Source organism: Hippopotamus amphibius, chromosome 1 (assembly GCF_030028045.1).
Source record: "Hippopotamus amphibius kiboko isolate mHipAmp2 chromosome 1, mHipAmp2.hap2, whole genome shotgun sequence".
In the NCBI taxonomy this organism is placed as follows: domain Eukaryota; kingdom Metazoa; phylum Chordata; class Mammalia; order Artiodactyla; family Hippopotamidae; genus Hippopotamus; species Hippopotamus amphibius.
The window spans coordinates 19620928-19739053 of record NC_080186.1 but is presented as its reverse complement, the minus strand read 5'-3'; the positions used below and the strand labels follow the sequence as shown (position 1 = coordinate 19739053).

At 42.7% G+C, this 118126-nt stretch overlaps 4 protein-coding genes, 2 long non-coding RNA genes and 1 pseudogene across 18 annotated transcripts; 4 read left to right on the top strand and 3 right to left on the bottom strand.

The window, feature by feature from the left end:
- The first annotated feature begins 8171 nt into the window (after nucleotides 1-8171).
- LOC130858181 (RH-like protein) lies at nucleotides 8172-44214 on the top strand. Its single transcript, XM_057744203.1, has 10 exons — nucleotides 8172-8319; nucleotides 19072-19258; nucleotides 23920-24070; nucleotides 26306-26453; nucleotides 27230-27396; nucleotides 28945-29082; nucleotides 31429-31562; nucleotides 35654-35733; nucleotides 38601-38674; nucleotides 44188-44214. Exons 1-10 carry the CDS (start codon nucleotides 8172-8174, stop codon nucleotides 44212-44214), a joined length of 1254 nt encoding a protein of 417 aa, XP_057600186.1.
- A 1489-nt stretch (nucleotides 44215-45703) lies between these two features.
- TMEM50A (transmembrane protein 50A) lies at nucleotides 45704-62400 on the bottom strand. The gene is made up of 7 exons (XM_057700710.1): nucleotides 62274-62400; nucleotides 60599-60705; nucleotides 58859-58971; nucleotides 55978-56045; nucleotides 53323-53415; nucleotides 50717-50777; nucleotides 45704-46121 (listed from the first exon to the last, which is right to left on the bottom strand). The coding sequence occupies exons 2-7, from the start codon at nucleotides 60689-60691 to the stop codon at nucleotides 46076-46078; spliced, it is 474 nt and encodes a 157-aa protein (XP_057556693.1). The 5' UTR covers nucleotides 60692-60705; nucleotides 62274-62400; the 3' UTR covers nucleotides 45704-46075.
- Nucleotides 62401-62544: 144 nt separating this feature from the next.
- Nucleotides 62545-82194, top strand: LOC130832098 (uncharacterized). 8 transcript variants are annotated; one of them, XR_009048197.1, is made up of 9 exons: nucleotides 62545-62700; nucleotides 62838-63006; nucleotides 63319-63631; nucleotides 64263-64415; nucleotides 65026-65157; nucleotides 67153-67234; nucleotides 68963-69017; nucleotides 71612-71719; nucleotides 80211-81257. It is a non-coding gene; the product is annotated as an uncharacterized LOC130832098 (long non-coding RNA). The 8 variants fall into 8 exon arrangements; XR_009048193.1 differs by having other exon boundaries at nucleotides 68963-69090; XR_009048192.1 differs by lacking the exons at nucleotides 65026-65157; nucleotides 67153-67234 and adding an exon at nucleotides 81751-82194 and having other exon boundaries at nucleotides 68963-69090; nucleotides 80211-80330.
- Nucleotides 82195-82456: 262 nt separating this feature from the next.
- LOC130832116 (uncharacterized) lies at nucleotides 82457-90298 on the bottom strand. Its single transcript, XR_009048202.1, has 2 exons — nucleotides 90264-90298; nucleotides 82457-87274 (listed from the first exon to the last, which is right to left on the bottom strand). It is a non-coding gene; the product is annotated as an uncharacterized LOC130832116 (long non-coding RNA).
- A 174-nt stretch (nucleotides 90299-90472) lies between these two features.
- RSRP1 (arginine and serine rich protein 1) lies at nucleotides 90473-94359 on the top strand. 6 transcript variants are annotated; one of them, XR_009048178.1, is made up of 6 exons: nucleotides 90473-90630; nucleotides 90871-91441; nucleotides 91867-92018; nucleotides 93237-93317; nucleotides 93713-93780; nucleotides 93902-94035. XR_009048178.1 is itself a non-coding variant. In XM_057700621.1 (5 exons), the coding sequence occupies exons 2-5, from the start codon at nucleotides 90931-90933 to the stop codon at nucleotides 94019-94021; spliced, it is 864 nt and encodes a 287-aa protein (XP_057556604.1). In that variant the 5' UTR covers nucleotides 90473-90630; nucleotides 90871-90930; the 3' UTR covers nucleotides 94022-94359. The 6 variants fall into 6 exon arrangements, 4 of the variants coding, with proteins under 4 accessions (XP_057556604.1, XP_057556624.1, XP_057556630.1 ...); XR_009048184.1 differs by lacking the exon at nucleotides 93713-93780 and adding an exon at nucleotides 92415-92459 and having other exon boundaries at nucleotides 93902-93922; XM_057700621.1 differs by lacking the exon at nucleotides 93713-93780 and having other exon boundaries at nucleotides 93902-94359.
- LOC130832086 (pre-mRNA-splicing factor SYF2-like) lies at nucleotides 92690-103229 on the bottom strand (annotated as a pseudogene).
- A 4180-nt stretch (nucleotides 103230-107409) lies between these two features.
- On the top strand, nucleotides 107410-113684 carry SYF2 (SYF2 pre-mRNA splicing factor). Its single transcript, XM_057713075.1, has 7 exons — nucleotides 107410-107477; nucleotides 107707-107817; nucleotides 109705-109830; nucleotides 110255-110372; nucleotides 110712-110802; nucleotides 112375-112473; nucleotides 113259-113684. The coding sequence occupies exons 1-7, from the start codon at nucleotides 107451-107453 to the stop codon at nucleotides 113422-113424; spliced, it is 738 nt and encodes a 245-aa protein (XP_057569058.1). The 5' UTR covers nucleotides 107410-107450; the 3' UTR covers nucleotides 113425-113684.
- The last annotated feature ends 4442 nt before the right edge of the window (nucleotides 113685-118126 follow it).

Genomic DNA, 118126 nt, shown 5'->3' with positions numbered 1-118126 from the left:
GCGAAGGTACATTTCATTATTATTGGGTTGCATTTCATTGTATTATAAGCCACATTGGAGCATACGGCGCTGCTTTCACTGGAGGCGCTCACTAGCACCCTATGAAATCGCGAGGCCTGGGTTTGCGGCATGTGCGTTTCTGCGCGGAGCTGTGCTCCAGCCAGTCGCATCGTTATGTAAGGGGCTCGCAGCAACCTCCTCGTCCGGGAGGCGCCGGGAACAGCGCCGGAGGCCCTTTCTGCGGATCCTGGAGAGCTCAGCCAAGCCGGCCGCGTCCGCGGGCGACGGGGGTACGGATGACAAAGCAAAGCGCGCGCGCACACACACACGCACACACACCCTGCCGGCTTCCCGCGACGTGGTGACAGCGCGGCAGCCTATCGGAGGCGGCGCGGGGCAGGGCCGCTGCGATCCCGCCTCCTGGGGGCCGCGTCATAGGGGGCGGGGCCGTGGGTGCGCGCGACGTCGCGCGATGCTGCCGGGGGTATGTGGGGCGGCGCGGCCCGGGCTCCACGTCCGCAGGGGCGGCTGGGCGGAGGGTGTTGCGGGCACCGCGCCTGCTGGACCGGGCGAGCGTCGGCGTCGGGAGCGTCCCTGCCCCTAGGCAGGGGTCTGGGGCCGCAGGGATGCCGAGCCAGCGACCCTTCTTACCTAACATTCCTGGAGCGCCGATTTTGTGCTGAGAACCGTGCTGGGTGCTCTGCATCTATTTGTTCATTTACCCCTCAATACTCCCCTGCAACGTAGATATGGGAAAATAACAATTAGAAAAGACAACAAAAAATTTTTTTAAGAGAAAGAAAAAGAATGTATGTCGAAAAGATGAATGCATGTCATTAAAGAAAACTGGGGAAATATAGAGAAGTTGTTGGAAGTGGGGGAAAAGCATCCATTGATCTCATCACCTTAACACAACTACTGTTAGCATTCTATATTTTTTTCTTTTCTTTCCAGGTTTCCCCCGTGGATGATATATTATTACTGTTACTGTTGTTTTTATTATTAAGCAGAAGAGTGATCATATTAGATATTCAGTTTTGTATTCTGTTATTTATCTAACATAAGCACTTCTATGTCTTATGCACCCTTCCTGAATATGTCTAATGGTTGCAAAATCTCCTATCAAGTGCCTGTACCAACTTAACCACTCACCAACAGTGGGACAGTTAGATGGTCTTACAGCACATTTAAAAAACTTACAGGAAGCAGATGCCATCTTGTTTTGTCCTGGGATTCGGGAACTTCTCCCTGCCCTGTGATCACCCCTTAAAATAAAAACCCACCCCAAGAAAGAACTTATAATTTATACCAAATGCATCATCCTCAACTGCTGCTCTTTTACTTTATACTGTCACAAATCTTCAGTGCCTGAAAGACAAAACCCACTCTCTTTATTATGGCATCCAAAGCTGGTCACAGTGGGGACCCATCCCTCTTTTCCAGGCCTCCCTAGGCAAGCAAGCCTTATCTACTCACTGTCCTCAAACCCACTAGTACAACCTATCTTCCCTTCTTCCTGCCTTTGCTCCTGGAGCATCTCCATCAGTATTGCTCCTAATTTGTGGTTTCTTGAGTGATGCTTGTCCATCCACCTAGATGAAAAGCTTCTTGGGGATTGGATTCATACCCTGTAGAGATGCAGTTTAGAAAAATGGCAAGGGTACCTGCTTTCTCAGACCAGGATTGAAATTCCAGATTGGCCACTTACTAGCTTGGACAAGTTACTGAATGTCTCAGAGCCTCTGTTTTCACTCATATTTATTTGAAGCCTTCCCAGATGATGAACTCTCAGGGCCAGGCATGAAGTAGGTAACAGCAAGTCATTTCTATTAACAGTATACTTGTTTTTCATCTTTCACCTCTACTCCAGCACACTGATAAAGTGTCATTGGGCAGTCAAGAATAACAAACTCTGTGAGCTCAAAGTTTCACCAAGTCTGCCCATCATTGTGAAAGCATCTGAACAGAATGCTCTGCTTGGGGCAACAAAGACTTCAGTTGCCAAGGCAGGTTGGTTCATGGCGAAGGATACATAAATCAATATGACTGGAGGCTGGAAGGCATAGGTACATGGTGAGGTCATGGATCCAAACTCCATGGGGTCCATCGACCTGAATAGCCCTCCTCTCCATGACTGCAAGTTTCCAGATTACCTGGGCCAGAGACTAAGACAGTCAGCTCTGTAAGGTTAGGGGCCATATCTGTGGTCACTTCCACTCCCCACTTGTCCCCGTTGTCTAGGACAGTGCCACGGCACTCTGTGGAATGGATAGGTGAATGATCCAGAGGAAAGATAAGAGAGGTGCTAGGGACACATGCCAGCTTTCTGGAGCTCACTGTCTAGCCTGCCATCAAATAGGTTCCTGACAAGGGCATTCCATGCTGTGGAGAAGTGTGGAGTGGCTGGGAGTTACTGTTGGCCATTGGGCTACGTGGGAGCAGAGGAAGGGCAGAGAGAATCCCAGGGTGATGGCCCAAGAAGAAGCAATCTGGAGGTCTGGGTTCCAGTCTGAATTCAGATGTCAACTCACTGGTGTCCAGAGTTGAGTCATCTGCCCACCTTGTGCCAAGATCACCTCTGGAGACACTTCAAGGCCTATATTTAGAAGCAGAACATGGTGGCTCCATTTTACAGATGAGAAAACTGAGGGTCAGAGAAAACAAGGTCATGCAGTTGGTATGGTAAAGGAATTTGGCTTGAGTCACAAGCTGAGCAATATGAAGCCTTGATGCTCTGGTGCCTGTAAATGGCTCTTGATGGTAAGGGTTGTTGGTCTAATGGTTAGCTGGAGTGGGCTGATGGGAAAGGCCTCCTTGCTAAGAGCCCTAGGACAGGCCACAGTAAGCTGCCCTTCTCCATTCCCTTCCTCTCACTCCTCCTACCTCAGCTGGACCCTGTATTTTCGTGGCCCACCCTAGCCCAAGCCCTTTGGCTCTAGCCAAGTTCCAGCCTTTCACTTCTGTGACCTGAAAGCACTCTTTGGGATCCTGAGCGCACAGAACTGGGCTGAGATGAGGCAGATCTCCTACCTGACACAGAGCTCCCCAGCTCTCTACACCTCCACCACCAATCAGGAAGCAGGGGAGCTCAGCAGTGGCCATTTTACAGATGAGTAAGACAGGGAAGAGAAATCATTTGATCTCATTCAAAAGACCAAGGGCCAGACAGAAATTCCAGGCTGTTCCTCCTCTTCTCCTGGGACTTTCTGGTGGCTAAGGGGGTGGGATTGGCATGTGAGCTTCAGTGGAACTCAAAATAGCTCAGAATAGCTTGGAGAGAGATCATCACACACTGTTTCACATATGAGGAAATTGCCCTCCCATCTCTTTCAGCAGCTTTGATCCCCTCAAGTCCACCAGGCTCAGCTGGCACAGCTGTCTTGAGCTTTGTTCCTGTCCCACGGGAGTCACAGAAAAATCCAGACACTGATGGCCACCTCTTATACATGTGTCTGTATCCCCCAGAGAACCCTGTTAATAATGAAGGATGTTCATAGTGTTTAGAAGAGAAGCTGTTTAGAAATAACCCAGATACCCCACAAAGGCGGCTGGTCAAACAAATGATCACACATCCTTGCTGTGGAAGTCAGTGTGCTATGAAGAATGATGACACGTAGCACTTACTATGTGCAGGCACTCCTCTAAGTATCATATGCATTTTGATCTAATCCTCACAGCAACCCTATGAGGAAGAGATTACTACTGGTGCCCTATTACAGATGAGAAAACTGTGGCACAGAGAAGTTAAGTCACTTCCCTAAGGTCACCCAGTAAGTGATGGAGCTAGAATTCAAACCCAGACAGGGAGTCAGAGCTTGGGCTCTTATCCACATGATAGTGTTGTAGAAAGATTTTCCCTGGCTTGGAAACTGCTTATGATATACTGTTCATGAAAAAAGTAAGTTACTAAACATGTGCTATATAATCCCTTTTTTGTAGGGGAAAAAACAGGGCATAAATTCACATGAATAGAAAAAAATCTGAAAGGATATATACACAAAGAAGTAGAGCTGGTTTGGGGAGATGATGAGATCATGGGTGCTTTATGTAAGCTTTACATACCTTTGCATTTTTGAAGTTTTCTACAGTAAACATGCTGAGCTTGTGCAATAATAATAATAGCTAACATTTATGGAGTGTTTGCTACACACGACACTTTATGTGCACTACCTCATTTAATCTTCACAAACACCCTATGAGATCGACACTGATTTTTCTCCACTTTGCAGATAAAGAAACAGACTCAGACCCAAGGTCACACAGCTAATAATTTGCAGAGCTAGGATTTGAACCCAGGTTGCCTGACTCCAAAGCTCACGTTTGTTAAATGAATAAATGATTGACTTAGCCACACTTTAACCAGGCACGCCCAGAGCAGGATCACACCCTTGGTGTGGACAAGCTTTCAGAGAGGGGATGGAGGGCCTACCTACCACTTTGGTCACTGTCCATGACTGAGTTTTATAACACTTGACTCAGGTGAGGAGGGCGTGTTGGGTATTCTCATAGAGTCCTGTTTTTACAGAAAATGCATGATTGCACGTGGAAGCTGAAGTCTCTCTGACTTGATTCATCACACCCGGAGGAAGCCTGGTCATTCAGATCGGGAAACCACAGTCACAGCACCACCTGCCCACCTTCATCTCCAAAACACAGGTTGCCAAGCACACTTATATAGTTTCCCATTTATAATAACTCTGTGAGGAAAGCAAAGCAGCTCATCTTATTTGACTCATAAGGAAATTGAGGCTGTGAGTGGTTTAGTTAATGGAAGGCAGAATTGCACAGTACTTAACAGCACAAGCCATGGCATCAGATGGATGTGGGTTGGGTCTCAACTCTGTTGTTTATTGGGCTGTGTGACTTTGGGCACTCACATCACCTCTCTGAGCAGCAGTTTTCTCATCTGTAAAATGGGAGTGGTAATGCCTGTACTCACAGGCTTGAGGGGAAGAGTAAATGGAATACTGTTTGCAGAATGCTGGGTCCAGTGCTTGGCATTCCAGAAATGGCAGCTGTTATTTGGTCAACAGGTATTTACTGAGCACCTATTAATGGACTAAGCACCAGGTGCTGAGGATACAACGGTCAAAAGTCCCTGGTCTCCAATCGCTTGGATCTGAGTCGGTGAGGGCGGGAGCATGCAGATGCCTGGGGGGTGGAGGTGCTTTTGGCATAGGGAGAGGCAGGTGCACACAGAACTTTTCCCACCAACATTTTGTTATGAAAAATTTCAAACATATACCAAAAAAGTTGTAAGAAATGTACAGTGAAAAGCCGTTCACCTCCCACCTGGAGTCCACAATTAACATTTGATTTGTTTTATGATATTTCTGCCCTAAATCACCTGTCCTTTTTTGTACCAGGAGCCCTGCCTTGAAGGTTTGGAGTCAGACTATCTGGAGCTGTCGTCAGAAAACAGAGTCTTTTGCAAGAGTCAGAGAGGAAGAGAGAAAACTCCCCTTTGGACCAATCTTCTGGGAGAGGCCACCTGTGGGGGTCACCTCCCTTAATAAAGAAAGCCTTTCTGTTCCCTGAGGACCTTGACCCTCCTGTCAAGCAGTCAGTCCCTCACTGGGGCAGGATCAGGACACACAGGGGTTTCAGATGCCCCTGTGGGAACCAGCTGCCACCATCACTGAGTGTGCCAGCTGGTAAACACAACCGTCGGGGCTGCAGGCACAGGGGTTGGCAGCGACTGGAAATCTTCAGTGTTCATCTGCCTGACATTGGGTTCCCCTGGGCTGCCTGGTTTACAAGCTGCTGGTACAGGACCCTGGCCAACAGGGGTCACATTCACTTATCCCCCTCACAGACGAGTCCCTGCTTAAGGAAACCCAGTTAAAAAGAAGTGCTGATGGCCAGAAAAAGACCAGAAATCAGAATCAAGGCTGACCACGAGGACTGACCTCTAGTGACCAGGGCACCTACTCCTTTATTTACTATTGAGATAGCAGAAGGCTTGGAATCCTACGTTCCTAGACTTTTAGAAGTGGAAGAAGACTTAGAAGTTAACTGGGCTAAGGTTAAGTGGTTAAACATCGAGGTGCACAAGTCAGACTGCCTGGGTTGCAATCCTGGCTCTAATGCTTACTAGCCCCATGACCTTGGGCAAGTCACCTAAACTTTCTGTGCCTCAGCTTCCTCAGTTGTAATAGAGGCTAGTAGTCCCACCTCACAGGCTCATTAACTGAGTTCATACATGCAAAGTGCCTAGGACAGTGCCTTGCACGCTAAGTGCTTAGTAAATGTTAGCTCCTGAAAATACCTAAAGCAAAAATAACCAGGTAGTAGTTTGTAGCCATTTTTTTTCCTTATGCATGTCTTAACATACTGTGTTATTATTATTTTTACAGAAGTGGGAACATACTTACATACTGTTCTGTGACTTCCCTTTTCACCAAATAATATATCCTCTGTGCCATTTTTGAGAAATCTTAAAAGCATCTTCCTCTGGATTGTCCCCCCATGTTCAGAACCATCGTATTGGTGGCAGATTGTGCATCCCATAGTTTACTTAACCAGTCTTCTGCTGTTGGACATTTAGGTTATTCTCAATTTTTTTCCTTCTGTAAATAAAGCTGCGCTGAGCAAGAAGCGACTGATGCCAATGACTGGATGACCTTGGGTGTCATCTTCTGGGTCTTACTTTCTTCATCTAAAACCAAAAAGACAAGATTCTACCAGATGATGAAAATCTCCCGTGATCCACATATGAATCACTTGCAAGACATCTCTGACAAGTAACCATCAGCTTCTGCTTGCATTCCCCTAATGACAGGGTGCTCACTACCCCATAAATGGTCAATAAAGTATCTACTCATGTTGGGCAAAAATCTGCCTCCCTGCTACTGCTAGCCAAGCTTTAGTCTCTATACTAAATAGAGACTAAATTCAGTCTGTACTCAGTGGACAGTGGCTGGGCCAGTGTAAAAGGTAAAAAACTGATTCGTCCCTTCCTCCCTCCCTTTCTCCGTGCTTACTATATATCAGATCTTCTGCTAAGCAGATGGATGTGGCCATGCAGAAAAGTTAGGTGCAGGGTCAGAATTAGGTCCCAGGGGCCCTAAATCCTGTTCCAGGGGACTGTCCTCCATTGCGGGGTGGGGGTGCTGAGGCCAGTGGTCCTCCTCAAATGCATTGCAGTGCTCACGCCTCAGAGTCCTGGGCTGCTTTTTGAGCAGGTGACCAGAGTAGGGGACAATTTTAGCCTCGGGCTGGATCAGGACTCCCACCAGGGTTTTACTAGAGCTGGACCCAAGCCTCCTTTCTTTTCTCCCACCTGCCCTTAAAAGATTTTGAAACAGGTCAATTTAAATACAGATTTAAATAAAAATAAACTGTGTAGCTCTGAGGAGTTAGTTCTCTGTGGGTCCTATGCACTTCCCAGGGCTTAGCATTGCTCTTTGCTTTCATTCATTCATGCATTCATTCAATATATCCTTTTTAAGAGCCTATTTGGTGCCCTCTCAGACATGTGGTAAAGTTTTAAAGAGAAATCTTGCCAATCCAAAGCCCCATCTGAGCCCCAGTTTCCCCATTTGTAAAATAGGGGTGTCGAGTTGATCTATTCTCTGCCTTTCTTGCAAGATATAGTGAAGGTAGGGACATCTGTGGCAGTCCAGTGGTTGAGACTTTGCCTTCCAATGCAGGGGGTGTGGGTTTGATCCCTGGTTGGGCAGCTGATCCCACAGGCCTCCTGGCCAAAAAACCGAAACATAAAACAGAAGCAATATTGTAACAAATTCAACAAAGACGTTAAAAATGGTCCACATCAAAAAAAAAAAAAATCTTAAAAGAAAAAAGATATAGTGAAGGTAAACGAAGTAAGGGGTAAAGGAGGACTCTCATGTTTGGGGGTCGAGTGAATGAATGCCCTCTTTTCAACCAAGCACAGTGCCTGCCCTGTAGTAGGAATGTAGCAACTACTTGTTGAATGAATAAATCAATGAATGATTGAATCAATGAATGTTGGAATAAATGCATTTTTTCCTCCTCCGTCTCTCTCCCTCTGCTCCTGTGTTAACTCCACAGACAGGCCGGCAGGGCCAGCCTTGCAGCCTGAGATAAGGCCTTTGGTGGGTGTCTCCCCCATCCCTCCCCCGAGTGGATGTGGGGCCAAGGGGTAATGCCCGGTGCTGGTGGAACCGCCGCACAGAGACGGACACAAGATGGGCTCTAAGTACCAGAAGTCTGTGAGGGTCTTGCTGCCCCTGTGGGCCTTAATTCTGGAGGTGACTCTCATTGTCGTCTTCTTCTTTTTCACCTCCTATGAAACTTCCGTAAGTGACCAGAAGAAGCTCAGGAGGACCTATCAAGGTGAGTGTCCAGAGGGGAGGTGGTCCAGAGGCAGATAGCAGGGGCAGGGGAAGAGGAGGTCTGTGGTCCTTCCGGGGCCTAAGGGCTCCTCTCCACAAAGTCTCCAAGGAAAGAGCTTCCTTCATCCCCTTCCATTCGTTGTGTAAAGACCCAGCCAATGATGCAGTCTCTTCTTTAGGACCAGTGTGGCCACCACCTCTTCCATGAAGCCTTCCTTGATTTGTCAGGGCAGAGGGAGGGGCCTCCTTTTCTGTGTTCCTAGAATTCCCTTTGCCAAATGGTCTTCACAGTTCTTTGCTCTCTGCTCCCCCGCCCCCTCTCCTCTCTCCTTAACAGCAAGGAATTTCATGTTGTTGTTGGATTTGGAGGATTTTATTTCCTTTTTTTTTGTTTCTTTTTCTCATTTCTGTACCATCCTCCTTTTGGAGCTTTCTTCTCACTTAGGGGCTGGGAAGTCTGCTTTCTGCCTGCAAATCCTGAGCCATAAGCTCTGGCTGAAGGGGAAAGTAGGATGGTTGTCACATGCAGCTAAACACATTCATAGACTGTGACGAGAACAACAACAACGCTAAACAAGACAGACATCCACAGTGGTGTGGCTTTTGCTTTTTTTTAAAGTTGAGATGAGTTTTCAAGCCTTATCAGTGGGTCAGGATGTTGTTCATGATAATGGAAGGGCCTCCATGAGTGAAGTCCCTGAGGCAAAGCTGAAACTTGGGCCTTGTTGAGAGCTTGCTTGTTTCTAAGTGATGTTAACTAGTTAACTGGAAGCAGAGGGAAGGCATCCCTGGGCTCTCAGCAGCGGAAAGAGGACAAGGAGATGACTTGGAGGGCAGTCCCTACACTCCTTAATGGGCTAGCTCGGAGAGGGTGCTCAGGGCCGGACAAGCAAGGCCTGAGCACAATTTTCATTCATTTCAATTTATTTTAATTCGTTTTCATCTGGTACAACATAATTCAGTTCAATTCATTCATTCATTCATTCACTCAGCCCCATGTTACAAACCATGTGGGATCCAGACACGTGCTAATCAGAGCTGATATTTATTGATTACTTACTATGTACCAGGCACTACTCTAAATGCTTTACAATGAACCCTCAATGTAACCCTACAAGACAGGTACCACAGCCAGAATTTCTATTGCCAGAGTATGGATAATTTCTGACTCACCCCCGTGTTGCGATCTCTGTTTTTCATGTGAGGAAACTAGGTGCTTGGTCATGGAGTGATTTGCCCAAGGTTGTTCAGCTAGCAATAGCACAGCAGATTTAAACTTAGGCAGCCTTATATTTAAAATAGATAACCAACAAGGGCCCACTGTATAGCACAGGGAACTCTGCTCAGTATTCTGCAATAACCTAAATGGGAAAAGAATTTTAAAAAGAATAGATACACGTATATGTATAACTGAATCCCTTTGCTGTACACCTGAAACTAACACAACATTGTTAATCAACTATACTCCAGTATAAAATAAAAATTAGAAAATAAAAAATAAAATAAAATAGACTAAATAAATAAATCTAAATTAATGGAAAAAAAATCAACTTTGGCAGCCTGGTTTGAGTTTCCATGCACTTAACCATAATGCTTCACATCCCCATTTCACAGTGAGGTTGAGTCTCTTGTCATATAATCAGTAGGTGTAGAAGCCAATACTTCAACTTTGCAGTTTAGATCCAGGGTCCCCCTTCTTTACCCCTAGGCTGTGTGGCTAACATACGAGGGTGAGTGTAGAAATTCTACAGCCAGAGTGAGGATAATTTTTGACTCACTCTCGTAGATGTAAGTATCCTCAGATGCTCACTTTATATAGAATCACAGAGGAGGGCCCACAACCCAGGCAAGGAGATGGTGATGTCAGGAAAGGCCTCTGGAGGGAGGTGGCTGCCCAGCCAGGCCTTGGAGGCTCAGTAGGAGTAACCATGTGAAACTAGAGGGTCGCACAACAGGAACCATTGTGTGTACACTCATTGGACTCGATTAGGCTAGGGTTTTACACAGCAGTGCTATTGCAGCATAAAGAGCAAAGCAGGGGAACTTCCCTGGTGGCACAGGTGGTTAAGAATCCACCTGGCAATGCTGGGGACACGGGTTCAATCCCTGGTCCAGGAAGATCTCACATGCCGTGGAGCGACGAAGCCTGTGTGCCACAACTACTGAGCCTGAGTGCCACAGCTACTGAAACCTGCGTGCCTAGAGGCCGTGCTCCACAACAAGAGAAACCACCGCAAAGAAGAAGCCCACGCACTGCAGTGAAGCGTAGCCCCTGCTCGCAGCAACTAGAGAAAGCCTGTGTGCAGCAACGAAGACCCAATGCAGCCAATAAAATAAAGAGCAAAGCAGGAAGTCATGGACCCATTGCACTAAGAAGTTTGCCCTTCATTCTTTTGATCTAATAGGAAGCAGGAGTGTGGTCACTTTGGGTTTGGGTTATGGAGAAAGCCCTTCCAGGGCTGGCCTGGGGATGGGGAGGCGGCATGATGGCTGGAAGGCCAGTGTGGCGGCTGTAGCGTAGCATGGACCAGGGGGCTTCAAATGTTTCTGATCGCGCACACCATTGTTCAAGCATGCACCATGTGTATATGTTGTACTTAAGTACGCTACAAGAATACGTTTTGCACAGTATTATACGTGTACACAAATTAGAAAATTTGAAAGACATCAAAAGGAAATATAAAATATTTTCCAATTACTGATCATGATGGTGTCAGTCACTCTCAAGGCAAAGTCCATTGTTACCGTTAATGATAGTAGATGGTGATCCATTCCTCAGGGTCTTCTTGATAATTTCAACTTATCTTGCTTGACTTCTTGTCAGATAAGATTAGATTGACTTTTTTTTGTTTAAACTCTGAATGTGACTGACGGAGAGTCTGCACAAGGAGAAGTATTACTCTGTCCTTTTGTTTCTGTATGCTTGGCTACCATTATTGTTTTGCCTTCAATCTGTGTTTTTTGACAGGAGGCGTTTGAGCCATTAGTCCATTTTGTGAAAGTCAGTTGAGTTAAAACTAGGGAGCAATCTGTCAATCCACTTAATCTAATCTCGTCCATGTAAACGATAGTAAGTTATTGAAACCAGCCAATTGTAAAAAGAAGACGTTTTTGAGACAATCTGGAAGTTGGAATAAAACGTGAATATTATATAGTATACAGAAATTATTGTTAGTTTTGTTAGGCGTGATAGTAGCATAGTGGATGGTTTTAAACCTATTTAGAAATACTTTTAACAATTTAACAAATAGTGGGCCCTGTTTGTTAGAGAAGCATATTGAAATGGAATGATGTCTGGGGTCAGCTTCATGCCAAAAAGGAAAAAGAAGAAGAAGAAGAAGAAAGAGAGAAAATAAGTGAAGGGTAGGGCTTCCCTGGTGGCTCAGTGTTAAGAATCCGCCCGCTAATTCAGGGGACAGGGGTTCGAGCCCTGGTCCGGGAAGATCCCACATGCTGCGAAGCAACTAAGCCCGCGTGCCACAACTACTGAGCCTGCACTCTAGAGCCTGTGAGCCACAACTACTGAGCCCACGTGCCACAACTACTGAAGCCCACATGCCTAGAGCTCGTGCTCCTCAACAAGAGAAGCAACTGCAATGAGAAACTGTTGTACCACGATAAGAAGTAGCCTCTGCTCGCCACAACTAGAGAAACCCCGTGTGCAGCAACAAAGACCCATTGCAGCCAAAAATAATAAATAAACAATAAAATAAACCTTAAAAAAAAGAGAAAGAAAGAAAATAAGTGAAGGGCAGGGACTTCGCTGGTGGTGCAGTGGTTAAGAATCTGCCTGCCAAAGCAGGGGACACAGATTCGTTCCCTGGTCCAAGAAGATCCCACATGCCACGGAGCAACTAAGCCTGTGCACCACAGCTACTGAGCCTGTTTGCCACAACTACTGAAGCCTGTGGGCCTAAAGCCTGTACTCCGCAGCAAGAGAAGTCACCGCAGTGAGAAAACCACGTATGCAACGAAGAGTAGCCCCCGCTCTCTGCAACCAGAGAAAGCCCCCGTGCAGCAATGAAGACCCAACACAGCCAAATAAATAAATTAATTTTTTCAAAACAAAGAGTATTAAAAAAAAGAAAATAAGTGAAGGGTAATAAAAACAAGATTGAATAGGATTAACATATATGCACAACTATATTTAAAGTAGATAATCCTCAACAACCTACTGTATAGCACAGAGAACTCTGCTCAATAGTCTGTGATAACCTATATGGAAAAAGAATCAGAAAGAGAATGGATATATGTATCTGTACAACTGAATCACTTTGCTGTACACCTGAAACTAACACAACAAAAGAAGAAAGAAAGAAAACAAGTGGAGAAGAATAATAAAAACAAGATTGACCCCATGTGACAATCATCAAACCTGAGAAATGGGTACATGAGGTTCACTGTGCTACTCACTCTATTTTTGTATGTGCTTAAAATTTTCCACAAGAAAGAGGTAAGTTAAAATAAACAAAACCTTGTCATTAGTTGCAACATGATGAATATGGAGAAACACGTCATCCCCTGCTCAGAGGCCCAATATTCCCTCAGGACATCTTCCAAAGCTAGGAGACTAAGCTATCTGACATCCTGAGGAAGTGAGAGAAGCCTCCTGGGTTCATCTGAACATCAAATGCCTGCAGAGTTGCAAACTTCACCAAGTGCCTTTGGGGTCAAAGAGCCTAGTTCAGTGGTTCTCAAAATGTGGTCCCCAGACCAGGTACCTCAGCATTCGCTGGGAACTTGTTACAAACACCCAGGCCCCCATCCATACCTACTGATCTGAAACTCTAGGGTGGGGCCCAAGAATGTGTTTTACCAAGCCCTCTAAGTGACGCTGATGCACACGGAAGTTTGAGGACTAGTGGAGCTAGACGGATTCACATCTTGCCTCTGCCTCTTCCTAGCTGTGACACCTTGGGCAAATCACTGAACCTCTCTCTGCCTCTGTTTTTTTTTTCCTTTGTTTCTTTGTTTTGTTTTTTTTTAATTAATTTTATTCATTTATTGGCTGTGTTTGGTCTTTGTTGCTGCACATGGGCTTTATCTAGTTGCGGCAAGCAGGGGCTACTCTTCATTGTGGTGCACAGGCTCCTCATTGTGGTGGCTTCTCTTGTTGCGGAGCACGGGTTCTAGGCAAGTGGGCTTCAGTAGTTGTGGCACACGGGCTCAATAGTTGTGGTGCATGGGCTTAGTTGCTCCATGGCATGTGGGATCTTCCCTGAGCAGGGCTCAAACCTGGGTCCCCTGCACTGGCAGATGGATTCTTAACCAGTGAGCCACCTAGGAAGTCCCTCTGCCTCTGTTTTAACATCTGTCACATGATGATAGTACTTATTAAGTTGTTGAAAGGATTGAAAGAATGAATATACAAAGACTGATGAATAGTATTAACTTTTATTATGAATAAACTTTAATTTCTTAATTTTATTTTTTAGTAAAAATGACTAGAAATAGAAGTGCTAATATCTCTTCTTCCAGCAGCCCCTATGGATTGGCTGGAGCATCTTCTGAGGGTGTGATCCCTGGATGACCTGTGATGAGGCCAAATGGGCAGGGGCAGTAGAGGAGAAGCAAAGCGTCAGATTCAAGAGCTATTTAGGAAATAAAATCAGCTGTTCTTGGTGAAAACCAGGGAGGAGTCGAGGATGGCTTCAGATGTGAGATTTGGCAGATGGAGGTGCCCATTCCTGAGATGAGAGATGCAAGGGGAGGGGCAGACTGTGGGATAAATGAACAATGGTATGTTCATTCTGGGCTTGGAGTTGAGGTGCCTATGAGATGCTTGGGGGAAGCCAGTGTATCCGTTATCTATTGCTGCATAACAAACCACCCCCAACCTTAGTGGCTCAAAACAGCAGTCATCTAATTTGCTCCTGATTATGATTCCATGGTTCAGCTGTACTTGGTGATGCAGTTCTTCTGTCAGTTTCACCTCGGGTCACTATGTACCTCCAGCCTGGAGGTTTGACTGGGGCTGAACGGCCTCAGATGACCTCATTCGCACATTCATCGGTTGGTGCTGGCCGGCAGCTAGCCCATGTGGTTCCAGCAGACTAGCCCAGACTTCTCACATGGCAGCAAAGGAGTTACTGCAACAAGAGAGGGCAAGTCCCAATGCGCAGGTGCTTTTCAAGCCTCGACGTGTATCGTCTTTGCTAATGTCCCAGTAGCCAAAGCCAATCACAAGGCTCAAGTCAGGTGGGAGGGGTCTATACTGGAAGGTGTGATTCACTGGGGGCCATTACTATCACAATCTATCACACAGAGCCCGCTTGAAAACCGCCAGATTGGGGGACCATCCTGGGCCCTGCACTGTGGCTACCACCCAATTGCCCCCATACTCCTTAGAGGCAGGAAGGAGAGCTACTAAAAGACAAGAGGGGCTTTGCCAGGGACATGTAAATACCCCCAAATCCTGGTACCTTCCATATCTCAGCTTTGACTGCCCCTTTGATTGGCCAATCTCTTTTTTTGCCCCAGGCTGCTGCAGGGGTGAAGGGGAGGTGGGAGGCTGAGGGGGAGGGGAAGGCAGCATGGGGCTCCGTGGATGGTCGCAGTCAGGGGTGGGGAGCACAGTGTGCGGGGCCTGAGGGACAGAAGCTGGGCCTGGCTTCAGAGCTGACGATGCTGAAGGGTTTGCTGGCCAGAGGGAGCGGTTAGGGTGGGTGGGGACGCAGAGGGAGATTCCCAGGAGCAGCCAGGCCGAAGGAGGGGGGAACAGTCTCGCCCAAAGTCACAGCTAACAAGTGGCAGGCATGAGATAATAGTTACTAACACTTACCATGCACCCAGGGCTAGGCTAAGTGATTCGAAGGAGCCAATGTGCTCAGTACTCACAGCAAACCTCCGAGCAGGTGCTATTGTTTGAGACCATGTTACAGACTAGCAAGCAGGGACACAGAGGTAGAGCTCTGAACTCCGACCCTGACTCAGAGGCCCACTGTCTTCATTCGACACTATGGAGAGTGAAGGATATGTGGAGAGACAGGATGGTAAAGTGGTTAAACCCAGAGAGTCAGGATTCAGCTCTGCCACCGCCATTTGCTGTGTGACCTGGGCTAATTACAGCATCTCTCTGTGCCTCCCTTTCCCCATCTGTAAAATGGGGATAATAAATAGTACCTCCTGTATGGGCTTGTTGTAGGTTAAGCTGGCAGGCACTTGGAAGAGTGCCTGGTACGTGGAGCGCACTGTATATGTGCCCACTGTTACAATGATAATAATTATTGCCCTGCAGGACTCCCAGGTTAGACTCTCTCTAAGCCATGGGACTTTTGTAAACTTCTCCTGAAATCCTGCCTTAGTATATAAAACACCCTTCTGGGGCCCAGGCGTTGGGGCCCCTGCAGCAATCCTCTTCTTATCACCCTTGGACACCTTAGCATCATTAGCTTATCAGACCCACGGCTGATGTGGGGCACAGTGCAGGCTCTGACAGGTGGAGGCTGACACCGGTGGGGATGTCCTGAGCTGGGACCCAGCACTGAAGTTGGGGTCTGGGTTGTGAGATGTGGGAGGAGCAGGGGTGGGCCAGAGCCGTGGGAGGCTGGGAGAGGAAGTGGGAGGATGCAGGGGGTGAGAGTAGAGGGACCCTGAAATCAAATGTGATTTACTGACCAGTTTGGGGTGAATGCACTCTGTCAACAGCTCCCGGAAACTGCCACCCTAATTTCATCCCCCTGGCTGAAGCAAAACCCCACCCTCAGGGACAGTGTGGGGTCTTGAGAGAAGGGTCCTGAGCTCCTATACCTGGTAGCAGGCGCAGCAACTGTGGCTGATAAAGCCCCACAACCAAGAGCCTCTGACTTTCTATCTTTAGAGCCACACGTCTGCCCTAATCCTGGTGCCCTCCCCTCCCCACCCACCAGAGCAGTAAGGTCCTTATGGAGTATCAAGTCCAACTGCCATGTGTTACAGATAGGGAAAAGGAGGCCCAAAGAGGGCAAGGGACTTGCCTAAGGTCCCTTAGCAAGGTGTGGGCAAACAAGAGCAAGAGACAGCCTAGCCTGATGGGAGGGCACTGCACCAGGAGTCCAGAGCTTGGCTCTGCTGCTGACATGCTGTGTGCCCTTAAGGAAGTCACAGGCTGTCTCTGGTCCTCTTCTGTAGAATGCAAGGAAAATGGAAGGGTCCCCCTACTCACGGACTCTTCAATAAGTCTGGACCCTTTGCATAAAGCTTTGCTGCAAAATGGCGGATGTGGTGTTTTGTTGGTTTTTTGTTTGTTTTGTTTTGTTTTTTAACAGCTGTGTTTAAGAAAAGATTGAATTTGCATATCTAAAACGGGGTGTGCAGTCTCCAATTGGTTGCAGGCCTCACCACTCCCTAACATACACTGTACCCTGCTTGGCTCCTGAAGAAATTTGTGGGAGGGGGTGCCCTGCCCACCCCCACTCCACACCCATTCCTAAGGGGATGCAAGCAGGAGACGGAAACATTGCCCTCCCCCCTTATGTCAGACAAGAAGGTGCAAGGAGTTGACTCCTCCTGATTGTCCACTTCTCGCCCATTCCCCGAGTCCCCAGCTCCCGTGGAGGTGCCTGGGTCTCCTGTAACCTGGTGTTGTCAGACTGACCTGGGATCGTCAACACCCACCCCATCAAGACCCTAGATGTGTGTATTTTTTTTCCTTTTTTTGAAATTAAATTAAATTTATTTATTTATTTATTGGCTGTGTTTGGTCTTCGTTGCTGCACGTGGGCTTTCTCTAGTTGAGGCGAGTAGGGCCTACTCTTCGCTGAGGTGCGCGCGCTTCTCATTGCGGTGGCTTCTCTTGTTGCAGAGCACGGGCTCTAGGTGCGCGGGCTCCAGTAGTTGTGGCACGTGGGCTCAGTAGTTGTGGCTCATGGGCTTAATTGCTCCACAGCATGTGGGATCTTCCCGGACCAGGGCTCAAACCCATGTCCCCCGCATTGGCAGGTGGATTCTTAAGCACTGAGCCACCAGGGAAGCCCCCTGTGTGTATTTTTCAATGAAAGTGAATTGACATGTGGATTGAAGAGGCTTTGGAGAGTTCTGGAAATGAGAGCTTCCTTGTTGTTATTAGAGCCAAGGGTGGAGACCTGGTGAGTTCTTATTGCTGTGATGGTGATGGTGGCGGTGAATAGCCACCATTTACTGAGCTTCCTCCATGTGCCAGGCACGGTGCCAAGCTCTCGAACAAAACATCACTTCCTTTGGCTGTCCCGGCGCCCTCTGGGGTGGGGCGGGGTAGGATGGGGGGGATAACTGCCCTTATTTAGCCAATGAGGAAAGTAAACAACCCACAAGGCCACGCAGACAAGAGGCTGAAACATATAAACTGCCATTTTTATAGGTCAAAATGGTCAAATGTTGGCAATTTAATATGGTTTAACCTAATAGGGAATGATAGAGCTGGGGTCAAACGGAACTTTCCGACCTCAAAGCCCAGGCTTTTTTTCTTTAAAAAAAATTACTTACTGTCCACATGCTGGTTGTAGAAATTCTTAACACTGAACATTTTTTAAAAAATAGAACTCTCCTAAACCCAGAGACAATCGCCATGGAAGGAAAAATTCCTTCAAGATATCTCTCAGGCATTGCTACACGTGTGAACATAGCTGGTGTTTGTTGATAAAATAGTCTTTACTATTTTGAGCAATTATGTGCCATATACCATTTGATTCTGAGAACCTGACGAGGGAGGTATGATTATTTTCCCCATTTAATAGATGAGAAAAACAAGAGGGCAGATAGTGTGGTAGCTCAAGGCACAGGCTCCAGAGCAGACCATCTGGGTTGACATTCCAACTCCACCAACTGGAGCAAGTTACTTAACTTCTCTGTGCCTCAGTTTTCTTGTCTGTAAAATGGTGATAATAAGCACCCACCTTGAGGGACGCTTGTGAGAACTAAATGAGATAGTTCACGTGAAGTGGTTAAAACAGTGTTGGCATTTGGTAAACACGTAAGCTGTTATTAAAGCTCAGAGACATTAAATAACTAGATTAAGCCACACAGCTGGAAAGTGCCAGAGCTCTGATATGATGCCAAGCTTATCTAGTTCCAGAGTCCAAACTGTTACCCATTTTGCAGACCTGGAATTAATTCAAAGCATCCGCCCATTTCCTTTCGCTGCTCCCCTCTGGAACATTAGCTAAGTCCTTTGCACTTATCTGCCACAGCAAGCCCAGCACAGGGTCTGAGGCTGGGAAAGGGGAGGGTCACCCAGGTGGCTCTGGTGCTTTCTGCTGGCCCACCAGGTCCCTCTCAGCAGGGGCCAAAGGGAGAGAACTGTTTTCTGCGAAGATAATTTCATTCTTGCCTGTGAACCCCTAGACCCACTTCTGTCCCCTCTTTTCTGCATGACCTGAGCTAAGTCACCAGCTTCTGTGGCCTTATTTTCTCTCACGCATGATCAGGAGGTTGAACCTGATTCTCAAAAGCAGGAGTCAGTACCTTTACTCTCAACTATGTGCAAGGACTGGTCCTGACGCTCTACAAGTGTCCATAACATTGTGTTTAATAATAACGATAATTGCTACATTTAGTGAACACTCACTATGGGCCAGTCCCTGTATTAGCTTAGTTAATCCTTCCCTTAACCCTGCATGGTAAGTATGTGTTATCCCCATTATTCAGATAAGAAAACTGAGGCTCAAAGAGGGGACCAAGCACTCTTCAATGATCTTTAATGTCCCTTCCAGTTGCCGTTCTGTCAAACTCCAATTTCACACAACCCTCCACCTTATCTGCTTTTCTTCCTCCTTCTCAACATCTCTTCCTTGGGCAGACTTCCAGCATGTTGTCATCATGGCGGTCTTTGGCTTGGGTTTCCTCAACACATCTTTGCGGAGACACTGCTGGAGCAGTGTGGCCTTCAATCTCTTCATGCTGGCCCTTGGGGTGCAGCTGACAGTCCTGGTGGATGGCTTCCTGAACCAACTCTCCCTCAGGAAGATGGTCATCAATCTGTCCAGGTAACTGGATGGCTGCTGGATCACTTTTGGGTCCTTGGGGATCTGGGGCCCAAGAGGGCAGATTCTAGAAGAGCTGGGGTGTCCCCTTCTTTTTCTAGCACCGACATCACACAATATTCAGGACTTATTTATACTAACAAATTACTCATTGTTTGTCTAAAATTCAGATTTAACTGGCATCCTCTATTTTATCTGACAACCCTACTCTGTGAAATCACAAAGGGCCCAGATCTACAGCCCTCCCTGTGTCCTTCCTTTTTCATTGATTTTGATTTCATAAAATTATACAATAAATACCAGTTCAAAGAAAAAATTAATAGAGATTAGACAAAAAGAAATACAAGAATGAGTCAAAAATTATCCACCCTCTGGCTGTAGAATTTATTTTAATTAACTTTTAGAAAAGACAAATACACCATTTTTGACATAATCTCCTTGATTTTCAATACACTTTGTCCATCTGTCAACAAGCTTCTGTATTCCCTCATTACAAAATGTTTTAGGCTGAGCTGTGAGCCATGAATGCACTGCTGTCCTCACTTCTTCATCAGAAGTGAATCTTCTTCCTCATAGGGCTGCTTTCAGGGGACCAAACAGGTGAAAGTCTGATGGAGCAAGATCAGGACTGTAGGGAGTATGCTTTAGCACCTCAAAACAAAGTTTTTGCAGAGTGTCGACAGTGTGGGCAGACGTGTGTGGGTGTGCATTGTCATGCAAGATCATAACACCCTTGGATAGCAGTCCTCTGCATTTAATCCGAAGTTTAGGCTTCAGCTCTTCAATAAGTATCTTGCTGTAATGAGCACTGTTGATTGTTGAGCCTTTTTCCTCATAATGTTCCAATACTGGCCCTTTTGAACTTTTTCTTGGTCGGCGATTGAGGATGTTTCCATTCCATACACTGCTGTTTACTCTCAGGCTTATAGTGAGGAATCCATGTCTCGTCCACCAGTAATGATTTTCTTTAAGAAACTTTCACCTTCCTTCGAGTATGGGTCCAAATTTTGTTTGCAGGTATCCAAACGCTTCCATTTATGCTCTTCCATGAGTTGTCTTGGCACCCATCTTGCACAAACTTTTCAAAACCCAAGTCTGTCGTGGATTACTTCATTTGAGGTGTTAAAGCATCCTCCCTATAGTCCTGATCTTGCTCCATCAGACTTTCACCTGTTTGGTCCCCTGAAAGCAGCCCTATGAGGAAGAAGATTCACTTCTGATGAAGAAGTGAGGACAGCAGTGCATTCGTGGCTCGCAGCTCAGCCTAAAACATTTTTTAATGAGCGAGTATGAAAGTTTGTTGACAGATGGACAAAGTGTATTGAAAATCAAGGAGATTATGTCAAAAATGGTGTATTTGTCTTTTCTAAAAGTTAATTAAAATAAATTCTACAGCCAGAGAGGATAATTTTTGACTCGCCCTTGTAGAAATCTCACATTCAGAGAGATAGTCTCTTGAAAAGAAGGAGGTACTCTCAGTCCTCAAATGCTGGTGAACAAGAGATAGCCATGACTTTAGTTTATTTAAATTAACTTTGATCTATTTAGATGCCTTTATAAGAACTAGCAAAATTAATCTGTGTTGTTAGAAGTTAGAATAATGGTTACCTGAGGAAGGTGGTGTTTATTGATTAGGAAGGGGCACAAGAGAAGTTTATGGGGTGCAGTAAACATTTTCTATGTTATCCTGGGTGATGGTTACACAAGATTATATATGTGTGTGTGTGTGTTTGTGTGTGTGTGTGTGTGTGTGTGTATACACACACATCCATTAAGTAGTACATACCTGCAAAATAAAAGTCATTCACACTTAATAGGAGGAACCAGGTAAAATTTGTCTTTAAAAATTGGTTTTTGGTTTTATCCAATTCTGAAATTTTGTCTTGCCCAGATGATAGGTAAATCCCCCCTTAGGTATCTTGGGGACCCCTTCAAGGTCACTCTACCCTCCCCTCTGAGACCCTACTAAACCTCTGGGCACTGCTATTAAACATGTCTCCATGAGCCAGGCTCTATGCTGGGCACTTCACAAACATTGTTTGTTTAACCCTTCCAAGTAGGGGTCTGACATGGTATACAAGCAAGGAACTAGATGCTCAGAGCTCATAAGACACTTGCCTAGGGTCACATAGCCAAGTGGTGGAAATGGCTTCAGTTTTAACTCTGTAACCTTTGCCACACACTGCAGAGTGGTCACGATAAGAAACACAGTCTAGCCAGCTCCCCACGGGCCCTGGAAAAAGCTCTTCACCTTTTTTCTTTTAAGCTATTTTAAAGGTGATCGCCATGGGGATTCAATAACCCCGGCAGCAACCTGGGAAGTGACAAAGGGCATTCTGGGGGAACTCCAACATGGTGGTCCTGGTCTGGCATCTCTGGTACCTTGGCTTAAGGTCACACAAGCCTTTGGCCTCCTGTAGCTGAGTCTCCATGCGTCTCCAGGCTGCCCCCTTCTTCTGACATCCTGCCTGTAGGAATCTGTTTGCTCTTGACTCAATCTGGAAAGACAAGAAGAGGCCATTTACAGCCTGAGTGAACGCCCCTGCCCCGCCCTGACCACTTGGGTCCTCTCAGCTGTGACCCCCAATGGGACTGGCTTCACAGATTTGAACAATGGGCTCCTTCCTGACCTTTCCTGTTCCAGCTGGGCTAGTGGGTGGTGCCCAGGCCTGCCTTCCAGACAGGCCCTCTCCCTCTCCCGTGGCCTCACTGGCCCGTGCAGCCTGACTTGGCACTGAATTGGTTCCACCTTGAGTCACCGATGACCAGTCCCTTCAGGGCAGAGTCCTGTCTCATTCAGTTTTGTCCTCCTTTGTTTTCCTCACATAGTAAGGACTTAGTAAATGGTTACTGGAACAAAGATGAAAATAAAAAGAACCCCAAAAGTTGTGAAATTTTTAGTGCTGTATGCTGAAAGGTCTTGGAGAGCCTGTCATAACAACAACCAACCCGCTTATTACTTGACTCGTTTTGCCCTCCCAACAGCTCCATAGGCCTTGCCTCTTCCTTATACATGAGGACACAGGAACAGAGTGGTTAAGTCATTTGCCCAAGGCCACACAGCCAGGAAGTGGCTGAGTCAGGATTCCAACCTTGGCGGGCTGGACAGAGAGTGTCCTAAGCACTGTGCTTCACTGTCTCAACACCTCCCCGGGCCCAACTGGCCCCTGAGGTCTGAAATCCCGCCTCTGGCACAGAATCTCTTGAATTAGGCTTTTGCCAATTAAATGAGCGCTCACCCAAAAGATAACATGGCCAGCCACAGTGAAACGCTGAGTGACACTTTATTCCAAATAATTCCTGGTGCCTGTGAGACTCTTTCCCCATACCCTTGGCCCTCCTCTGGCCTTCCCTTCAAAGGCACACTACATTGGCAACAATCACTGAGAAGGCTGTGTCCAGACTGCAGAGCACAGGCTTTGCATCCAGGCCAACTTGGTGGGTTTGAACCTTATGCGTGTCATTAAGTGGCTGTGTGGCCATTACCAAGAAAGCCACCTCTTCTAGTCTCAATACCAAATGGTACCCTAGCACCATTTACAGTGGATTACCTGGAGGATTAAAATTTAAAGGAGGTGATGTACTTGCAAGACTGTTATACATAATGCTCAACAGATTATTACTATTACAATTACTATTATAGCAGTGGGAGTGCTTGTAGCATCAGCATCATCAACTCCCAGGGGGAAGGGGTGGTCTCAGCAAGGTGCCCAGAGGAAGGTGGGTTGATTTAACCACCATGGATTGTCCAGCTCGGTGCCACCTCCCCCAGGAAGCCCTCCCTGATGAGTCCAGTTCACATTGCTCCCTCCCTCCAGGGAACCCCTCTTGCCTTGTGATATCTCAGATGGTCTTAATTGATAGGGTCATGATGTCGGCTTTGTCTCCCCAGCCGAATCATAAGTGCCTTGAAAACAAAAATTTTCTCCTTCTGAATCCCTGAACTAAGCTTGCTCACTTGTCAAGGGAAAGAAAGAATCAGTAACAGCGCTGAGTTAGTTCTTTGTGCCAGTCATGGTGTGTGTGCTAGACACACACGCATGACTATTCCTTCTAATCCCCCACAGCACTCCTGTGAGATAAGTAGTATTATCATTCTTATTTTACAGATGGAGAAACAGGCTCAATGAAATTAAATAGCTGCTCAAGTGGAAAAGCTGGAACTGGAAGCCAGGCTTGTCTTACTTCCAAACCCAGTCTCATTCCCCTACAGGGAGAGGGAGAGAGGAGGGTGGCGGTGCCTGAAGGACAGGCGGGCAGGTGAAGAGCGCCCTCTATTGAGTATCTGTGAGTGATGACAGTAGAAGAGAAGCCCAGGGCAGAATCCTAGTAGTCAGATCCCAGAAGGGGGTGCTGTGGGAACAATCAGACATTCCTGTGAGAACCTGGGAGCATCCTCAGTACAGATGAGTGTATGCAGATCAATCTCTCAGAGTGTGGCTGCCACCCTGATGGGGGAGGGGGTGAAGGAGACCCCAGACTCTGCAGTGTCCATCCCTGCGAGAGCGGAAATTTTGTCTATTTGCTCTCCCGCTCTGTCCCCAGTTTCTTGAGAAGTGTCAGGCAGAGAGTAGGTCCTCAACACATGTTTGTTGAATGAGTGAATGAATGAATGGGAGGCATCCTTCCTGCTCAGTGATCCCTGTCCTGCCTCCTCTCTCCAGTATTCAGACAGCCACCATGAGTGCTACATCTGTGCTGATCGCCATGGGTGTTGTCCTGGGGAAGGTCAATCTGCTGCAGCTGGTGTTGATGACACTGATAGAGGTGACAGCCTTTAGTGCCATGAGGAGCGTCGGCAGGGAAATCCTCAACGTGAGTCACGGTGCTGCGAGGAGGGACCTCGGGGACAAGGGCTGAGCAGGTGAAAGGGGAGGGCTCTATCTCCATTTGATAAAGCTTCTGGGATTAAAAAAATTAAAGACAGGCCAAAACAGGGTTGCAAAAGTGTGGTCTATGCTAAACATTTAATCATAGCAGACAAATGCTGTGGAAGGCCGTTCCCAAGGTAGAGAACTGTCAAGGAAAGTGGCCAGTTCCCAGAGATGGAAAGCTGGCTGTGGGCAACGCATTATAAGCCTTTTCCTGCTTTGTTATGGTTTTCATAGTGGTCGTTTTAAAAAGCTGCATTAATTCAAAGCCATCTCATCTCTTCTCTGCAGCTTCAATGTGTTGGTTTAGCTGGTCTGGGTGAGGGCTTAGCATTAATTTTGAGAGTTCCCTGTTTTTTCCTCAAAAACTTCAGTTCAGCCTGGGTTTATTGCATGGAAGTCCTCAGGGGAAACCAGAGCCAGAAACCAGAGCCGTTCCCAGTAGAGGCAACTCAAGAAATGAGTATTCCAAGCTGACGATTCCCAGATGTGGTTTCTGGACTCCTGGGGGACCTCAAAGAGATTAAAAATGCAAGACCACTTCAGTTCTTACAAGGGAATTCCACAAACTTTCATTTTTATGTGTGACTGAGGGTTCCTTACCTTTCATTCATTCATTTCACAAATATTTATTCTGAGCCTATTATGTACCAGGCACTCTTCTAGGCAGTGGGAAAATGCAACTGTCGTGGAACTTCTATTCCAGAGAGAAAGACTGCCAATAAACAATAAAATAGGCAAAAGATACAGTGTGTTAGATAGTGATACGGGGGAAAAAAATAAAACAAGGAAAGGAGATATCAATAGTTGGGAGGGAGGATAAAGTGTTAGAGAGGCTGGCCAGGGAAGGCTTCACCAGGCAAATAATTTTTGAGTAAAGAGCTGAAGGCAGCAGGCATGCAAGTCACATGGGTATCTGAGGACAGTGGCAGGTCAAGGTCAGGACCGAAGGAGTGGTCTGCCTCTTTCGGGAGGAGGATATTATCAGTAACACTGTTTAGAATTGTTGGCACATGATGATAATAAAAAGCAGATGGACTTTTAGTTGCTTTTATTATTGTTTTAAATTCCCTACAGACAATACATCCCCTTATTACCTGTACCCAGGGTGGACCACTCCCTCCACCCGGCACTCCAGGCGGTGGAACAGACGGTGCAAAGTGGTACTGATGTGGGAACATGACTGTGGGTTTGAGAAAGAGCAAGGACAGTATGTGTGGAATGAGCAGGAGGTGAAGTTGCAGAGGCTGTGGGAGAGCAGATCACGCAGGGTCCTGTAGGTCACAGCAAAAATGCTGACTTTGATATTCAGGGCAACAGGAGACATTGGGGGATTCTGAGCAGAAATGTGCCATGAGCTGACTTCAGTTTTAACAGGGTCACTCTGGCTGTTACGTGAATAGTCGGTTGGGGGACAAGGGTGGAAATGGGGAGACCAGTTAGAAGGTTGTTGCAAAAATTTGGGAAAGTGTTGATGGTGGCTTAAACCAAGGTATGCGTGTGTGTGTGTTGGGGGGGGGGGGGGCAGTGGGGCATGGTGGTAAAAATTCTGCCAAATCTGGATATTTTTTGAAGGCACAGCTGACAGGACTTACCAAGTAGCCCACGGAGTGAGTTATGAAGTTACTAAATTTGATATTCATAAAACAAAATTAGCATACAGCTGGAATTTTCTGAAAACTTTAGTTCGGTATCATAAGAATTCTGGCTTCATGTTGCAAAGTTCATATCACTCACACTCCATGTAAAAGTTGAAATTCTGCCAAAAAGTAGGAAGCAGTGGGGTACCTGTCTGTGTGGCTTTTTTTCCACCTAGGTGGACTTCAGCCAAAAGCATTTAAAGCCAACCAGAGGGGAGTTCCCTGTAAGTCCAGTGGTTAGGACTTGGCAATTTCACTGCTGTGGCCTGGGTTCAATCCCTGGTTGGGGGATAAAGATCCTGTAAGCTGCGAGACACAACCAAATAAATAAATAAATAAAGCCAACCAGAAACCTGCCAGGAATAAATACCCAGCGACTCACGGGGCTCCTCTGAAAGGAGGACTCCTGGGCTGGGTCAGTCTCCTGACTTTGAGGCACGCCTCCTACATGAAGTGCAAAACTTTCTCCAAGGAACATGGGAGTTTCCCTGTGGGCAAAGGATGCTGATACTCACTGGTCCCACTGGGTTTTGTTGCAGATGGAAAACCACATAAGCATGATGTACATCCACATATTTGCAGCCTGTTTCGGGCTGACTGGGGCCTGCTGCCTGCAAGAGCCTCTGTCCAATGCAGCGCAGGACAAAGATCAGACGGCAACGAGCCCCAGTTTGTTCGCCATGCTGGGTGAGAACGAGGTGGCATGGGTGGGCTCAGATCTGGGGTGGGCAAGAGGCTCCAAAAGGGCTCTGCAGAAAAATCTCTCCACTTTTCCAACCTTCCCTGGGTGTCTGAAGCCCCTCCATAATGACCCAATTCCTCAGGTAGTGTTTGATGAATTCACATCTTTGAAAGACGCATTCTCCTTTAGGGAAATTCTCTACATTAACATCCAAAGGAGAGGAGAGACTCGTTACATCTTGGTTTAAATAAGGTTATCCAATCCTTTTGTCCTCAACTTAAAGACGGGAATTGGACAAGTGAAGAAAGCCAGGCCTGGGAGTGGAGGAAAGACCAGAGGTGGGAAGAGAGGAGTAATTCATGCTGTAGTCTGAAGAGCCCAGTGAAAGTGCTGAACTTATAGGCTGGGGGAGGCTTAGAGGAAAGAAATCAGGCAGTGAGATCACCAGCAGGCAACTGAACACCAGGCCATGGGGCCAAATGAAAGCATCCCATCAATTTTTAAAAATAAGCATTTAGCCATCGCAGGCCAGGGTCAGGAGGCCTGTGGTTTGGTGATTTCAACTCTCTGGGCCTCAGTTTCCTTGCCTGTAAAGTATGTTGGCTGGGCCCTACCAGCTTAAGAATTCAGAGAGGAGACCTGATTTGCCCAAAGTCACAGAGCAAGATAGTAACACAGATGAGACTCGCCAGGTCCAGGATTCTCCTGTCTGAAGTCCCCCGAGGCTCAGGCTTTGGAACAGGAATACTGGTTCCAGCCATTGACCCTCTCTGGCCCCCAGGCACCCTCTTCTTGTGGATGTTCTGGCCAAGTTTCAATTCCGCTCTGCTGGATGTTCTGGACGAAAGGAAGAAGGCCGTGTTCAACACCTACTATGCCCTCACAGTCAGCACGGTGACGGCCATCTCAGGGTCAGCCTTGACGCACCCTCAAGGGAAGATCAGCATGGTGAGGAGAGGGGCTGTCCCTTGGGTGGGCAGTACTTGGGTTTTCCAGGCCTGACACACACATTCACGCCCCCCCACCCCCATCCCCAGCCTCGGGGTCAGCCCACGGGTCGGGCGGGAGCATATCGGGGGTGGGGTCTTGTCTGCAGCATGGTGGGGCATCAGCCAAACAGCGCCGGCTTGTCAACGTGGGCCTGGAACGCAGGAGACCGTCAGATGCACAAAGGCCCTCTGGGGGTGGGGGAGACTAAATCCATCAGCCTTGACATCAAGCAAACCCAGGTTGGAGTCCTGTTTCTGCTGGTTACGAAAGCCAGCCCCCATAAGCAAGAGTCAGCAGAGAAAAACTGGGGTAGGATGAGTCATCCTCTCCCCTTCTCCCAAGAAGTTTCAAGAAAGGAATGCACAGAATCAGAAGTAAAGAACTCTGTTTCCGTAGCCATCTGACCTTGGCCAAGCTACTTAAACTTTTCGAGTCTCAACTGCCTCCTATGTAAAGTGGGAATTGAGAGATGACGCTTGTAAAGGGCTGCAGGTGGAATAAGTGCTGAGCGAATATTAGCTGCTATTATCAACATAGCTGCGAGTCTGTGTGTGAGTTTTAGGGGGAGAGATGGGTGAGATGGTAGACTAAAGATAATACAAGGTCTCATTATGATCAGGGCATGAGGTCAGCCAGCCAGACACGATGGGGAAAAGTCTAGACAGACTGTGGGAGGGTGGAGGGGAGAGAAGGTGGCCGAAGATGACAGGTTAACAGCACTAAGGGGAGGTAAGGGTCCCCACAGGTGAGCTCCATGGTCACAGGGAGTCTAGAATCAGACAAGATAGGGACATCCAGGGAAGCAGGTGTAGACACCAGATCAGGGAGGCCCAGAAGCTGGTCCCAGGGCCCAGAGCCCCAAGATCTGGATAGAATTGAGAGGGGCAGAGGGCAGTAGCATAAGAGCAAGGCAAGGTCCCAGTTCTAGAGGAATGAAGGACATAGCAGACACATAACCCAGGAACAAGGGCCAGGTTATTGGGACCGGGTCCAATAATATAGGGTGGCATAGGCACCAAGTAGCTAATAATAACAATAATAATAATAGTAGAAAACAATAATAATGGCTTATATTCTGAGGGCATTTACTCATGTTGTATGCCAGGCATTGGGCTCAGAATTTTACATATGGTAACTCACTTAATTCTCACAATAACCATATCAGTAGGTACAATCGAAACCGCATTTTTCTGGTGGCAAAATTAAAGCACTGAGTGGCTAAGTGCCCAAGCACACCTCACGGCTAAGTGTGAGCGTGGCCAGGATCCTGAGTAACTGCACTGTCAAGCTAAATGACTCCCAATCAGGGTCACTGCTCCCTGAGCCTGAGAAGTGGGGCGAGATAAGACCATTGATGAAGTCTCAGCAGAGGGAAGGGGCTGGTTTCGGGATCAGAGAAGCAGGGAAGACATTACAGTGTTGTCTTGCTACCAGCTTACCAAGTAGTTTAGAGAGATGCTGTCCCCTCTATGACACTTCATTCACCCACAAGCTATTGCTTTGCAGACGCACATCCACAATGCGGTGCTGGCAGGAGGTGTGGCTGTGGGCGCCCCCTGTTACCTGATCTCTTCTCCTTGGCTTGCCATGGCGCTGGGTCTCGTGGCTGGGCTCCTCTCCATCTGGGGAGCCAAGTACCTGAAGGTAAGGCGCTGGGCAACGAGCACCTGCTGCCTTGGCTTACACCGAGGTCCAGGCCCCTAGACCATGGCGGGCCACCGTGTAGTGCCAAGGACTACATTAGGCAGCTGTTGGCACCTTCTCAATCTAGCTTCAGAGCTTAGGTGACGGATGGCCCAGGTTGGATGGTATATTTTTTAAGATCTGGGGAGAAAGTAACAGAATCTACTCAAGCTTGCTCAGGAATAAGTGGTATTTGTTAGAAGGCTGCTGGGGTATCACTGAACAGGATATGCTGCTGGGAGCCTAGGCATGGCTGGCACCAAGGATGGGAGTGTTGTGGGGAGCCCAAGAAGTCCCTGCCCTTCTTGTTTTGCTTTTCCTGAACGTCGGCTTTATTCTCACTCTGTAGACTTCCTTCCTCTTCTCGTACTCCTGCTCCACGTGGTGGAATGTTGTCTTTCTCGTCAATAAACAGCCAGGTGAAATTTCTTGGCCCTAACAGCAAATTCTTTGGAGAAGGGGCTCATTGGCCTAACTTGGATACCGTGCCCATCGTTGGCCGGGTGGGAGGAAGGGCACCACACATACACGACTGCTGTCCATGAAGCATGCGAATGGGGTGGGCAGGGCAGCACCCAAAAGAGGGATGCTGGGCTGATAATCCGGGTCACGTCCACCTCTGATTATTTAGTTCTTCTTCTACGTGGATGGGTTTTTCTTCCTTTAGTAGTCGACAGATACTGATAATATCACAATGCTCCATTATAGCCAATTTGTTGTAACACACTTCTAAGAGAAATATCTAGGAGCAACAAATCTTCATAGGTTTGAAGACTTGATGGAGGAAAAAGGAATAATAGACTTTTGGGTGACACAAGAAGATGAATGTGGATGAACCATAGATATTCAGGGAGGCAGTTTCAACCCCAAATAAGGAAGAACTTATCAACAGTTCACTTTGACTAAAGATGGGGTAGTCTGCTTTTCATCTTTGGAGTGCAAACATGTGTCTTTTATCTCCTCTGGCGTTGAGGTCCTCTGATGAAAGTAGGACATATACAGCAAAACATGTATCCTGGGAAGTTCCTGGCAGTCCAGTGGTTAGGACTCTAAGCTTTCACTGCTGAGGGCCCAGGTTCAATCCCTGGTAGGGGAACTAAGATCCCACAAGCCATGCAGCCTGGCCAAAAAACGTGTATCTCAAGTTGTCATCAGGCTCAGTGTCTGTCACTTTCTCTGTGCCTCAGGTTCTTTGATTCTATCACTGGGAAAAGGATTCAAAGATGATTCACTGATCTGTTTTCTTTCATTTATTCATTCATTCAACACAGTTAAGAGTCATCCTGTTTCGCAAGCTATAGTGTAGTGAAGGAAATGGACAAATAAACGCAACACAGTGTGATAACTGCTACTGGAGCACATCTAAGCTGGCCTGAGATGGGTCAGGAAATGCTTCCCAGAGCAGGGGATGTCCCAGCCAAGCATTGACAGAGAACTAATATTAGCCAGAGAAAGAAGTGGGAAATGTACTCCAGGCAGAAGGAACAGTGTGTTCAAAGGCTCAACGGCCAGAAGAGCATGTGGCCCAACTGGGAAACAGAAAGATGTTCTTTTGACTGAAGCATAAAGTTCATCAGAACGTGTGCCTCTCACCAGAGCCTTGAGAGAGGGCAGGTGCTCAGAAATCCCTCCTGGGCAAGTTCAAGAGTCCGAATTTTTATTCCGAAGACAATGCGTTTTCTAAGGAGGGAACAGCCCAGTCAGATTTGCATTGGTCTCCACATCTGTTGGCTCACGGCCGTCTGGGAGACCAAGTGATGCAATGGAAGGGGCTACTGACTGGGAGTCTAGAGGTATGGTCAGATTCTTTCCTTTTATTCAGTAAAGTAGTCTCTTGGATGGCAGTTAAGTGTGGGCTAGATCGGTGGGCCTCAACCATCCCCTGGGGACATTTGACAATATCTGGAGACAGTTTTGGTTGACACACCGGGGAGAGGGGTTGCTCCTGGCATCTAGAGGGTACAAGCCAGGGGTGCTGCTAAACCTCCTACCATGCACAGGAGGGCCCCTATCATAACACAGAATTATCAGCCCCAAGGGTGTGTGGTGTGGACCATGGACCAGCAGCTTTGGTATCACCTGGGACTTTGTTAGAAATGCAGAATTTCAGGCCCCAGACCCACTAAATCCAACTGTGCATTTTAATGAGCTCCCCAGGTGCTGTGACTGCAAATCTGAGAAGCACTTCTTTAGTTGAGCCCCAATGCCCGTGCCCCTGGATGCCTCGGAGGCCAAGGGCCTGTGGAAGGGCAGGTAAGGAGGATCAGTCCCACATGCAGATCTGCTGATGATGGCGTCTGTCCCCAGGTGTGTCTTCAACGAACGCTGGACCTCCATGACACCTACGGCGTGCTCTACACCTTCGGCTTGCCGGGTCTGCTCGGAGGGATCACCAACATTGTGCTGAAGGCGCTTCAAGTCAAGTGGACCGAGATTTCCATGTGGGTCACTTGGCTCAGCCCCTTATCATCCCGTCCAGCTCAGGAAGGAGTGTGCCCAGAGCCCTTGGCCGGGGGGTGGGGGGAGTAGGGGCGGGCATACTTTCAGGGCCACGCGGTCAGAAGGCCTCTGTGAATATTTGTTGGCCAATCTATTCTGAAATTCTGCCCAGCACCTACCGTGTATGGACTTATCACTTCTCCAGGCCACTTTCTTTCTCTCTCTTTCTCTCTTTCTTTCTTGGCTGTGTTGGGTCTTCATTGCTATGCGTGGGCTTTTTCTAGTTGCGGCGAGTGGGGGCTACTCGTCGTTGCGTGGGCTTCTCATTGGGCTCTAGGTGTGTGGGTTTCAGTAGTTGTGGCACACGGGCTCAGTAGATGTGGCTCACGGGCTCTAGAGCACAGGCTCAGTAGTTGTGGCACACGGGCTTAGTTGTTCTGAGGCATGTGGGATCTTCCAGACCAGGGATTTAACCCATGTCCCCTGCATTGGCAGGTGGATTCTTAACCACTGTGCCACCAGGGAAGTCCCAGGCCACTTCTTTTTAAAGCAGGCGGTTTAAGTGCAGAGCAAAGGCAGATTGTCCTGAGGCCTCCCCACATGCAGACAGAGCAGGCAATCAGGCCCAAGCCAACGGAGGCTGTTTTTCAACCCCTGGTGGTTTAGGTTGTGCGGAAGTGTGCCATGGGGTCCGGACCTCTTACTAGCTGGGCCGCGCTACCTACCTCTCTGAGCCTCTGTTGCCTGATGGTAAACGAAGATAATAATAGGGGTGTTGGAAGCTCCTTGAGGCCAGGCACTGTGTGGTTAAGAGGATTTGAAATGTTAATGTAGGAAAATGCTGAGCACAGCCCATCCCTGAGGTGGGAACGTGGGTTTCTGGACCCCACTCAGGTCCTTGTGCCCCCCCGGGGAATCGAAACAATGATCAGAACCCTGGCCATCACCTTCTGGAAGTTATCTTCTTGTTTGTTTGTTTCTTTCTTTCTTTCTTCTCTCTTTCTTTCTTGAAATTGTTTATCTTCTGAATGTGGCTCACATATAAGGAAAGAATGACTCGGGCACAATACAGGGATATATTTTTCCAGATGAACCGATAGAGTGACAATAATATTACTGGTGACCATCAGTCCCGTTTACTGACTGCTTTCTAAATGCTAGGCGTTATGCTCAAATCGTTATGTGCATCATCTCATTTAATCCCTCACAACCACCTGGTGAGGTATTATTAGCTTTCCCTGAGAAATGATACTTTGGGGGAGTTAGCCATCCGAGGTCACATGGCTGGAACCTGGCTGTAAAGGTTGGGAGCACCTGCGGTGGGTGATGAGCGCTCATTGCTGTGGTGGCATCTCAGAGAAATCATGGAGGGCTGGGTCCCTTATAGTTCCAACAACAGAGATGGCCATAGCCCCAAGTTATAGGAATCATCTATGAGCAGGTGAGACATACCTTCGTGAGCTGCTTGGGGGTGAGGAGGATCCCATCTGGGGGTGGGAAGGGGATGGTCCGTGTGAAGCAAGGCATCTCAGTAATGGACTCCAATGATGTGTCTGCCACTGTTTTAATAGCTGTGTGACTCTCGGCAAATTTTTTCCTCTCTCCGGGCCCCTGAGTCCCCCTCTGTAAAATGAGGGGTTGATCTAACAGGGTCCCATGCTCAGGTGCCTGTAGGGACCAGGCAGGTAAGGTTAAAAATGAGATCAGTGGGGGGAGTAAACCATGGGCATTCATTTTTCCATGCCAGGCAGCTAATACCACGCAGGGACCCAGGATCAGTGTTGACAGATCTAGTGACTTTTTAAGAGACGACAGAAATCCAGAGTTATACACATAGTCTCCTAAGCATTGGCAAAAGATTCAAATTCATTAGAAACATTGTGTGGGCCAAATTCTGCTCGTGGGCTGCCGACCTGGAACTTCTGGACCACCTACCCTTCTATCCCCCAAGTTCTGTGATTCTGTGGCTCTCCTAGAACAGTGGTTCTCAGCAGTGGTAGCATCACCTGGGAACTTGTTAGAAATGCAAATCCTACCCCACCCCAGATCCATTCAATTAGAGATCTGGAGGTGGGGCCCAGCAGTCTGTTTTTATTAAGAGTCTTCTATGTGATTTTCCTGCAAGCTCAAGTCTGAGAGCTATTGGCCTATAGCAAACAATGAAAGCAAAGCAAAACAGTCAGTCAACAGTGTGCTGCTAAAGACTTAACAATTGACTCTCCAGGGAAACAAAGCCCTGACTTATAGCATTTGCTTATTTCTCTGGTGCAAATACTCTCACTGTGGCCAATTTCAAGCCATCAAGGTGACACCACTGAACGTGGAGTTGAGAAGAGACGATAATTATTGGCCTGTGCCTCTGTGTGAGCTGGCTCCAGCACCCCTCTGCAAGTCAAGTCTCATTAGGATGAGACAGCTGAGGACCGAGAAGTAGTCCTATCTCCTCTGCAGGAACCTGGAAAAGGGATGGGCACAGTGACAGCAATGACCTCTCTCGGGGTGGCCTCTGGTCTGCTGGAAGTAAAGGGCTCGGGCTTCAGGGACCAACAGACCAAGGTCACATTTACCAGTTGTGTGACCTCAGGCATGGTATTCAAAATCTAAGAAAACACAGAACAGAGTTCCACTATATGATTACAGCACAATTCATCCATTATTGATGAGCATTCGGGCTGTTTCTAGTTTGGAGCTGCTATGAACATTCCAGCACTTTTGCTTGAACATATGAATGTACTTCTGCTGAGTATGTGCCTAGAAGTGGAACTCTTGGATTTTACAGTATTTTTACAATCTGTGTCAGTGGATACTTCTAGGTGCCATTGTGGTCTATGCAGTGGAAACTGAGAGCTTCCTTTACCCCATTATATTCTCTAACACTCCTTCTTTTTTGTTTTAGATTTATTTATTTATGTATTTATTTATGCATTTATTGATTGCATTGGGTCTTCATTGCTGCACATGGGCTTTCCCTAGTTGAGGCAAGCAGGGGCTGCTCTTTGTTGTGGTGTGCGGGTTTCTCACTGCAGTGGCTTCTCTTGTTGCAGACTCTAGGCACGAGGGCTTCAGTAGTTGTGGCACACGGGCTTAGTTGTGTCTCTGCATGTGGGACGGAACCCGTGTGCCCTGCATTGGCACGCAGATTCTTAACCACTGAGCCACCTAGGAAGTCCCTCCCTTCTTGTTAATTTTAGCCATTTAAGCATCAAACTTACTGTTTTAATTTTAATTTCCCTGATGACTAATTAAGTGGAGTACTTTTCATCTGCTTTTTGGACGTTTGAATACTTTCTCTTGTGAAATGTCTGTTCAGGTTCTTTTGCCCATTTTTTCTGTTATGTCTTCTGATTTTTTCTTATTGATTTGTAAGAATTCTTCAAGTGGTCTGGATATAGATCCTTTGTCAGATATATGTATTGTAAATAACTTCTCCCATTTTGTGTTTTTTTTCACCTTTATAATGGTGTCTTTTGATGAACAGAAGTTCTTAATTTTATTATAGTCCAATTTATCATTGTTCCCTCTATGTTTAGCTTTTGTGTGTCCTGTTTAAGAAATTTTTGCCCACTGCAGGGTCATATAGATGTCCTCAAAGGGCCACTTAATAGTTTAAAGTGAAGCCCCGGAGTTGCCTTGAAGGAGAGAGGACAGGGAAATATGTTCAAGGAGGGTGGGCAGGGGAGATGGGTCTGCTGGCCAAGCTATACCTCATCTTACTCTGATAGAAATAAAACCTTCATCTTTAATTGCCTAATGAGGAAACTTAGGACTGTGAGAGGTTAAGTGCCTAGGGTCATGGAGCTAGTGACAGAACTGGGACTTGAACTTGGGTTTTCTGACTTCTAGTCTAGCTCATTATCCATGGGGTCTGAGAACTAAAGTAAGCCAAAGAGGATCTTGAAATCCCTTCTTCCCCTCTACATGTCTGCATGGCTTTGTGGGAGAATGACAAGAATATAAAGCCTGGGGAGGGGACATTTGTTCTCCTGGTGGCTCTTTCTGACAGCATCGCTACTGATGCCAACAGTCCTTTTTGTCCTCAATGACCTCTGCAGCCTGATGCCCAATGTGACCACCTCTGCTTTGTCATTTTTAGGCTCGGCTACCAGATACTCACTGACTTTGGGGCACTCAGCTTCACCATCATTATAGCTGTGGGATCTGGTCTCCTAACAGGTCAGTATGAGACCACCCTTCTTCCACCATTGTCCAGGGCACAGGCACCTGCCCCATGGCTGGACGTGTATGTGCCCATCCCCTTCCTCACGAACGCACCCCCTCAGTTCCAGCCAAATGAGGCAAAGAGCCCAGACCTTGATTAAAAAACAGATGAACACAGAATTACAAGCTTTCATGATTGGAAAGGCCCTCAGAGGTCACCTGGATACTATAGCCTCTTCAGCCCAGGACTGGTGATTTCATCAAATTTTGTACAGAGGACCAAGGAAACCCTTATGCTACAGAGCTTACCTTTTACTCCCTAAGAACACCTATAATACTGTTTTGTTCAGCAAATATTTGTTCAATATCTGCAATGAGCCAGGCATTATTCTTAGGTACTAAGGATACAGCAGTGAACAAACCAAATTCCCTGCCTCATCAAGCTGACTTTCTAGATGGGGAGGGGGCTTTTACCATAGAGAAATATATATGAGAAGCCATTAGAGATCCGTAAGCAGAGGACTGAGGTATGTTTTTGCTTCTGCAATATGACAAAATAGCAAAGAATCAGGGAGATACCAATTTGCCAGTCTTACTTACATGCTAGGTGAAAACGTGCATTCTATACAGAACTGTTCACTGTTATTCTAAAAGCAGATGGCTTTTATTGGACGGCAGACAGCTTTTATATTGTGTCTAAGCATGCAGTGAATGCCAAATAAGAGACAAAATAGCATAGGTAGACACTAAGTAGTTGTGTGACCTTGCGCATGTCACTTTACTCTCTCTGGGAGTTGACTGGCAGCCATAAGTTTACATTCTATTCATGGTGGCAGTCCAACCCTGTGTAAGGTTGCCAGATTTAACAAGTGAAAATACAAGGCACCCAATTTGGAATTTACAATGAACTGAGCATCCTGTATTTTATTTGGCAATCCTACACATGGGCTCGCTCACCATTCACCACTGTCACCGGTATGTACAGAGTGACACCGAGTTTTGCTGTCTTGTAAATCACCTGGGAGGGCTTCCTAGGCTTCACTGAAGTCAAGAAAAAGGATAGAGGAAAGACACTCCTATTAGTCCTTTAAAGAGTTAAGACCAATAAACTTTCCTCTTTACATGTTGCTTTCTACTCTTTTTTTCAAGATTTATTTTTTATTTATTTATTTTTGGCTGGCTTGGGTCTTCGTTGCTGCATACAGGCTTTCACTAGGTGTGGCGAGTAGGCTCTAGAGCGCAGGCTCAATAGTTGTGGCACGTGGGCTTGGTTGCTCCATGGCACGTGGGATCTTCCCAGATCAGGGATCGAACCCATGTCCCCTGCATTGGCAGGCGGATTCTTTACTGCGCCACCAGGGAAGTCTGTCTTGCTTTCTACTTGAGGGAATGGTGATTAAAAGTACTTGAACAGGGACTTCTCTGGTGGTTCAGTGACTAAGGATCCACGCTCCCAATGCAGAGGGCCTGGGTTCAATCCCTGGTCAGGGAACTGGATCCCACATGCTGCAACTAAGATCCTGCATGCCGCAAGTAAGACCTGGTGCAGCCAAATAAATAAATAAATAAATATTTTTTAAAAAAGTACTTGGACGATGGAAGGGGAAAGAGGCCTCCAAGAGACCAAGATGGCACCAAATTGACCCCCTAAAGCCAAGCATTTTACATGTGAAGAGACCCCATTCTGTGGAGCTCATCTATAATGTATGTACTTAAGAAACAATCTTATCAAGCATAGTTATGGGGTTTCCCAGGTCAGGCAGATTAGAAATACAGATCAGAGGTGGACAGGTTTCTAGAGGTAAAGCACATTGGTAGAAGTCAGAAGTGAAAACAAAGAGCCTCGCAGGAAAAGAGAAATTTTTAAAACCAGTCACAAGAACATGAGAAGCTTGGGCTGCTGGAGAACAGGCCAGTAACCTTCAGCAGCTGTAGCCCTTCTCCATATTATACAGCACATTTCATAAAAGGATATTCCTAGCAACAGTTCTAATTTTAAAAATATATATGTATGTGTTCAGTGTTGTCTCATAAGACAAGAAAATATAACATAATTGAGATGGATTTGCATCAGTGATGAGGAAGCCTCAGCTATCTGGAAAATATGTGTAGGCGACAGAGATCATTTCTGAGTAATTCTAGCTAAATGAGGTGCACTGATTGCATTGTGCATGCCAATATCAGTTAAAGGCACTCACTATGAGAGGAAAATATGAACAAGCACACACCCACTCTTGTTAATCTTACTATTTAATACATTGGGGCTGACCATCATTGAAAAATACACAGATAAATCTATCAATGGCATTTCCCTGCTTCACATGAAAGGTAAACCGTACTTCATGTACGGGAAATTCTGCAGACTTTGAGCAGTAGGGCGAATGCGTAGGGCCCAAGCTCTCTGGGCAGAGGCAGGATGGATGAAAAGAAGAGGCAAAGAAGCAGGTTGTTATAAACTACTTTCCTAACAAGTGAAATCTTGAGCTGAGGTCCCTGGGACTTTACTGGAACTAGTGCGGTTGGACCTGCAGGGGCAGCTATTTTAGTCGCTGTCCATGGTAGCTCTTGCATTTAAATGGACCAGCTTTAAACAGGGTCCTCCTATTCCATCTTGGGAAGTGTGTTAATCCATGACTATTGTATACCGCCCTGTGTAATCGAAAGCCTTTAGCTGTAGTTGCTCTTGCCAGTTCCTTTTAAAAGATGTCTCTAGAATTAATTAAGCTAGTCCAGGAAGGACAGTGCTTCAATTTGTCTACCTCCTGGTTGTGGAAGAAAAAAGGATTTGTTGAGATACCATAGTTGATAAAATATTTTGATTAAATTTGAGATAACAAATGCAATCCTCTAAGTGTGTAACATTTAATTATGAATTTAAACAGGTTTGCTCTTAAACCTGAAAATATGGAAATCACCTCACGTGGTTAACTATTTTAATGACCAAACTTCCTGGAAGGTAAGATTTTTAACCTATTAATGTCTAACGTTTTGAGTGAATGAACTCAACAAGAATCCAGGGTATATACGTTAACTTGGTGTTTGTGAGAGTAAAGTAAAAAACAAACAAATCCATGATGTGTGTGCATGTGCATGCGTGTGTGCATGTGTGTGTGTGTTTGTGGGAGGGGAGGTAGTAAAGGTTCCCATTTCCCTGCTGCCTCAAAATCACTGAGGGTCAGGGATGCAAGAACTGTCACTGGCCATGTCTCTTCCCCACCTGGAGTCACCGAAGTGGGCAAACAGTTTGACATGAAGGTGATGGAATCCTGCAATGCAAGAGCCAGAAGGACCGAAGGGGCCAGCGAGTCCAATCCCCTCATTTGATAGACCTCTGAGTGGAGCCATGAGTATCTAAGTTCTCACAGGGAGTGAGTGGAAGAGCTGGAGAAATTATAGCTAGTGGACATGAGAAAACTTGCAGCATAGGGGTCTGGGGTTATTTAGTCAAGGGACATAAAGCTCAAACAACTCAGCTGCTGCTGAGGGTCTGTGTGACACTGTTTGTTGTCATGACTGGGCTGGAAAGAAGGTCAGGGCTCATTCCCTGAGACCTCACTGCCCTCCTCCTTTTGACCTACACTCACAGTTCACAAAGCACTCTGATGCATGTCACCTTAGGTAATCTTCCAATTGATGCTGAGGTTGGCTGGGCAAGCAGAGACCCACACTGCCAAGTTATAAATGGGAAGTGGGGGCCAACAGAGGGCAGGCTAACGCCCAGCATCATGCCTTTGTGAGTGGCCAGTGAGTCCCAGGCCAATCCTTTCTCCATCCAGCAGGCCAAGATACTAACCACTAAAGGGACAGAGAACCAGCCTTATTACGGGCATTGGCATTTGTGTCTGTAAGGGCAAAACAGAAAGAACCTACAGAGAAAACCCACCTCTTCTCCCTTTCCTTCATCTCCGTGCTCTCTTTGCTCCTCTTCTTGGAAGGCAGCTATGCTCACCACTATACCACCAACGCATGCATGCTCCTCTTCTTGAAACAGCTTTCTGGAGGTATACTTGACAATGAACCGCACATATTTAAAGTATACAATTAGATACATTTAAACATATTTATACCCCATGAAACCATGATGGCGATAAAGGTAAGAACACACCCATCACCACAATACATTTCCTCCTGCCTCTTTGAAACTGTTCCCTCTCAACTCCACCATCTTCCATCCCCAGGCAACCACTGAACTGCTTTCAGTCCTACAGATTACCTTACATTTTCTATAATTTTATATAAATGGAACCACATGGCATGTACGCTTCTCCGTCTGGCTTCTTTGCTTGGTGTAATCATCCTGGGAGTCCTCCTCGTTGTCGTGTGTAACCTGCCTCATCTTGCACCAGCTTCTCTCTGTACCCACTGGCTTCTCTCAACAGCCAGTCTCTCCCAGTCCCCGGCAAGTGTTCTTGCTCCTTTAGCAGAAGCAGGGTAATCTAGCGAAAGGACTCAAAACTGGCTTCATCCATCCATTCACTCCGCATGTGTTTATTGAGCAGCTATTATATACTGAGCACTCTGCTCATTAACAAGAGATACCACAAATAGGACACATAGCCAGCTCAGTTATTTCAGTTGCAATAAATACTTGCTGAACAAATGAAGGAAGTTTTAGGAACCCACCCCACCCCCCGCCCCCAACACTAGCCCCTGCAGCAGCAGGTGAAATGGAGAGTGTGTCCCTGGAACAAGACCTCGATCCTAGTCACCATTCTGCAAGGCCTGGAGTAGGCAAGACCCTTGACCTCTCTCACTGGTAAAATAAGAACAGTAACCTTTGTTCTACCTCACTGGGTTGTCCTGAAGATCAAATGGGGTCATAACATCTGTGACCACATTCTGCAAAATGCAAACTGCCATGTGAATGCAAAAGTTTATTACTAGGGGTTTAGACAACCACAGAGGAATGTGTAAGCCTAACAACTCTCATTTATTGTAAGCCTTCTGCTTCTGATTCTGTACTGGATGCTTTTCAACATTATCTGATTTTATCCTTGCAAAAACCCTGCATGAGAATGCCTCCCCGGAAAAACAAAAAAAAAAAGAATAAATCTCCCCGGGACTTCCCTGGTGGCACAGTGGTTGAGAATCCGCCTGCCAATCAGGGGACACGGGTTCGATCCCTGGTCAGGGAAGATCCCACATGCTGCTGAGCAACTAAGCCCGTACACCACAACTACTGAACCTGTGCTCTAGAACCCTTAAGCCACAACTACTGAGCCCACGTGCCACAACTACTGAAGCCGGCACACCTAGAGCCCATGCACCACAACGAGAGAAGCCACCGCAGTGAGGAGCCGGTGCACTGCAATGGAGAGTAGCCCCCACTTGCCACAACTAGAGAAAGCCCGCGTGCAGTAATGAAGACCCAGTGCAGCTAATAAATAAATAAAATTTAAAAAAACTCTAAAAAAGAAAAAGAATGTCTCCCCACCTGAAGACGATGAGTAATTTGTCCAAAACGGCAGAGCTAGTAAAATGGAACAGGAGGAATTTGAATCGGTGTCTGTTTGTCTCCAAAGACACAGCATGTGTATATGTGTTGTGGGCAGCTACTGGAGAATGGTTATTTCTCTTCTCATCTTCTGATGTATTTTTTTTAATAAACATTTATTTATTTATTTATTTTGGCTGCATTGGGTCTTCGTTGCTGCATACGGGCTTTCTCTAGTTGTGGCGAGTGGGGGCTACTCCTCATTGCCATGCACAAGCTTCTCATTGCGGTGGCTTCTCTTGATGCCGAGCTCAGGCTCTAGGTGCGCAGGCTTCAGTAGTTGTAGCACGTGGGCTCAGTAGTTGTGGTGCATGGGCTTAGTTGCTCTGTGGCATGTGGGATCTTCCTGGCCCAGAGATTGAACCCATGTCCCCTGCGTTGGCAGGCAGATTCTTAACCACGGCACCACCAGGGAAGTCCCTGATGTTTTTTTTTTAACAGTTGAGCAGAACTATTTATTCAGCAGTGTAACACTTATAGCTTGCATTTGAAAAGCAAGAATACAAACTTCTTTGGGAAGGGACTTCCCTGGTGGTGCAGTAGTTAAGACTCTGCGCTCCCAATGCAGGGGGCCCAGGTTTGATCCCTGGTCAGGGAACTAGATCCCACATGCATGCTGCAACTAAAAGTTCACATGCCACAACTAAGGAGAATGCGTGACGCAATGAAGAAGCTGGCTAGCCACAAATAAAGGAGCCTGCCTGCTGCAACCAAGTAAATAATTTAATTAAATTTAAAACAAAGAATACAAACTTCCAAAGCTGATAAATCCAGGGGTGATTTGTTTTTTTTTTTTTTTTTTGGGTAAACCATCCAAAACGACATTTTAAACATCATGGAATGCCCTTTATTGTATGTCATAGAAGCAGACTACTGGGAGTTGGAAGGGACATTCTTTAACTGGTTGCCCAGACCACGCTCAGCACTTCCTGGGATGGGGCCCTCATCATCCCCCAAGGACACTCATCCCATCCTTGGATGGTTTTATTAAGATGTACTCATTCACTCACTCACTGATTCCATAAATATATTATCTAATACATGATAGATACTGTACGAAGAGCTGAGGAGACAAATGTAAATAAAATTTAGTTCTAGGTCTTAAGGAGCTGCATGCACTAATCCTTTATCTTCCTGGAAATTACAGTGATCCTCACCCAGAAACTGATTTACAAAAATCCAATTTATAATATAATTTTTCATATGTCTTGTGCCTTTGCTAAGAGAATAAATTTTTTCAACTTTTAATTTCAATTTAATAAACCATGGATTTTATTTCATGCTTCCCAAGGCACAAGGACCCACTGACATCTATTTATTAAAATGAATTCCACAGTTCACCTTTCTGAAGAAAGAAACTTTTTTTGCAAGTCTCCCATGGACAAGCCCCTGTTCTGAGTATTGTGTGGGTACAGAGAAACTAGGGGCCTAAGCACTTAGGACTGGATCTTTATCTGTGCACAGCTCTATCTCTTAAGTACTAAATAAGTAATTCTGGCAGTAGCTGCTGGACGAATTAGAGGAGGCTGAGGTTACACGCTTGGGGAGGTCAGGGAAAATGGGACTTGAAGTTGTGTTGGATTTGGCTAAGTGACAGGAAGTGAAAGACATTCCAAGAAAGGGGAGGACTGAGAGCAAAAACAGGAGAAGCATGAAGCAACTGGCTCAGCGACAAGTTGGTGAAGAGAAGGATGAATGATGGGCAGAGTCACTTGAATCATCCTTCAGCTGATGGCAAGCTCCCAAAGTTTACTGGGGAAATGGTGCCACAAAATGAATGTCTCAGGTGTGAGTAGTATGATAGGATTAAGCACGTAGGATGGATTCTGAAATGACTGCAGTATACTCAAGGTCACGCATTGCTTTCTGAACACGTAATTGCATGCAGTTTATTTTTTAAATGATTATATTGCCAAGAAATATAAATACCACCGTCTTGTCACAAAAACAAGACAAAATGTGTTGAGTTCCTCTTGCTGTTTTATGCAAAACAGCATAACCTTGTCACCCTGGTGTCACCTGTTTCTGATTTACAATAGACGTTCCAGACACACAGTAAGGGTCCAACAAATGATCGTTCCACCAAAATGAGGAGATCCACTTTTTGAAGCAAAGCAGGAAAACAGATCAGGAGCCTGCTATTCCTCCCCTCTGGGAGAGGCCCAGTGGAAAGAGCCTTGTGTGGGAGGCAGATCTGAATTGAGTCCAGCTCACCCACCACAGGCTGGTGCCCCTGGGCAAGTCACTTTACTTTTGGGGGAGGGGGAGGGAGGGATTCAGTTCCTTCATTTGTGAAATGAGATCAGATTCCACATTCTGGAGTCAGACAGATCTAGCTCTCTCATCTCTGAAATGGAGATATGTCACTAGGTTGTTGTAAGGATTTAAGAGAGAGAACGTGTGTGAAATGTTAGCACACTGATCCACTGAAAACACCCCATAAACATTAGCTACTCTGATTTCCGGTTCTAGAATGCTATGATCCAAGGCTACTCAACATGCAGTGATGTATGGCAGGGTATAATACGGCACAACCAAAGAACTGAGGATCTATTTATTTAGCTTGCAGAAGAGAAGACCCAAGGGACACCTAAGAATGATCTTCTAACACTTGAGAGAATGTCATGTAGAAGAGGGAAAAGAAGTTAACTACGCCCAGTGGGTGACGCAGTATAAACTGCTAACAATTTGAACTGTCTGCCAAATGGAATGAACTACTTCATATGGTAGTGAGTCTCTTGTCACTGGAGGTGTTCAAACAAAAGCCAGGTGACCATTAATGATGCATGTAAAGAGCTGTATGAAATGAGACCTAAGTATCTAAGAGATCTTCCAATTCAGATTTTATGAGAGAACTTCTAAGATCTTTGTGATGAAACAACACTTTGGGCAAAAAATCAAGCCAGAATCAATATGTGCACATTATATGTATAAGGGTTCATCTGTAATAAAAAATGTTTGCTTTCCTTTTACAGTTTCCACATTTGGCTGTTGGATATTAAGCGAAAGCATCCAAGAAAAACAAGGCTTGTTTGAAAACAAGACAACTTCTTTGCACTGTTGCCCATTTTTTTGCGTGTGCGACAAACACTCATTGCAGCAAAGTCTCTTTATGTACAATTAAACAGGTCAGAGATAGATTGATATTAAAAATAAAAGACTAAAAACTTAAGTGGAAACTTTATAATAATTTTAAATAATTATGTTTGGTTTCATGAAAGATGATGCTATCAATATTTTCTCGGGTGCAGACACATAGCTCACAAAATTAAGGTTTTGGTTCAATTTTACTGACAATTCCTAGATTCTTTCTTGTGCTTCATAAAGTATTAAGCTACTCCGTTTACCCACCTACATCAGCAAAGCAGATGATATAACAGGGGAAAATTAAGAACTCAGATTTAGTCCTTGCAGACATTATGCTTTTATTCTAGTGCTTTTACAAGGAGTTCTTCCTCCCTGAGCACATCTTGAGTTTAACTGTGGGGAAGACATTCATCGTCAAATGTAGAGAGACACTGCCTCAGGATTTAAAAACTAGTTCTACAACCTTGAGGAAATCATTTAAATTGCCATGGTCTAGGTTCCCTTATCTGTAAAAAGAGAAGGTGAACTTCAACCCCTAAGACCTCCTCCAATTCTCACATCCTGTGGATCTAAAAACTCACCAGGAGTGATTTGCTGTGAGATGACAGCAACACAGTCATTTCTTTGAGTAGCTGATGACCAGACGACATTCAAAACGTTCACACTGGGAGAAAACTATGGCTGACATAGAAAGAGGACCTAATTTAAATCATCTAACAGATACTTGGTGTTTAATGAATGGCTAATTGTAGCAAGTTTTATGAAAGAAAACATTTCAAGCTTTAGTTCTGAAGAACATGTATCCCACAGTTAGCTGGTTCATTAAAGTAAAAAAACATTTCCATTTTGCCAAAGTGGGGTGCTTGGAGCATGACAGAATTCCAAAGAGGAACAGACTAAGAACTCCCAGCAGTTAACGTTCATCATTATAGTTGACTTTGCTGGTCTATTCTGTACAGAGATACAATGAAATGGAATTCAATTTATTATCACACTGACAAGAGAATTAGTCACCTGAGTAAAGACCAATGTCAAGTCCCTATCCTCTTCCTCTTTCCTTCCATGGTGGCTGTGGAGTCACTGTCAGCGTCCCACCAGGACCAAGAGTCACAGCTGAGTTATGACTCCCCCCTCCCCCCAGTCGGTGGCACTGAAGGGACACTTTTGAGGAGATTGGCGGCAGGACCATGGGGCTTCTCTCTTTCAATATGTTCACTCACCCCTTGGGAGACCCTCAATAGTTACTTACACTGAAATATTTACAGAATTTTTGGCGAAACCATATAAACCAAACACAAAGTACAATGAGAAAGAATTCTGACCACTGAATAGTTTTTTAAAAACGAGAATATGTTTATATTTCATTTAACATTTGACACAGAAGAGGCCACATTTAAATAAACATTAAATTTTCAGAGCACTTTAATTGCAGTTTTGCACCTTGTATATGACAAATACGTAAGATGCTTCCATAATTTCTTTTGTGATTTACTTTTATTTTTATTAATTATATCATGATAAAACATAATAAAAATTTCTCATGTGAAATATTTTTCTTTAACATTTTACAAGTTAATCAAACGATTACCACAATAGATCTTGCTGTTGTTGTTTAAATAGGGAGTTGTCATGATTTTAGTATTATACAAATTTAAGCTGAGACTACACTTAGAAAGAAGTTTAGGAAATGGCATTACAAAAGACTGGGAGTGAGTAGTAAAAAAAAAAAACCCAAAGCCCATGCAGGGCTGCTGTGCAGTAATAAATCAGATGCTTTCACTGCCATAAGTCTTCCGTGCGGCCAAACTTAAAAACGAGCCCTCTGTGAATAAAATAAGAAACATCACATGACTAGCTGAGTTTGGGAAAAGAAAGACTATGTGAGATTTAGAAGCATGGGAAACTAACAACAAAGAATAATTGATGAGTTGTATGGAAAAAAACCCATGGGATGTATCAGAACAGAAACTGATCATTCTAATGTAGTAAACTCTTCCCTGAGCTCAGCTGTGCTATGTACCACCAGCTTCCCTGCATCCTTACCTTCTTAGTTTGGAGACATATGTTCCTCTTAAAAAGTTCACCAATGTTTGGCATGTAAGCATTATATGTCTGATTTTATCTAATTCATCCAACAAGCCTTTTCTGAGTCGAGGTGCTAGGCACTAGCAGCTAGGGCTATAAAGATACAGTCCCTGGCTTCAAGTTGCTCATGTTCTTGATGACACAATGTTTAGGTAAGTATGGGGGGCGGGGGTGGGGAGAGGCATATATTCCACATGTTAAGGGAGCAGAGAACATGTGGGAATTTATTTTGCCTGAATGTGTTAGAATAGGATTTACAGAGGTGGTGATATTAGATGAACTTTTAAGGATAAGCAGGAGTTTGAATGGCAGGTTGGGAGGAACAGGAGCTAGTGGGATGATGAAGGAAGATGTTTCAGGGAGAGGAAAAGGAGAAGTAGATCAAAAGGCAAAGAGGGATAAAAGACTACGGGGCCCCAGGAAAAGCCCAGGAGATGCATGTGTTAGGAAACACCCTCACAGAACTTACACTCTAGGTTTTGGGTTGGGAAGTGTCTATAGTTGGCTTCAAGGCTGCGGTTTAAGAGGGCAGAGTGCAATCGTATGCATAAGAATACACACACACACACACACACACACACATACACACACCCCTCAGTATAAACATCTGGGCTGTAGTAAAGCAGGGCAGAGTCCAATATGGCTAGAGTATAGTTTAAGAATCAAGGGGGGTGAGCAATGGTGGTGGCCAGGATTTGGTAAGCCAGCTGACCAGGGTGGCAAACTGCCCACAGGGGCCAGCCTACCGTGCCTTAGATGAGTCAAGGGAGCAGGCACCAGCCTGTGATCTACTAAAGGGGCAGCTGGTACTCGGGCCCAGGCAATGCATGAGATGGGACTATGTGGAGATGCATCCCCCGTTAAAAGAAACAACTTTAGCTCCAGCAGATTGTTGCTGAGCAGGGCCAAGGGTTGTCAGATCCTCTACTTTTCAAGAGAGGCCCCAAATTCCAATTTTTGGTGAAATCTCCTGATTTTTAAATGTCAGCTCACTAAACAAAAAGTACTTTGTAGGCTAAATAAAACAACAGTGGGCAGAATTTGGCTGGATGGTCACTAGCGGTGGTATCTTCTGTAGACAGCTCTGAGTTTTGAAAATTTTTAAGATGGGAAATGACAGGATTAGAGATATGTTTTAGAAGGAAAACTGACACAGGAAAACTGGATCCGAGGGAGGTATCAGTCAAGGATGTGAAGTGCTCAGGAAGGGATGAGGACGACCAAGCATAACAATGGAAATGGACAAAAAGAGAACAGGTTTAAGACAATTCAGAAGCGGACTCATCAGGGCTTGGACGTGGGGAGTAAGTGCAGGAAGAAATGAAGAGAGGGGTAGACACTTCAGTGGCATCTGCTGGTTTCTATATGTGTTTTCCAATTGCCAGTGTATACTCAAGGTTAAATCCTCAGTCAGAATGGTTGATTTAAAACAGGTTTCATAGGGAATTCCCTGGCGGTCCAGCGTTTATGACTCTGCGCTTCCCTGCAGGGGGCCCAGGTTCGATCCCTGGTCAGGGAACGAAGATCCCACAAACTACACGGGCAGCCAAAAAATAAAAACTGAAAAAAAAAAAACAAACCCATGTTTCATAGGCCTCTATAAAGGTACTTGAGTGTTTTTTGATGAAAACAAAAATGCAACCAGGAAGCCATCTATACCCTCTCTTGGAAGTATATGAATTCCTCTTTATAAAGGATTTCATAAACCTCCAAAAAGTGATTTATCTCTGCTCTTCCAGGTAATATCAAACCTACTGCTGCAAAAAAGAAAAACCGAAGTTGGGTGCAAAAAAGAAAAACCGAAGTTGGGTATCAGGGGCCTCTGCTCTCCAGACAGCTTAAAAGAGCTATGGTAACTTCAGCACACTAGTCACCAGCTGTAAACTGTAATGTCAATAGCTTCTGGGGCAAGAGCCAGTCCCTCCTACATTGTCACATGGTCACCTTTGGTACTGACATCTGTTTCTGATTTCTGAAACAGTGATTTCTAAGCTATTGCTGAGAACTGTTCTGTTATGAATCAAAATGGTAGGCAATCTGCTACAACTCTTCTGACAATGGTGTCTATTAGTTGAATTTAATTTCGATTTGCTTACGGTATTTTCACAAAACCAAATTAGTTTTTAGACTTAATAGGTAGAATAGTAATAAATGAGAAATTAACCAAACTTGTTGCACAGAAAAGTAATTTATTATAACCAATTTAAGACAATGACAAGTCAATGATCAGTTTCCAAGGTTTTGTGAAATGTGATAACCACTGTATGAGCTTATGTGTTTCTTCCCTCATTGGGAAAGATGAAATTTTCCCACAAATCCTCTCAATCCTCTGGCTCCTCCCTGCTATGACAGAGTAACTTCTCTGCCAACAGCAGCATCTCAAAGTGAAACTTACTTTATCCTCTACCTCTGCCAGAGTAAATAATGATTAAAATAAAGAAGACTGCTATTTGCTCTTCCCTGGCTGGTTCTCAGTAAATCCCTTCTCCACCACTCCATCCTGAAGATTTTCTTACCCCTGCCTTTGACCCTGTTACACTCCCTTCCTTTGGCTGAAGCTGTGGGGCACTGAATTCCCACCGAGCACCTCTAACACTGTGGAGATACTAGAGTAGTGCGCTCAGGATGCCTGGTCCTTCTTTAAAGATGTTCAAGCCTCAGCACTGCAGCTTGAAAGGAAAAGAAATCCTAAATATCAACACTGTCCCTCTCATAAACATATGCTACATTAGCCTACAAAATAACAAACTTACCCATATTTATCAAATTTACATAACTTGGGGAGTGAGGTTTGTTTGCTTTGTATTTTTCAAGTACAGTGTTACATTCTTTAAAAAAAAAAAAAGGCAGGAGGGAAACAGAACTAATACTAAGCAACTGGCTGAAGACTCAGCAAAAGGAGAAAATGTCAATTAAACTCACTCCAAATTTTAAATTTCACCCTCCTGGAGCCTGAACTTCAGAGTCAGCCTGAATTTTAGTCACATAATCTCAAACGTGATCTCTGTGGCTGTTTCTCACATACAGAATGGCAATAATAATGGAGCCACCTTCAGAATTGTTTTGGGATTAACTGAGAGCACACATGTAACACACTAAGAATGATGCCTTGCATACAAAAAAGTGCTCAATAAACTTTGGTCATTATTTTCTGCAACAAAAACGAATGGCTCACCATTTTTTAAAAAATTCTTTGGGTTTTCTCCACTAGTTTCAAGACATGAGGTATGACCCAAAGAAGCTGTGTATCTTGCCACATGTAAGTTCACATTTTTCTTATTTCTAAACTGATTTTATAAAACTGCAAAAAATGCTTTGTAGGGGAATGGAAAAAATGTGAATACCAACTGCTGACTATTATTAAAGGGACACTGTTAGCATTTCATGAGTGGTTCCAATAGATATGGGGCGTCTATTTCCTTTTAGAAGGTGGGTGGGAAGGGAAAGGGAGGGGAAAGTCCTAGAATAGACTGTCCTAGAATATATAGCACATAAAGAATACACAGAATATAATTTTTTTTTTTAATCTTTTTGGATTAAGGACATCTTTGAAAATCTGATGAAAGCCAGATTCTCTTTCCATAAACAAGCAGAAAAACCAACCTCTCACATACAGAAATGTCTGGTGGTTTCCAATTTTCAGAAGCCTACCCATGGAACGGAAGTTAAGAACTCCTGATGTGCAGGATAAAGAGAAGCTTTTGTTGTTGCTGTTGCTGTTGTTTTGGGGGGAGGGGTTGAGTGGGAGGCTAGGGATAGGGGGAAGGGCAGGCCCTAAGTGTCCAGGAAAGAAGGAACATTAGAAAAGATTAGCGATTAAAGTATTAAGGTTTTTAGGGGGTCTTAGTAATCTTATAATTTGTCATTGCATGAGAAGGATAAAAAAATGTCAGGGCTTTTCCTCTACCCCTCAAAACATCACACACAAATTTTAGTGACACCATGGATGAAAAGAACCATAAAATGCACCCAGAAACAAAATTTTAAGGAGAAATGGTTTACTTAGGCTTTCACTAAAAGCAACTGTTAGAGATAAGATTTTGAATGAACAGTGCCAGTGTTCTATGACCAAACCTACACAAATCACAGTTCTTCATTAAAGGGGAGGTGGTGGCAATTTTAAAAACCAATGTATGTTCCCAAGGTGGGCAGCAAACCAATCCATGTATGAAAAACTATCTTTCTCAGTCTCATTCTTCATATTTTATGACAACAACATGGCGGAGGGACATTAGACGGGGGAAGTTAAGCAACTATAGTAAATGACATAAAATAAACTATTATTTGAAAAAAAGAAAAAACTTTAAGATGAAGAATGCAAAACAAACTTACCCAAAAAAGATGAAGGCATTTTGGAAAAATACAGCAATTCCAGGATATACTATGGTTTTTTCTGTAAAAATAATTGTAATATTTAGAGGTTTATAATCTCAAAACATTCAGTTTCTGATAAACTGCTGAGTATCAGTTTTCCTGCCTAACATCATTGATTTTTCTGCTAAGTATGGGTGGTGTGGGTATTAAATGACATAATACATATGACAGAGTGTAGCAGTGGTTTAATAAACGGTAGCCTTCTTCATTGCCTTAACAACTACTGAGGGCATACTATATGCCAGCACTGTTCAATGTGCTGAGGTTACTGCAGTAAATAAAACAGGCAAAATGTTTGTCTTCATGGAGCTAGAGAATACCGAGAATAAATAAGAAGAAAGGTACAGAAGTGTAGTGAATGATGATATTTTATACAGGTGGCCAGGAAGACCTCATGAGAAGGTGACATTGGCATAAAGACATGAAGAAGGAAGTGAGGGCAGGAGCCATGCAGAAGCAGCAGAACAGCAAGTGCAAAAGACCTGAGGCAGGAGCGTGCTGGTACATTAGAGGAACGGTCACATGGGCAAAAGAGAGTAAAGCAGGAGACAGAACAGAGAAGTACGAGGGGCAGGCTGCGGGGTGCAGATCCTCCAGAGCCACGAAGTCATGGTGAGGACTTTGATTTTCACTCTGGGTGAGAGGAAAAGCCATTGGAGGGTTCTGAGCAGAAAAGTGACCTGAACTGACACATTTCAATAGGATCCTTCTGGCTGCTGTGCTGACAGCCAACTAAAGGGGGGGAGGGGAGAAACAGAAACCAGTGAGGTGGCTATTTTAGGAAATCAGGCCAGAGACTATAATGGGTTGAACCAGGGTGGGGGCCATGGAGAAGGCAAAAAGTGGTCAGATTCAAGGTATATTTTAATAGCAGAATCAACAGGATTTGATGACAGATTGGGGTGTGGGATGTGAGAGAAAGAGGCGTCATCTTTGACAGGCCTTAAGCACCCAGGTTTTGGGCCTAAACACCTGGATGGAGGAAGCAGTCACTAACTAAGATGGGCAAGACTGCCAGAGGACCGTTTTGTCTCCACTTTATCCTGGATTGAAGTTGAAATTCTCATAAATTTCTACTACTGGAGCTGTTAATGATCACTCACTAACTGACAAACTGAGGCATGATGAATAGATGAACAGCAACTTTTTCTCATCATAGTTCTAAATTAATCTGATTACCATATAGGTTTGTATAAGCCTTCTCTATTAGAAGTATACGTTAAATATTCCAGATCAAATAACTATTACCACTAGAATGACTCATAAAGATCCTATATAAAGGCAACTTTATAAAATTACAGATCTCCTGATAATAATTCTCAAAACATAACTTGGCTTCAGAAGTCTTGAGAAAATAACTTAAAAGTCTATGAGATGGAAAAAAAAAAGTCTATGAGATGAACAGATTCCTACAAAAAGGGGCTCTGTATTAATAGTTGTATCTAGGAAAGAAGAATTATCAGTAATTTTATTTTCCTTTTTGAGCTCTTTTACATTCTCAGTTTTCTACAATGAACAAGAATTATGCAATTCACACGATTAAAAAGTAGCATTTTTGTTTTTAAATTATGATGATGATAGATTTTGTAGCAGCAAGAGAACCTTTTATGATATCATGTTAAATGCAAAAGGCTAGGTTCAAAATTATATTTATACTATGATTATAACAACTTAAAAAACATAAGAAACCAAAGGAAATAGACCAAAATATTTAAGTGTAATAAGATTATTACAGTTTTCCTTTTCTTTCTTTTCTACATTTTAGTAACATGGTTTTATAATAAATTACATAAATAAAAGAATATATATAAATATTTAAAATTGCCTATCATTCCTATCTATGAGATTTAAACAATTTTAATAAAAAATCAGGAAACCAATGATTTTAATCCAAGAATTACATTTTATTTAAAGAAGTAAAATGTTAAAATATGAGCTAGCTTAGATCTCTGCTGTCTAGTTTGGCAAATCATTAATATTATATTTTTACTATGATAAGCATAGTCAATTTTACTCAGAACATTAAATGGATTTCATGTTTTTCTGTGGTCTTTCAAGGCAAAATTTCCGCCGGGGACCCAAGAGCAGATCTTTTCCTATCTTGCCTTAAACTGGCCTTATATAGCAGATACACATTAAGTGGTAATTTGCTTTTCTATCTAAAAGAAGATGCTATCATATTATCTGGGAGGCTTAGCTCAATAAATTTCAATTCTAGCATGTTAGAGCTTTGCCTGGATATTCTTCAGCAAGTCAAAACTTGCCAAATAGCTGGACAACATATGTGTTCTGCTTTTGAGGTTTTTGGAAGCCAAAGTGAAACAAGGTATAGAGCTGTGTTCCATTCCTTCCAGGCTCTAGATAAGAAGAGAAAATACAGAAGACAGGCATACTAAAAATACAGCAAGCAACCAAAACAAATACAGATGGGGGAGGGGAGTGTCCAGGCACGAATGCCTTGCTAGTATGAAAAAAGCTTTATTCTAAAAAAAAAAAAAAAAAAAACTTTAATGCAAAATTTCAGTATTCCATTGAAGTAAAATATAAATTGTGTTTTCTCTTACCTTTAGCAACATACCCTCCAAAAAGAATCCACATAGATGCGATCAGAGAGCCAAAGGCCAACATGAAACCAATAAACAGCCAAATGCGAGCACCTTAAGAGAAATAAGAATTGTTTCTCATATGGCAGCACTCAGTTCAATTAACTTTCCAAAAAGAAGACAAAAACCCAAAGAGAAAAATATGTGTAGTTGCCATTAAAGCCTAAAGCAAGAACAGTGAAAAAATGTGCTGGGTATCATCAATGTGGACATTGGCCCTTTTCCTGTTGGCTGGTCTATGTAGTCTAAGCGCCTACGCTTACTTTCCCCAACTATATACACGGAGAAAAACTTTACTTACTCTTCCTGTATAAATTTCTCAAAATATGTTTCACTATATTTAGAAGCTTATTCTCCAAGTATTTTTAGAAATTGTGCTCCAAAGTTTAAAGTCCTCCAAGAGAACTTTCAAACAATAACATAGGTGTACTTAACAAAAAATTCATATTCAGTGATATGTGAATCTAAACACTACTGTATTTCACTTTCAGGCAAGTCAGGTAGCAAAACAAATTCAAATTTAGTGTGGCTGGCATTTAGGACTAAGCTGCATTAAAATTATGTTAACAGAGAAAGACAATCAACTTATAAATCACATTTACATAATATTTATGAAGATTTGCTACGAAATAAATGGAGTCATTAGAGCACCTAAAATGAATTCTGAGATGAGTTTATTTAATTAGCACAAATACATTTTAATAAAAACACTGCCTTGCTCAATAAAGCACAGCAAATACAATGTTATACATAAATTTCTGATTTCATACCCAAAACATAAAACAATAGTTCTGAAATAATAAGTTGTTACTCATGGATGAGATATTAAAACAAATGCAACTAGCTCTGGACCCCCAAAGCTGTGCTAACAAATTTTATTTATGGATGTGATTGCCATATTCTATCTAGTCTTAGCTCTAGCTATTATTGGCTTATCATCACCAAAACTAACTGCTAACGTTCATCTCTTTATGTTTAGAGTTTACAAGGTTGTGCTACATCAGTATTTCTGTATCTCTTCTACTTAAGTTTATCTACAAAGAGAGTGAATCAGTCTGAAAGCACAGACCAGACCTGACTACTGCAGTTTCTCCCGTTTCATTAGGAGAAAAAAAGAAAAAAGTCACCTGAAATTTGCCTATATCCAGGTTTATTTTTGTATAGATACAATATTTTAAGTGTACCATTTAAACTGCTCAATAAATATCTATCCCCTCAAATCTCTGACTAAACTGGACCCTACAGGAAGCTGTGCTACATGTATCCTGTATTCTGCCTACCTCGGGTACATGGCCATGGGGTCCAGGGGACATGAGTTCCTTACCTGAGAAGGGCAGGCCTGGGTGAATCTAAGCACTAAAATTCTATTATTCTATTCCGTTTTGCAAGATTAAAAGAGTTCTGCAGGTTTGGCTGCACAACAAAAATGAATGTACTGGGACATCCCTGGTGGCACAGTGGTTAAGGATCCGCCGGCCAATGCAGGGGACATGAGTTTGATCCCTGGTCCAGGAAGATCCCACATGCCACGGAGCAACTAAGCCTGTGTGCCACAACTACCGAGCCTGCGCTCTAGAGCCCTCGAGCCACAACTAATGAGCCCATGTGCCGCAACTACTGAAGCCCACATGCCTAGAGCCCGTGTTCCGCAACAAGAGAAGCCAACGCACTGAGAAGCCTGTGCACCGCAATGAAGAGTAGCCCCTACTCGCCACAACTAGAGAAAGCCTGCATGCAGCAGTGAAGACCCAGTGCAGCCAAAAATAAATAAAATAATAAATAAATCTTAAAAAAAAAGAATGTACCTGCTACTGAACTGCACACTTAAAAATAGTTAAGATGGTAAATTTTATGTTGTGTATTTTGAAACACACCAAAAAACTATGAATTTAAGCTATTTCAAAATGCCAATTCAATCAAGTAAGGTTGGCAAAAAAGGGAAGAAAATAATTTATGTGTATAGCTTCAAGTACTAGAAATTCTATTTTGTATATGTATTCTTTATTACATGCTGTTCTTTACTGTATACTATATACATTTATTTCTACATATTATTGCACAGGGTTATACTCTGCATAGTCTCTACTATTCCACATATTCTGTACAACTTGGCAAACTTTGACCTATGCGACTTTTACTTTAGGCCTTGAAACCCATAACTTCCCCTCAGACACACCTCCATCCTAGCCCCATCTGAAAAAGTCAGACAAGTGGCCCTTTCATGTATAATTCTCATTTAAGAGTGTATAGGGCTTCCTAGGTGGTGCAGTGGTTAAGAATCTGCCTGCCAATGCAGGGGACACAGGTTCGATCCCTGCTCCGGGAAGATCCCACAAGCCTCAGAGCAACTAAGCCCGTGTGCCACAACTATTGAGCCCATGTGCCGCAACTACTGAAGCTCATGCACCTAGGGCCCATGCTGCACAAGAAGAGAAGCCTCAGCAATGAAGAGCCTGTGCACACAGCAAAGAGTAGCCCCCCTCACCACAACTAGAGAAAGCCCGCGTGCAGCAACGAAGACCCAACACAGCCAATAAATAAATAAATTTATTTTTTAAAAAAAGTTAAAAAAAGAAAAAAAGAGTGTATAGTAAGATGTTGTTTGCACCTATTTACCTGTTTGACCCAGGCAACCTTCACTGTAACTGTCACCTCGGACTTGTCCATTTGATACTGCATTAATCCTGTGTGAATACAATAAAACCAAGAGATCAGGGTCTCTGACTCCAAGAGGAAATTATCCACGACATCAAACTATCAGGTACAATAAACCAGAGTTCTGCAACTTTAAGGTAAGTCTTCATGAGTCTTGAGTAATGGATTCATATGACCTTAGGCAAGTCCCCTCAACCAGATACCCTGCAAAAGCAGTAGATATAGTCCTGAGGCCAGCAGAATCAGCACCATCTGGGAACTCTTCAGAAGGAAAATTCTCTGTCTCCACCCCAAGTTTACTGAAGCAGAAACTCTGGGTATGGGGCCCAGCAATCTGTATTTTAACAAATCCTTCAGGTGATTCTGATGCTTGTTAAAATCTGTGAGTGAAATTCTCAAAATTATATCTTGCTAAGTACAGAACGATCTTTAGCTTGGTTCTATTTAGTTTTTCATTTGTATACATCAGACATACTCTATGTGAAGAGATGCAAGTGGTAAAATCTTGTTTCTTTTTCGATCCTTGATTTATGTTCCCAACATAAGGTGTCTTTCACTGACTTCCACAGAACACCACTCTAAATTGAGATAGCCTTGCTTTCTTTAGAAGCATCCTACGAAAATGTTTAAATGTCACAGGAAAATGTTCACAATATATCAAGTTAAGAAGTTAGGAAACTCCATTTAATTGTGTATGTGTGAGTGTCTACCACTAGAATGTAAGCTTCATAAGGACAGGGACTGTGTCTATCTTATTCCTCACTTTCAGTCTCAGTGCTCAGCACAGGGCTTGGCACATAGTAGGTGCTCAATAAACATGCTGAATATATGAACCCTAATCTTTTCACAATAATATGAAGTCTTAATTTATTCATTCAAATCTTAGTTTCAGAATGATCAAAATATTCATAATTATTTTCAGTGATCTCTGTGTTAAATTATTTGGTACATAAAATAAATAAATTTTAAAACAAGTTTCACATTTTTAAACAATGCAGATGTTCTTGGGCTAGTGGCTGTCGGCTCTTGTTTTTCCTTGCTGAACCACCTGAATACACCTCACAGTCCTCTGTGGGACAGCCATGACCCTGCCTTGTCAGTTTTCACCACTAGGCACATTCTTGAATGAACAACCTCTGTTTGTTCTCTGGTATTGCTAGTTTTGTACATTATCACAAACTTACAGAAAAGTCACAAGTATAGTTCAAATAAATCTGTTTTCCTGAAACATTTGAAACTTGCCAACATGATGCCCCATAACCCCAGAATGTGTACCTATTGCCTACAAACAATACAGTTCCACAGAACAATACAACCTTCAAGATCAGGAAATTAATAATGATGCATCACCACTAGCTAACCATCAGACCTCATTCAAGTTCCCCAGTTGTCCCACTAGTGCTCCAAATAGCAAAAGGATCCTGGTCCAGAACCATGAGGGCCCGTTTTGGTCTCCTGCCTCAACCCTTTACTCCAGCCATACTGGTCTCCTTGCCACAGAGCCTTTGTGTTTGCTCTTCCATCTGTCTGGAATGATCCTCTCTTAAGTATCGCCATGATCAGGTCCTTCCCTTCTTCAAATCTTTAATTAAAAATCACCTTCCTATATGATCCAGTAATCCCACTACTGCGCATATACCCAAAGAAAACCATAATCCCAAAAGAAACATGTACCATAATGTTTATTGCAGCACTATTTACAATAGCCAGGACATGGAAGCAACCTAAATGCCCATCAACAAATGAATGGATAAAGAAGATGTGGCATATATATACAATGGAATATTACTCAGCTATAAAGAGGGAGGAGATGGAGCTTCTGATGAGGTGGATAGACCTAGAGTTTGTCATACAGAGTGAAGTAAGTCAGAAAGAGAAAGACAAATATTGTATGCTAACTCATATATATGGAATCTAAAAATGGTACTGATGAACTCAGTGACAAGATAAGAAGAAGGACGCAGATGCAGAGAATGGACTGGAGAACTCGAGGTTTGGGGGGGGCGGGGGGTGAAGGGGAAGCTGAGACGAAATGAGAGAGTAGCACAGACATGTGTATACTACCAACTGTAAAATAGATAGCCAGTGGGAAGTTGTTGTATAACAAAGGGAGTTCAACTCGAGGATGGATGATACCTTAGAGGACTGGGATGGGGAGGGTGGGGGGGGACTCGAGGGAGGGAGGAAATACGGGGATATGTGTATAAAAACAGATGACTGAAATTGGCGTACCCCCCCAAAAAATAATAAATAAATAAACAAAATTAAAAAAAAAAAATCACCTTCCTAGTAAGGTCTTCCTTGACTCTACTTAAATTTTTACACCCCCTGCTGACATCTCCTATCTCCCTCCTCTGCTTTCTTCCTCTAGCACTTATCATTATCTTACATGCTATATATTTATTTCTCTGCCTCACTCATTAAGGTATAAATTCCGTAAAGGCAGATTTTCCTGTTTTATTTACTGTACTTCCTGTACCTAGACCAGAGCCTGGGAACATAAAAACTTAATAAATATTTGTTGGATGAATGAATATACAAACTCTTAGACAAAGTACATGGTTTCTGACCTAAAAGTAAAGTTATAAACACTGGCAGCCTAGAAACAAAAGGATAGCTGAGAGAAGCTGGGAGACAGAAGTGGGAGAGGAGAGATGGAAGAAAGAATAGAAAAGAGGACTGCTGCTTTTCTTCATAAGTTCTTCTCTATGATTTGACTTTTAAACCATGTCCCATATGTTAATTTGGTAACATTAAAAAACTTTAACCTACTCAACTATATATAAAATGTTTTTCTTTTGTGACAACCTGTGTAAGTCGTGTCACTAACAATGACACTTACATTAGGAAGGCTATAGTTGCTATAACACCGCAGGCGTGGTAGGAGTGGTTGAACTCTTCCATGCTGGGATAAATGACAGCTGCATCTATGATAATCCACCAGCCTGTAAAAAACTAAAACAAACAAAACCACAAAAGGAGAAGTTACGGTAATTTCACAACTTACTGGCTAAAAAGAAAGCAAGGAATCTAAGTGAAGAGATCCCTTTCAATAAAGTCCAAAATTTTCTTAAATGTTCCAGCAGTTTCTTGCATATAATTGGCACATGGCTGAATATCTGATGAAAGATTAGATACCCTAAAGTCCCACAGCAATTATTACTTATTAACATGAATTTCTTTTCTAAGACTACTTGTCATTATTTTACATTGTCATATTAAAGCCTGTAATCTAATTTTCGTGAACTAGAAGTAAGTTATAATATTTCATGGCAGGAGAAAGGGAAAAAAGTGATTCAGACTCCAACTGACAGGAGGAGTGGCCTGTTGCTGATATAAGCCTCCAGAAAAATATTATTAAAAATGAAAAAAAAATTCAAAATAACATGGGGAATAACTATCATTGATAGAACTGTAGCCAGCCTCTTGGTATTGTGAAATAAACAATGGCTGTGCTGCACTGCTCTCCCTTTTGATGAATTATAGTGCAGTCCACAGATGGTCTCAGAGGTGATGCTAAATTCAATTTAAATACCAAATTATAATTTATCTTAATTGAATTTGGTTCTAGACATCATCAAGGGCAAACATAATGAAAAAAAATTAAAACTGCACAAATATTTTTATCACCTGAACAGAAACTTACAATAAGATATTAACCAAATTCTGACAAGCAGCTCAGAAGGTTTGGAAAGTAACCCCCTTCTCTACCCCCACTTCCAACCCTGACCTAGTTAGCTTTCAGAACTGCCATCTTCAGGAAATTATTTAAAAATACCTATTTTAGGTTAATCACATTATTTTTTATCAGGTAACAGATGCATACTCAATTGATGACATTTTTACTAGCTAACACAAGTACTCTTTTACTGTTGTTTTTTTACCGTTAACTCAATGTATTCAACATATTTTCTTCATAGACTAAAATTCAAAGCTTTTTTTCTTTTTGATGTAAGAGAAAAATTTCTACAGTACTTTTATACTTTGAGATTACTTTGGAAAAATATAGGATAATTATTTTTCATAGATTATAACTGTCAGACTAGGAAAAGAGGGAATATTTAAAACTTAGATTTTTGTTTGTTTACTTAAAATTCACTCTTTAGAGCATATGACAATTTATACTATAAATTACTTATAAGCAACATATTTTAATGAGTTTTCTTTGTTTTTTCTAATAAGATTGAGAAGAAAGTTAACGCTGGATTATGGAGAAATGCAATCGTATCTCTTGAATGGTTCTGACCTGATTGTTTCTTAAACACTTCTTGGTAACTTAATGTACTCATTAAGAGGAAGCATAACCCATGTTAGGAATAAAAGTATAAAATATACTGTCTTACTAAACAATTTTTTTCATGCAGTTAAACAAAAATAATCTACTAATCAAATTTCAAGCCATAACGTCAACTCTTTAAATGGAATCACTAAACCCTCTCATAAATAAAATATCAACACTTATTTTTAAAAATTCAGTCATCAAAGATAAATACTACGTGCTTAAAGACATCACACAGAATTTAAAATACATAAAAACAAACACACCAAAATAATGAAGGCCCAAATTATCAAGGACACTTACTAGGACACCGGCAGCAATGGAAGCAATAGTATTGCGCTTTTCCCCCCAATCAATGCATTCTGAGCATCTCAAGCCTTCTAGAAATCCAGACATTTTTTCTCAGGTCACTTAAAAAACAAGCAAACAAAACCAACTAAATAAAGTACTTCTACTGACTTGCTTCAAACCTGACTTATGTTTCTAGAAAATAATTAACAGTTTAGGAATAATTTAATAAAAGTGAAGTTACAAATACTTTATTTGGCTATTACATATACTTCAGAATATTTGATTTAGCTTTTGGTGAACTTGCACACAACTTTGGAAAACAAAACGTGGACTCATTTAGGGTTTGTTCGTTTTTTTTAAATTTTTTATAAACAAAAGTGGGCATCCAAATACTGAAAAAAAATTTATAATGATTATTAATTTCAATTCCAAGCTAAGTTATCATATGACTTAGATATTTACAGTCCAGCAGCACTAGCAAAGTGAAGAGACAAATGATAAAACTGCGGTTCTGAGTTAACGCAGGGACTCAGATGAAAAATATTTCTCTCAGCAATTTACACAGTTTATCACAGAACATGTTTCTTCACACTCAGATTAAGAAATTAAACGCTGCACCCGCATCACGTCCTTTCATTATTTTTTCCTTCTCCAAGCCTGTCTTTTGGCGTCATTTCTATGTAGAGAACACCCATTTCATTTTAATAATCTCTCTGATTCTAACATGTTTTCCAGCCAAGAGAAAGCACAAAATTAAAGTCAATATTAATCCAGACCATAAAAAAAGAAAGAAAGGAAGGAAGAAATTAAAGAAGAAAAGAAGGAAAGAAAAGAAAGAAAAAATATCCACTGCTAAATTACCATGGACGACATTTACAGAAAACATTCCTTAGAGCTGGGCTATACAGACCTAATCTGAGACACATCCATAGAATCTCTATTTCAGAGGATGAAAAAGCCTGCATTAAGTGTAAATTGTTAATAATCAAGCAAACATCCAAACTTCTACCGTGAATCTTAATCTGTCCACGAAGCTACTCTGTAGCCAGCAACCATGGTTGTTCAAAAACATATCCTAAAAGACAGCAATGAATTCTGTTGGAAACTCCCTTTTAAAAACTACATTAAAAATTGTGATTATAACCAGTGCTAACATGCCTTTAGGACAAGTCCAATTCTGAAAATGCACTTGTTTTATCCTTCCCTGGGAGGAACGGCCACCCAGTATGTTGTTTTCGGTTCACCCCAATGACGCCGCCCCGAATCCGTTTTTCTTTGGTTTATCCCCCGCGCACTCAGGCCCAAACTCCGCCCTCCAGACTCTGGGGATGTGAGGTGTAGAGAACGGCCTGGGGCTGCGAAGATGTTGGGAACTTGTGCTAGCTCTTCTGGCTCGGCCATCTCCCTTGCCGAGGGAACCAGCCGGTTGACACTCCTTCCGGGGTGTCAGCTTCTCCAGCTTTTAAGTAGGGGGCATGGCGATTTTCAGGGATCCCTCTCCCGCCGCCGGCCGGACAGAGTCAGCAGGAAGTGGCCAGGAAGGGTCCAGCAAGGCATAGCCTGAGCCTGCAGCTTCGCAGTGGACCCAACGACCCAGGCAGCATCGGCCAGGCAGACAGTCCCGGGTCCCGGCCTTATCTGGCCTGCGTCGGTTTCTCCCCTTCCCCCACACAAGCCTGGCACTTACGTCCAGCCCCGTCCGCGCAATCGGTCCGGAGTCCGGTGTTGCGCCGCGCCGGGCCGCCTCGCTTTCCCCGGTCGGGCCAAGAAAACAAAACCGCCCCAGGCCGTCGGATACCCGGATGGAGCAGCACGGTGGGGGGGGGGGGGGCCCCCTCCGGGGGCTCGGTCGCGCATGCGGAGACGGGGCGAAGGGAGGGGCTCGGGGGGGAGGGGGCCCGGCTGAGGAAGGGCCAGAGGGAGCCACGCCCACCACGCCGAAGCCTCTGCGCGTGCTCCGGGCGCAGGCTGCGGTGCGTTTACGCAGCGCTTGGTTCGCGTCGCTCTGTCGGAAATGACAGATGGGTACAGCGTTCGAGGGTCGGTATGAGAAGTTGCTCTTTGTCTTAAGCGTTCCACAGAAGGCGTTTGTTGGGGCTTTGTATCCGTTTTCGGTGAGGCGGTAAATTTTCTAGCACTGGGGTCGCTCCCACAGTTATCTCAGGCGTGGGTCCCGCGTGGTGCAGAGGAGGGTCCGGGTTCGCGGCCCCACAGCACTAATGGGGTTTGTCAGTCTTGTTTCTTTTCTCAGAGCCTGGCTGCGTCCTCGCCGTAGCTTCGCCTCTGCGAGCGGCGGGCGCATTCCCGGGAGGCGGGGACCTCCCGGGTCTGCTTTTGCGGGCTACTTGGGCGACCCAAGTGAGTCCCGTCGCGGTGATCCACTTCTGAGACGTGACCTGTTTTTTTCCGTTTGCTTTAAGGTAGGGTTTCTCAGCCTAGGCACTGCTGACATTTTGGGCCAGATAATTCTGATTTTGGGGGGGGGGTGGGGTGGGGGGAGCTGTCCTTTGCGCCGTAGGATGTTTATCAGCATCCCCTGCTCTCCCCCGGCTGTAACAACCAGAAATGTCTCCAGACTGCCAAACATCCCCTCCCGGGGAAAATCGTCCGGGTTGGGAACCACCGTTTAGGAGATAATCTGGGTTTTGGGGAAGTGGCCCCTTTCAGAGCCGGCAGCAACGATGTCTTACCTACGTGAACGAGCTTGTAGCCGGGCTCGCCCCCTTTTCCAGAAGCTCCCAGTCGCGTTCCAACGTTTCACTGGAGTCGGTCATGGTCCAGGAGTCAGAGCCCGCGTGGGAGAAGAAGGTCTCGGTCCAGAAGGCGCCACCAGAGAAAGTACGGACTCCAATCGCAGTCTTCCTCGCGGAGCGGGTCGCGATCCTTCAGGAGGTGCGGCTTTCAGGGAAGGTCGTATTACAGAAGGACCTTCTCGATCACGCGGGGTGACAGTACTAGGGCTTTGACCTTGTGGTGTACCCGAAAGAACACAGCATTTGGAGGGAGAGATCCAGGAAGAGGTCGCAGAGCAGAACCCCGATTCGCGTAAGAAAAAAGGGGTGGGTTATTGGTGGTTAAGAGAGGCGCACACGTTCACCTCTTTTTACATGTAGGGCGACAGTATCTGAGTAGGCTAGGGAACCACGGTTGTCGTGTCATTTAATTTCTTCGATTTCTTTTGATGTATGACATCTCTGTAGCTTTGGGGTGGGGGCGGCATTATCTGATTAGCAGACAAAACTATACAATCACAATCCATAGCCTATTTTTAAGTGACCATCATTCTTACCCTTCTCGATTAAAGATTAATTGTGACTTTAAATGGCTCAGGGCGGAGGAATCTAGCGCAGGCAGTTCTTAATGGAACCTTTTAAATGTCTGTTAATGACAACATTAGTTTACCAGCTCTGAGCAGCTTTAACAAATCTTGCCTTCAGCTTTTAATAAGTTAGCTAATGACTGCGAGAGGACCAGTATTAACTTTCCTTTCTCTTTTGCGTTTTCTGTCTCCACCCTTTTTTACATTTACTGGCATAACAAGGCTGTGGAGTATTTTATAAACATAAGTGAGCATCTTTATCTTGTTTTTATAATAAAGTGCATCCTTAATTTGTCATTCTTAATTTTGGGGGGGTATGCTATAGAATTAATGAGTGCTTGGTTTTTTTCTTTATAGATAAAATGAATGGAGCTATTAGAAATAACAAAAGTCCGTGCAGTTGAATCATTAGGAACAGCCAACCTTGACTTGCCAGCTAGTCTCAGAAGTGTCTCTGTAGCTAAAGAAAGAAACCGTGGAACAGCTGTACCAAATACTGCAAAGTTCAAAGTAAGCCAGATTTATCCAAAAAAAACTTTCAGAAAAACTACTGTCAGAAAGATTTGGTTAACCATTTTTATTTGATTTACTTTAGACTACACTTCTCAGAAAGTCTAGTTAAGTATAATTTGCTAAAGTCAAAATAGCAGATCTCAAAGTACTAGACAGGCTCTCACTTGTGAAAATGGGAGAGTCATGAACTTTATTTTTGGTGACCAGCCATACCAGATTGGGACTGTCCCTGAAAGTCCTATATTCCAAGAAATCCCTCCTGGGTAAAATATGCCTTGGTTTTCATCAGTGAGTGCAAAGATTAGGGTGGAGTAGAAGGGCGCAAAACCCATGTTATGCACCCCCAAAAGAGGCTGAATCTTTGTAAATACAATGATTGTCTGGCTTCTGTTAATCACAAATGAATATGGTGATTGTCAGCCTTCCCTTGTCCAGTGATATTGGTAACCATTTGTGTGGTTTACATAGTATATCCATTGTAGCCTTCTCTCACAGCAACTTAAGTTCTAGTCAGGAGTGTTAACAGTCCAGTTAACTGTTTGCTTTGTATGGAGATAGTGCTAGTGTAATTTTTAACTTTGTGAATATTGTGACCATGTTTCCTAAGAGTTCAGATCATGAAAATGAGAGTGAGTTCCATACCAACGCCAGCATGACCCAGATGATACCAAGAAAGAAGACTAAACGGCTTCGTTATTTTAATGATAGATGGAAGGACACTTACAACTGCATTAGGGAGGTAAATAATCCAAACAGAGCGTACTGCACAATATGCAGAAAAGAATTCGTGGTTGGCCATGGTGGAGAAGGGGATGTGAAGACACATATGAAGGCTGAATCCCACAAACCCTAGAGATGAGACAAGCAAGCACTTTTGAATCGATACAGTGTTTTTGTCTCCCCAAAAGACACCAGCACTCAATGGAAAACAGCAGCTGCTGAACTGAATTAACTTGGGCACACCACACAAGAGAGTATATGTTGTCCTATGGCTCTCTTGATTGCTCTGTGAAGCTGATAAAGTTACATTTCCTGATTCAGAGGTTGCAACTAAAATGTCCTGTGGGCGAACAAAAGGAGAGGTTTTTTTTTTTTTTAAGAACTTAGAATGTCTATTTTCTTCCTTCCTTTCTTTTCCTTTCTCTTTCTTTCTTTCTTTCTTTCTTTCTTTCTTTCTTTCTTTCTTTCTTTCTTTCTTTCTTTCTTTCTTTCTTTTTCTTTCTTTTCTTTATTGGAATATAATTGCTTTACACTCTTGTACCAGCTTTTGAGGTACACCAGAGTCAATCAGCTGTATTTATACATATATCCCCATATCTCCTCCCTCCCACAACTCCCTCCTACCCTCCCTCTCCTGGCCCTCTAAGGCATCACCCATCATCAAGTTGATCTCCCTTTGTTATACGACAACTTCCCACTAGCTATCTATTTTACAGTTGGTAGTGTATGTATGTCTATGCTACTCTCTCACTTCGTCCCAGCTTCCCCTTCACCCCCCAACCCCCCGACCCCATGTCTTCCAGTCCATTCTCTGCATCTGTATCCTTATTCTTGCCCTGTCACTGGGTTCATCAGTACCATTTTTTTTTTAATTCCATATATATGAGTTAGCATACAGTATTTGCTTTTCTCTTTCTGGCTTACTTCACTCTGTATGACAGTCTCTGGGTCTATCTACCTCATTACATATAGCTCCATTTGATTCCTTTTGATGGCTGAGTAATATTCCATTGTATATATATGCCACATCTTCTTTATCCATTCATCTGTTAATGGGCATTTAGGTTGCTTCCATGTCCTGGCTATTGTAAATAGTGCTGCAATGAACATTATGGTACATGTTTCTTTTGGATTATGGTTTTCTCTGGGTATGTGTCCAGTAGTGGGATTACTGGATCATATGGTCGTTCTGTTTTTAGTTTTTTAAGGAACCTCCAAACTGTTTTCCATAGTGGCTGTACCAACTTACATTCCCACCAACAATGCAGGAGAGTTCCACAAAAGGGGAGATTTTGATCACAAATGTGTTGGCCCCTTAAAATATAGAGCTGATCCTGTCAGATCTTACCAATGGTCGTGCTTTCTATGGTGTATCAAGTGATGTGTTGGATCGTGGCAATAAAAAAGTGTTCCCCCTCACTTAGGTACTTTGCTTTGAAAAACAGTTTCAAACTGTCTTCTTGAGTTCTATGAAGATTTTAATGAAACCTCAGAAAACATAAAATAAAAGATTGTTGATATCCTATCCAGATATAAGCTAAACTTCGCTTATCTATCTGCATATTTAGCAGATAGTGCAGATGTAAATTTCAGCAAATTCCGTTCACTCTATAAACTTCTTACCAAAGACAGTGAAAAGATCCCACCTGCTAAATGTCCTGCACAGCTTGTACACAAGACTGCTAAAAAGGGATGTGATTTGCTTTCCTGTGACATCGAGGCTTTCATAATGAAGGTTTTGGGCTACTTTTCAGTTTCCTCAAAACATGCAGAAACACTTAATGAGATTTTTGACTTTGTAGAAATGGAGGGAGAGAGACTTCTTAGACAGATGCCAGCAAGGTGGCTGTCGTTGCCAGCTATAGAAAAGATGTTAAAATGTTGGCCTGCCATAAAATTCTATTTTCAAAGTGTGGGAAAAGAAGAATGTCCTTCTCTAATTTGGAAATACATTGAGGATGAAAATGGAGAAAAGGATTACAGTACGACAGAAATTTGTATGCTGTTTCTCCAGAACTGCTTGATGATCTTTGAAGAGGTGATAAGGAACCCAGAAAAGGATAAACTGTCTGCACCTGAGTTATTTGATATTACGTGTAAGTTGCGACAGAAACTCATACAGTGAAAAAATGACTTATTTTTTGGAAAGAAAACTGCTTTAGAACTGAAAAAAATGTCACCAGGAAAGGGCAACAAAATTAAACAGAATTTTCTCAGCTTCTTTACTAGAACAATAACTTATTTGGAATCCAATTTTGATTTCACAAGTTCAAATTTCCTCTGTGCTTTAAAACCATTTTCCCTGAGAGAGGTTTAACTTACAAGGACATCCAGTGTGCTTCAGAATGTTTAAAAATGATGGACATTTTAGACATGGGTAACCTCTATGATGAATTTATAGATGCAAAGAATGTGATTGATAAACAGCTGGTCTACCAAAATAATCCTGTAGGTGAAAAATGGATGGACATTTTTGGAGAGCTGGAAATGAATTCCTGCAAGTCTCAAAATTTGCTGTTGCTAGTAAGTAAAATCCTAAGTATTGCATCCTCAAGTGTTTTTATTGAGAGGATATTTAGATTGATGTCATCACATTGGGCAGACACCAGGAAGCAGTGTAACATGGATTTGATAAGAGAAAAACTGCAAGTAAAAGAAACTTTCACGTTTGACTATATTCAGTTTTACCACCACATGAAAGAAAAGAAGGATGTTCTAAAGGCAGCAGGGAGTTCAGAGAAGTATTATTGGAAAAGGAAAGCAAAAGAATGAAAAGATCCTGTGTCATGAGACAGAAAGAAACATGCCATTGTTACTTTTTAGTAAATATAGCAATGTTTGTTTAGTTAATCCTGTTAAATTTACATTCTCCTTTTAAAATTCTTATATTTTTATAGCTTAAGAATACGGAATAATATATCCTATAAAATTTAAATATTCAATTGTTTAAAAAAGTAAAGTGCTGTATCAGAGGAGGGAAATGCATAAAGATATTTCTACTTATTTCTCATACATTACTTAATTAGCCCTGCTATTACTAATTGTCACTGTTAGCCAGTTCTATTTTTAAATAATAGCACTTATGGAAATGAAGGATAAATAATACAACATATATATTTTCAAGTAAACACCTGTCTTTCATATTTTTATATTAAAGTAATGATACTTGTGTGTAATTATCATCTACTACATTATGTTGTGTGTGTTTTGGGTTTGTTTTAGCTTTGTCCCAGATTGGGTCTCCCTACAATCAGTCCTTTTATCTTTCTTAACTATGAAATTTTTGCCCCAGTTTTAAGTGGATTCTCTTTGGGATTCCTGCCCTCCCCTCTCCGTTACCCATTATCCTTGGTTAAAGAGAATCACTGAATAATTACTTTAGGCTGAGGGGGTAAGGAAGGGCCCTGTAAGTTGAATTGGGTCTGTTAAAATAAAATGGAGACTAAACCTAAAAATTCCTCAACAGACAAAACCAGTTAAGTCATGAAAGCAAAACTTAATCTAACTTATTTCATGAACATTAGCAAAACTTAATTTAGGTTATTTCTTGCAAATGCCTCTGATAATCATACACATACTTTAGTGTCTTCTTAAAATGGTATAAGATAATCACTCTTAACCAATCCCATGCCATTTGTAAACCCTCATTGTAATAACCAATCATTGTGAAAGTTAAATAGCTTCCTGTCTCATGTTATAAGCCATCCTATAAAACATGCCTTTGTGCTTCTTGCCATTTTCAATCTGAAGTTTCCTAGTTTGTGAATTGTTCTTTTGTGTGCACAATAAACTCAACATTTTTATTTGATCTGATTTTTTCACAGTTTCTTGTGTCATAAGTGGGATCTGAAGACTATTTGCTGACAAGCCCTGAGGCCGGTGAGTAACTAGGTGTCTGTACCTACTAAGGCCACTGTGCTCACTGCTGTCTCACCAACTACGGAGTTCTAGGGTAAGTCTCTCTTGGATCCAAGCTCTGCTTTTTTTGTGTCTGGAGCTTTCTGACTTTATTGTGCATACTTGTATTTTCTTCAAGCTTCTTGGTCACCCTTCTGTCTGTAAGGGGAGAAAACCCATGATTCCCTGGGTTTCTAGACAGCAGTAAAATTCCCACACTCTTATAGATACAGTCATTTTAGGGACTCTAAAGGCAAAGATTAGGGCATTCCCTTGTGGTTGAGTGGTTAGAACTCCATGCTTTCACTGCCGAGGGCATGGGTTCAATCCCTGTTTGGGAAACTAAGGGCCCACAAGCCATGCAGCATAGCTGAAAAATAAATAAATAAAAATAAAGGCAAAGATTAGTTGCACCTGGTCTAAAACTCTTTCCCCCACCTCTCTCAAAACTCCTGCTTCTTATATATGTGTACTTAATGACCAGAATCTTGTCCCTTTTTGGAAAAATGAGTGCACTCTACATAGGGTAACTTGGAATTACAGTGGTCACTTTGGCGAACCTTTAACTTAGATAAGATAGTCTACCTTAAGGGTACCCCTGAAAAGATATGATCCCAAACCTTTCAAAAACAGTGGAATGCATTTTTAATTGGTATGGAGGCCTCCAAAAGACAAAATGACTCCAAAATAGCCTCCCTAAAGAATCATTACAATGAGCCAACAAAAAAGACCAAAGCTCTGACTGACACGAATAACTTGAGGGACCTCCAACTAATCCCTATGCTCCTCTTTATTCTCCTTAATCTGATTATTCTGAACCCATTAATCCCTTGATATTTTACCCTTTCCCCCCAACCCCCCTAAATATCCTTTAAAATAAGATATTCTAATGAACCAGGGATCAGTAGAATCTAAACCCTGGTCTTGAGCCAAGCTTTGAACCATTGTAAATGATTTGCCAGACCCTAAAAAGGACCAAACTATTGATAAATTTATAGAAGAATTTCAAAATTCTTCTTGGTGCCTGTGACCCTGGACTACCTGATTTTTACCAGTTTGTTAACATGATACTGAATCCAGGAAATGCTCAAAATTGTCTTCAAGAAATATATTGGAAAGACCCTACCTAAGATTTTGAAGGCCCCAACAAACATGCCTCCAGAGATAGAATAAAAAGAGCAAGAAAATAAGTCAGCGGCTTCTTGAAGAAGTTCCCAAGGTTTTTCCTATGAGACTTGACTGGGCCATAAAAAAATCCCATTTTAAAAAGAAACAAACAAACAGTGGCAGATTTCTGAATTCGTTTTGAAGTAGTATTTAGACAATACTGTGGTCTCAAAGACCTGGAGACTGGTTTTGCCTTGTGTGCCCATTTTGTTAATGGGCTTCACCCAGAACTCAATGGTTTGTTATGGGAACATAATGAGAATCAGAAGCCACTTCTATCCTAGAGTTTCAACATCTTGCTGAATATTTTGAAAGAACAACGGAACAGAAAAACAAAATAAATTCATGGCCCTACAATTGCAACAACCTTGACCCAACTTCAAGGGGTCCATTCCTACTCCATGTTTTGCCCCTGTTGGTAGAGATACCTGCAAATACTGTAATCAAAAGGGACATGGGAAGAACAGCCCACTTTTTTTGGGGGGGGGGGTGGCGGGCTACATCACACGGCATGTGGTATTTTAGTTTCCCCACCAGGGATCGAACCCACGCCCCCTGCGTTGGAAGCATGGAGTCTTAACCACCGGACCGCCAGGGAAGTCCTAGAACAGCCCACTTGTAACAATCCAGTTGCCCTATAAGAGAGAAACCCCAACTCCCACATTCTTGTGATAGCTGTCAACAATGATAAGGCTCCAAGAAATTGCCCAGTAAGCTACTTTCAATAATTCCTTTAACTCAAGAATGAAAACTAAACTAAACTTAAATGGAGAAATTTCTACCATGTTGATAGATACCAGAGCAACTCTACTTTTTCTTTCTTTCTTTTTTTTTGGCTGCACTGTATGGCAGGTGGGATCTCAGTTCCCCATCAGGGATTGAGCCTGGGCCAAGGCAGTGAAAGCCCCAAATGCTAACCACTAGGCCACCACTAAACTGCCTTCTCTTTTCTTCCCCAACTATTTACTTTAAAACCATTGTGGGACTTCCCTGGTGGTCCAGTGGTTAAGAATCTGCCTTCCACTGCAGGGGAAACGGGTTGGATCCCTGGTCAGGGAACTAAGATCCCACATGCTATAGGGCGACTAAGCCCTTGCACCACAACTGCTGAGCCCACACACCACAACTAGAGAAACCCGTGCACTGCAACAAAAGATCCCACATGCCTCAACGAAGATCCCACGTGCTGCAACTAAGACCCAACACAGCCAAATAAATAAATTAATTAAAGAAAATAAATAACACCACTGTAATACATGAAGAACTTCCTCGGGGTAATAAAAATATCTTAGTAGTGGGACTTTCCAGTCAGGTTCAAAGAGTTTCTTTATTGGAACCTGTAACTGTTGGCTCTTTCTCTGAAAGTTGTACTTTTCTATTATGCAATATTACCCCTGTGAATTTCCTAGGTAAAGACCTGCTTACTACAGCTATTTACTATTTATGATAGCCAAGACAACCTATCCATCAATGGAAGCAAGCTAGCCATCGACAGATGAATGGATAAAGAAGATGTGGTATGTACACACACACACACACACACACACACACCCACACCCCAATGAAATATTACTCAGCCATAAAAAGGAATGAAATTATGCCATTTGTAGCAACATGGGTGGGCCTAGAGATTATCATGCTAAGTGAAGTAAGTCACACAAAGACAAATACTGTATGATATCACTTATATGTGGAATCTTAAAAAAAGATACAAACGAACTTATTTACAAAACAGAAATAGACTCACAGACAGAAAACAAACATATGGTTACCAAAGAGGGAAGGGGGAGGGGAGGAATAAATTAGGAGTTTGGAATTAATAGGTGCACACTGCTATATATAAATAGGTAAACATCAAGGACCTACTACATGGCACAGGGAACTACATTCAATAGCTTGTAATAACCTATAGTGGAAAAGAATCTGAAAAAGTTATATAACTTTGCTGTATACCTGAAACTAACAACATTGTAAATCAATTATACTTCAATAAAAAGTTAGTTGTTTGTGGAAAAAAGACCTTCTTTCTAAATTACAAGGCCAACTAAAATTTTCCTCAGGAGAAATAACCTTAGAATTTCCAAACTCATCAGAGACTAAGGCATTATGTGTTCTCTAAGCCCAAATTGATTGTCCCGAGGAGACTACTAAATTCCATAAAAGTATAGATGTTATAGATCTCTCTGAAATCCCTGATACTCAGTGGGCCTTTTCTACAGATATGGAAAAAATAAAAAGTACCAAACTTGTTCAAATTCAGAATGATCCTTCCTAACTCACCTCAGTACCCCTTAAAGCCTGAAGCCATACAAGGGCTCACCCCTATAATAGAAGATTTAATAAGTCAGAAGCTTATTATGCCCTCTATCAATTCCTGCAATGCTCCTATCTTGCCTTTAAAGAAACACTATAGATGGGGATGGAGATTTGTGTTAGACCTTAGAGCCATAAGTAACAGCCATTGTGATACTGAAATTTCCAGGGGTACCAAACCCAAGCACTTTGTTGGCAAATATACCAACTGAATCCAAATGCTTTATAGTCATGATTTTATGCTTTGCTTTCTTCAGCATCCCTATGGACAAAGTAAGTCAATATTAATTTCCCTTTACTTGGAGAAATCAATAGTCTTATTGGACAGTAACGCATCAGGGATTTACTGAGGCTCTCTCATACTTTTCACAAATTTAACATCAGGATTTAAACACTCCTGCAATTTCTCAGAAATTCTACCTTGATTTAATATGTAAATGATTTGCTGCTTTGTTCCTCATCTATAGAGAACTCAGGAATCGATTCAACGTATGTTACAACGACTGGCTTATAAAGGCTCTAAGGCCTCGAGATAAGCTTCAGTTCTTACAAGAGACGGTTCATTATCTAGGTCATGACTTCTCTGCAAAAGGAATCTTTCTGTCTTTAGAAGGAATAAACACCATTCAAAATTATACTAGACCTGTTAGAATTCCTTGGACTTGCAGGACATTGTAGGTCCTGAGTCATATTTTTCTTTATTGGCTTCCCTACTCTGTGAACTAAAACTAGCACTCAGGAGTCTCTTCTTTGGGAAATAAAACATGAGGAAACCTTTACTGAATTCACATGGGCTTTACAAAATCCTCCCACATTATTGCTCCCCAAATACACTAGACCCGTTGTATTTTTCACCCGTGAATAGAACAATTGGGCTTTAGGAGTCCTCACTCAAGAATATGGAGAAAAAAAATACCTATAGCCTATTGCAGCCTACAACTGGACCCAGTAGTCAAGGCATATCCAAATTGTTTAAAGGCAGTAGCTGCAGCCACTAAAATTGTAGTCTTCCTTGGAACTTTTTCAGGGAAATGATTCACATCCACAGGTTCCTCATGTGTAGAAAGTTTACTAAATATTGAGCATTCACAGCATTTCTCAGTCAGGAGACTCACATTTTATGAGATTCTGCGCCTTCCTTCAAACCAATGCATTCTTTGCCTTAACTCTTTAAACCCTTCTACCTTCCTACCTTCACCCAGCAAAGGAGAGATGTAGAACTGCGTTAAATTAGTTCCTCAAAATGTGACTCCTAGATTAGATTTACAGGAAACACCATTAGCCAATCCAGAATTAATACTGTATGTTGATGGCTCCTGTGCCAAAAATTCTGCAGGGAAATATCAGGCTCTCATGCTGTTACTCCCAAAATGCCCCATTAGGAAAGTTCTTCCCTAATTTAATTCAGCACAGTCTACAGAGTTAGTTGCCCTGACTCAAGCCTGTGAGTTATCCAGAGATAAAACTATTAATAAGTGTGACCAATAGAGTTTGCTTTTGGAGTAGTCTATATGATTTTGGTCTACTATAGAAACAGAGGGAATTCCTAACGTCAAATGGCATGCCTGTGAAAAATGGACCTCAGATTGCTGAGCTCCTCTCTGCACTATTACTAGCTTCACAAGTTGCTATCAGAAAAGTTGAAGCTCATACAGATCAGACCATGAATATCAAGGAAATGTTATAGCTGACTTTTATGGTAAGGCTGCAACTCAAGAGATTCAGAATATACCAAAACTCTGTAATGAATGAACTCCATAAAATTGATCCAAATCAAATCATTTATGATAACATTTAACAAACAAGCAAGTGTATCTATATTAGAAAACAAAGTGGCATCAAGAAGGATGCAAATTTAATATAAAAAGAAGACTTTGGGAGGCCCTGGATGGCCACCTGGTATTTCCTGAATCCCTCAAGTTGCCACTTTCATGAGCACTCTGACTATTCACCATGGGATTGATGAAATGATTCAAATTATGAAGAAGTATTGGTGGGGTAACTGTTCTGAGATGGTGTGAAACATCTATAATTAATGTCTAACCTGCCAGTCACATAATCTGGGTAAGTCCATTAAAGTGGCTCCAGAACTGCTCCCTCACCATCTGGACCCTTGAACATTTGCATTTGCATTTCATTCATTTGCCTCCCTCTATGGGCCATCAATATGTACTTAATAATAGTATGTCTGTTTTCTAGATGGGTAGAAGCCTTTCCATATTGGGAAGCTGATGCCACCACTGTGGCAAAGAAATTATTAGAAAATGTTTTTCCCCTTCAGGGAATCCCAAACTTAATTTCAAGTGATAGAAGGATTCACTCTACTGGACAAGTTATAAAAAACTAGATAAGGTTATTCAAACGTAGTGGCACTACCACTGTCCCTGTCATCCTCAGTCTTCAAGAAAGGTTGAATGCACCAATAGCATTCTGAAATTGAAATGGGCAAAATTAACTGAGACCGTGGGATTACCTTGGCCTAAAGTGTTACCTTTAACTCTTTTTTTTTTTTTTTTTTTTTTGTGGCACACGGGCTTAGCTGCTCCGTGGCATGTGGGATCTTCCTGGAGCTGGGATCGAACCCGTGACCTCTGCATTGGCAGGCGGATTCTTAACCATTGCGCCACCTAGGAAGCCCACCTTTAACTCTTAATGACAATAAGATCAACACCTTTTGGAAGATATAAGTTGACGCCTGATGAAATCATTACTGGGTGACGCGTGCCCTTAATGATAGAACCCCATGTACTCATCCAACTCTTGTGAACTGATATGACCCACAACTCTGATATGTAAGGTTCTCCTGCAGTATTAGAAGCTGATTTCCAGCAGGTCGAAGAGGACTTTAGAGACCCTCCACCTGATAAGGATTTTCTGCCCCACACTTTGGAATCCCGTGATGGTATTCAGGAGAAGACATTAACCAAAAACTGCACTTGAACCTTGATGGAAAGAGCCCCATCAGGTTCTTTTAACCTCTCAGATAGCAGTCAGATTACAGAGTGTTGAACCATGGGTTCATATCTTTCAACTAAAAAGAGCTCCCTCAGACTCTTGGTTCTGTCAACCAACAGCCAACGTAAAATTAAGGATACCAGGGAAAACTTTTCCCCAGAAGTAGACAACCACACAATGCGGACAACTTTCCTGAGTCAGTGGAACAAGACCACTGGTGCCAAAATTAACACACTTTTATTATTAATAATTCTATTAAGCCTTTAATGTTAAGTATAAACACCTCTTAACAAACACTGTACAAGAAAAAAAAGCATCAGTGACTAATCAAGTAGAATGTTGGGTATGTACCCAGATTGATGAAGCACCTGATACATTCTCACAGTTATATCTTGCTAGCAAAGATATAACTTGTTTGGTATCAACCCAATGGATTATGGACACATTCCCAATGCCTAACTAATCAGTTCTTCCCAATTATATTTCCTGTTCATTCTCCAATAAAAGAAAAACTTCTGCTTTGTATTTTTCGTAATCAAATAAATGGTCCCTTTTTGGGACTTATCACTCCTCAATTGTGTAATGAAACTGTTTGGATTAGACCTTCATAACAAAACCCTACAAGGTTCTTCTCTACCTATATTCATTACCAGTACTGTAACCACAATAAAATTTCCCTGACTGGATGTTCTCTGATCCCTAATCCCAGGGAAATTCTTTCTTCTATCTAAATACTTCTATCAGATTGAGGCACTGCTTGCTCATGGTTATTGAAGAAAGCTTGGGTAACCAACCCACAAATTGCCCAAGCCAAGAACATCAAAATTTACCTCTGTCCCTAAGAGGAACAGAACTCTGTTTCCAGTGCAACACCACCCTATATCAGGAACTTCTAAATTGGAATGGTCATTGTCTGTTAGAACTGTTAACTCCCAATAGTCAGAAACAAAAAACTACCTGCACATGAAACCACCAATCTTGGTTCATTTATTCATAAGATAGCAGTTCATGAGAGAAACTCATGAAGCACCAACCCTCTCACTACACACAGTGCTGGATTCCTTCATTTGTCAGAACATTAATTCTTCATATTGGCACCTGTAAACTAGAAAAGCCTATTTTATATATCTCTAAAACTTGAGAAAAAAAGCTTCAATGACACAGCTAATTCCCTCCAAGCCTTAGAAACCAAGATTTCCAGCCTCGCTTCAGAAGTCTTACAAAGAGACGAATTTTAGACACCATAACTGCCTGACGAGGCACATATGTTGTCATTGGTGAAAAATGTTTCCATGTTAATAAATCAGGAATTGTTACCCCAAACTTAAAAGATCTTAAAGATCAGATGTTAATGTTTCACCAAATAGGTGAAACGGTTCATCCACTGATTTATTTAGTTAGTTAAATCTTGGCTCCTGGGAATCTCTGCTCTAGCGAATTTTTCAATCCTTGGCTATTATTCTCATACTCATCATATTAACCTCCCTAGTGTGTTGCATCTTCTCAAGAGTTTTAAATATCTTTCAGCAGCTGCTCACACATCAAATGATGTCCATCAAGATTAGACAACTAGAAGAACTCAATAATCCAACCATCCATGTCTACCATGACTACAGCTGTCAGTGACTGCACAGCAATCCAGCCTAAAAAAGGGGGGGGGAGGCGAGGACTGGGGGGAATTTCCTGGTGGTCCAGTGGTTAGGACTGGGTGCTTTCACTGCCAGGGCCAGGTTTGATCCTTCGTTGGGGAACTAAGATCCCTTAAGCCTCATGGTGCTGCAAAAACAAAAACAAAAAAACCCAATCCATCCTACGGACATCAACAGTGGTACCCAAGAGTAGCCCTATGCGAGAACATATACAGGAACAAGAACTTGCTGAGAGTTTGACCAGAAGTGGAGACCGGCCTTAAAAATCTCCTGAGCAGACAAAACCAATTAGGCCATGTAAGGAAAACAATCCAGCTTATTTCATAAATGGAAATGAAATTCAATTTAGGTTGTTTCTTGTAAGTGCCTCTGATATTTATAAATGAAATTTAAATTGTCTTCCTAAAATGGTATAAGATACTCACTTTTAACCAATCTTCTGTTGTCTGGAAACACCTATTGTAATAACCAATCATTGTAAAGGTTGTACAACTTCCTTATTCTTGTGTTAAAAGCCATCCTAAGGACATGCCTCTGAGCTTCTTGCCACTTTCTATCTGAAGTCTCCCAGTTTGCAAACTCTTCAGTTGTTTGCACAATAAACTCTTAACATTTTAATTTGATCTGATTTCAGATCAAATCAGACCTTTTTGACAGGTCTTAACAGACAGAAATGAGGAGAGGATTTCTAGAGAAAGAAACAGTGTTAGCAAAAGATACAGAATTGGGGAATTGTAGACATGTCAAAAGAAATCGTAATAGATTAACTTGACCTGAAAGGTCAGTTGAGACCAGATCATAAAGGGCTTTTTGAATGCCCAATTTGAGTTAGTAGGCAATGGACTCCCCGTAAAGTCCCTTTGTAGAGGAGAGGGAAATCATCTGAGCTGACCTTAAGAATACTTTGGAATCAGTTATTAGATTACATTGAAGTAGGATTTGAGTATCGATCGGGAGACCCTGAAGGTACTTTTGTAAAGATGCAGCCAAGAGGTGTCAAGGAAGCACGGGGTCCCCACAGGGAGAACAGGATGACATTGCACTGAACATTACAGGGAGGATCAGGTTGGGTGTGGAGAGTAGGAGTTGAAGTTAGCTTTGCACAAGCTGAATTTTTCAAACAGCTGCAGCCTCAAGTCTAGATCTTGGAAAAGAGGCTGAAGATGTGCTGTCTTTTGTTCAGAAACACTTGAAGTAGATGCAAGAATAAAGAAAAAGGGGAGGGTTCAAGACAGCCTCAGGAAGTGGATGGAGGAATAGTTAAGGAAAATAAAGTGTGATCATAGAACAAGAACTAGGGGAGCTTGGTGCCAAGGAAAGAAGAGCTTCAGAAAGAAGGCATTAAGATAAAAAGGACAAAAACAAAAAATTTGGCAATTTGGAGGCCATGGGAGATCACCTTTAAGAGAATGATTCTATTAAAAGATTAATGAAAGAGATTTAAAGGTGTCTTATGGACCTTTTCACACACCATTGATTCCGTGATCTTCACTTTCCCCTATGTTTAAACTGAAGACCTGTGGCATCAGGTGCTCTCCTGGCTAAGCAGATATAAACAGGGTTCTAGTCATGGCTCCCCTGAGTAGCTGGGTGGCCTCATGTTTGAAAAATAACTTCTAAAAGGGCAGAGGCTTGGGAGAGAACATTCAGTTTCCTTCTAGCTTTAGATACCATGGTACAGAGGTAAAAAAGAAATTCCATGTATATGGAGCTCAGATCTTATGGGAGGGATAAAAGACATAAACAGAAGAAACAATCAATAACCAAACAAATCTATCATAAAATACAGGTATAGACAATTAGAGAATGAGGGTGACCCAAGCTACTAACAATGTGGGGTGTGAACCTTCTCTCATGGTAAACACACTACCAGAAATAATCAGAATAATAATTATCTGCAATGAACAAGGAGGCCATTAAAAGCTTTGGCTTTAGAGCTACACACACCTGAGTTTAATGCCTGGCTTGGGTACCAACTAGGTCTATAGTACTGAACAAGTGATATAACGTCTCCGAGCTGCAGTTTTCTCAGGTCTATAGCACTGCCTCTTTCACTGTGGGCTATGATGAGAATTACATGAGTATGGAAAATGTATTAGCATAGTTCTTGGTACCGAGGAAAAGCTCGGTTGATGTTTGTTGAATGAATGAATGTGAGCTAGTAATCTTAAGAGCTCTCTGGGGGATGTAAGACCTTGGAATATATGTGAAATGCAAGAGGAGGGGTCCCATAGACACTAATGGAGGGCTATAAAGCAGGGTGGTTAAGGCATGGGCTCTGGAGGCAGTCAGATCTGGGTTCAAGTATCAGTTCTGTCACTTATAATACTAAAACTGAGCAAATCACCTAATTCTAAACCTGTGAACAAAAAAATAAATTGAAGCAAAAAGGAGCAAATGTCTTTTTATTGCAGAAAAATATACATAACATACAATTTATTATTTTAACCATTTGTTAAGTGTATGTTTTGGTGGCATTAAGTATATTCGCATTGTGTAACCATCACCACCAACTATCTCCATGGATACAGGGATGTGAGTTATATTGTTGCTGGTTTTTTTTTCCTTTTTAACTTAGATTTACAGGAAAAGTGAACAGATAGTATAGAAGGTTTCATATTACACCCCCCCCACAAACACACACAGTTTCCCTATGAACATTTTTTTTTAAATTTTACTTATTTGTTTGTTTAGGTTGCATTGGGTCTTCCTTGCTGCTTGTGGGCTTTCTCTAGTTGTGGAAAGCAGGGGCTACTCTTCGTTGCTCTGTGTGGACTTCTCAGTGCGGAGGCTTCTCTTGTTGTGCAGCTCTGGCTCTAGGCGATCAGGCTTCAGTAGTTGTGGCGTACGGACTTAGTTGCTCCATGGCATGTGGGATCTTCCAGGACCAGGGATCAAATCCGTGTCCTCTGCATTGGCAGGCGGATTCTTAACCACTGCGCCACCTAGGAAGTCCCTCCCTAAGAACATTTTGCATTGGTGTGTACATTTGGTATAATTAATGAACTGATATTGATACATTATTATTACTTAAGTCCATAGGTTATACAGATTTCCTTAGTTTTTACCTAATGTCTTTTTTCTGTTCCAGGATCCCATCCAGGACACCATGTTACATTCATGTCTCCTGAGGCTCCTCTTGACTGTGACAGTTTCTCAGACTCTCCTTGTTTCTGACGCACAGATGTGAGGAGTACTGGTCAGGAATATTGTAGGTGTTGGTTATTTTTTGTATGTAGCATTTCATAATAAAAAATTACTAATCGGGGACTTCCATGGTGGTTCAGTGGTTAAGACTCTGTGCTTCCACTGCAGGGGACACAAGTTCAATCCCTAGTGGGGGAACTAAGATCCTGCACGCCATGGGGCGTGGCCAAAAAGAAAAAAAATTACTAATCAATTGTGGTAACAATACCTGTTGGGCCTACCTGAAAACACACACACACACGCACACCCCACCTCTAGATGCTATCGATTTAGTGCAAGCCAGCATCATTTCTCACTCTAATCACTGCAATTGTCTCACTGCTCCTTATTTCTCCACACTCTTTTCTCCCCCATCTTTTCTCCACACAGCAGCCAGAGAGGCTTTAAAATATAAATCAGCTTCTATTTCTTCTGTTCTCCAAATGCTTCAGTGGCTCCTTTTCTCGTAGACTAAAATATGCTACAAGATCCTTCATGCTCTCATCACTTATCACTCTCCCCCGGCTCACTCTGCTCTGTCACATTAGCTTCCTTGCAGATCCTGAAACACACCGCACTCCTGCCCTAGAATCTTTGCACCCGTCTTTTACCTGGAACATTCATCCTCTGCACAGCCAAGGGCTCACTCCTTTGCTCCTTTCTAGTCTCTGCTCAGTTGTCACCTCTTAAGAGAGGCCTTCCCTCACACCCTATCTTGCCTAGCAGCGCCACCCCCCCACAAGTTGTCCTCTTTCTCCTTAGCTTTTTTAAAATTTCAAAATATTTATCACCACCTAACATTACATTCTGCATCTTTATTTGTTTGTTGTCTGTCTCTACCATTGGAAAATAAGTTTCATGAAGCCAAGCACTTAATACAATTTGTTTATTGCTGTATCTTAGGCTCAAAATCAACACAATAAATATTGGTTAAAGTAATTAATGAATAAAATACTTTTTTTTTTTTTTTTACAAGGAAGTTGGTTGTTAGGTAAGGTGGTTTACAGTCTGGGACTCCTGAACTAGATATCTCTGAAGGTGGCAATTTTCTGAATTTCTAAAGGTCTGGTCAGACTAGAAGTTACTTACAGGGGGATGGTTCATTAATGGTATATCTCCAGAATCTGGGATAATTCCTTGAATACACTGAGCACTCAGTAGAGATACCTGTATTATAATTAACTGGAATGAAACTGGCAATATGGCAAAGCAAAGTCTTTGTGATGACAGTATATCTGAAAGGCAGAGGAATACTGAGAAAGTTTATGTACAAGGACAATAATCACATTAAAATTATATAATGTCTGTTACTGAGCCCCACCCCCCACGTAGCCCTAACCTGCATCGTGACTCTATTTGGAGATAGAGCCTCTTAGGAAGTCATTAAGGTTAAATGAGGTCATAACAGTGGGGCTGTAGTCTAATAGAACTGGTATCCTTATAAGATGAGGAAGAGACAGACGTGCACAGAGAAAAGGCCATGTGAATATGCAGTGAGAAGTTACCATCTGCAAGCTAGGAAGAGCGGTCTCACAAAACCAACCCTGCTAGCACCTTGATCTTGGACTAACAGCCTCTGGAACTGTGAGTAAATAAATTTCTGTGGTTTAAGCCACCCAGTCTGGTTTCAGTCACTATCAATGGTATCATCTTAGAATGTGAAGGACAGTGAGGAAGACACTCCACCCCCCATCCTGTGTTTTGGGGGTGGCTTCAGATTCATTATTTTATGTACTATATGAGAAAAAAATCTATGAAATAAAATTGTATTTCAGTTTTAAATAATCAATAGGTTCTCTTTCATTCAAATAATGTTCATAATTTAAAAGTCCTGGAAAAATAAATTCACAATCAAATTTTATATGTGCAACTACATTGATATAAGTGAAACCTTGATAATTGGATAGCTCATTCATGTTTTTAAATTTTATTTTATTTTATTTTATTTTATTTTATTTTATTTTATTTTATTTTATTTTATTTTATTTTATTTTATTTTATTGTTTATCTTTATTGGAGTATAATAGCTTTACACTGTTGTGCCAGTTTCCACTGTACCACAAAGCAAATCAGCCATATTTATACATATATCCCCATTCGTTCACTTTTTTTTAAGTGTTATGGAAACATAAAGGACCTTGGTCTCTCAGAATTTTTCATTGAAAATAATACTTTGGCCAAACCAAGATTCCCCACAGTGGTAACCCACATACAACCACATTCAGTGACTAAATTGTGTTTTTGCATTTCTTAAGTAATGGAATTCATTTTGACCATTTATCTAAGCAAAATGTGATAAACAGAGCAATAGAAAATAGAAATGTAACCCTGGGACGTATTTGCAATCAATACACAGGGCTGTGGCATTAGCTTTGGGAAGAGCATTTAAACACTGCCACACAGTGTCCATCTGTGTCCTCTGCACTCGAGTGACTACAGGGTGCTGACCTTGATCTCAGTGGAAGTCTGAATCACAAGCACTGTGAGGTTCACAAGATTGTTAATTCTGCAGAAACACCAAATGGACCTCAAAAATGGAAGTATAAAAATCTTAAGAATCTAATAGTGTATCCTAGCTAAAATTCCATGAAGCACAATTGTAGTTGTGACAAAGCAGTCTTTATGAGCACATGTTTACTGTTAAAAAAAAGTAGAAGTCCTACCAGAAAGACTTTATATATAATGTCTTAATGTTTGGGCTTTTTATTTCAAAAATTTCATAACATTCTCTCATTATCAGTGCTAATTTTATGTGATGCTACATAGGACCAAGTTCTCTGAAAGAGTTGGTTCAAATAAAAGTATATCTGCCTTGGGAATTCCCTGGTGGTCCAGTGGTTTGGACTCAGCGCTTTCACTGCTGGGGCCTGGGTCAGGGAACTGATATCCTGCAAGCTGTGCAGTTTGGCCAAAAAAAACCAACAACAAAAAATAAACAAACAAAAAGTGTACCTGCCTTGAGGTAAGAATCATGTTTAATTGTTTTTTCCTGTAACTGGTAAAAAAGGATATATGGAGAAAATGCTTGTTGAATGATAATCAAGCACAGTTCAGAATTTTAGAAAGAAATTTCTAGAGACTATCAGATCTTTCAGCTATCCTTTACTTCTGGTTTCCTCCTTTTCTGAAAATAACATGTAGATGGACAGATTCAAAACTAGTTGTCAGTGTTAAATCCTGCTTTATTCAGCAATGTCATCCTCAAGAGAAATAAAGGCACTAAAATGAAATCCTTGTTTATTCTAATTACCTTAATCAGAAAAATTGAACTAGGGTGTGCTATCCTTTCTTCTTAAGTGGTCTTTAAATAAAATCTGGCATAAAACATTTCTTTGCATGCAACATAAATTCAGTATTAACTTACTTTATTTTTCATTCATTTAAATACTGAAAAACTCTATGGTAAGAGAAGATCAGATGTTGGAGAAAAAAATAATACTGACTGGTCTCCTTTTGAACTCATGATCACTAACCTCAAGTGACTTCTAGCTGTCCTACTCTATCTAGTCAATTTCATCCTAAAAGATTACATTACACCCTCCTTTTTCTCTTCAGATCTTTAATATCTCCTGCCCTTCCTCAATCTCAGCTGCTCATTTCACTGGGAAAAACAGCACAAAGGGGATTTCTATAAATGCTCACCACCAAGCTATCATCCTACTTTCGTCTGTACTCCTGCTCTGCCTTCCCATCTGTTTTAGTCCATTCGGGCTGCTATAACAAAGTACCACAGACTGGGTAGCTTAAACAGAAGTTCATTTCTCACATTTCTGAAGGCTGGAAGTCCATGTTCAGGGTGCCAGTATGGTCAGGTTCTGGTAAAGGCCTTCTTGTGGGCTGCAGACTGCTGACTTCTTGCTGTGTCCTCACATGGTAGAAAAGATGAGGAATCTCTGCAGGGTCTCTTTTATAAGGGCACTAATCCCAATCATGAAGCCCCACCCTCATAAGCCAATCACCCCAAAGGCCTGCATCTTAATTTAATCACCTTGGGGTTTAGTTTTCAATATATGAACTTGGGGGAGACACAAGCATTCAGACCATAGCACCACCATATTTGGTAAACTGCTCCCATGTAAAGCCAATTCTTCCACTTGTCATTTGGACCTACCCCCTCTCCTACTCAAGAACATGGCTCCCACAACTGTCCAACCTGTCTCCTACATAATCCATTTTCCCTTCTCTACTAGATTACTTCCATCAGCATACAAACAAGTGATAATATATCCCATCTTAAAATAAAAAACAAAAACAAAAAGAGCTTGATACAACCACCCTCTCTAGCCACCAGCCCAATTCTTTGCTTTTCTTCACAGCAAAACTCTCTAAAGTCATACCCACTATGATGATTATAATTTTTTTAAAGAAAAAGTGTTCGTGAGGATGTAGAGAAATTAGAACCCTCATACATGGCTGGTGGGAATGTAAAATGGTGCAGCCATTGTGGAAAACAGTTTGATGATCCCACAAAAAGTTAAACATAGTGTCATCAAATGACCCAGCAATTCCACTTCAGCAATGTACCCAAGAAAATTGAAGACATTTGTTCACACAAAAACTTGTACATGGATGTTCACAGCAGCATTGTTCATAATAGCCAAAAAATAGAAACAACCCAAATGTCCATCAACAAATGAATGGATAAGCAAAATGTGGTGTATACATACAGTGGAACGTTCTTTAGCCATAAAAAGGGATGAAGTATGGATACATGCTACAGCAGGTTGAACCTTGAAAACATGCTAAGTGAAAGAAGCCAGATACAAAAGGCCACATATTGTAGGATTCCTTTTATGTGAAATGTCCATAACAGGCAAATCCATAGAGACAGAAAGTAGATCAGTGATTGAAAGGGACTGGGGGATGAAGGGAATGAGGCATGATTGCCAGTGGGTAAGGGTTAGGGTTTCTTTTTGGGGGGATGAAAAGGTTCTGGAATTAGTGGTGATGGTTACACCACCTTATGAGTATACTAAAAACCACCGGGTTGTATATTTTAAAACGATGTATGTTTTGGTATGTACATTATATCTCAATTTAAAAACTCTAATTTTCCTAAACCTACTATCGTGACATCCTCTTTTCTTATTTATTTTTTATTATTTTTTAAAATAAATTTATTTATTGGCTGCGTTGGGTCTTTGTTGCTGTGAACAGGCTTTCTCTAGTCGCTGAGAGCAGGGACTCTAGAGTGCAGGCTCAATAGTTGTGGCGCATGGGCTTTGTTGCTCCACAGCATGTGGTATCTTCCTGGGGCAGGGATTAAACCCATGTCCCCTGCATTGGCAGGCAGATTCTTAACCACTGTGCCACCTAGGAAGTCCCTTATTTTTTTTTCTTGAGCCTATTCCAATCTGGCTTTCATGCCCAGTAATGCATGGAAACTGCTATTGTCAATGTCAACTATGCCCTGTTGTTTCCTATACTTTTAATCAAAATCTTTCAGCAGAATGTCAAGGAAAGATAGTTTGAAATTCCTTTACTAGGTGAATTTGTCCTCATGATGGAGAATTCTGGAAGTTGTAAAAAGGAACCTAAAGGTGTTCATTATGGGAAGTATTTTATCATTGTGTTCTATAATGCATAATAAAGTGTGAGATTATGCTTATTTATAGTATAGCTGACGGTTTTAGGTGTCTGTTTAAGGGGAGCATATGTTAGGGTTAAAATCCTGCAAGTGTTTTCTTCCTGCCAATCGAGTAGAGTTATTTACCAACTCAGTGTATTCGGTCAGCTTTTGAAAGGTAGATTCAGCATTTCTGACAAACTAGGACCCTGCTGCTAAGCAGATGTTCACATTCATGGTTCCCCATGATCTGCCCCAGTTCTACATCTCCAGCTTTACCTTCCAAAATTCCCCACACAAATTCTTTGCTCTGGCCAAGCTGTTTTATTTTCTGTCTGCAAATTATAAAATGGGCAATCCCATTTCCAACATTTTGATAAGAACTTTGTTCCTGTCTAAAATATTCCCTTCTTTTCCAGTAATTTCCTGGCATCCAGTGGTTAGGACTCAGCACTTTCACTGCTGTGGGCCTGGGTTGATCCCTGGTTAGGGAACTAAGATCCTGCAGGGCATGACCAAAAAAAAAAAAAGTCTGTCACAGTATTGATTAGTGTAGTCTTGTGCAGTATTTCTCCTTTTTCTAATCTGGACCTGTTGACATTCTCATTATTACATTGCCTCTTACTGTGTCTTTAATGAAGTCAAATTCCTTGTGCAGGTCTTGTAACATAATCCACAGATGCACAGTTAATTATGGTTCCTCTGATGTTCAGATGGGTATGACCAAGACAGCTTGTCTGACTGAGGAGCAGCGCTCTAGTGAATAAAGGTGTGCACTGAAGACTTATATTGCTGTGCAGAGTAAGCAATCCTCAAATGAGCAATATAGGTGGCCATTAGGCTTGGACACAAACGTCACATTCTTAGGTGCCAACAGAGGTGCCAAACAGTCCTTATATTATAATGACACCACCAGTAATTGCACCTTTGTGGGCTGCTGGGAATGATATTGGCAGGTACACATCTGGATTTGTGTGCTGTTTGCTTGCTTTTCCTGGCTTCTGAGTAGACACCCCAAAGCCAAATAACATGGAACAGGAGACTTCCTACCACCTCTGAGTAGACACCCCAAAGCCAAATAACATGGAACAGGAGACTTCCTACCATTGGCTGCAATGAGGACAGGGTCCTCTGCTTTCACAGTGATATTGCAGATAACATCCTCATGTGATAAGTCTTCATGGCAGGAAACAGATGTGCTAAGTTGCTACATCGAGGGGTCCCTCCTAAATAGCACCGCAAGGGTATTTCCATGCCAGAGCTACCAACCCAAGAAACAGTCATCCAGAGGAACAGCAGGAATAACAGCTTACTTATAGTGAGGCTCAGTAATTGCAGGCAGTGGAGGGGAGAGTCCACATGGGGTGATGTTTGAACCAATGGCAGGAGTTCCTTGGGACTTCCTGGAAGACAGGAATGTCGCATCAGACTGGAGTTTATTGATCTTTGTGTTAACTGCCTTGAATACTGCACCGGCTGACTGTAGCTAATGATTCTACAGCAGGTCTAACAGAGATGATTCATCTCAACTAGTCTCTGATCTAAAATCAATGAATATGTCTTCTGTGTCAGAATTCCTCTTTGCAGCTCTCATTCTCTAGATGAGCTTCATGGTTGTACGCTCATCTTATTCTGTCTGTCTGAGAGAGCTGAGCTTACTCCCTGAGCTACTACCTCAGGTACTTTGGAGGTAACTCCTTGAATAGTTCTGGGGTCTTCATTGCAACCAGTTGCTCCAAGTTGTATCCTGGACGTGGCTCTGTTGGCCTTGAGGCCATGTATTAGGAGCCAGTGGAGGAGCTCTGCTCTGTAACTGCTCTGATGTTTTTGGAATCTGACTTTGGTTCCAAGGCATAGTTTTTAGTGGTGGAAAAACTGGATGCCAAATAAATGTCCATGAATAAGCAATAAGGGATAAAAGATTTATTTCTGGTTTTTCTAGACTATGGACTATTAGCTGATTAGAAATAAATTAGATCTAAATGATTTGTCTTAAAGGATACTGATTACAAAAACAAGTTTCAAAGAATACCATATGCTTGTATGTTTGAAAGAGTTTGAAAATATTAACATTGCTTACTTCTAAGTTATGGAGATGAAGAATGGGGACCTCTTTTAGAGGATTCCGTACTTCTAGGGAATGGATTATTAGCTTTTACTTTATATATCTTCGGATTTCCTCACTTGTTACAAAATTAGCTGTTATTAAAATTAATGAAAGAAATTAATTTTGGTAGGGGAAAGGACTACTAAATTTCTCTTAACCTATCCAATACCATCTAATACAGTAAATATTCTATAAATATTTATGGAAGGAGAGGTGGGGGAGAAGGAACAGGTTTAAATATGTTTCATAGAGACAAAAAGATAACCATTAAACCATTAATGGTATGGTGAAGCACTGCAGAACCTTTAAGTGAACAGTGGGAGAGAGGAAGAAAGACATACTTGATCAGGCTGGCAAAATAAAATGGGAAGAAGTGAAAAAAGCAAAGTTAAATAAATATTAGGCACCAATGGAAGAGATAAGATCAATATTGCAGTTACTCCAATAAACGTAAATGGGTTGAATTTTCCTATCAACTGAAAAAAAATCTTTCATGCTGGGTGTAAAAACTCAGCTAGGTGTTATTCACTTAACTCAGCTAGATGTTGTGTGCCTTTCAAAACACATAAAAGAAAGTGAAACTTTAACAAAAAGGATCCTATTCACAATCCACAAATACCATCAAAATATTTTAGAATACACCTAGCAAGACGAGTGCAAGATGTGTATGGAAAAAAAGCTATAAAATTTTGGTGAATGTAGTGAGTTTTCTATTGCTTCAGTAACAAATAGCCACAGACTTAGTGACTTAAATCAACCCCAATTTATTATCTTACAGTCCTGTGGGTGAGAAGTCTCACTGAGCAGGCTGCAAATGCATTCTTTTTGGAGACCTAGGGGAGAATCCCCAACACTACTCATTCAGATGCTGGGGGAATTCATTTCTGAGGTGGTAGGACTGAGACCTCTGTTTCCCTGGTGCTGCCAGCTGGGAGCCATCCTTAGCTCCTAGAGGCCTCTCTGGGGTCCTTGTGGATCCCCCACAACATTTCAGAAATAGCAATAAAGTGTGGAATTCTCGTGCTTTTAAGCTTTCCAGTGATTAGATTGGGCCCACCCTATATAATCCAGGATAAGTGATTTTTTTATCTCCCTCCAAAGAAAGTAGCTTTTGTAAAAATGCCACCCTTGACTTGCAAAGCAGCTCATAGGACTAACTCTCCTTACAGAAGTGGTTAGTTCCGTGAAGTTATTTTGAGGCAGGAGACGGGCCCCCAGGGCAAACTGTCTGAGTTCATTCCCTGTGGACTGACAATCTGAGGCAGGAATAACAGAACAATTGAGAGAGGAGGCTGGGCCCTGCCCAGATAGAAGATAAGAGACCTGTTCCTCATTCTCAAAGTCAGCAGAGCTCCCCTGACTACACATGCGCAGGAAGCCTCCTTGGCGGTCAAAAGGGGAGTGATGCCAAGTGGCCAAGCCTACCCTTAGGCCTCTTCGGTGGAATCCACCTTGGCTAAGAGATGCATGGGAAAATCCTGAGGTACACTAAATATGTACTTTGAACCAGGCAAATCAAAATGATTGGTCAAAGGAAACAGAAGAAATGCCCCATATAAGTGATTTAAACTGCCACAGGGGTGTGACTCTCTGAATCCACCTGTGTGTCTATCCACACGTATTCTGCTTTTTTTTAACCTAATAAATACTTATTTCATTAGTTTCCTTTTTTGTGGGAATTCTTTTCTGCAAAGCAGTAGGGCCAGGGCTTTGTCAGTGACCACTCGTCTAGTGACTAGGATTCAGTGCTCTCACAGTGATTGAGGTGAAACCCTGCGTCAAACTGCTGCCCGCAAGGCCACCCGAGATCAATTTCAAGACGATTGTCATGCTTTATTAACAGCATGTCTAAAATGTATCCTACTTATAAATCCCTAGAAATTCGAGTAAAACAGTCACCACTGTTTAATCCTTAGCACCAAGCACATTATCCTCAGAATAGACATCTTAGACACCGTTCTGAACCTTTAGACTAACTTAGGTCAGTTGCGACTGTCCTTTGCATTCTGTCTCCACCTTTGTTACTTTTCCTAGCCAAGAGTGAAAAACCTTTTCTCAGATAATGCATTGACAGGCATCCTGTCCCTGGGAAGGCGGCCTGCCGCCCAGACACGGGTCAGGACTAAGTGGCCAAGAAGGATCCAGGGAGGCACTGCCCGAGCCTGCAGCTTCCCAGAAGGGGAGGCAACGACCCACTTAACATCGGCTGGGCACACAGTCCCAGAGCCTGGTGTAGGCCGCGCGAGGCCACCTCACTTGCCCAGTTTCACCCCCAAAATACCTACCAGACACAGGCCGATACCCGGATGGAACGGCGGCGCCCCACCCCCCCGCCCCCCTGCAGTGCTAGGGCGCGCAGGCGCATCCTGGAGTCCATTGGGCGAGGCGGAGGGTGGGGCTCGGAGTGGAGAGAGGAAGAGAGCGGCGGTTGGACGAGAGGGGAGCCACGCCCACCGCGCAACGTCTCTGCGCATGCGCGGGGCGCCAGGTTCTGGTATTTTCGACGCGTTTGCGGTCACGCAGCTGAGTTCGCGTCTGGCCGTCGGAGGTGGAGGTTGTGTGCTTGCTGTTGGGCAGCAGCAGCTCCTTAGCTCCCAAAGGAAGGCGTTCGCTGGGCCTTTCTCTGCTGCAGTGAGGCGTCGACGGCCTGTGGTGGGTTTTTTGGTGACGGGTGGCCCCGCGGGCGGGAACCTCAAGGCGTGCGTAGCGGGGGCCGTGCGGGCGCCGCCGGGCGCGGACGGGGACGGAGTCGGGGGCGGGGCGGGCAGGCCGGCGGCAGGCGGCGCCGCAGCCCGGGGTTCCGCAGGCTCGTTGCCTCCTCGGCCCGAGGCCGCCCGCGCGGCCCACTTCCGGGATTTCACTGGTCTCTTTTTCTCTCTCGTTCGTTTTTAGGCCCTGAGTTTTCGGGAAGGGGTCGTCGAAGAAAAGGAAGCGCGGAAGCTGCCGGCCGAGATGTCCAGCTACGTGAACGACCTGTGGCCGGGCTCGCCGCGCAAGGCCTCGCCCTCGTCGTCGCGGTCGGGCCCGTCCAGCCGGCTGTCCTCGGCGTCCGGGAGCCGCTCTCTCCGGAGCTCTCCGTCCCGCTGCAGCGTCTCGAGCCGGTCGTGGTCCCGGAGCCGCAGCCGCAGCCGCAGCGCGCCCGGGCGGAGGAGCCGCTCGAGGTCTCGCTCCCGGAGGCGCCAGCAGAGGAGGTACCGGCGCTACTCGCGCTCCTACTCGCGGAGCCGCTCGCGATCCCGCAGCCGCCGCTGCCGCCAGAGGCACGACGGCTCCTCCAGGAGGTCCTGTCGCTCCCGCAGCCGCTCCCGCGGCCGCTCGTATTACCGGAGGGCCTACGCCTTCGCGCGCGGCCGCCGCTCCTACGGCTTCGGCCGCACTGTCTACCCGGAGGAGCGCACAGGCTGGAGGGGGCGGTCCCGGACCAGGTCGCGGAGCCCAAGCCCCTTTCGCTTGAGTGCAAAAGGTGGGTCCGTCGGTCGTCGAGAAAGGCGTTAGGGGGAAGAGGAGGGACCTTAGTAGGTTAATACTAAAACTACCCTGCAGTGGGCACCCACTTGTAGAGTGGACGGCAGTCTTTCCCCTTGGGATTGACGCTTTGCGTGTTAAGTGGCTTGGTGGAGGGCAGTTGTGGGTGGAGCCTTCAAAACGTTAAGAGATTTAGTTGTTTACCCATCCTGTATTTTTAATTGTTGATTATTTAGGGATGCTTATTTTTGTCAGCAGGAAAAGTGGAGAATTTTTTTTTGCATCGGTAGAAATATATCTTACCCATGAAAACATTTAAATATCTGTATATTACTAGTTTAAAAGCACAAATGTAGTTTATGATTTTAAGTTTTCTGGGAGAAATACTACAGGATAAGTGAATATTTTGTGTTTCTTTTGTAGATCGAATGGAGCTGTTAGAAATTGCAAAAGCCAATGCAGCAAAAGCATTAGGAACAGCCAACTTTGACTTGCCAGCTAGTCTCAGAACTGTTTCTGTATCTAAAGAAGCAAACCGTGAAACAGCTGTACTGGATAATGGTGCAAAGTCTGAGGTAAGTATTCTAGGTTTATCCAAACAAAATCTTCAGAAAACTACTACCAGAGAGATCTGATTTTTTATTTGATTTGCCATTTTTATTTGATTTGCCCTAGACTGGTTCTTGGAAAGGCTAGCTAAATGTAATTTAAAACAACGGATCTGACAATACTAGATAGGGTCTCCCCCGTGAAAATGGGAGACCAATGAACTTTATTTTCAATTGATACAGTACTAATTACTTTCATAATTGTAGCGTGGTACTTTGGTGATTTCTATATGTAGTTACCAAGTTTTTCTAGCTAGCTTTTTACAGAGTATTTATCTGTAGCTCTCATTTGCAGCTTTATGTTCCCACAAATTCTGTATTCAAGATACAGTATAGTTTATCTGCTCTATTTCTGTCTTATAGAAATCATGAATGTGGTCTCCAGACATTGATGAAGAAAATCTGTTGGTAATTGATACATGGGCAAAAGCGTCAGAGGTTTTACTGATACGAAGTTTATGTTGACACGCTGAAAGCTTAGTTTTTTGTGGGTAGATCCCTGTGCATGCTAGAATTTGGGACAGGTACTATTTGGATAAGATACTAGAGACAATTTTTAAACTGAACAAAAGTGTACTTTGTAATGGTGGGGCATCTGAGATAGATGTCCCTTTCATAATATATGCAATATATTCCAGATGTTTTGAGAGATTACAGAAGAAGAGGCCTGCTTCACCTGCAGATAAGTTTATTATAATTCTCCAGAAATGTGCAACATAAAACTCACAGCTTTAAAGGTTTAAGGTAGTTAGGAATTGATACAGTCAGTTAATATAGGAAAGGTGGGTTACCTCATCATTCAGACCCAGATGTGGATTTACCTAAGTACTAGTGGTGGACAAATAAGATGTTGAGTTGCTTTTTCAGACAATTAGGTGCCCAACTGGATAGGCAAATGCCTTGGTTCTTTGAAACCAGGAATTTTCTGGTATGACTTTGAAAGTTGAATTTGCATTAGGGGGATACAATACTGCTTTATGGGGAAGAGTGTCTTAAGCCTATTACTGAATCAATTTTGTTATGGGGGAAACTCAACAGAGTACTATGTTTATTTTAAGAGTTAACTGTTTGGTTAGATCCAGCTTGATTTGTGTCTTCACAAGTACATGTGTAATGAAATTAGGCTGCTTTTTATACCTACCAGGGTATGGTTTTTTAAAAATTTACTTTCTCTTACCTGTCTAGCTCTTGGATAAGTTAACAGAAGATGGAACAAAACCCAATGAGAAGTCTTCCCAGCAAAAAAGCATAGCTTTTAGCCCTGATGTAAGTATATCTAAGCATTGACCACTCAGAAACTGGACTGAGAACATATTTTTGTTATGAGGGTTTTTATTTTTGTTGCCTCATTGTTTTTGTCTTTGTGGTGATAATTTGAGGCCTACTAAGCAACTAAATACATAGAATTTTTAATTGTGTGGTTGTTACAAGTGACCAATATAATGGACTGCTACTCTAATATCTACATTCACACTTTCAATATTTTGCGCCTTTAACTATTGCCATCATCCTTTTTAATTGTTGAAATATTTAAAAAAACAAGTCTCAGAATATCTTGTAATCAGAATATTTTAAAATCAGCTAAGGGCTTAATAAAATTTCAAAACTATTTTATTATCTCACTATTGCAGTATGTCTTGCATATGTCTCATTTCCTCCAGTAGTGTCTTGGCTTTACTGTTCGGTCGATTGACTCAAGTTGCAAGTGAGGTTCATGGCTTTGCATTTGGTTGGTGTCTTTTTTAAGTTCTAGTCTTAAATAGAATTATTTAATATATTTTGTAGAAAGCCAGTATTTTATGTATAATGTATGTGTTTGGGAAGCTGACGTAAGCATTTTTCTCTTACAGAATTCTGTAGCAAAGCCAGTGCTTCAGAAATCAGTGAAAGCTACTGCTGAAGAGACGTCTTCAGGATCCCCAAAAATAGATAAGAAGAAAAGTCCATATGGACTGTGGATACCTGTCTAAAAAAGAAAACCAATATAGCTGAAGTTGCCTGAAATGCACTTTTTTTGCGAGTTTGTGTTTCTAGCATTATTCCGTTCCTTTAAACCATTTAGTGATAATTGTTGCAATTACAAGTGACAACAAAAAAATGTAAATACTTGGTATTTAATAATTAACATTTTAGGTTTCTCTTGCAGATAGGAGATAGCACAAATGGACCAGAGGTTATGCACAGGTGGGATTCGTGTATATATACTTGTAAATGTTTTGAATAATATGGATTGGTTATGTAGAATTGAAATTTTTAAGACAGTGAACTTTATGTTGTATATATTTTGTTAATAAATTTGTTTTTATTATTTTAGTCTCACTTTGTGTATATTTTACATAATGGGTCTTTACTTAATGAAGAATGAGGTGGTGTCTCTTGTTTAAAGCTTTGCTAATCGCAGATCCAAATCCAGGTACTGACAGCATATAGGGCTCAGTGATCTTACCTGGGAGTTTTTGAGAAATGCTGACTCTCAAGTCTACCCCAGAACTGAATTAGAATCTGATTTGTAAAGTATTCTCAGTTGATGTAGATACTCATTAAAATTTGAGAAGTTTGGTCTAAGCCTTAAAGAATACTTGGCATAGTGTTGTCCTGGAAGAATTGAGCTTCAGGGCAGGAAACTCAGCCAGAGAGGTTGAAGTGGAATTCCTCATTGAGCTGTAAAGTCAGAGGTTTAGCTGCATTTTTTCTCATTGTTGTTTTAAGTTACCTTTTTTCCTTTTTTTTTTTTTTAATTATTTTATTGGCTGTGTTGGGTCTTTTTTGCTGCACGCAGGCTTTCTTTTTTTTTTTTCAGTTGTGGTGAGTGGGAGCTACTCTTCCTTGTGCACGGGCTCCTCGTTGCCGTGGCTTCTCTTATTGTGGAGCATGGGCTCTAGGTGTGTGGGCTTTAGTAGTTGCAGTACATGGATGGGCTCAATAGTTGTGGCTCACAGGCTCTAAAGCACAGGCTCAGTAGTTGTGGCGCATGGGCTTAGTTGCTCCGTGGCATGTGGGATCTTCCTGGAGCAGGGATTGAACCTGTGTCCCCTGCATTGGCAGGCAGATTCTCAACCACTGCGCCACCTAGGAAGCCCTCTCATTATGTTTTAAAAAGTATTCATTGATTTGAAATTTGTCAGTGCTTGTTACTGTAGTTGGGAAGGACCTTAACTAATAAGCACATAAATTTAAAAGTGAATATTACATTTAGCTGAAAGATCTGGGCAGTTGGTTTAAACATTAGCTAATTATGGACTTTTGTAGTTTTGCCTGTTAAGATACCAAAACTAGGAAGATTTAAGCTATATTTTAGATGGTCTCTCCAAGTGATATTTGACTTAATAGGTCAAATGTTTGGGTTAAATATAAGATGACAGCTTAATGAATTTATTGTGCCTATGTGCTAGGCCTTAGCAATAAAACATGTCTCTCTAGAACTTAAGCGAATAATGAAAATCCTAGTAGACCAAAAACATGGATGAAGTTTTATTTTAGTGATGGGGTGGGTACTATTGATTGCTTGAATGTTTTTTTCTACTCCCTGGAATCTTGCCATAATTTTGAATACACTCTTAAGTTTAGGAAATAATGAGATAGACTTCCAATGAAATCTCCCTTGGCAGGGGTAACAAGTTAGGGAATAGAATGAGGGAACTATTAGAGGTAAGACAACTTGGGAGGGGAATTTCCTGGTGGTCCAGTGGTTAAGAATCTGCCTTCCAATGCAGGGGATGTGCCTTTCCCCTGGCTGGGGAACTAAGATCCCTCGTGCCACAAACTACACAGCCCACTCACTCTGAAGCTGTGTGCTGCAGCTAGAGAGAAGACCGCACCGCAGTGAAAGATCCTGCGTGCCACAACGAAGACCCGACACAGCCAAAAAAACAAAAACCCACCAATGATGAAAAGAAAAAGCTGGGGAAAAGACAAACACCCAGAAATTAGATGAACAGATGAGTAGACTTAAGTCCTAAATTTTTAAGTAGAAGTTGACTAAAAAGATGAAGATCCTCAAGCGGGATGTGATATTTTATTAACTGAAGCTGTGCTGTCCAGTATTTTACTCACACTTCTCATTAATATAGCCACTAGCCACATGTGGCTACTGACCACTTGAGAAATTGGCTAGTATGACTGAGGAACTGAATTTTAAGTAACCACTTACTGGACAGTGCAGATGATAGAATACTCCTATGATAGAACACTGTATTGGATAAGAGCCAATGAGAGTTTGCCTCTGTAAGCCCTTTTGCCAATTTCCTCCACTCTGCCTTTAACTACCATCTACTAACTGAAGAGTATTAATTTCTGAACTCCAGCATCCAATGCTTGCCTCAGCTCTTCAAAATGATCTTTTCCTATACTGAGCTTATTACAGTGTCACCTGTTTGAATTTGTGGCTTCTACCATCCACCCAGTCACCTTCAGAGTAGTCTTCAGATCATCAGGACAGCTGCTTTTTTGTTTGGCTGTTGGGAGTGCTTTTCTTCTCTGGAGAAATCCTATATATCCTTTAAACCCAAGTCAGTATGATGTGTATGAAAACCTATTAATTTTTCCCTCCCCTCCTTTTCCCTTAGTAGAAAAGTATTAAATGTTTCTTTGGAAATACTACAGAAAAAACTACAGCATATTATTACTCTTGATAACACTGGGCAGCATGGGTGTGTATTTGTGTCATTTTAAAAAATAAGTACAATTACCACCTCTCTTCCCATTCCCCAGCTACAATCACTGTAAATAGTATGACGCACGTCCTGGATTTTTTTCAGTGCCTGTCTGTACAAACCTCTCCTTATATAGGTAAGAGCATCTTTTCATGTTAGTATAGATCTGTCTCATTCTATAACTGTATGAATGTGCTATAGTGTTAAAATTTCCCTATTCACGGTATGCTGAATATACCTTTATTAATAGCACTTACATTACCATCTTATAAGACTATCATTAGCTAAATCAGAGCTTTCTATTCATTGATCAATATATGTGCCCAGCTTACTGATCTCAATCCTAGTCATGTTTTTATTCACATAACATGGCACAAATAATCTTCACTTTCACTTCACTTTCACTTTTTACTCCTGATTTCAGGTTTTCTATTCTCTATTTCCCATAATTACTACTAAAATCATGTCCTAATTTTCTAGTTACAGTTGAAACAAGGTTAGGGAAAAAAAGATTGTGTTATATGTATTTTAATAATACTCTGACCAAGTGTTTTACTTTCTTCCAAGGGATATTTGCTTTTTGAAGGATGGCATATTTATAAAATGCTAAAATCAGTCTCCCACCCTCTATGGTTGTCCCATAAATGTACCTGGGCCATGGGAATAGAACATGGGACAGGCAAGCACCTGTTAACTGTGACTGCTTGGGGTGGGGGCGGGGCAGGGGGGGAAGGCTAGGGTGAATTTCCAGTAGCCACTGCCTGCCTTTCACTACCTATCATAACTTACAAGAAGAATTAGTACCAATTTAGCATCTCACCTCTGAAGCTCCCAAGTTCAATTCCAGGTCAAGTCAAATATATGACAGATTTCAGCATGATGATGACTTGTGTTTGTATCTAAGAATTTTAAGCCTAGCAGAGTGCACACATTAAGCACACACTTTAAACACAGAACTACAAGACAGATTTTTCTAAAGCCAGTGAATAATAAATATGTAAGTACGAAAATACACATTTGTAGAACACGTCTTTACAAGTTATAAAAGGAAAGGGTTCTGATTTACTGGTACAAAACAGTCAAAACATTCCTGCAGGAGATTAGACAGCTGTTCCTCTTTCCAAGTTTTGTTTAATTTCAGCTGTATATTTCCCATAGAATCTTTCTGCCTTCTTGTTGAATTTAGCATTTCTTTCATTAATGTAGTCAATATCTGCATCGTCTCTATAAGGACGTCTCCAGCTATATTTGTCTCGTTTCTCAATTCTGTAATGGAAACAAATATACAGAATTCAAAGCTGCTTTCTTTCTTGTTCTTAATAGTGAAGACTGAAAGCAGTATCTTTGGGAAAGCATCCTTGGGACATCCTAGGTGGTGCAGTGGTTAAGAATCCACCTGCCAATGCAGGGGACACAGGTTCGATCACTGGTCCAGGAAGATCCCACATTTCTCACAGCAACTAAGCCCATGAGCCACAACTATTGAGCCCATGTGCCATAACTACTGAAGCCTGCATGCCTAGAGCCTGTGCTCTGCAACAAGAGAAGCCACTGCAATGTGGAGCCCCTGCTCACCGCAACTAGAGAAAGCCCACGTGCAGCAATGAAGACCCAACACAGCCAATAAATAAATAAAAATATTGAAAAGAAAAGCATCCTACAAGGATATATGTTCAATGAGCATTCTGCTTGAATTTAATCTTATAAGTTAACAGTACCGTCAGATGATCTGGTCTGAAGTTTGGGAAATTACCCAGGTTCACGTTGAAATATAAGAGCAGCGATACATTATGTTGAGAGAATTTTTATACATACTCTGTAGATTCTGCCTAATAGTTACCCCATTCAAAACACATATAAAGTGGTGGTGAATGGGACCATTCTTCAAACTAATAATTCAAATGTTCCTTAATTTCAATCCAGTTACTACACTTCAAGACCATAAAGTTAATTTTGTTATTAGGCATGAAATCAGTACTAAAACTTTAGGCTGCATTTGTAGTACTTACTGCTTTTCCAGGTCTACTACCATCCTATCAGTTTCCTCTGTGGAAGACACATGTGTCCCATGAAGAAGGCTGTTGGATGTCGGGAAGGACTCCTCCACTGAAAAGAGAGAAGTGGTGAGTAACAGGAAAAAAGATCCTGTACCTTCAGAACAGGATCTTTGGTGGTCAAAACTGGAAAACTGTGAGATCATATTTGATTTCAAAGAAATAGAATTCAGGCCAAAAAAAAGATATTTAAGAACGCTCTACTCCTGGGGACTTCCCTGGTGGTGCAGTGGTTAAGACTCAGCGCTCCCAATGCAGTGGGCTTGGGTTTGATCCTTGGCCAGGGAACTAGATCCCACATGCATGCTGCAATTAAGAGTTCCGCATGCCACAACTAAGGAGCCCCACAACAAAGGAGCTGGCAAGCTGCAACTAAGACTCGTGCAATTTACAGATTCAATGCAATCCCTATCAAATTACCAATGGCATTTTTCACAGAACTAGAACAAGAAATCTTACGATTTGTATGGAAACGCAAAAGTCCCCAAATAGCCAAAGCAATCTTGAGAAGGGAAGATGGAGTTGGTGGAATTAGGCTTCCTGACTTCAAACTATACTATAAGGCCGCAGTGATCAAGACAGTATGGTACTGGCACAAAAATAGAAAGGAAGATCAATGGAACAGAATAGAGAACTCAGAGATAAACCCAAGCACATATGGGCAGCTTATCTTTGACAAAGGAAGCAAGAATATACAATGGAAAAAAGACAGCCTCTTCAATAAGTGGTGCTGGGAAAATTGGACAGCTACATGTAAAAGAATGAAATTAGAACACTTCCTAACACCATACATAAAAATAAACTCAAAATGGATTAAAGACCTACATGTAAGGCGAGACACTATAAAACTCCTAGAGGAAAACATAGGCAGAACACTCTATGACATACATCAAAGCAAGATCCTCTTTGACCCACCTCCTAGAATCATGGAAATAAAATCAAGAATAAACAAATGGGACCTAATGAAACTTAAAAGCTTTTGCACAGTGAAAGAATCCATAAACAAGACAAGAAGACAACCCTCAGAATGGGAGAAAATACTTGCCAACGAAGCAACAGACAAAGGATTAATCTCCAAAATATACAAGCAGCTCATACAGCTTAATACCAAAAAAGCAAATAACCCAATCCAAAAATGGGCAGAAGACCTAAATAGACATTTCTCCAAAGAAGACATACAGAAGGCCAACAAACACATGAAAAGATGCTCAATATCATTAATCATTAGAGAAATGCAGGTCAAAGCCACAATGAGGTATCACCTCACACCGGTCAGAATGGCCATCATCAAAAAATGTAGAGACAATAAATGTTGGAGAGGGTGTGGAAAAAAGGGAACTCTCCTGCACTGTTGGTGGGATTGTAAACTGGTACAGCCACTATGGAAAAGTCTGGAGGTTCCTTAAAAAGCTAAAAATAGAACTACCATATGACCCAGTAATCCCACTGGGCATATACCCAGAGAAAACCATGATCCAAAAAGAAACAAGTAGCATAATGTTCATTGCAGCACTATTTACAATAGCCAGGACATGGAAGCAACCTAGATGCCCATCAACAGATGAATGGATAAAGAAGACATGACACATATATACAATGGAATATTACTCAGCCATAAAAAGGAATGAAATTGAACTATATGTCATGAGGTGGATAGACCTAGAGTCTGTCATACAGAGTGAAGTAAGCCAGAAAGAGAAAAACAAATACTGTATGCTAACACATATATATGGAATCTGAAGAAATGGTACTGATGAAACCAGTGACAGGCAAGAGTGGAGATACAGAAGTAGAGAATGGACTTGAGGACACAGGGCTGGGGTAAGGGGCAAAGGGGAAGTTGGGACGAGGTGAGAGAGTAGCATAGACATATTTACACTACCAGCTGTAAAATAGATAGCTAGTGGGAAGTTGCTGTATAACAAAAGGAGATCAAGTTCATGGGTGATGCCTTGGAGGGCCAGGAGGGAGGGTGGGGGGGAGTCGCGGGAGGGAGGGGATATGGGGATATGTGTGTAGATGCAGCTGATTCACTTTGTTGTACCTCAGAGACGGGTACAAGAGTGTAAAGCAAATATATTCCAATAAAGAGTTAAAAAAAAAAAAGACTCGGTGCAACCAAATAGGTAAACATTAAAAAAAAAAACAACTACTCGTGGGACTTCCCTGGCAGTCCAGTGGTTAAGACTCTGTGCTTCTACTGCAGGGGGCGAGGGTTCAATCCCTGGTCAGGAAATTAAGATTCCACATGCCACAAAGCCCAAAAAAAAAGACAACAAAAACCAAACAAAAAAACTACTCCAAAGCCCAAATGAGTTAGCTGAAGACCACAGATTAATGGACTTGACCAAGTTCATATAGTGGGAGAGCTTGAGTAACATGCTGAGGGCACAATTTACAGCCCTCTCCACTCTACTTACACTATCACTATTAAAATAGCCTTGATCTTTGGTATAGTACCTGTTTTACATAATTAGGTAAGAAGTGCAGTTTAGCATTGTTTACTGTGCACGATGAAAGTAAAGTATTACTGTGGAGCTTTCCTGATGGTGCAGTGGTTAAGAATCTGCCTGCCAATGCAGGCGACACAGGTTAGATCCTTGGTCCAGGAAGATCCCACATGCCTCGGAGCAACTAAACCCGTGCGCCCCAACTACTGAAGCCCGAGAGCCTGGAGCCCATGCTTCGTAACAAGAGAAGCCACTGCAATGAGAAGCCCGAGCACCGCAACAAAGAGTAGCCCCTGCTTGCTGCAACTAGAGAAAGCCCACATGCAGCAACGAAGACCGAATGCAGCCAATAAATAAAGTATTACTTGTGACCCTTACCTGTGGAAAGGGTAACAGCAACAGTAAGAATCATGATAATAAATAATAGCCAATACATATACAGTGCTTTCCTTGTGCCAAGCGCTGATTAAGTGCATTGTATGAATTTACTTAATCTTTATAATAACCGTACGAGGTGAGCAATGTTGTTAATCCCTGTATACAGATGAGGAAACAGAAAAAATCGTGTGACAAAGTTTGTGGCAGAACCCGGACCCAAGGCCAGGAAGCAAACCTCCAGGATCAGCACTTTTAAGTTCAGGGCCTTCCAATAACATACAAAATGTATGCTTTTAAATCACATCGACTTACTGCTCTTCTCTCAGTCTCTCATATGTTTCCATGTCAGGTCTGATCTGCTTGGTCAACCTATGATACTGGCGTAATTGGGCAGCAGCATAATCTGAAAAAATAAGAACTCAGGGTATTTTAGATGTTGGGGCATTATCAGACTTGTTAAATGGCCCATTCATAGGCTCATTCAATAAAGTAAAAGCCATTTTTACCTGAGAATCCCAGGTCAGGGTTTTTCCTCCTCTTCTTCCTCTCCCATCCTTCTGCATCTTCTGCACTGATCTCTAGTAACTTCACTTTCTCAGTCTTCCCCTATTGCTGCACATTCCTAAAACGAGGGCAAAAAAACATTAGCTTTTTTGCCTTATACAATTCCTTTCAAATCAAAGGCCTAAAGACTGCCATCAAGACAGTAAAATGGCCAATTTACAAAGAAAGTTGTGGGATTTACTATGATCTGTAAGAAGTAATACAACTATCGTGACAACGGACAAGGTACCTTCCATTTCTGGTCCACAGTATCCCCCTCCATAAAAAGAAAGGTTTGACAATCACTTGAGCTGAGAGGAGGGTGCTCGGAGAGGTTGCTTAAAAAAAAAATACCAATGTCTGGGTTTAGAAACTGATCAAATCAGACACTCTGGAAGTCAGGCCTAAGCATGTCTAGTTTTTAAAAGTTCTCAAAGTGGCTTCAATGTGCTGCCAGGTTGAGAACCACCGGGACAGAACTCTAACCCCGCTCTGCGGGTCTGACGCACGCGCTGGTGCGGCTTCCTCGTCCCTCCACAAACGCGCACGGGCCTGGCCAGTGACAGGTCTCAGCGGGCCTCCGGGGCGTCTCACCCGCTTCAGGTGCAGCTCCCAGGATTTGCGCAATCTCTGTTCGCGCTTCTGGGCGGCCAGCTCCTCGGCCCCCGCAGGAGGCTGCTGCTCCTCTGCGCCGTCCACCGGCACCTGCGGCGGAGGACAGGCTGGAGTTGGGGCCGGTTCGGCTTCTCCCCGGACCACCCAGGTGATTCCCCGCGGGTCCCGACAGGCCGGGCTCGGCCCTCACCGCCGACCCAGGCCCCACAGTGTCTGCGCCCCTCCCTCCCTGGCATCGCCTCTTCGTCTAGCCGCAAATGCCCCAACACCCCCAACCGCTGGGCAAGACCAGCCCCACCCACCTCATCTGCCAGAGCCTTTGCCACCATCATCCGGCAGCGCTTTCCCCCCTGACTTCCGGCAACAACAAACAACTTTTCCGACTCTCTGGCTCATCTCCAGCAGCCCGCAGCCACAGGTTTCGGGACAAAGCCCCGCCCCTTTCTGCTTCAGGGGGGAGAGGGGGAACCCATCCCCCCTCGATGCAGCCTTGGGATGTGTCCAACTGGGCCAGGCTTGTGCGCAGGCGCATTGAGTGGAGACGCCTGGGACAAAACCCGAGAAAAGGCTGGGCTGCTGGGGTGTCTGTGTTGGAACGGCGATGGGAAGTAAAAGAAAGAGGGATAAAAGGAAGAAAACACCACCAAAAGTGTGAGAAAGCAATCCAGAGCACAGATTGTGCCCAACTTTGTACAGTAATTCGGATCTTTGATTACCCAATCCAAAGTAGGCCCATAGTCACCATCACATCATCCTGTTTTAATCTTTGTGTAGCAGTAAAATGCCCAGTACAACGGAAGCTCCAAGAGAACAGGATCTATTTCTGTCTTGTTCACAACAGAGTCCCCGCCCCCCGAAATGTTTGAATGAAGAAAGGAACAAATTGACTCTGGGTTTTTGGGATCTCTTCCTCAAGCATCTCCGAGATACAGAAACATTTCTTGGATTATTCTGAGATTTGGACTTATAAAAATTCTGCATAGGAAACCATTCTTCATATATCTGTCCATTCAATAATGAACTGTATAATCATTCTCTATTTAACTCGTCCATTCTTTGGTTCATCATCTATGAAAAATAAATAATAAGGCAATACCCATGTCACAGAGTAGTTTGAGGACAAATTAGATAATATTTGTGATTAGTGCCTGGCCCATGGCAAATGACCAACATACCAGCTGTGATTAGGTATGTCCTCCTCCTGCCTGAGATGTCCTTAAATGTCTTCAGGGAAGCCCTTACCTTCACCCCCTTAAGGATCAGTTTCCCGTTATAGCTTTTCATCTTGTCTTCTTTGAGGTGCCTACATAAATGTAATTAAATCAGCATGGAATTGCTTGTTTAGTGCGGTTAACTTATTTATTTTTCTAAACTTTTTTAAAATTAATATATTTCATTGGCTGTGTTGGGTCTTTTTTTGCTGTGCGCGGGCTTTCTTTGATTGCTCTGAGTGGGGGCTACTCTTCATTGTGGTGCGCGGGCTCCTCACTGCCGTGGCTTCTCTTATTGCAGAGCACGGGCTCTAGGTGCGTGGGCTTCAGTAGGTGCAGCACATGGACTCAATAGTTGTGGCTCACGGGCTCTAGAGCACAGGCTCAGTAGTTGTGGCTCACAGGCTTAGTTGCTCCGCAGCATGTGGGATCTTCCTGGAGCAGGGATCGAACCCATGTCCCCTGCATTGGCAGGCAGATTCTTAACCACTGCGCCACCTAGGAAGCCCCTAGTGTGGTTAATTTAAATGAGACAGGTTTCTTAACTATCAAAGCAGCAAATCCAGCAGTTATAGGCTTTTATTTTTTCTATATTATGGATGACATAGAGCAGTCTCGCAAGCATTTTTATTCTTTTTTAAAAAAAATTTTATTGGCGTATAGTTGCTTTACAATATTGTGTTCCCATAATAGTTTGATGAATCAAATGCCAGTCACACATGACTAAGAGGACTAGAAAGATAATTCAGTCTTTTCTTAGCATGGCAGATCAAATTTGTCTGTTTTTTCTTTTTTGCATTTTTATTCTTTAGGAGTACAGGAGTGCCAGCTATTTTCAGTAAGATCACTTACCAGATTTACGTGGTTTGTAAAAATATTTTATCTGTCAAGAGTCCTACCTATTCAAACCAAGTAATTAAGGAGAGTTTAATAAAGGGACTGTTTACAAAGTTGTAGATGGAAGAGAAACCAAGAAGAGTGAAGCATTCCAGGGCTAGCAACAAGGGGGAGCCATTGCTACCCCTAATCCTAAAGAGAGGAAGGAAGGATAGGATAGGAGGAGGTCTTCAGACAGAAGCTGTGACTAAAGAAATGCAGCCAACCCATAATTCAGTTATGGAATAGCTATCCTGACCATTTATTCTCTTCTAGTCTAGAAAGCATCACTTTCCCACTAAATCCACTTGTGAACTTTCTATTCTATTCCTTTTCTTTTGGTGGCCCGTATGGGGAATGAACCCATGACCTTATTCTGTTCCATGTGACTTACGCGTCATTTTCTGTGCAAGTGCTTTTACTGAAGCCTTTTATTAAGTTTTAATTCCTAGTAATACAAGTTCCTTCTCAGTTATTTTTTTCCTCCAAAATACTCTTGGCTGTTTCTATAAAAATTAATTTTTAATTTTGGAATTGGAAATACATTAATATGGTTCAAAGTGTTATATATGTATGTATATACATAGTAACCCCCACAAACAGATTATCACTTATATTAGCTTCTTGCAAAGGAAAAATATGTTCTTAGTAACCCTAACCCTGCCCATTGCCCCCTAAAGGTAGCATACTATCACTATACACACAGTGCTGTACCCTGCATTTTTCACTTAGTATACTCGGAGATTTTTCCAAGCTAGTGTACAGAGAGCTGCCCCATCCTTTTTTTTTTAAATTAAAAACAATTTTTCTTTTAAATTTTGGCCTCGCTGCATGGCTTGTGGGATCTTAGATACCCAACCAGGGATTGAACCTGTGCCCCCTGCATTGGAAGCACAGTGACCTAACCACTGGACTGCCAGGGAATTCCCCGCCCCATTTCTTTTTACAGCTTCCCCTGAATGTACCATAATGTATTTAACCAGTCTTCTATTAACAGACATTTGAGTTGTTTCCAATTTTTTGCTTTTACAAAAAACTGAAATGAACAGCCTTGTACATATTTTCTACCTGTGCAATTGTAATTTTTATATTGCCAAATTGCCCTTCCTAAGGGTTGTACCAATTTTCAGCTCTACTGAGACAGGCTGGGACCCGGGGCCACAAAAAAACAATGAGGGACTAAAAATAACTAGGTACATGAACAGTTGGGGCAAATTATGAACCATAAGATACAAAAAGACCAAAAACCCAACTGCCACTTCTGAGATGTCAGGAGCAAAAGCAGGGTACTGTAGCATGATTCCTGCACACAGCACCACTAAGCAGGTGGGCAGACCATCTAAACCACCCCTCCTGCCCAACTCATGGATCGGTCCCTACCGTCACTGCATTTAAGGATTTAAGGGACCAGCTTGTGCCCCGCCCCCCCCGCCCCCCCCCCGCCCCCACCCCAGGGAGCTAGCAAGGGCACCTGTTTCTTGTTTTTGCTCCCTCCTGCTGCAGCAAGAGTCCCAATAAGGCCTTGCTTGAATTCCTCACCTGGCCTCTTATGGATTTCTATTGACTAAAGAGTCCAAGAACCCTGGTATGTAACATACCAGCAATATATGAGTTCATGTTTCTTAACAGGCTCATCTATAGTGTCATTGAACTTTTAGATTTTGCTCATTTTCCAGTTCCAAAAAACCAAAAACAATCCACCAGGATTCTGATGGAATAACATTATATTTATATACTCATTCGAGATACTCTTTTGTGATATTACATTTTCCTATTGTCTTCCCACCAGAAAATCCTTCATCACTTACTGAAATTTTTTTGTACTTAAAATTATTTCGTATTTTTTCTTCATGTTATTGTTTAAATCTTATATCCAGGTAGCTTTTCATTTGGGGGACTACTTTTTCATTTCCACACCTAACTAATGGTTTTAGTGAAGAAAAAAATTATTTTCATGTATTCCTGTTGTATCCAGCACCTTGTTGAAGTATATTAATAACTTGCACTATTATTAATTCTGGCGCAGTTTCCCTGCTGAGCACGGAAGAACGAACAAGATGGAACGGGCCCTGCTCTCCTGCAGTTTACGTCGGAACGTCGTAACTTTTTTTCCACCAACGTCGTTGGTGGAAAAGGAAAATGAACAGACGAGAAAAATATATATATTGAAGAGAACGAAAATGGTGCCATAGGACAGTACTAAGGGTCTACGCAAGACAACGTAGGCAGGGGACACCTGCCTCGGAAGAGCTGGCACAGGCTAAGTGCTAAAAGGAAACCACTTTTCGCTCAAGGGCTCAGCACACACACCTGAGGTGACTTTCCATGAGGATCCCAGCTTGGCCATTCCCGCCCAGCCACTCTCTACTGAAACCCTCCCGGCCCATCTCTCCCCGTCTCCACCCTTCCGACCCCAGCCTCTGCGGCCTTTTGCGGCTGCGCAAGGCCCTGTCCAATTGAAAACGTCTCACTGCCAAAAGGGCCAGGGATTGGTCCTAAACTCCCGAGGTTGCCAGGAAGGGGTGGGGCTTATAGTAGGTTAATCTGTATTGACGCGGCAGTCCCGGGGTTGGCGGAAGGGCTCGCTGTTGTTGCCGGAAGTGGGCGGGGAAAGGTTGTGATGGCGGCTGCGAGTCTGGCTGAGACGGTAAGTGCCGCTGGCTCTACCCTGGGGTTTTAATTGGGGACGGCTCTGAGGGACGGCAAGGGCGAGAGGTGGAGAAGGTACTTGTGTGCGGGCCAGGAAGGCGCAGATTCTGTGGGGCCTGGGTCGGCGGTGAGGGCCCGGCCTGGGCTGTGGGAACCCGTGGGGAATCACCTGGGCGGTCCGGGGAGAAGCCGAACCGGCCCCAACTCCAGCCTGTCCTCCGCCGCAGGTGCCGGTGGACGGCGCAGAGGAGCAGCAGCCTCCTGCGGGGGCCGAGGAGCTGGCCGCCCAGAAGCGCGAACAGAGATTGCGCAAATTCCGGGAGCTGCACCTGAAGCGGGTGAGTCGCCCCGGAGGCCCGCTGAGACCTGTCACTGGCCAGGCCCGTGCGCGTTTGTGGAGGGACGAGGAAGCCGCACCAGCGCGTGCGTCAGACCCGCAGAGCGGGGTTAGAGTTCTGTCCCGGTGGTTCTCAACCCGGCAGCACATTGAAGTCACTTTTGGAAAGGGACATGCTTTCTCCAACCCTTCTTTCACCCCCATCTGTTTGAACTTAGTTGGACTAGTTTGGGGGTCTCAATTACTAACCGCCTCCGTGCTGTATACTTTTAGTAAACTTTTCATTTTACCTGGGGAAACATGTGGAACTAGAGACTGGAAGAAACTTGTCCAGTAAGAGAGCTGGTTGCCTCTTCATTCGGAAATAATCAGCAAGTCTCGGAAAGTCTATGGCGGTCAGTGATTTAGCTAGTAGGTGGGGGACCAGATGAATAAGATAAGTCCTCTGCTCTTAAGTAGAGGAGACAACTTTCTAGCTAGAAATTATATTATGATAAATGCCATGCTTGAATTAGGAACAAAGTGCCTTGGGAGTGCAGAGAAGGAGAGGTTGATGGTGTGGAGGCCCCCAGGGAGTGCTTCGTATAAGAGGTGACACCTAAACTACTGCTTGAAAGATGAGTAAGGTTTTATCAGAAAAATAAAGAAGTTTGAAGAAGAAATATCCAAGCAGAAGGCAGAGAATTCATATCAAGGATAAGTGTCCAGCAAACAACTGTCTGCAGTTGGAGCTGAGAAACACAAACGTAGCTCTTGACTGTTTCAACTCAGAGGGGCTTGGCTGATAGCTTGGGTGTGGTTTCACAAAACTCCCAACCTCACTCTGACTATCGCATTGTCACAGAAACAAAACTGTTCAGACCACGGAAATGACCACACAGCACCCTCTTCTGCTAACACCAGCCACAAATACAGCGCTAGCCTCAGTCCATTAATCCTGCCTCCTGTATAAAAGCTGGAAACCCAATCATAGAATGCCCTGGCTTTCTCTCAGTGCCTAATCCAGAGCGCAGCCATGCTTCCTTGAACCTTTCCCTCCAGTCACCTGATACAAACTCAGAGCCTGTAAGTAGAGCCTCCTAACATCCTCTCACTGAAATGCCTCCTGTTCCCTGTGGTTTGCTGTTTCCTTCAGTGTAACACGCACAGCTGTGTTTGACTACACGCGTTCTTGGTGTCTTCAGCTGGAGAGCATTGCCAGAGCCAAGAGTATGTGAGGGATGGTTGTTGAGAGAAGTGTATCTCTTTACCCAGAAAAATGTAGTAAAGAATTAAACACACTTACGTTTTTATTTGGAGGGACTGTATAAAGAACATGGGGTTGGATATTAAGAGACATGTCTTCCTGGACTAACTGCCACCAGCCTGTGACCCAAGAAACATGTAACTTAAGTTGTCCGTGAGATGGTATTGTTTCATGCAGTTAAATTTATTTTAAAACAGACTCCACATACAGTAATTTAAATGGAAAATGCCTTTCATTTGCCATAATGTAAACTGCTAAAATATCTAAAGAGGAGGGGGGACTTGGGAAAGGTTAGAGATATTATGATAGGTATTAAAGTCCCCAGCCCCAAATTGAGGCTTCTTTGAATTAGGATTAAAAGAGAATTGAAAGTAGAATATCTTTCTCATAGTGTGAGACATGAACCCCCAGCCCTCTGGAACAGCAAAGCAGTGCAGTTCAACACATTTCTTGACTGTATACAAATGTAGACTTAATTAGGCCCTTTCCTTTCCTAAAATCCTTTGATGGTTTTCTTACTTTTAGGGTAAAATGGAGTCCCCTTGTTAATGGTGTCTTACTTGACCTTCCTCAAAGAGGGGAAAACTTGTTTGGATTTATTTTCATGTTTCAGCTGGCAGCCTTCTTGTGTTTATGTTTTAGAATGAAGCTCGTAAATTAAATCACCAGGAAGTTGTTGAGGAAGATAAAAGACTTAAGTTACCTGCAAATTGGGAAGCCAAAAAAGCTCGTTTGGAATGGGAACTACAAGAAGAAGAGAAGAAAAAGGTTAGGAACTACTCTGCTATCTTCATAAGTGGTTTATTCAATCATTCTATTGTATTGAGACAGTAGAAGATGCTTTTTACCAGCTGCAGCACTTTGGGCGAGTAATTTAACGTCTCTGTACCTATGTCTTATCTGTAAAATGAGGACTATAAGAATTATTTGAGTTAATTATGAATTAAATGAGTCAATGCGTGTAAAACATTTAAAAGAGGGTCTGACACCTGATAAATGTTGAATAAGTATTATTTTTTAGATTGATGTACTCACTTCTTATATACCACAGCAAATTACCAAATTTCCTTCAAATGTTAATCATTATTTTTAATGTATTGCTTGATACCTTTATTTAATCTTCATTTAAAATAGATCAAGTAATTGCTTGAGACACAAGGGCAGGCATTAGCTTTTTTTCCTTTCTTTTTAGGAATGTGCAGCAAGAGGGGAAGACTATGAGAAGGTGAAGTTGCTAGAGATCAGTGCAGAGGATGCAGAAAGATGGGAGAGGAAGAAGAGGAGGAAAAACCCTGACCTGGGATTTTCAGGTAAAACTGATCTTTATTGAATGGGCCTGTTAGATAAGCATTGCCTTCAGTATTTCTGGTTTTAAGAAAGGATATTCCCCCTCATGGAATATTCTCCAAGAGGCTTACTTCCAAGAAAAATACAAATGTATCTCATAGGGCAGAAGTAGAAAAGGCTGTGCTTGAGTCAGCTGGATTCCTTTATTCATTGTGCTAAAATTAAAGCTTGTATTATCTGCATCTTCAGGATAGAGGCTATGCTTAGATTAGTGCATATGTTGCTAATAATTTTGATTTTTCTCTGAATAGTTATGACCAAATAAGGAAATACATCCTTTCCAATTTTCATTTTATTTTTAGATTATGCTGCTGCCCAGCTTCGCCAGTATCATCGGCTGACCAAGCAGATCAAACCGGACATGGAAACATATGAGAGACTGAGAGAAAAGCAGTAAGTTGACAGGGCTAATGCCAGTCCTTTTTTCATCCTGAGGTGATATTGATGTACTTGTGCATGTATGTAAACGTACATCCATAAATACAGACACACTTCAGTGCTTAGGTATGGGTTATCAACAGCTGTTTTTTTGTTTTGTTTTTATTGGCTGCACTGGGTCTTCATTGCTGCATGCGGGCTCTCTGTAGTTGCTGAGAGCCCGGGCTACTCTTCGTTGCAGTGCGCGGGCTTCTTATTGCGGTGGCTTCTCTTGTTACAGAGCACGGGCTCTAGATGTGTGGGCTCAATAGTTGTGGCTCTCGGGCTCTAGAGTGCAGGCTCAGTAGTTGTGGTGCACAGGCTTAGTTGCTCTGCGGCATGTGGGATCTTCCTGGAGCAGGGATTGAACCCATGTCCCCTGCATTGGCAAGCAGATTCTTTTTTTTTTAATAAATTTATTTATTTATTGATTGGATTTTTTTCTTTTTGATTGGCTGTGTTGGGTCTTCATTGCTGCACATGGGCATTCTCTAGTTGTGGCGAGTGGGGGCTACTCTTCATTGTGGTGCGTGGACTCCTCATTGTGGTGTCCTCTCTTGTTGCAGAGCACAGGCTCTAGGCGCATGGGCTTCAGTAGTTGTGGCACATGGGCTCAATAGTTGTGGCTCACGGGCTCTAGAGCACAGGCTCAATAGTTGTGGTGCACAGGCTTAGCTGCTCCGTGGCATATGGTATCTTCCTGGGGCAGGGCTTGAACCCGTGTCTCCTGCATTGGCAGGCAGATTCTTAACCACTGCGCCACCTAGGAAGTCCCGGCAGGCAGATTCTTAACCACTGTGCCACCAGGGAAGCCCCAACAGCTGTTTAAGAATAATTTATGGTCTTGGAAGGGAGGGAATACGGGGATATGTGTATAAAAACAGATGATTGAACCTGGTGTACCCCCCCCAAAAAAAAAAAAAAAAGAATAATTTATGGTCTTGATGACACTGTTTATTGTTCATCCACAGCAGTTGAGCTAACCACCTGGTTATCTTTCTAGCTGGGCATAGTATGACTGGATATTGAGAGTTTAACACCCAGATTATCATAACTACTCAGATATTTTGGGACACAGAATGCTTTAGTGCCAGGATGGGTGAAATTCTGCTGTAAAGGACCAGCTAGTAACTATTTTAGGCTTTGTGGGCTATGTGGTCTCTGTCATGGCTACTCCATTATGCCCTTGTGATGTGAAAGTAGCCATAGAGGAGACATAGACAAATGGGTTGGTTGTGTCCCAGTAAAACTGTTTATAGAAACATGCTGGAGTTTGCTGGCCTGCTGTAGTGGAAAGAGAAATAACTTGAGCCTAGAAACAAGTCCTTTAACTTCTGGATCTGGGCTCTTTCATCTGTAGAATGAAGGTGTTGGAGTAGGTGATTTCTTACTTCTGTCCCTTCCAATTCTGCATTTTTTTTTAAAGGTAAGGTAGGATCCCATAGTAAAGATATGTGTGTATTTTCTCTCTCATCATGAGTGGTAGTTTAGTTAGAAAACGTGGAGCACTTGCAGTGTTACTCTAAGTCCCTGTTGCCTTCTTTTCAGTGGAGAAGAGTTTTTCCCAACATCCAACAGTCTTCTTCATGGGACACATGTGCCTTCCACAGAGGAGGTTGATAGGATGGTCGTAGACCTGGAAAAACAGTGAGTACTCCGTGCAGCAGCCTGCAATTTTAAATGTTTAATGACGAAATGGACATAACGTGCTTAGAATGAATTAAAAAGACAGATATTATACTTGTTAATTTCTGACCTAGCATCTCTAGTGGTTTTGGGGACAGACAGTAAGGATGGGTTGAGTCCCTGTGATTTGGAATGAAGATGCAGAATATTGATGGAATTGAGTTGTTATAATTGAAAATTGTAAAGAAAATTATTCTTCTTTAAGAAATTATTCTTTTTTTTACTTTAACAACCATTCCACTCTTTGATTTGAAGAAGTAGCAGTGTTCTGGTAAATTTACCTTTGTATATTTGTGTTTCTTAATATGATGGGAGTGTGTTTCCTGATACTGATCAGGCAGAGCAAAATGAATTTAGATTGTAGGAGCTGATACACTTAAGTATTAAGCCTGGTGTCTACTATATATATAGTGTACTCTGTTCATATTAGCTGTGGTTATTAATATAATTACTGTTGTAATCATTTTCTGTTACATGATACTTCATGTGTCCAGTTCCTAACAGTGTATCATTGCTCTTTTAGAAGCATTCTAAAGACGAGTTGGTATTTACTAAATTTCATGGTTCATTCCCAGGGTTGTGCTGTTAATTGGCAGTTTCAGCTTCATCTTGATGAAACCTGGGCTATTTTCCTCCCCACCAAAGTGCTAGTCTTAAGTGTACTGGTTCTGTTCTATTTGGCCATGTGTTATTAAGATCAAAAAAGAAGGCAGTTTTGAATTTTATAAATTATTTTCTTCTCCCAGAATTGAAAAACGAGACAAATATAGCCGGAGACGTCCCTATAATGATGATGCAGATATTGACTACATTAATGAAAGGAATGCCAAATTCAACAAGAAGGCAGAAAGATTCTATGGGAAATACACAGCTGAAATTAAACAGAATTTGGAGAGAGGAACAGCTGTTTAATCCCTTCAGGAACTGTTAAAAGCTTGAGAATGGAGTGAAAATTTCTGCTAGCAAATTGAAGTTCTCTTCAGAGTTATACCCGTAAACCAGAACTTGGTCTATGCCTTCCCACTCAGCATTTAAAAATAAATGTTTTTTCTTAAAACTTATACTTCCATGTATATTTCCACATTTTTGTGCTTGGATATAAAATGTATTTCTTGTAATGTACTTGTTTTGTAACAATCTACTTTGTATAAATTCTATTATTTTTCTATGTATTTTAAATGTGTATGCCTGTTGAATTTTTGAAGCATTTTGGGTTTAAGAATGCTGGCAACATACATAAATGCAGTCATTGTTACTTTGAATGTTTTTATGTATTTGACAAAATCTAGAGTTGGACTCAGGAACCGTTTGGGGTTGTAGACTCTGAAGCTAAGGACAGTGATGAGGAAGGTGGCAGTGGCTACTGAAGGGTACAGGCTCTACCAAGGGCTGCCTAGGACCAAGTTCAGGACGTAGCAGAACTGTCCTGCCATGAGTACTGACCATGTACAGTTCCCTTTTAAAAAAGTAAATATCTTGTGGAGTAGAATCCCTACTAAACATTTAAAACAAATATTTGTATTTATGCATTTAGATATACACAAAATGACACATACATGCTTCTGTTTCACAAACATTTAAAATTTTTCTATTATAGGAAATTCCAAATGTATTCAACAGAAGACAGAATAATACAGTGAGTCCCATATACCCAATGCCCATCTTCAGTAATTGTCAACTTATGCCAATCTTTGTTTCAATCCACTTTTCCCTCTGTAATTCCCATGTTATTTTGAAGCAAATACTAAATATATAATTTAATCTATAAATATTGTATGTATCTGAAAGATAAAAACTTAAAAATTTAAGACCACACTGCTCTTACAACAATAATAGTTTTAATGAAAGTCAAGAGTGAAAGATTGGCATAATTTTTTTCTATATGATGATAAAAATGCTAAGTACCTAATTGGGACATTCCAAATTAAGAAAAATCTGAAATTTACAGAAGAGTTCATAAATATTTCAGCTTTTGTGTTTAATGAACATTTAGCAGCACTGGTAATTATTCCCTTTTAAAATGTATGTATTACTTTCTATTTCTGCTCTTATTTTGTTTCTTGTAGCATTTAATCTGTGTGCAGTTAATCAGGTCTGATCATAGGGCCTTGATGCTACCTCTGAAAATATATTAAATGTGTTTCTTTTCCCATTTCCACTACCTCAGTTCAGGTCTTTAATCCTGAGTATTGCAATAGCCTTAAACAAAAAACACATCAAAAAACATTGTCAAATAGAATCTGGCAAGGTATTTAAAAGAGTAATTCACTATGAGCCCGCAGGGTTTATTCTAAGAATGCAGGAATAGCTTGTAGACCTGGTAATTGCCTGTCCAATATCAATTCTCTTTGTAACCAACCAAACCCTGATTTTTTCAGTGAATTTGTGGTAAAATTTCTAGCTAAACATTTGCTTCCCCAGACCGACTTGCTGTTACAGGTGGTCAGATGTTATAGTTCTGGCTAGTAACACACAGTCTAATTATTCTGAGAAATCTTTTGCTTTCCTGGTAAGGGAGTTGCCACTCCCTGCTTCCCCCTTCTTCCTGCTTCGATCACATACGTGAGGCCTGGAGTTGAGGCAGCCATCTTGTGCCATGAAGTAACAAGCATGAGGACAAAGTCAATGTGCTGAGGTGAGTGGAGCAGAGCTTGCATCCCTGTTGGCATTGCTGAGCAGCTGCACCAGTCCTAGATGGCTACCTCTCATCTTCCAGTTCCTCGCTACTGAATAAATTTATGACCAATGCATGGTTCAATTTCAGGACGATTGTTACATATACAAAAAACAATAGTTTTTCTCCACTCTGGAAATAAATACCTAGAAATGGAGATGGGGGGAAATAGTTACAATAGCAATAAAAATTAGAATATATTTAGGCACATTTAATGAGAAGGCACAGGACCTATGTAAAGAAAATTATAAAATCCAATTGAGGGAATTAACAGGAGTATAACTGAGTCACTTTGTTGTACAGCAGAGATTGGCACAACATTGTAAATCAACTATACTTCAAAAAAAAAAAGTTAACAGGAGACTTCTACTTCCAGCCAAGATGGAGAGACAGGGGATGAATTTACCTTGCCACTTGAAATATAAAAAAACAGCAGTTTTCAAGATACCAGAAATCAAGCAAGGAAGGCCAGTGGTCCTAAGAGAGGAAACAAACAGGGGTAGCCCTATAATCACCTCAGCTTACTGCCTTTAGAGAACTTCCAGGCTGCGGTGTGTGGTGGGAGAACCCAGGTAGAGCCCAGGGGTGCCCTTCGTTGAGGCAATAGAGCTGAAAGTCTGGGGACACCACAGTGGCAAGATCTTCCAGTACAGAGTACTAAAGAGGAGGGAGCTGCGCACGGGACTCTGAAAGTCTGCAGAGGTCTCTTCAAGTATCAGGCAGGATACCTGTGTGAGGAAACCACTCCAGACTGAGGGGAGAAGAGCACCTGGCCCTTACCTGTGGCTAGGATTAGTGTTTTCCACCAGCTGAACTGGAAAATTTCGTAATTCTTGGGGGAGGCTAGTGAGGTTTTGCCTCAGTAGTGGAGAATAATTAGCCCTAGACTAAACACTGCTTGGGTCATGCCTAAAAGTCTTGACAGTTAAGACCTGAAAGAATCAAACTGTTTCCAAATAATTTAACTACACCCTAGAACAAAGATTAAGAATCACTGTAAAAAACACAGAAATATCCAGTACCCAAAAACATCAAGTTCACAATGTCCAGCATCTAATAAGAGAGATAGGAAAACAGGACTCATAATGAGAAAAAAAAAATCAGTCTAAACTTACCAAGAACTGACAGAGATGTTTGAGGTCAGACACAAGTCAGTTACTATAACTGTACTTCACCTGTTCAAGAAATTGAGAAGGGAAGATACATTTTCTCTGTGTGTGTCTATTTCTGGTGTCTCTTCCTCTTATAAAAACACCAGTTGCATTGGATTAGGGCCCCACCCTTATGACCTCATTTAACCTTAATGACCTCCTTAAAGGCCCCATCTCCAAATCTAGTTGTATTGAGGGTTAGGACTTCAGCTTATGAATTTGGGGGGGAGGGACACAATTCAGTCCGTAACATCAGCCCCCTACTTTGTGCTTCAGTTTCCCCAGCTCTATAAAGTGTTAATAATGCCTACCTCTGAGGAGGGTTGGGAGGATTGAATGAGTGTAATGTGCTTAGACGTGTCTGGTTTGTAGCAGGTACTATGTGAGTTATAATAGCAATAACAAAATGAATAAGCTCCCCTTCCCCAGGGCTTTTCCTGGGGCCTGCGTGGAGCTGCAGCACTGGCCTTGCTCCTCCCACAAGCTCTCTGCAGAAGCTCATGCAGGATTAACCTTGCCCTCTCCCTGGGCTGCTTCTCTAATCCAATGGCAGTTAGACTCAAAGTCCAGTTTCTTTCTTTTTTAAAAAAATGTTTATTTATTTATTTGGCTGCATCATGTCTTAGTTGCGGCATGCAAGCTTAGTTGCCCCTCAGCATGTGGGATCTTAGTTTCCTGACCAGGGATTGAACCTGCATCCACTTACGTTGGAAGGCGGATTCTTAACCATTGGACCACCAGGGAAGTTCCCAAAGTCCAGTTTCTGACAAATGACAACTACTTGCAGAACCCAGGGGTTTGAGAACCAGTGGTCCCACCTGGATTTTTGCTACAATGGGACAAGCACTTATGGTCAAATCATTAAAACAAAAACAAACAAAAAAACCCCTTATCTATAAAAATGTTCAAGTTTTGAATGAATAGTTGAGCTTTGGATCCACTGTTGTCCCTGTAGACGAGGTTGTCGGATTTTTGTTTGAAAACCTGCAGGCTGTTGGGAGCTCAACAGGCTGGAGGGACCATGAGGGAAACTGGGAGATACTGACGACGTCTCGCCTGGCTGAAACTTTTGTGTCTACATGCATGTGTGTGGTGTGTGGTGTGTGTTTGTTGGGAGGGGCAAGTGTATGTTTCTTCAGCTGGAAATGACCCCTTGGGGAAAGATGCAGAAAATACCCAACAATCTCAGAAATACTCTACAATGTATGGAGTGTTCCAAATATAGGATATCATTCAACATATGTATGTAAAAGTAAATCATACAAAATATACCACATTTTTACAAAATCCTGCTTTGGCATTTCTCATTCTTATTAATATAATTAGAAGCCCTCCAATAAGGAGAGGTCTAAACCTCACCTGTTGCTTAGATGACCATGTGCATAGGGACAGAGCCTGAAAGCAGAAAGGGCTGGGGAAGGAAAGCTGGGACAAATAGCCCATTGGAGTGATCATGGCAACTGTTTAGCGCCCCCTTGTGGGACTTGAGGAGCATAGTTTTAAAATCAGTTGTATATTTTTAAACCCAAGAAGCAAGCATTTAGCTTTTTCCTAGTTATAATATTAATCCATACTTATTTTAGAAAATTACTTCTTCCAGTTGGGAGCTGGGGAGGGGAGTATGGAATCTGATTGGTTTATGAAATCCTTAAGTATGGGAACCACAGAACTAACTTAAACCTCTTTTCAAAAAACTGAGGTGTAACTTATATAAAGTGCACAATCTTAAGATGAATTTTTACATATTTATAGACCTGTGCAACAACCAACCAGGTCAAGCCTAGAGGGA

What these genes read in the sequence shown, in the direction of transcription:
- SYF2 (XM_057713075.1), top strand. Translation starts at nt 107,451, where the DNA reads ATGGCGGCTGCGAGTCTGGCTGAGACG. An exon ending in CTGCGAGTCTGGCTGAGACG is followed by an intron (nt 107,478 to 107,706) that starts GTAAGTGCCGCT and finishes CCTCCGCCGCAG; the next exon opens with GTGCCGGTGGACGGCGCAGA. An exon ending in AAGAAGAAGAGAAGAAAAAG is followed by an intron (nt 109,831 to 110,254) that starts GTTAGGAACTAC and finishes CTTTCTTTTTAG; the next exon opens with GAATGTGCAGCAAGAGGGGA.
- RSRP1 (XM_057700621.1), top strand. Translation starts at nt 90,931, where the DNA reads ATGTCCAGCTACGTGAACGACCTGTGGCCGGGCTCGCCGCGCAAGGCC. An exon ending in CTTTCGCTTGAGTGCAAAAG is followed by an intron (nt 91,442 to 91,866) that starts GTGGGTCCGTCG and finishes TTTCTTTTGTAG; the next exon opens with ATCGAATGGAGCTGTTAGAA. An exon ending in GCATAGCTTTTAGCCCTGAT is followed by an intron (nt 93,318 to 93,901) that starts GTAAGTATATCT and finishes TTTCTCTTACAG; the next exon opens with AATTCTGTAGCAAAGCCAGT.
- TMEM50A (XM_057700710.1), bottom strand. Translation starts at nt 60,691, where the DNA reads ATGTCTGGATTTCTAGAAGGCTTGAGATGCTCAGAATGCATTGATTGG. An exon ending in CCATTGCTGCCGGTGTCCTA is followed by an intron (nt 58,972 to 60,598) that starts GTAAGTGTCCTT and finishes TGTTTGTTTTAG; the next exon opens with TTTTTTACAGGCTGGTGGAT. An exon ending in AATGCCTTCATCTTTTTTGG is followed by an intron (nt 46,122 to 50,716) that starts GTAAGTTTGTTT and finishes TTTTATTCACAG; the next exon opens with AGGGCTCGTTTTTAAGTTTG.
- LOC130858181 (XM_057744203.1), top strand. Translation starts at nt 8,172, where the DNA reads ATGGGCTCTAAGTACCAGAAGTCTGTGAGGGTCTTGCTGCCCCTGTGG. An exon ending in GGGGAGCCAAGTACCTGAAG is followed by an intron (nt 29,083 to 31,428) that starts GTAAGGCGCTGG and finishes GTCTGTCCCCAG; the next exon opens with GTGTGTCTTCAACGAACGCT. An exon ending in ATGACCAAACTTCCTGGAAG is followed by an intron (nt 38,675 to 44,187) that starts GTAAGATTTTTA and finishes TTCCTTTTACAG; the next exon opens with TTTCCACATTTGGCTGTTGG.